We start from the raw sequence: 122,537 nt of genomic DNA, 5'->3' as shown, positions 1-122,537 counted from the left end.
TACTTGCATTATGGACTGCTTTGGGCAACTCTGATCAATCCCAAAGCCTGTTCCTATGTTTACATTTTTGGCTGCATTCTTTCCGGTCAGGTAGTGGCAGGTGTACCACGATACAAGTCAGTAGATGCCCCTGTTATTCTCACATGACAGTTCCCTTGAGCTACTGTAACTTTACAGACAGTAGCTGCTCAGTTTACTGGGTTTCAGTCTGCCTGGCATCATGTGCAGCAGTGGCATCTGGGATGAATGAACTTAATGGTCTATCAGTTTTAGACATGTTTCATTTTTTTTTATTTTAGACACCATTAAAACGTAATTTTAAAATGTTCATAAAATGCCTGCTATGCACTGGACTTGCCTGACCTTCACATCACTTACTGGACCCTCAGCTAATGCACTATCCTTGCCCTATTGCACTACTAATATGCCATTGTACATCTAACTTGTTGTAATCCTAACTTGTTGCATCCTATTTCAGATGGTATTTTGGTAGTATTACTTGCACTTACTGTAAACTACACTGTATTGAACTATTAATCTTTCCCTGTACCACCTGAGAGTCGCTTTGGTTAAAGGCGCCTGCCAAATAAATAAATAAATAAATCATAAAATAGCAAAGCTGCTCTACTTGTGAGCTGAGATCAGAACCATTGTTCAGAACCATCTCGTTCACTGTTCCTAACCAGCAGTCTGGTCATCCTGAACTTGCATTCCGGCATTTTGCATGGGGTGTGTGCCCGCCCCCCGTGGCAGTGTGCCCACCCCTGTGTCTGTTATATGTTACGTGTGCTGTGTTAATGTTGGTGTATAGGCATTGGTACATGGGATATAAATGGGTCTGTGTTTCACGTGTGTTTAAAAATGTAGATTTGTATTTAGGCACGAGGATGGCACAAATCACTTCACGTGCTGGTTAAAATGTTATGTGTACTCCCGTGACCACACATTACATGGGGAGCAAGAGAGCTGAAATTGAAATGGTAGAAATGACAAATGTCTGCTTCCTAACGCGATTTGTCAATTCACTGACTAGAGGGGAGGCATGCCTTGATTTTGTCTTTTCAAATAACAAAGACAGAATAACTAAAACATAGGTCAGAGAACCATTGGCAAACTCAGATCACAACATGGTCTCATTTCAAGTGCTTTTTAAAACCCCAAAAGTAACAACTAAAGCTATGTTTTACAATTTTAAAAACTATGAAGGAATGAAACAGAGACTAACAGAAGCAGATTGGAGTAAAATAGAGAAAACATCCACAGAAAAAGGATGGCTATTTTTAAAAAACGTAGTACTAAAGGCGCAAAACAATTACATCCCAAAAGTAGACAAATCAAAATCTAAAACAAAATGGCCAAAATGGTTTAATAGATCAATTAAAAAAATATTCAGAGAAAAAAATCACTTTACAGAGCATTTAAAAGGGACCAAGAACAAAGTACACAGAAAGAGTACTTGGAACTGCAAGTACAAGTAAAAAAGGAAGTTAGAAAGGCCAAGAGAAAAATAGAAATGAACATTGCCAAGAGGGAGAACCAGGTAACTACAGACCAATCAGCCTGACTTCTATTATATGGAAACTTATGGAAACTATAATAAGATCTAAAATGGAAAATTACCTATATGGTAACAGTATCCTGGGAGACAGTCAGCATGATTTTAGGAAAGGAAGATCGTGTCTAACTAACCTGCTTGATTTTTTTGAGGATGCAACATCAACAATGGATAACTGCAAAGCATACGACATGGTTTATTTAGATTTCCAGAAAGCTTTTGGCAAAGTCCCGCATAAAAGATTAATTCTCAAACTGAATGCAGTAGGGATTCAAGGAAATGCATGCACATGGATTAGGGAGTGGTTAACATGTAGAAAACAGAAAGTACTGATTAGAGAAGAAACCTCAAAATGGAGCGAGGTAACCAGATGAGTACCACAGGGATCAGTATTAGGTCCTCTGCTATTCTTAATCTACATTAATGTCTTAGATTCTGGTATGGTAAGCAAACTTGTTAAATTTGCAGACGACAAAAAAACCGGAGTGGCAAACACCATTGCAGCAGCAAAGGTGATTCAAAATGATCTAGACAGCATTCAGAACTGGGCAGACACATGGCAAATTACATTTAATAGAGAAAAGTGTAAGGTACTGCACACAGGCAATAGAAATGTCCATTATAAATACCATATGGGAGATACTGAAATTGAAGAAGTTCTAGGAGCTTATGTTGACAGCTAGACAATGTGGGAGAAGTTATAAAAAAGGATATATAGTGAAAAGTGTTGAATTTAAATCAAGGGAAGTAATGTTAAAACTTCTAGAATATTCTGTTAAGTTCTGGTTATCTCGCTACAAAAGGGATATTGCTGCTCTAGAAAGAGTGCAAAGAAGAGCAACCAGAATTATTCCGGGTTTAAAAGGCATGTCATATGGTGACAGGCTAAAATAACTGAATCTATTCAGTCTTGAACAAAGAAGACCACGCGGCGATCTGATTCAAGCATTCAAAATTCTAAAAGGTATTGACAATGTCAACCCAAGGGACTTTTTCAATCTGAAAAAAGAAACAAGGACCAGGGGTCACAAATGAAGATTAGATAAAGGGGCATTCAGAACAGAAAATAGGAGACACTTTTTTACACAGAGAATTGTGGGAGTCTGGAACCAACTCCCCAGTAATGTTGTTGAAGCTGACACCCTGGGATCCTTCAAGAAGCTACTTGATGAGATTCTGGGATCAATAAGCTACTAACAACCAAACGAGCAAGATGGGCTGAATGGCCTCCTCTCGTTTGTAAGCTTTCTTATGTTCTTCTTATGTTCTTATGTAATAGGCTAATCAAAAAGTAATCTGATTACAAAATAACTGGTAACTGTAATGCATCACTTGACCAACCCTGGTGCTAAGTAAACTTATGTTACAGTGCTGACAAGCTGTAGTCAAACTACAAAAGTCCTGTCTGGACTTTTTGAATGCATGTATGAAAGTATTTATTTGTTGCATCTAATTACAGCCGTGTGGGTGTAAGTGTCTTGGTATTACCATTTACTAGAGAAAATCCCAGGTGCTGTGCCTGCAGGTAACTCCTGGACCCATCTGCAAGAGAGTCCGAAACACATCTGGAAGGAGTTATCCAGCAATATCCAGTGCGCTCTAGTTTACAAACACAAGAATCTGAACTATTGGCCAACCGCCTCCTTACCTAACTCTCTCATATCAAAACAAAAACTCGGTCCAGCTCGAGACATCCGCACAGGGGAACCACGTCAGCCCCTTTTCCTTCACAGCTTGTTAAAAAACAAAAAAGGTGAGACAATTATTGTTGTCATGCCTTTCTGACCAGGAAATGATGTTCCAGTCCAGATGGGGAGTCCCGGGTCATAAACACAGCGTTTTATAAATCGCAGAGAGAGGCGGGTAGCAGGGCAGAAGAGCTGGGTCTGAGACGCACAGAGAAACAGAGACACAGTAAACTTTCCGAATCGCTGCTTGTGAAGAGATCCCCCAGCATGGAGCCCACATCAACCCACACAGCTTTCCTGCTCCTAGCAGCCCTGGTGGGCACCTGCTTCCCTGGAGTCCAGGCCAAGTGCTACTTCCAGTCTCGAGGTAAGAATCCTGCGAACGGAGTGTTAGTGTGAACATGGGGGTTCTGAGAGAGCATTAGTGTGGCTAGAGAAGACACGATGGAGATCTAGTGAAGACAACTCGGAATGTTCATATGCAATCAGGAAGCTCCAGTTGTGGAGACGACCTCACAGTAGATGAACATTCTGATATAAAAGGCTAGGTTTAAAAAAAAAAAAAAATTGGAGGTATTTTTTAAGATTTAAATGCTGTTTAAAACAGCAATAAATGCCTTGGTGACTGGTTTCTAATCACAATAAAAAGTCTGATTAGATAGTAGACGACATTGTCTGTACAGTAAGTGATACAATCTGTTTACTAGAAGGGCATGCCATCTAATCAGAATCCATGTTGGTGCTTTGTGAAGGAGGGATACAAACAGTAGTGCTATAGTGCTTTAACTCTAACCCTTCCTTCACCTAGTACTGTACATATTTTACTGTATATTGAGTAACAGCAATAGTGGAGTGAAGGAGAGATGCTTACACTCTGGTTAACAAAGTCAGTGTGGAGGTTGGGCGACTGCCAACACAGGTGCTATTGGTTGCTTTGTGATGGTTAAAATGCTGAAATGCTGTAAAATGCTGAAGCTGTAGCACTACTGGACTGAGCGCGATGTCAGTGCTCCCCCTCTGCCTCCCTGTTCTATGGAGGATAAGAGGAGGAGGGGGTGTTGGTAATCTCTGATATGAGGTGTCCCACACCCTGCAGGTCTGTGTTGAAGGAAAGTCATATTCTGAAACATTATAGCAAAGTGGAATGTGTATTGTGTGAGAGTGTGCGTATGGGAGTGTCCTTTTAAAACATACCACTGATAAATCATGAGAACTGGTTTGCCAAATGATCACTACAGTAGCATAGCTGCCTTCTCATGACAAAGAAGCAATATTACTATATTAAACACACAAGCGTTTCATGACCGCAGCACAAGCTGTTTTTCAAGATGCTGAGGCTAGTGGAGGATATTGACCAGCAGGAAATTCAAAGACATCTGTGGCAGGAAGGGAATTCCAAGCATTGCTTTGGTTTGGGGATTAAACTGATAGCATGCAAATAACTGCACTGAGAATCCATTCAAAATGAGTAACATTCTTATTGTCTGACCTGGGTTGGGGGACAGTACATGCATTTTCACCATTTTTTGTGAAAGAATGATAAAGCTGTGTAATGTTAAACAAGCAGCAACACACAATGTAGGCACACTTCTGCTCCAATAAACTAACTTGCCTTATTTGTTACATGTATTGTAAGATTAGCAGTTTTATTTTGTACACAATGTGTTTACCCTGGTTTGTCCTGTTTAATAATCTACTTTACCATACCTTGCTATTCTTCACAATGATTTACCATGATTTCACTGTGCTTTAGTACATTTTGCTGTGCCTTTACTCATGGAATGACAGGACAGTTCAGTTAACAAGTTACTCTGCTGTAGTTTTGACCAATGCTAACTGTGAGCTGCAAAACCAGGCAGAGGGTGCTGTTACTAGTCCTTTACTGAGGTGCTGCCCCCAAGTGTACGGACACACAACAGCATCTGCTGCAGAGACAACAGTATCACTGTCAAAACACATTCCTTGTATGCCACATTCCTATTATTACCCCAGCGGAGAAGACCTTAAATCAAAGTGTTTGTCATTGAATTCATTACGTTTATTTTATTATTTCTAGAAGAACCATTAGCAGACCACAGAACTACCAGCAATGGACACACAATGGATTAGGAACAAATACTGTGCTACCCTGATACAGCCAGTTCAGGGTCTAGATTGCTTCTAAGGGTGAATATACTCTGCAAAGAGGCAGGGTTTCCCACATAATCTGTTTTTACATTGCCAGATTTATTACTTTGCAATGGAATTTTATAATTTCACATTTAATATTTTCAATACAGACTGAAAGACATTTAGTCTCAGACTCAGAGTCTCATACACTTTCAGTTTCCATTGGATGCAAGGAAGTCGTTACTTTCAGTAGAAGCTGGCAGGTTTTGGACAGACAAATCCAACTTTGTGTGTCACTGAAGAGACTGAGAAAGGAGTACAATATCTTCTGCTTTTGCTTCATTTTATGCACATGTTACAGAGGGTATTAGAAAAAAAAGATTATATATATATATATATATATATATATATATATATATATATATATATATATATATATATATATATATATATATATATATATAATCTTACCTTCAATAGATTATGCTGATTTGATATAAATGAGCACGTTCCACACAGTTCTGATTGTACTCTATGAAATGTTAGGGTGGCTCAGTCTGGAGAATAGAAGGCTTTGTCATTTTATGTGTTTAGCTTATAAGGTGTACACTGGAAATGCTCCAAGCTATCTTACATCTGTTAGAGACATTTAACTCTACCTATGCACTAAGATCAAATGATGTCCCTGCTTTTAAAATTCCTAAATTTAGATCTAATATGGGCTAACATGCCTTTATATTCAAGCATCTCATCTTTCGAACATAAAAACAACCTCTTCACAACACCTTTTTAAATCTCACATAAATATTTATTTTAAATCTGACCAGGGTTGCAAGTCCTGTAAATACTGACGATGACCAAGATTCTGTAAACTGGAATGGTTCTATTGTTTATACTTTTATTTTGTATTACTGTTTTTATGACTGATTTAAGTGTTTTTGTCCAGTTTGAAAGATTTGTCTACCTTTGCCATTGATTTTTATAATGTAATTTCTTACCACCTTCTCCTGCCTGGACCCTCTTGAAATTAGATTTATGTCTCAAGGGTTCTATCCTGGTTAAATGAATACATTTAGTAAATGTGGTCCCTTTTAGTTTAACACCTGTGTTTAGGTGTATTTATCAATGCAATTGGCTGCACTCACACACTGTCTCTCTCTAGCGCTGTGTGAGCACAACGGTCTGCAGTACGAGATCAGCGAGTCATGGATGGACAGCGACTGCCTGCTCTGTACCTGCCTGCATCCCGTGGGAGTTGGCTGTTGTGAGATGTGAGTCCTGTTTGCACTAGTTCCCTGAACAACACTCACTCTTTCACTCTGTTCTAAGTGATGGGCAAAACGTAAGCTGAGGGAACACAAAGCCACTTTTTCAGGAACAGTGGCTTGAAACCTGGTTCCAAGAGACCGGGAGACCTAGTTTGAGGCAACTTTGCTGTATCAAACCCCAAGTCTACCCTGGTGTGCCATTCAGGGGCCTGAAACCTAGTCTCCTAAAAAAAGTTCTAAAGCCACAAAGTGGCTTTGTGTTCACTCAGCTTTACATCCCACAAACTAAATCCAACTTCCTCTACAATCAGCTCCATCACACTGTAGCCGTGGTTCCTGGGGTTGACGTTAAAGATCAATAGACCAATCAATCGATCAATGTATTAATTAATATATCAATGATTTCCTTTATTTAACCAGGTAGAAATTATACCATGTGTTGGTGTCTAGGAAGGTAACTGGGCAAATAACATTAGAGTATTACAAACTGAAAATTGAGCATCTGCACAAAGGTTAAAAATTCTCAAAAAAAAATCAAAGTATCCTGTCCTCTAATGAGGACAATGGCACTTAATAGGCTAACATGGAATGAAGTGGATATCTTTTAACGTAAGAACATAAGGAATGTATAAGAACATAAGGAATGTATGTCACGACCCCATTGGAACCTATTAGCTGCAACTACACTTAGAATTTCGCTGAGAGTGTAGATCTCGCACTCAGAATGTTAATGACAAAGCATCAAAACATCTGAACTACAACAGGTTCTTTATAAACAGATTAAATATGTTAATATTGGGGTTTCATCTGTTTTTTATTTTAATTTTATTGTATGCCTTATAATATGTTTATAAGTGTTCAGTGGCTACCTCTATCAACAGTGTGCGGGAAATACACTCCGAACTTGATTAGAGGTAGCCAACGACACTTACAAACATACAAAACGAACAATTCCATGCAGCCCATCAATTCTCATCTGAGTCCTAGTAGCTGATTGATCACAAAACTTTGCCAAGTTGGTTCTTAAAGGATCCCAATGATTCAGCATCAACACCATGGCTAGTTAACCCATTGGATCCCCTCACTACTCTCTTTGTGAAGAAGTGTCTCCAGTGTGTCCTCCACACCTGATTGTTGTCATCTTTCTGTATCTTCTCTGCAGCACTCAGCACCCCATCGACTTCCCTGACTGGTGCGAGGCGCTGTACGACCCACAGAGCTGCCAGATCACCGTGGTTCAGAAGGCGAACCCGCGACTGCCCTGCGTGAGCAGCGCAGAGTTCGGAGGCAGCAGCAGTACCACCACCGCCACTGCCCAGGAGGGGCCCTTTCACTTCAGGGGCCGCAAGAGGGGCTAGCAAGATGGGCTTGTCATCCCTCCCTCCCTTTTCTTCCCTACCCCACTCAAACTAAATGCAAACTGCAGCGCACACACCACAGCACTAGAAGACCGCACCACAGATAGACTTTGCCTTACACATTTGGGTGGAAATCAGGGACACCAGCACTAGGGATGTTAAGACTCTGCTTAATTTCCTAAATGTCTACACTTTAGGATTGAGTATGTTTGAACTTCGAAAACGTTAGGGAATTTTAATAACCAATCAAAAAAGTGTGGTTTCAATTATTATTAATGACGCACTGCTACTGTACGTTAATCAGCACAAAATTGCACGCACGCAAAACTCACGTGGACTTGGAAAAAGAAAATGAATAATGAATACTGAATAAATAACTTTGCGCTACAAAAACCCTGGTGTGTAAACCAACACCTATATTTGACATGCATATCTTTGAGTACGGTTTACCATACAGGGACAGGTCTAAATGGTTAACACGTGAAGAACAATAAGCATTTAAACTATTAAACATCCTAAACCAGTAATATGGATGTCAAATCGCTGTATGTCCCTGTTAAGTCGAACTTTAACTTCAGTTTAGCTGGGCATATCTAGAGTAGTAACAGTGCAGTTTATATTTGGGCTGCCCAGAATATTTTTCTCATAATCGCCAACCCACAGCTGCATTTCTATAAATGTTTTGAGATCCCCAGGTCACACTGGAATGAAACCACATATAGCGTTATTGCACATTCTCTTTTCATTATATACAGTATCTATATAAGGATATTATTATTATAATATTGTACAGTATTGTATTATCCTGTCATAATAACCTCTGTAGTGTTATCTTGCACGTGGAATAATAAAAGTAACTGTAGCTCACTTGTCGTTTGCTTGTTTTTATTTCTACATGTTGAAAATTAGATCAAAATCCAAGACAAGAAATCCTGTTTGAGAACAACATGTTCCATTTCATAGCATCAGGGATGGAAACAAGAGTCCCATTGTATAGATTTTGTCAATTCCTGGTTTTACTGGGAGTTTACTCCTTTCAGTCCCGCCTTATCTTAGCTCTGTATGCACAGACGCGGGTTTTTGTAAAATTTTTGGTTTTGTCCAGGGGTCAGATTCCCCTATACTTGGGGTTAGGAGAAAGAATAGAGAAGTATCAAAATGTAGCAGACAGCACACCTTAGCTGAGTTAAGAGTTGTAAGCAGCATTTTGTTATGGTTATGCTGCTTGTCTTGTAGAAGAACTACTGGACCATTTAACGAAAATGTAGAATTTGTTACGTTTAATTAAGCCATTCATATCAAGCTACCGAGCTTGAGTCTTTTTGATGATTAAACTTCTGTGTATTAGCTTAGTATAGACCCTATCACCCCTTTACATTAGTCCGATATTGAGGACTTAAGTGCAACAAGCCTACCATTTTCATGGCACAGCCCTGGTGCAGTATTAGGAACAGTCACAATGGAAAGTAGCTCATAGCAATAAAACAACTTTCCTTGAGATTATGAAGAGTCAGACTCTTGTAGTTCAGTGGCAGTTTAGAGTGAGATGAAAAAGCTCCAGGGTTTTAGAGAAACAAAAGCCCCTGACAGTGCTGCCAATTCGCTAAAACCACTGAGTGAACAGAAGTGGACTGGAACTGCATGTAAAACAGAGATAGAAACCACTGATGCCGGCAGAATGAAAAGAAGATGGACAAACACAATGCAGTTGATTTACAACTGAGCGCTGCCTCGGCACACACTCGTTACTCGACCAACAATGGAAACAAAGTCATGTTTACAGCAAACATTAAATGACTGCTGTTGAAACACTGGATTTGGATTTGACTGACCAGGAAAGTGCAAGACTAGAAAAAAAAAAAAAAAGTTATTTGTTGCCACTGTGAGAAGCTCATTTTAACAGAATACTACTAATTACCATTTTGATCAATGATGTGTTGGAATTGATTACAAGGAAATTGGAACTGGAAATGGATTTTAACAATGAACTGGAAATGGAATTGAAAAACAGGATTTGACCCCAATACTGCCAGATAGCATGTTTTAAATGAAAATGCATGTTTGCTATATATTTCCTTTTAATAAAAACAGAAGAGAAGACGGCAGTGTCGGTGTGCCACCACCAGGTGTAGCAGTGTGTGTCGTTCACAAATAAAGAAAAGACAAAAACAACAATCAAAACAAAAGCGAGTCAGAGGGAAAGAATCAAAAAACATGTTCAAATATCTGTTCACACTCAAAAGAGCCTGTGTTTTAAAACCTTTGTAAAACGAGACAGAAACTGGACATTAACAAAGGCATTAATATGAAGGCGCAATTACTCAGACGTTCTCTATGTTTTTTCCCACCCGTACCTTAAATTCAAATCGAAAGAAATTCACTGTAAATTAGACAAAACGTTGACCAGCAGCGTCTTTCGAAGTTTGTAACATTTTTTTTTGTAAAAATAAAGAAAAATCTGACAGAACTGGCAAGAATCAACCAATGTTCAAATAACAGCTCTTACATAATTGCATGAAGTTTTTTTTTTTTTTCTTACTTTTTATTAATTGAAGCTTTAATTGTTTGGTTAGTCTCTGCTGCAATTTATTAAACTATAAATTAAGGACAAGTTTTCACTGCCGTTCACATACATTCCAGACCACCTACATGATTATTAACGACAAGCACCTCACATTAAAAAATCCTAACAAAGTTATTTCATATACAATAAAATCCTTAGGAACATGACACTGCTTGTATGTCTGTAATGTATTACAGCTGTCAAATGCAGTTAAATACAGATTAAAAATCAACAGAATATGTAGGAATATAAAACTGTGGTCTCACAGTCAGATAGAGAGATAATAAAGCCAGCAAATTCAATAAAGTTCTGTACAGAGAACACAGTACTGTACTGGGGGATCTGAGAGCCAGCTAATTCAATACAAAATAGACAACTCAGTATTGGGGAACTGAGAGCCAGCACATTTAATAAAATATACTTCATAGAACTCTGCACTGGGGGTCTGAAGGCCAGCACATTCAGTACAATATACTTCAGAGAACTTTGCACTGGGGGTCTGAGGGAATTCAACTCAGATGGTGATGGAATTGGACCCTGGAAACTGCGTGACATAGGAAGCTAGCACAGGATTGGTGGGCAGCACCTTGATGGGCAGGTCCCAGCTGAAGGTGTCCACATCGATGTGATCCGCCCCCGTCCAGGTGATGACCTCTGATTGGTTCTCAGGGACGGTGGGCGGTTCCACAGGGTCTCGGGCTGTAACAAACTCGAAGTGAAGACGCCATCTCAGAGACACTGAGGGAAGGAGAATTAATTAAAAAGTCAATAAAGCAACCAGGGGTTCTGTTCAATTCAATGCAAGAGTCACATAAACAATTTAATAAAGGACCTTCTACAATAAAAAAAACTCCCAGACACTTGTTCTCAAAGTGTTTTGTCTGTAGACATATTTGTGTATCTGTCATAAGGCTGAGGGCATGCTCATTTCTCTCTTTTGACATTCAGGGTAGGCTTGCCCCATGCTGGGGTGGAGAGTGGCTTTTTATTGTTACAATGCACCCAGGTGTGGTGAACAAACAAACAAACACTTCCACACAGCAGTGTGTTTGAGTAGTGTTAATGCATGCAGCAGTGTGTGCGAGTAGTGTTAATGTACACAGTAGATCTGGGAGGTGAGGGGAGTCCCTGTTACCAATGTCAGTGTTGAACCCAGGCGTGGCACTCAGAGGGATGGGTAGGCAGAAGTGCGTGGCCGCGGTGTGCAGGCAGGACTCCTGGTGCCGGGTGTGTGCAGTCAGAGAGGCAGGCTGGCCCGGCCGCCGCTGGTACTGCTCCTCGACATGCTCCTCACTCTGCAGGCTCACTGAGAACTGAGGGGAGAAGAGCATGAGAGGGTTACAATAACACTATCCCAGCACAGTTCACCTAGAACTGATGGGAGGAAGAACATGGGCAGCTCAGAACAAACACTAACCCTGCCCAGCTTACCGAGAACTAAGGGGAGAGAGAACACAAGAGGCTCAGAATAACACTATCTATCTACAGCACAGCTCACAGACAGCTCAGTCACAACTGGGCAGGGGTGAAGCACAGGTCACCTCAACATTCAGCCTCAATCATAGCATGGAGGCTAAATAACCGATTCTGCTAGGTCACTAACCTGGAGACAGGGAATGTCTCCCTCGGAGAAGTCGAAGGTCCCTACAATATCCTCTCCGATCCTGTACACCATCTTGAAAATGCAGAATTTCCCCACCTTCCCTCGTACATTAGTGATGTTGAACAGGTCTGTCAGGAGACAAGAGTTCCTATCAGAGTATGGAGTGTGTGAGGCACTGATGGTGCACAGACAGACAGACAGACAGGCAGACAGGCAGGCAGGCAGAAAGACAGACAGGCAGGCAGGCAGAAAGACAGACAGGCAGGCAGGCAGGCAGAAAGACAGACAGGCAGGCAGAAAGACAGACAGGCAGGCAGAAAGACAGACAGGCAGGCAGGCAGGCAGAAAGACAGACAGGCAGGCAGAAAGACAGACAGGCAGGCAGGCAGGCAGAAAGACAGACAGGCAGGCAGGCAGAAAGACAGACAGGCAGACTCACGCTGGCTGCGGCGTGATGTGGTCATCATGAGCATCTCTGTGGCGATCTCCAGCAGGCGCGAGTCCTTCTTCACCCCTTCTTCCTCCTCCAAGAAGGGGTTTGAAGGTGCCACCACCTCGTCTCGGGGGAACGGGGGGTCCTCCAGGCCTGCAGGGGGAGACAATGCGAACAAGGGGGATTACTACTCACGCTTGAAACTATGGATACCTGAGCCTTATTGGTCCACTGAAAGAAAGAAACAATGTTCAAGTTGACATATTTCATGAAGGGACCTATGTGGCCTACACTCAACTCCTATCTTGGTCCAACATAAAGTATTAAATTCAGCATTGTTGTTTCTTCTTCTTATATTTCTTATGAAGTCACCATTTGAAAATGCTTACTAGATATGAGGCTCTTACATTGACATAGGGAATCAGTGAATGGTGTTGTTATATTTTGCCCATAACGTGAAAATATGAAGTTGCCATAAATGATTTATGAGATATTAAGCGGAGGGAACACAAAGCCATTTTTTCAGGAACAGTGGCTAAAATCTGGTTCCAGGAGACTGGGAAAAGTAGTTTGAGGCAACTTTGCTGTATCAAACCCCCAAGTCTCCACTGGTGTGCCATGCAGTGGCCTGAAATCAAGTTCCAAGCCACAAAGCGGCTATGTGTTCCTTCAGCTTTAACAATAGTACATGTGGACCAGCGGCGGGTGTGCAAACTCATACAAGCTCCCCTCTTACAAAGAGTAAGTAGCAGGGTTCTGAACAATATAACGTTACACATCTCCACGTGTTGCTACAACTGTTTAAATAACTTTTTACACTTATAGTTTTAAGCCTGTTTCAACTGAGTTTTTAAGGATTATTGCCCACATTGTCAAACAGGTAACACAGCAATAACAATCCATGATGTGGTACGGAACAGAAAAGCCAGAGCACTTCTTGTTATGCTTTATATTGTTCAGAACCCCTCTACTTACTCTTTAAAGAGATGCCCAATTACTGCAGACCATGTGAAATTACTCACAATTGATTTCCTATAACTTGAATGTATTATTTTTGTTGTTGATACTTCTCAAGTAAAGAAATTAACAAACATTAATAAGATTTACTAAAAGTCTTAGTAAAACTATTTACTTAGTTTTAGGATGATACCGGATGAGCATAGATGGGCCGAATGCCCTCCTATGACATGCTGTTATGTTCCTATGTCATTTGATAACTTATAATTCAAAAACTGACTATTAATTGCTTTTAATTAATTACTATGGATTTGTCCTTTTTGCAAGCAGTCACTTAGCAGTTTGGAAGGTATTAGCCAATGGGAAAGCTCTGACCGTGCACCACCAGCACCCGGAAGGGGACCCGCAGCAGTTTGATTGGAGAGTTGACGCGCTGGCAGCCAATGGTCAGCTTGTAGACGTACTTCACAGACTGACCGCGGAATGTGGGCGGGGCATCCAGAGGCACCGTCTCACAGTACGAGTCTGGAGTGGAGTGGAGAGAGAGAGAGAGAGAGAGAGAGAGAGAGAGGGGGGACAGGAGGAGGGGGAGAGAGGGACAGACATTACAAATGTATTTATTTAACCAGTAGCAGGTGTGGATAAACATCTCACTTTCAACAGAGTCCTGGCAGGAGAAGGTGGCAAGAAACATCACAGAATCAAAGATAAATCGTTCAAACAGGACAAAACACTTAAAACAAATCATAAAAACAGTAATACAAAATAAAAGCATAACAAATTGAACAATTCCAATTTACATGATCCAGTTCATTAAAATAAATATTTAGGAGTGAGACACAGTTAAAGAACTTACAAAACACATATCTGGTCTCATCTTAGACTGATCTTTAGCCAACACGATCGCAATAAAACCATTAATTTCATTATTCATTTTACTTTCGTTGTTCTTTCCAGTAGCATAAAAATTACAATAAACATGGTGGAAACTGTATGCACACAACTTAAAAAAAAAAAAAAACATCTGAAGTATAGAGAAGATGGTAAGAAGAAATACTGAGTGCAGTTACCAGGTAGAAGAAATGAACTTACAGGATTTGGACTCTCCTGGGTCCAGTCTTAGGTCACAGAACAGAATCTTTGGAGGAGTTGAAAGCATGCAGTGCCCCCGCTCCCCTGCAATGAGAAGAAGACCAGGAATGAGAACGCCACCTCATGATGATCCTATTCACTACAGAGGGCTACAAACCTGTTACTAACATCAGCGCCAACATGCGTACAATGAGACCAATGAAATTTCAACAACTCATTTCATGACACTCAGATTGGTTAGCCATCTTGCATGTTTATCAAGTGCTTTTCCATTTATTGCGAGAGAGAAATATCCCTGTACATAATACAATTAGTAACAAGCAACTCACAAGGTTAACATATAAAGACCCACACATTGTCACTCATTTTACTATTTTACTTTTTTCAAAAAATGTTCCACATCCAAGCTGGACAGTTGTAAACAGAGTCCATGATATCTGTGATGCTGTCGACCCTGGCAGTGCCTGGGCTTGCCCAGCCATTGCAGAACCTCGGAACCAGAGACATGAGGTCAGATTCCCATCCAACTTTAATCAGCTGTCTGTAAGGAAGCTGCAAAGCACATCCACAGCTAGATAAGGATATGTAGAGGGTACTGAATGATCATTCATAGTATATGGTTTTTATTCGCTGCAGGATGTCCCAGTAAATAACGAGACCTTATACGAGGGGTATGTGGTTTATGTAAGGACATCCTCCTAAGTATTCTGTTTTTACCACAAGTATGTATTTAAAAGAAACAGCAACACATTTTTTTTAACATTTTTTCTATTAAATCAACTAATTCAGGGATTATTTTACCTGGTAGATCTTTACTTTCATTTGCAACAGCTTCATTTTGAACCCTGTTTATGGCATCTTCACAACAGTCTTTTCAGACAGAACCTTGAGCTTCGTCTGTCAATTTGCAGCCTCTCTGTTGTTTCCTACCATTAGCGGTGTTAATGAAAGGATACAGGTTGTTTTCTTTACTGTATTATTGTTTTAATTGTCTAAGAAAACTTTCCATGTTGGCAATATCTACTGATTTAAATCGTTCATTTTCATTAGGCCGGTCTCTTTAACAGTGTTAATGAAGCAGGCAGGTCGGTAATGTTAACAAAGGGGCTACAGGTTGGGTAAGTCAGAAGCAGGCAGGTCGGTAATGTTAACGAGGGGGCTTGTTATAATAGTAGAAAACACTAGTGGAGGCTTTGAGTAAATTGTTGATGCTCATAATGCATCAGAGTAGAAAAATGCAACATGTCTAAGACTTTTGCACAGCAGTGTGTGTGTGTGTATATATATATATATATATATAATACATATATAATACATATATATATATATATATATATATATATATATATATATATATATATATATACAGTGCCTTGCAAAAGTATTCAGACCCCTGACCAATTCTCTCATATTACTGAATTACAAATGGTACATTGAAATTTTGTTCTGTTTGATATTTTATTTTAAAAGACTGAAACTCAAAATCAATTACTGTAAGGTGACATTAGTTTTATGTTGGGAAATATTTTTAAGAAAAATAAAAAACTGAAATATCTTGCTTGCACAACTATTCAACCCCCACACATTAATATTTGGTAGAGCCACCTTTCGCTGCAATAACAGCTTTAAGTCTTTTGGGGTAAGTATGTACCAGCTTTGCACACAGTGTCGGAGTGATTTTGGACCATTCTTCTTGGCAGATTTGCTCCGGGTTGTTCAAGTTGGTTGGACGACGCTTGTGGACCGCAATTTTCAAATAGTGCCACAGATTCTCAATGGGATTGAGATCAGGACTTTGACTGGGCCACTGTAGGACAGTCACCTTTTTGTTCTTGAGCCACTCCAATGTTGCTTTGGCCTTGTGCTTGGGATCATTGTCCTGCTTAAAGGTGAATTTCCTCCCAAGCTTCAGTTTTTTAGCGGACTGAAGCAGGTTCTCTTGCAGTATTTCCCTGTATTTTGCTCCATCCATTCTTCCTTCAATTTTAACAAGATGCCCAGTCCCTGCTGATGAGAAGCATCCCCACAGCATGATGCTGCCACCACCATACTTCAGTATATATATACAGTATATTACATTGTGGCAACTGCTTAAGTTGTTTTCTGCTCATTAAAAGCATATCATTAAATGAGATTATATATATATATATATTAAAATGACATTTTAAAGCTACTTGCTGGTTACCCTTCCTGCTCTCTCTCACCTCTGTTGGGGACGAGCACAGTGTCGCTCTTTGCCTGCACGTCCTGTTTGGGCCCCTCAGATGGCAGCGCCACCCGGTTCTCGCTGCCGTGAAACTGGCAGAGGATCTGAGCGCTCGCCCAGGCCAGCATCTCACTGTGACAGAGAGGGAAAGCAATACACACAGTAAGTAAATGTGTCAGGGACATAGATTCCCATTCTCCATGCCCATTGCCACGGCTGTAAATGTAAAATCAGAGCTGGCGGTATGAGGAAAAAGTGGATGACATACATCAATCTATGTACAGAATAGTATAGCATAAGAATTAGAAATAAAATGTGTGACATACATCCATATATCCCCCAAATCTGATATTTTCAATAACTTCTGCTAAATAATGTTACAGTTGCTACGGCTTAGAATGGGCGCAGTTGTGGTGATGCGATTCACCCACAGTAAGCCATGGATGGTATAAACTCCCACACAATAACCTGTCCCCCAATCACCAGTACAGTAATCAAATCAAACAAGCATGTATGCGGTTAAAAATATTTATTAAAAAACTCATTACACTAATAAAAAATGTTATTAAAACCTATGAATGTAGTAAAAAGTGCAAAAAAGTAATGCAAGTGCTGAAATGTACAGAACAGGTAAGCTACATTACTGCAAATTGTTTCCAGCGAAGAACTCTGTGATACGCATCTGTTTTTGCAAGTATGGACGGCAAACTTATCAGCGTTTTTCTAAAAAATCCCAATTCGGCTTTATATTCGGATGCTGCTCCATAGCACGCCACAGTGTTAAAAGCGCAGAATGCACACTAACGTCATTGGTGTCTGTTTCAGGCAGAGCGTCCTGGTCACCAAGGTAACACAGCTGAGAATTCTTCCTTTGACATCCCCTCTGGTGTTGTCACAGTTTCAGTTTCGGTTGTATTTTTGTCAGCACTCTCCTCCTCAACTACAGAAAACCCAGCATTTTTGAAGCAACGTTGCATTGTTTGCTGACTGACAGGGTTCCAAGCATGCTTTAGCAAGTGCATAGTATCTAACAAGAGACATTTTATTTACACACTGAATTTCCGTGCTGCTGCTCATCGTTTTTCTCTTTCCAGTCATGCTTGCTGTTGCAGTCAGTTCTGTTTTTTCAGACTGTAAACCCGACACTGTGTACAGGGATTAAATAGCCAAAGTACAGTACAAAGTAATCGCTCAGTAATGAGGTGTAAACTACAGTAAAGTGCTGCCTTTTGTATTGTATTAACAAGGTGAAAACTGCTGATTTGTGGATTAGTAAGAGCGATTACTACTGAATGGTACATAATGAGATCCAAACAGCTGAGTTTGCCCGAAATATACGGTGTACTTAACATGGTATAAACGATACCTTTGTTATTGAAATCAATGGGAATGGCAAATGGCAAACGCTATTTCTCTGATATAAAACAGCTGCCCGCAATAATCCTGGACGATGTAGGTGGTGGATACTGTAATACCAAGTTCCATGAACAATTGAATAAGCGGTTCTCCAGGTACATGGAAAAATGTAATAAGAACATAAGAACATAAGAAAGTTTACAAATGAGAGGAGGCCATTTAGCCCATCTTGCTTGTTTGGTTGTTAGTAGCTTATTGATCCCAGAATCTCATCAAGCAGCTTCTTGAAGGATCCCAGGGTGTCAGCTTCAATGGTGACATACAGATGGACATACGTACAACTGTCTCCATTATATCCCCAGGCGGCGATAAAAAAAATACTTCGAAAGGGAGGATGGTCAGGGAGAGAGAAAGAAGCGAGGGAGTGTTATCTGCTGTCAGTGTAGTGGTGGGAGAGGAGGGAGAGTGAGGAGGGAGGGAGAGTGAGGAGGGACGGAGAGAAGGGAGTGAGGAGGGAAAATGAGGAGGAAGAGTGGGGAGGAAGAGTGAGGAGGGACTGAGACGAGAAAGAGTAGGGAGAGTGGGGAAGACGAATGAGGAGGGAGAGTGAGGGCACTGAGGGGAGGGAGTGAGCAAGGAGAGAGAAAGGAGGGAGAGTGTTACCTGCTGGCAGAGGTGGAGCGGTGGGAGAGGGGGTTGGTGAAGGTGATGAGACACTCCAGCGTCTCTCCTGCCAGGAAGACTGGGCCGCGAGACAGGGTGGCCACTACCTCAATCATGCTGACTGCGTCCTCTTGAAACACACACTGAAACACATTGAAATACAAGAGCACAGAAAAATACATTGAAACACACACTGTTGCAGAAAGTCACAGTGCATTCCGTTTCACAATCAGGAGCCTTGCAAGCATGAAGTGTTCTAAATGGCTTTGATATGGAGATCTGGGGCCATTTTAATTAATCGGTAGTATTCCTATATTCAAAATCCCATTCTGTTCTAGTGGTGGCCTTGTGGAAAAAAAAAAAAAATTCGAGACAGTATAAATCTTGTTTAGGTAAATATACAATAAACACATAAATAAACTTCAACGTTTGTTTTTATAGAACCGTGCAGTGAAATTGTATATACATTACTGTGGCATCATAACGACTCAGTGGAACTGCAGCAGGACTCCTTCGAGATCAGCACTGCGCTAAGTGAGTTTTTGTACAATACAAAGCACACGTATCCCAAGAAATGAATTGCTCATTTTGACTGAATTTTGAGAAAATGACAACTAAAAACAAATAACACAGCAGATTGGTACTCACGTTGCAGTGATGAAACCCACTCAGCTTTATGAATACTATAGCTCGTGGATTTAAAAAAAAAAAAAAACTTTGTATATTTTCTTGATTGGTAAAGTTTTGAAATACACTTTGCCTTCGCGTCCCCTTGTTTATAAACATGTGTAGTGCTGCTGTTGCACATATAATTGCACACACCCTATCTTGAGCTATTCGGATCTCTCCGTGTAGGATGTGAAAAAGCTGCTTCTACACCCCGATGCACCTTTCCACTGTGTTCAGTGTTTCGGAATGAGCCCGGTTGTAATTGGCCTGTGCAGGACTGTGAGGGTTGAGATAGGGCGTCATAAGCCACGGTTTTAAGGCATAACCACTATCCCCAACATAGCCCTGCACAATTCCGCTGTCAAAAGCGGTGTGGATTAAACTCACGAGCAATATTCTTGAGTCGTGGGTACTGCCTGGCCACTGAGCTACAATGTTGTTAATAAGGTTAGGATCCAAAATTATTTGTTCATTAATTGAATGGTAACACTTTCTGTTGACATATATATATATATATATATATATATATATATATATATATATAATGTGTGTGTGTGTGTATATATATATATATATATATATTCTCATTCTGATATGTAGCCTGAATTGTAATGTGTCCCATCAACCGCACCCACAACATTTGGAAATCCAGCGACCTCATAAAACCTTCCTTTAAGTTTCCGCAATTCGGACGGTTCCGTTTTCTTTTTAGCGACTGAGATACGCTGTGGACAATCCTGCTGGCTGACGATTTGTGATTCCCTGTTAAGTCTCCAACAAAATGTAAAAAACTTCCAGTGGCACAGAAGCGAATTACCACACGAACTTGAATGACTGCGGGGATGCTGCGGCTTCTGTTAGTTGCAGGCTCCAAATCATCTTGTAAACTTTCCACTAAAGTTAATACGTCCTCGTTGTGGAAACGCAGTCGTTCAAACACGGCAATGTTATTTAAATTCGCTAAGGGATTGTGTCTGTCCTTAAATACTCTTTCCCTACAAAATGCACTTTCATTTAAAAATTCAGCACAGTTGTGCTGCCATGTCAGCTTCTATAGCAACAGATACTTTTTTCCCCCATTTAAGCCTGGTGAGGGGGAGGCTTTAAAAATGACTTAAATTTAAGACCAGGCTCAAATTAAGACTTTTTGTGCAAGGGTCTTATTTATTTTGGGCTTAAATTGTAAGTCTAAGTCCAATAAGTGGTCTTAAAAGCATTTAAGACCTTCTGTGCAACCGGCCCCAGAACTACAGACAAACAACACATTTAGAAATAAAGACAGCACTATGCTGTAACGATACAGTTAAAACCAGTTTGTTTAAACAAGTGTGCCTTTCTAAACCCATTAGGACCAGTGAATGTGATGCTTCCCTTCTTTGTGCTGTGGAGCTCAAGTCAAGAGGCATTTGTTGGAAAGCCCGGCATATTTGTCTCAGCGGTGCAACGTATGATTAAGCTGAGGTAAAAATTGTAACTTAGGTTTCAGGCCACTGTATGGCACACCAGGGGAGACTTGGGATTTGATACCCGCAAAGTTGCCTCAAACCAGGTCTCCCGGTCTCCTGGAACCAGGTTTTAAGCCTCTGGTTATGAAAAATAATTGGTAATGACGTAAGAGGATTTACAGCTTTAGTAACGATAAAAAGAGTGGTCTAGTTTAACGAACAAAACACTGCTGATAACTTATTCAGATTTGTGTTTGTTTACATTGTGTCTCCACAGAGTATTACATCTGATAATCAACAACAACATGATTAAACACAAAAACACAGCGAAATTCAGTTTCACTTAACATTTACAGATAGAGCGACATAAATTACCGAGTACTGCCGCCGTTCTCAGTTCTTTAACCCTGGGCTAGTCGTAGTATGGTCAGTTCCTTATTTTCAAGTCGCAGTACCGACCCAGACCTAAATCAACCGGTTCCGACCCGTCACATCCTCCTACGTTCGGCGATCGACTCAAACCAGATCTGCATATCCGCAGGGCAACAAAACAAAAACAAAAATGTCCACTACACGACCAGCACCTTTCCCTGTGCGATTTCTTAAAGCGACAGGCATTCATTTTAAGGTGCTTGTAAAATGTACGTACATGTTTTGAGAACAGTCCATACGATTTTATCTGTAATTTTAGTATATAATATTAGTCATTGCATGCATGATTATATGTTTACAAAAATCAGAAAAAAACACATATGAATGCTACCCAGTTAAAATAGCCAACAAGCTCTCACTGCACTTTAATACACTTTTATAATTCATGCTATTTACACTTCCTTTGAGCAAATGAAAGCAGCCCCTCTCCTATTTACACTACTTTAATCGAGTCTGTTAATGTAACACAATTTTTGTTCCTGGGTAGTAAGTGTTATTTCCTAATTGCTTATGCCTTAGGAAATAGAAAATGGCTATTATTCCCCACAAACTTTGCTTTTGTGACCAGGACAGTGATATTTTGAAATTTACCTATTTTCCAGAACATTCCAGATAGGTTCAGTGCTGAGTAAACTTGGAGTAACTTCTAGAACTTTCCAGTAATATAAATAGTAGTATAAATACAGGAACCTTAAGCCCACCAATTCAGTTTAGTTCCAGCTGCCTAAGTGCATACATATCTGCATTTTTCTGAGATGGCATCAAGAGGCTGCAAGCATCCGGCAGACGCATTTTGCTATGTCTGCGGCCAATTTATCAAGACAAGAGCGAAAAAGTACTCCGTGGAAGCATCTGCTAAGATGTGTGAGGCCTACAAGGCATATTTCGGCATGCCTGTCGGGGATCAAGACAAACCCTGGGCACCTCATTTCACCTGCGAGTCCGCTACCAAGGACAGTATAACGAGAAAATGATGGGAGACTACACTTGGGGGCTGATTCGTGAAAGTGATTTACGATCATGATTGATGACCAGGACAGTGATATTTTGAAATTTACCTATTTCCAATGAGAAAACGGGCGAATTTGTGTCTTTTTGTTCACATAAAGTCAGAAAAAAACAACATATGAATCCAAATTAACATGTATTTATACTAAAGTAATACAAAAATGACTACAAAAGATTTAGAAGTGAGTAGTTTTTCGAGATTTATGATTATACTGTAAATCACTTTCACGAATCAGCCCCCAAGTGTAGTCTCCCATCATGTTCTCGTTATACTGTCCTTGGTAACGGCGTTCAAAGTCCAGTATATCCTGGTGGAAGCGCTCGCCTTGCTCCTCCGAGTACGCTCCCATGTTCTCCTTGAATTTATCAAGATGAGCATCAAGGATATGAACAGCCCATTGTGCCGTAGTTCTTCACCAGTCTCAACCAGCTCCACATAGTTTTCGGCCTTGTGATTGCCCAGGAAGCCCCGAACCACTGCGACAAAAGCTGTTCCAAGCCGCTTTCTCCTTACTAGTGAGCTTCTTGGGGAATTCATTGCACTCCAGGATCTTCTTTATCTGTGGTCCGACGAAGACACCGGCTTTGACCTTTGCCTCAGACAGCTTAGGGAAGAAGTCTTGAAGGTACTTGAAGGCTGCCGACTCCTTATCTAGAGCTCTGACAAATTGTTTCATAAGGCCCAATTTGATGTGCAGTGGTGGCATCAGCACCTTCCGGGGGTCCACCAGTGGCTCCCACTTGACGTTGTTCCTCCCCACAGAGAACTCGGTCCGCTTGGAAGGGTCCACCATGCAGAAGTAGCAGTTGCTTGAGTGGTCAGTGGGTTCCCGCCAAATTCTTGGGATAGCGAACTTCATGGCTCTCTTTTCCCCTCTGTACCATCCTACAAAAACACATTTATTTCACCCATGACTAATGTGTAAGAGATTCTCGCAACATTTTTCATATATGATATATTTTTTCAATAACATTGAAAATTGTAAAACATTTTAAAATTAAAAACTTTTACAATTTAAAAAATTTTAACAAATATTATAACATAAAATTCCGAGCAACAATTGTCCATCTTACCTTCCAGAGTTTTTTTGCAGTACTCGCAGGTGAAATGAGGTGCCCAGGGTTTGTCTTGATCCCTGACAGGCATGCCGAAATATGCCTTGTAGGCCTCACACATCTTAGCAGATGCTTCCACGGAGTACTTTTTCGCTCTTGTCTTGATAAATTGGCCGCAGACATAGCAAAATGCGTCTGCCGGATGCTTGCAGCCTCTTGATGCCATCTCAGAAAAATGCAGATATGTATGCACTTAGGCAGCTGGAACTAAACTGAATTGGTGGGCTTAAGGTTCCTGTATTTATACTACTATTTATATTACTGGAAAGTTCTAGAAAGTTCTAGAAGTTACTCCAAGTTTACTCAGCACTGAATCTATCTGGAATGTTCTGGAAAATAGGTAAATTTCAAAATATCACTGTCCTGGTCACAAAAGCAAAGTTTGTGGGGAATAATAGCCATTTTCTATACTTTTGAGGCATAAGCAATTAGGAAATAACACTTACTACCCAGGAACAAAAAAAAAAAAAAATTGTTACACGGAATCAACAGGCTAAGAGGTTACAGTGTTTTGCTGCAGTGATATTAATAAGCATGATTTATCTCTATTTACACACACACACTGGTTATATGATTTGTTCTTTATTTATAATAGTTTTAACCAGGTATTTTTTAGTAGTTTTATTTATTTTTTCTTTCCTGTGTTTGGTCGTATATCCCATGCTGAATATAGGAATATGGGATTTTGTTTTATTATTATTATTTTAATTGTCTTACATTTTTATTTAAGACTCTTTTAATTGTTCTATTTTTATAAACTAGCTTTTTTATTTATTTATTTTTACAATTTTACAATTAAAAACAATTTTTTGTCTCTTTTTAAATTTGTGTTTTATTCATGTTTGTATTAGACTGTTTTAAATGTAATAGTTTAATTGTTAATTTTTTATTGTAAATATTTATTTGTGTGTGTAGTGTGTGTGTAGTGTGTGTGTGTGTGTGTGTGTGTGTGTGAAGCACTTTGGGATCCTTATTCTGAAAGGTGCTATAGAAATGTCAATTGTATTTGTATTGTATTATTAGAACAATGACAGAAATAAGGAACACCATCCTGAAAACCTGATCCCGTGCTGTTGATGCACACAGTACAGTACACTACACCACAGCACAGTACACCACAGTACAGTACACTACAGTACACCACAGTACAGTACAGTACACTACACTACAGTACACCACAGTACACTACACTACAGTACACCACAGTACAGTACACTACAGTACACCACAGTACAGTACAGTACACTACACTACAGTACACCACAGTACAGTACACTACAGTACACCACAGCACAGTACACTACAGTACACCACAGTACACTACACTACAGTACACCACAGCACAGTACACTACACCACAGCACAGTACACCACAGTACAGTACACTACAGTACACCACAGTACACTACACTACAGTACAGTACACTACAGTATACCACAGTACATGACAGTACAGTACACTACAGTACACCACAGTACAGTACACTACAGTACACCACACCACAGTACACCACAGTACACTACAGCACACCACAGTACTACAGTACAGTACAGAATTCAATGTTTGAGAAAGGCAGGCTCAGTATAACCCAGCCCATAATGTAAACTAACCACGTTTGTTCTTTAACACAAGAGCAGCCCCATTGAAAAGGCGTAAACAATGCAACCTGTACAATAAAGATAAAAAACTGAAGTCAGAACCCCTCACTGCATGTGCTCAGAGCGCCAACATGCCACACCCCATTATCCTCCCCAAAGAAGTGGCGCCTGAACCATTTTTATTGTGGGGGGTGCTGAAATCCATTGAACAAAACTGTAAACCCTTTATATGATGGAAGCCATGCATTCGGTTGCTATTATGTTAAACATGTTAATAAAATGAAGCCAGCATCAACACCTCCCTAAACCCCTAGCACGACCGCCAGGCTGCTCAGTACTCTGATCTGACACACAACATTCTGTGGTGTTGCTAAGGCCGGGCCAAGCCTACTCACACCCTTCAGCTACTTCAATGTCATCACCGCCTGACTGAAAAAGGTTTTGTGAGTTCCGTCAACTGACAGCACAAACTTGTTTTGTGACACTGCAAATTCCAATATGTTATGAGAGCAACAAATAAACGACTACGGTGGACTGGTTCGACTTGTATACTGTGTAGCAGCGCAGAAGTATTCAGTGAATGATAGTTACACATACTGTATCTCCCGTATTCAATTATTTTACTCAGGGAAAATCTTTGGTTGGTCTTTAGACTTGATTTCCTGTATCCGTTGCTTCGTGCTTTCGTGGCATCAGTGACGTAGAAATTACAGGGCATTATGAAAACAGAAATACGGGGGTAGCAGTCAGGTTAGACACATTCAGAAAATAAATTAAAATACCCAAAAGTTTTTTATTTATTTATTATTTTACGTTTGTGTTTGTTGTATACTAGAAAAACGACGACCGTGCTGCTGCATATGTTCCATAAATGTAGATCAATTCAAAGTGTAAAAACCTTGCACCCCTATTTGTTTGATAAGATCCGGTACAAGAATGGACGCTTGAAAGTTTCACAGTAACTGAGGGGTGACACATGATTGCTACAAATTAGAAATTACAGTATTCGGCAATACGATGGAGAAATACTGTTACACAGATAAAACTATATTTTATGTAATTTAGTATATGATGTTATGCGACTTTGGCAAGTGTCTTCTTATTAATTACACAGTTACATGTTTAATACCCCCTCCCCCTCTCCTCGCGATAGCGGGGATGGTATTTGAGCATGGCTCCAGTGGCTTTGCAGAGTACCTGGTTCGGTTGTGGCTTCGGGAAGCAGGAACGTTCGTTGATGCTGCTGATAGTACTTTTACATACATTATACCTTTTACATTAGTACTTTTACGATTGGGCTTTAAAACAATAACAAATAAATAATTTTATAAATAAATAAATAAAAAAAATATTTAATTGCAATAGAAATGAGAGGGGTGTGAAAAAAAAAATCAATCACAAGAAAGTGAGAAAAGAGATGTGCAAGACAATATGCAAGGTTACAAGGTTCTGCAATTGTGATCATTAATTAATTCTGTTGTTGATGATGGTAAGTTAACATTCTGCGATTTGTTTGGGTTGAGGCGTATTTGGGTTATACTAATATAATAAAGTCGAGGGGACTGTGAATTGGAAACATTCAGCATAGTTGTGCAATGCAATGGTTGCTTGAATTGGTTAAAAAGGCGGCGATTGGGGTGTGAATTGGGATTGAAATATTTCATTTATGCGGAGAGGCAATGCGACTTCATTTTTATTGAAGGTACTCTGACAGGGTTGTGCTGGGTATTGCGCGGTGTGGGTCGATGGCTCTACAATCGCTAATGACGTAGAAAGATTATAAAAAAGTATCCAGTTGGCAGCTCGTGGTAATGAACAATCATTTTTAAATCACATTCAGCAAACTAGTAATAAAAAAGAGGATTACGTTATTATAAATTATGCATTGATTGATGGTCGTGAATTAATATATAAGCAGATCGCATCGGCATTATTAGGCAGCTTGTCTACAATCATGTTATGACATTTCGTTTTTAATAATTTTTAGTATTATTATTATTATTATTGATAATCTCCGGCTGCTGCGTGGTCACGTGTTTAGGGATGGACTTGGTCTACTTTGTGTTTCGAAACATAATGGCATTTGTGTTTACTGGTCTGTGCTGAAGTCGATTTACAGAATTGTCTTTTTTTTAACTAAGTGAAGTACAATCAAAGGCAGTATTTAAGGAAAGGTATAGGTTTTAATATTAGGTTGCATGCTTTAAAGCGGAGTCTGAAAGTAGTACTGGAACGTATTTGTTTGTTTATTCTTGCGCGTTACTAGTAGCGGTGGTGGTTAGTCAAATACAGCACGGTTCTCAGTACTATCAGTAGATCAAGGATGATGGAAGCTGACGATGCGAGCACCTCCGCCGCGCTGATGAAAAAGTTCGCGTCCACTGTGAAAGGTGTCGGCGTGCCCGAGTTTGGTTGGCGCATCTGCTTGGCTCATGAATTCCAGGAGAAGAGGAAACCGTTTCAGGCAAGCAACGTTTCTCTTTCAAACATCGTGGAGCACCTGGGATTGGGAGTCAGGTAGGCATCACAATTCTCATCTCTCCGGTGTACACATCAGCACTACTGGCAGGTAGCTGTTCGGTCCTGTCTGAAGGTACATCCCCATATGTAATCTCCCAGGGATGGAAACAAGGCTCGCGTTGCAGTTTTATTCAATTCTGGTTTTACTATGAGTTTAATGTGACATATCAGAGCTTGTTACCTATAGTCTATGCTAATCAATTGCTTGTAGTAAAACCTGGATATGGGTGAAACTGCTATGTAACAGGAGCCTTATTTCCACCCCTGTATCTGTTTTGCATTAAAACTGCATGCATGTGAAAATACTGGAAAATGTGCACAATCTCAATTGGTAAGGCTGTGTAGATTGTGGGTCGGTTTAACTCCAAAAGCAACACAAACTGTTAAGGTTGTTGTTGTTACTTGTTTCTTAGCAGATGCCCTTATCCAGGGCGACTTACAATTGTTACAAAATATCACATTATTTTTACATACAATTACATTTATTTTTTACACATTATTTTCATACAATTACCCATTTATACAGTTGGGTTTTTACTGGAGGAATCTAGGTAAAGTACCTTGCTCAAGGGTACAACATCGGTGTCCCCCAACTGGGATTGAACCCACAACCCTCCGATCAAGCGTCCAGAGCCTTAACCACTACTCCACTGCTGCCCTGTTATGTGATTTTAGTAGTTCTTCCATACACTAGGTAGTTTTCTAGCTAGTTCTGTAGGGCCCTTTCACCAACATGAGAATAATGAATACAGTAAAAACATAGTAACTCTCCTTCGTGGCGTTATGTTTTTGTGTGCCTTACCTGTAGTTGCACAATGACCTGCTCCAGGAAGAAGGTTGGACTTCCATTCTTTTGCAAACCACAACCCTCTATAGCCTACCATGGCAATGTGCAAATAATCCCACCATTGGGGAAATTGTGCAGGAATGGAAATAAGACTATTGCATAGCAGCTTCACCCATTTTCATATGAGCTTGATTAGCCACAGTGTATAGGTAACAATGCCAGGGATGGAAATATGACTTCCATTGCATAGCAGTTCGACCCATTCCTGGTTTTACTAAGTTTAATAAGACTCACCTGAGCTTGTTGCTGAGTCACTGTGGCTAATCAAGCTTGTAGTAAAACCAGGAATGGGTTAAACTGCTACGCAATGGGAGTCATATTTCCGGCCCTGTGTGGGTATTTACTGCAGCATTAAGGCCCCATTTTTGCCCCTACAGGGTGAGAGAGTTCCCTACAGTCAGGAGTATGTAATTCATATCACCTGACTCCCGGGACAACAAGTTTTACTGTTATACTTTGCCTGTCGGACAAGTACTTTTTTTCTTCTTTTGTCACAATGTTCTGTTGCTAGAAAAAACTAATTTATCTATCTATCTATCTATCTATCTATCTATCTATCTATCTCAACTAAGGCTGGGGTGATGCCAAATTTCACTATCTATATATCGTTCTCCAAAAAAGCCAATTAATCGACGTTACGAAAGCTTAAAAAAAATGCTGTAATACATGTGGAGCTGTGGATTACTATGTAACATTGCTAGTAAAGCTTTAAAAACTAGCATCCATATTACATTGATTACATCAGTTTATGCATATACAGTAGTAGTGCTTCCACTGCTCCCTGCATCCTCTTATTAAAAAAAAAAAAAAAAAAAAAGCCATGGAGGTCTCAGTATCCCGTATAGCACTGCACACGTCCCTGGTAGCGAGTTGACTCGCTAATCTGTATTGGAGCTCCTTGCCTGTTGAAATCTCAGCTAAGAATTTGGACAAGTAAAACACATGCTCACAAATCATGGTTTTAAGGCAGTGGATGAGGCCTGCAGGGTTTTTGTTGAGAACTATTCCGACATTTCCTGCTTTCACAAAACTTTCAGTTACGATACCTGTATCTCGTGTATCCAGCAGAACAGGGTTTTAAAAGTAAGTCTTTTAATCTTGCCTTACATATTGACTGACGCAGCATCTTTTAATAGAAAATTAAATGTTTAAGTTGAAATACAAAAGGAAACCAGTGAGATACCTTTGAAATGATGAGTGAGTAAACTCTAAGCACAAAGTATAGTGTCTACTGTAAAAGTGCAATCTGTGTTCATGTTTTCAGTCCCATTTTATTTTAATCTGAGGAGCATTCAGAACTACATAATAAGAAGCATGCATATCGAGTTAGTGTTTCATAAAAGGATCTGTTGAGATTATGTGCATTGCGTTTTTTGTTTTTGTTTTTTGACCACTGGATAAATGTCTTTGTTTGTTTTATTTATTTATTTAGCCTATTATATTGGCATATCTTGTACACTGTACACTGAAGTGAACCAACTGTTCCTTTTGTGTTCACTTCAAAAGGACTTGTTCTTTTTGCTGGTTCACTTCGAAATTTTTCTGAAATGATTTCACATTGCACTGAAACAAAGTACACAAACTTGGTCCTTTTGCCAAAACGGACGAGCCCACCTCTTGAGAAGGGCTCGGTTCTGTTAGATTAAAATGAGCTCTGAATGAGACTGAGTTCACATAAGCTTCCAAAAGGAACCAAACCACACTGACAAAAAACAAAATCGGCCCAACCGAACCAAGTGTGAATACACCTTTTGTTTAAATGCAACTTTATTTGTCGAAACAGAAAGCTTTTAGGTAGATAAAGCAACCCCTGCTCTACGCTTTACAAAACAGAACACTTTCATATACCCAATACTTTTTAATTGAAACAATGTACAGACGAAGCAGCTTGTCTCGCTGGGTATGACCCATTTTTGAACTTGGTTTCAGTTTCCGAGTAACCAGGGGGTGTAACTGGCACATATTTACCAACGGCTGCGTGTTGGACATTTTATTACCCATTAATCCGGATCATACCACTTGCTTACCAAAAAAAAGATTATTAAGCAAGACTCCAAATGCAGTGACTCCCCAACAACGGGGTGCTGTACTGAGCACTAGAACCATGCATCGATTTTATTGCTTCTATTCATTTGCTTCTGCCCCTATGCTTTATAATGTAGTACAGAAACAGGACCCAGGCTTGCCGTGGTGTGTGTTGCCTTCCCTGTGTGTGTAACCACAGAGTGTGTTTCTACTCCCTGTACACAAAGCAGTGCTCTCATAGTCTCCTCATTCTCTGTGCTGTATTTCACTTGTTTTATTGAATATCTAGAAAGGTATTCTTTGTCTTTATCGTTTTTAGCAGAGTTTATAATCTAAGTTTGAACTATACTATCAAGAAAAGTCTGTCTGCTTCACTTTTGTTGTGACTGTCAGGGTAAGAAGTTCATACTAGTTTTGCGCCCAGTGCTGGGTTACTGAATTGCCCTCAATTATTAATATTGAGTATGTTTGTGCAATCAGGCCTCTGTTTAATACATCCTTCCTCCCCTAGAGCTTCATGAACTAGTAAACCTATAGACTTGTTTAGATACAGTTCAGAGCAGAGTTTAGAAGTAAATCAAACCACATTCCTGCTTCATCCTACTCAGAGCTACGCTGCAGAACTGAATGACTTCTGCATCCATCCAGGCATGGGTTTGTCTTTAAACAATAACAGCTTCTGACCAGCTTTGCATTGCATTTTTGAAATGCAGCTCAGGGCTGCTGTAGTTCTTGTCTGTTCATGGTGCTGTCCTGTGCCCCCCTGTATGAAGACCTGCTTGAGGACTGTCTGCCTGTCTGTTTTTATGTGTGTTCAGTGCTGTTACTGTTTCCCTCTCTTCAGGTATTTGAAATGGTGGTACAGGAAAACTCATGTGGAAAAGAAGGCTCCTTTTATCGACATGATCAACTCTCTTCCCTTGCGACAGATTTACGGTACGAGCAGTTTTTTCGAACGCTGTGAACTGTGATAACTTCTACACTGATGGGTCTGTCCTATGATTTTTTTTTTTATTTATACAAATCACAGAATAAATATAAAACAAGAACATTTAGAGGAATTTGTAAAGTTGCCACATTTTTTAAAATAAACATTGTTGCTTTACTTTCCAAATCAAATTCTACTGTACAGCGTAAAGAATCTTAAGACAACTAGTGTTGATAGCAGACAAAGGACCTGGGTAGAACACCTCTCTCAAGCAGTTGATATTGTGCATCGTTGTTTATTAATGCTCTCCTAACCTGCTGCAGTGTGCTCCAATACTCAGGCTACAGTTTCCCAGCTGCTGCTTTTCATTTTAAACTGTGTGTGTGTCTGCACCTGTGTGTGTGTCTGTGTCTGTGTCTGCATTGCTGTGGCTGTCGGTCTGAGGTGGGCGAGTCTGTGTGTGTATATCTGTGTCGGTACCTTTGAGCCTGGTTAAGAATAAATGAGTCTTGCACTTCTGCCATTGGCTGTAGCTGCTGATCCAGTGATTTAAACAGAGCAGGTTTTGTGTTCCAACCACATCCTCAGGATGGGCCATTCCCATTTGAGGAAGAGACCACACAATTAGTTCTTTCTCAGCCTGGTGCTTCCCAAGATTAGAGGTCACAGAGTCTGAGCATCAAAATACCTCCTTTTCAGATAACTTTTTGTTAAAAATCTTTGTCCTAATTGAGTTACGGATTCCATTTTTGTCTGGTTTTTGAAGTGCACTGTATCAAGACTGCTTATTTTCTTTATATCCAATGTTGTCATTCTGCCACGGGTTCAGGTGATCTTGACTCTCCATTCAAGCTTGGCCACTGTGCTTTGCAGTGTCACCAGAAACCTGTGATGGAATTCCAGCCTGGTCATGTAGAGCGGGGTGCACTGCAGTCAGTATTAACGCAGTAAGGAGATTCTTCATAGAGAGAGGTTCTAGTCCTTCATCTCCATGGTCATTAGTCAGGGTGTAGCGATACATTAACATCACAATGTGATACGTTTCACGATATGCTGGTCGAGATACTGGATGTATAACGATACAAGAGATGGTCCTGATGGGCTACTTGTGTGATGCGTAAGAAGATAAAATGCTCATTTAATGATGGACAATTTTCTTAAAAATTGTTAGGGGAAGAGTATGTATTCATACCAATTATATTCACTGAAGAGCCATTTGAGCTAGAATAAGCTGTGTTGTGCTTTCAGTCTTTATCACAATACATACCGCTATTACGATACGATACATTGATATGCAGTTAATTGTTGCACCATTAGTCATTGCTTGCCCAGGCAGATACTGATACAGTAAAACCCTGTTTTGGATCTGGGCCTTTAAAGAGATCCAGAAGAAGATAGAATAATCTGGAAACTCTGGAACTCCTTCAACCTCTGTGGACTACAGCAGTGACCAAACCCACTCATACAGACAGTATCATGCCCCATATTTTTTAAATGTTTTTGCTGTGACTACTGTATGGGGATATCCAGTTCTGTTCTGTTTTACCCTGTGGGGTTTGCTGCTGTTTTCGCATATCTCAGCTGCAGGAGCTTTGAAGCGGAGTTCAAACTGACTTGTTTCGTTGAGTTTAACGTCACTCTCTCGAACTTGGCCAGCGGTCTTTCATGGTTTGTCATGCAATTGCATTATGCACTTATTTAGAGGTAAACTCTCGACTGCACTACAGTAGGCTTGTGGGAATGAGAAGCAATACTGCTCTTTCTCATGGCAACGAGCCAGGACTCCGAGCTATACATACATACATACACACACACACACACACACACACACGCACACGCACACGCACACGCACACACACACATATACATACATAAATTTAGACAAGATTAAACCACAAGGTGACAGGATAGAATAAAAGTGCACAGATAACCAGGGCAGTAGAGTTCAGCTGCTGTAAGACAACACAATATGCTTGAGACTGCCCCTTTTAATAATTTAGAACAGAGGTGTCCAATCACGGTCCTGGAGGGCCATTCCACTCCAGGTTTAACAGGTAAAGTTAGATAATTAACTACTTCAGGGTGTGGATGGAGGTTTTAATTGGTTCAGTTAAACAATTTAGGGTTGTAACAAAAACCAGGACTGGAAGGGCCTCCTTTGTCCACCCTGATTTTAGAATTTTTTTTCTGAGGATTTCTGACACAATGTATTTGGCATATTATTTTTACTGCACACAGTAGGGGAGGAATATTCAGTGATGTTTGGGGCAACCAAACCTGTCCATGCTGTGTGTGAGTCTCTTGCCCAGGGTCCACACCCTTTCCTTGTTCAACCAGTGCTGAATGCACTTGTTGATCTTTCACACAGTCTGCATTTGAACTCCCCACATAAGCCCTCCGGTACACAGAGCTGCTGGCATGTGTTTATTGGGATGTAGTTCCTGTTCTGCAATAAAAACAATCTCACCAAAGTACTTTGAATAAAGGGATTAGTTATATAAAGATCATAAAACTTAATCTGCAATAAAGGTTATGCATTAAACAGAATTCAGGCTAGCATGCCTTTCACTCCCTTTTGTTACTAAATCGAACATTTTTCTTAATGTATGCAATTATTCTGAGTTACACTTTTTTAATTTATTTTCTAACATTGTTTTTTTTCTCTCTGGCGTGTCTGTCCACAGGAGCCCCGCTGGGTGGGTTTGGGGGTGGCACCATTACCAAGGGCTGGCGGGGGGAGTTCTGCAGGTGGCAGCTGAAACCAGGAATGTACCACTACAAAACCGTCATCGCTGATCAGGTAGGTTCATCAGGGCAATCAATCATGTGGTCATTAACAGGGTCTGAACTAGCCTTGCAGCTTGACTGGTTCACTAAATTCTTTAAGATAAACAAAATGTTTTTCTTTTGCTTATTTATATTATATACTTATTTTTTTAAACAGTGTACAACATTTTACAGCTATTTTTCCTCATCCAACATGTAGTGTCATGATTGCTAACTGGGAAATTTTTTTTGGGAAAGCAACATTCTTTCCCTGCACTACTCTTAATGAAAAATAAATACAGAAATTAATTAGACTTGGTCGGTATTTTATTTTAAAATAACATATTGTACCGATAATCTCATATAAGCATTTCATTTCTGTCATTCTAAACATGTCCATCTTCATGTGTTAAATAATAATAATAAACGTAAATAATACCTTTTTTAAAGGCCATTGCACACTGGATCTGATAACGCATCCGAATTTAACGTGTGTCTAAACAGCAAAAAAATCATCGTGCGCATTCCCTATTGCACCTTACACACTGAGTCCGTAATTGTCATACGACGGTGATGAGTCATTTTTAGAATCGAAACAAGTTCAATTTGATCCGATTTGACCTGCGTTAAAAATGACATTACCAATGAAAAACGACTGGGAAGACACGTGGGTTCAAAATGAAAAATCTAATTGTGTGTGCTGCCAAACAAAAATGACTTTATGATAAATCCAACAAAATTACAAAGACTTTGTAAAAAAAGAACACATATGGAAAGACATTGCTGTGGACTTGGGCATGAATGATATGGATTATAAAACATGAAAATGTGGATTTTGTGCAGTATAGGTTATTACAAGCATATCCTTTTTATTTCAATTGTAGTCGAAGATGTAAAGAAACAATGGCCTAACCTGGAGACACATATCAGAGAAAGAAGAGTGACAGGGAGAGCGGTCAGGGTGTAACAGTCAGAAGAGGGGCAGTACATGAAAGTGATAGAAAGTATTTTCCGTAGCTCATTGCTAGCTTCCCAAATTTTATATATATGTATATTTATTGCAGGAGAGAGTGTTTGAAAAATTAAATATTGGTCATATGGTTCCTGATGCTATGACAACTGTGTTGTGTAATATCATATATATATATATATATGATAACTTTTTTTTATGTATTGCGTAAAAACATTATTGTAGTCTAGTAGAAACGTAATAATTAGCAAACGTTTTCCATCAGCGTTGGCTGATCATTAAGTTTATACTACATTTAACATTTTATACTACATTTAACATTAACACTGTTTCAAAGCGGCCGCTCAAGTGCTCTGAAAAGCCAGAGCACTTGTTTTTTTTTATTTTTTATTTGCTTCCTGCAGTGATTTAGAGGACAGATCTCAAACCCCAATGCACTAGAGCACCATTTTGAAAAGAGCTTTGAAAAAGACTTTAAAGTTTTAAGTGTAAAAAGTTGTCAGGATGTTAACAATGAAAAGAAAAATTACAGGTACATTTATTTAAACAGTTTGTAGCAAAACGTGGGGATGTAACGCTATATTTTTAGGAAACCCGCTACTTACTCTTTAATCATTATACACATTAATGAGGCCACTAATTATTAACAGAAATTAAGCAATGATGTCAGTTACCAATTTTTGGAAGAAGCGTCTGACACAGCGCTGGTGTGTGATCATGGAGGATCTTGATGCTTCTCAAATGCATCTCCTAAATGCCTGCTGGCTTATCTGTGTGTTTGCAACATTTTGAACAGACAACTCTGGCTTGCACCAGGTCAGTTCTGTTCACTTTATTGCCCCTTTCCCAGGCAATAAAACATTCTAGCAGCATACACTGCCCACATACAGCTTCACCCTTAATCATAGTTGTGTACTTTTATGGTTTGTTCATTAACCCTTTACAGTAGTAAAACTGTATGTTTATATGGGCTGTTGGATGACCTCTTGTGGTTATAAGAGTGACGACTCTCCTGCATTGTGTGATCAGAGCACCTCGTGCCCGCCTCTCCGTCACTGAGGTTAAACTATAAACACATCATTATTCAAGAAGTTGAACTGACAGCTGTGTCTTGGGGAAATGCTATTGCATAGCAGTTTGATCCATTCCTGGTTTTACTGTGAGTTTAATAATGCACACCTGAGCTTGCTACCTATGCACTGTGGCCAATCAAGCTCGTATTCACACCTGGAATGTATGCAGTAGGAGACTTATTTCCATCCCTGAGTTACCTCATGTAAGGTACTGTAGTCCAAGATTAGTGCTAATCAGTGTCTGTGAAACCAGCCACCTATGTTGCACACTTTTGTACTTGAGCAGGTGACTCTTGGAAATTATCTGTGCATGTTGCTATTAAAAGCACAGAAATCGAATTGTAGTTGTACCGGTATGGAAATAAGACCCCCGTTGCATAGCACTATGAGTTTAATAAGACACATCTGAGCTTGTTACCTACAGTAGACACTGTGCCTAATCAAGCTCCTAGTAAAACCTGGAATGGGTGTAACTGCTATGCAATGTGAGTCTTATTTCCATCCCTGAGTTGTGCAGTAAGTGACCTGACAGAAATGTGAAAGTTTCCTTTACAGGAAGTCTAATCCACCACCAGTCTTTACACTGGATATCTATACAAACAGATGATTAATTTATAAAATACACTTGTTTTGGACCTTCTGTTGCACATATTATTGGGAATATTCCAGTGTGAGTGTACAGTACATGAAGACATCAGATTGTCTGTAGGTCAAAGGTGGTTTTGAAAAAGGGTTGGCATGTGTTCAGGAAAGGAAAGGCTGATCCTATCGGGTACTAAGTATTTTCCATGGTAAGTACAATATGAGGAAAGAGAACTGTGGAAAAACAGTGCTGCTGCTGTTGGTAGCGGGACGCTTTTAAAATGTGTGTGTTGTGTGTGTTTTTTTTTTATCTGCACAATCATATCAAGAGTGTAATATAGCCTACCCGGCTAAGGCTCACTTTTCACCCTTCCACACACTGACCCAGTGTAATGTAGGCTCACTTTTCACCCTTCCATACACTGACCCAGTGTAATGTAGGCTCACTTTTCACCCCAACAGACCCAGTGTAATGTAGGCTCACTATTCACCCTTACACACACTGACCCAGTGTAATGTAGGCTCACTTTTCACCCTTAAACACACAGACACAGTGTAATGTAGGCTCACTATTCACCCTTACACACACAGACAGTGTAATGTAGGCTCACTTTTCACCCTTCCACACACTGACCCAGTGTAATGTAGGCTCACTTTTCACCCCAACAGACAGTGTAATGTAGGCTCACTTTTCACCCTTCCACACACTGACCCAGTGTAATGTAGGCTCACTTTTCACCCTTCCACACACTGACCCAGTGTAATGTAGGCTCACTTTTCACACTTCCACACACTGACCCAGTGTAATGTAGGCTCACTTTCCACCCTTCCACACACTGACCCAGTGTAATGTAGGCTCACTTTTCACCCTTAAACACACAGACACAGTGTAATGTAGGCTCACTATTCACCCTTACACACACAGACAGTGTAATGTAGGCTCACTTTTCACCCTTCCACACACTGACCCAGTGTAATGTAGGCTCACTTTTCACCCCAACAGACAGTGTAATGTAGGCTCACTTTTCACCCTTCCACACACTGACCCAGTGTAATGTAGGCTCACTTTTCACCCTTCCACACACTGACCCAGTGTAATGTAGGCTCACTTTTCACCCTTCCACACACTGACCCAGTGTAATGTAGGCTCACTTTCCACCCTTCCACACACTGACCCAGTGTAATGTAGGCTCACTTTTCACCCCAACAGACACGGTGTAATGTAGGCTCACTTTTCACCCTTACACACACACACACACACACAGTGTAATGTAGGCTCACTTTTCACCCCAACAGACACAGTGTAATGTAGGCTCACTTTTCACCCTTACACACACAGACACGGTGTAATGTAGGCTCACTTTTCACCTTTACACACACACACAGTGTAATGTAGGCTCACTTTTCACCCCAACAGACACAGTGTAATGTAGGCTCACTTTTCACCCTTACACACACAGACACGGTGTAATGTAGGCTCACTTTTCACCTTTACACACACACACAGTGTAATGTAGGCTCACTTTTCACCCCAACAGACACAGTGTAATGTAGGCTCACTTTTCACCTTTACACACACAGACACAGACACGGTGTAATGTAGGCTCACTTTTCACCCTTACACACACAGACACGGTGTAATGTAGGTTCACTTTTCACCCCAACAGACACAGTGTAATGTAGGCTCACTTTTCACCCTTACACACACAGACACGGTGTAATGTAGGCTCACTTTTCACCCTAACAGACACGGTGTAATATAGGCTTCCTTTTCACCCTTACACACACCGACACAGACACAGAACTTGTAGTTTAAGCACTTACGTGGACTTTTATTATTTTCAATAATAAGAACAAATCCTAACTCCTTTTCGGAGTACCAACTAAAACTTTCTCCGTCACTAACTAAACCTGGACGGCTAAGCCATTTACCAGCAAATCAAACAAAATACTTCCACACAAACACAGTACCTCTTCTTCAGTCGGCTGGTCCTCCTTCAGCCTGGCTGCACAGGGCTGTTCCTTCGTTAGCCTGTTTCACAACAGTCCTGACTGCAGGGCTTCTCCTGCCTTTATGCAGACCTTGATTGGCCTCGGGTGCTTCCTCTTTCCTGTAGTCCCGGGGCATTCTGGGAGTTGCAGTCCTGCAGCTCCCTCTTCGACTACAACTTTTCTCCTGCTCCCCCTACTCTGCCACAAGAGCTATCTACAGTATTTACCAATGAAAAAGAAGCTTGTTTTGATGTGATGTGGGAGGGGCCCAAGAGCAAAGAATGTGTTTTTATTGTGTTGATGGCTGTGAGAATGTGTTGGTGTGTGTTGCTAGTTGTATTGTTCTGCTTTTAATATAAATAACTGTTCTTAGACCCCGACTTCTCACACTTGTTTGCACTTTACTGTCGTGTTGATACCTGTAGATGCACCATCATTTATAGTAGTTAATTCCTAATAACCTTTTATTTCTCCACTTAATTACTTAAACTGCACACAACTGTCAATATTAGATGTGATGATACGTGCTCTCAATGCAGTGTTAATATCATATTGCCTGGTGTATATCCTCTCTCTCTCAGTTCAGTGTTAATATTGCCTAGTGTGTTTCTCTCTCTCTCTCTCTCAGTTCACAGTGTGTCTGCGCAGGGGCGGTCAGACTCTGTATCAGCAGGTCCTCTCAGTGGAGCGGCCGCACACCCTGCAGGGCTGGAACTGGGGCTTTTGTGGCAGTTTCGCTTTCTACCACGCCCTCTACCCCCGTGCCTGGACCGTCTACGACCTGCCGGGCCAGAACGTCACCCTCACTTGCAGACAGGTGTCTCCCATCATTCCACACGACTACCAGGTACACCTCCTGTCCCTTGCCCTCTCTCCTCTTCCTCTTCACTGCTCTGACAGGTCCAAATAGTCAGAGTGCGCTTTTGCACGAATAATAGGCAGCAGTGTGGAGTAGTGGTTAGGGCTCTGGACTCTTGACCGGAGGGTCGTGGTCGTACACTGCTGCTGTACCCTTGAGCAAGGTACTTTGCCTAGATTGCTCCAGTAAAAACCCAACTGTATAAATGGGTAATTTTATGTAAAAATAATGTGATAACTTGTAACAATTGTAAGTCGCCCTGGATAAGGGTGTCTGCTAAGAAATAAATAATAAAAATAGCATTGTTGAAAACTGATGTCACCTCAACATTCATTCAGCCACGACACAATGCAGTCTGTTCAGTGCAGTGTCTGGATTTAATTCTGTGTTATAAAACCTCTTCAGTTAGCTCATTCCCTTTGGCTGTTTTCCCCAAACCAAAACCTTTCAGGTTACTGAATCAGCTACTTAATGTGATCAAAAGGAATAAAATGTAAAAAGTAGAATAAGATAAGCAATATACCTTTTGAATAGGATCAGCTGAATTTGTATATAAAATACTCCGCTTTCAAGACCCCACATGGAGATGGAACTAAGACTCCAAATTGCATAGCAATTTGATCCATTCCTGGTTCAATAAGGCTCACCTGAGCTTGTTACCTATATACTGTGGCTAATCAAGCTTGTAATAGAACATGGAATGGGTGAAACTGCTTTGCAATGGGAGTCCTCCCTGCACACAGGTCTTTTGTTAAGGTAGTTTAGGTAAGCACTGTGATTTGGGATGAAAGCGATATAGAGGTGGTTAGGACTCCAGTGTGCTCACTTTGTCTGTCTGTGTCTCTGTCTGTCTGTCTCTCTCTTCCCTCCCTCTCAGGACACCAGTCTGCCGGCGGGTGTATTCGTTTGGGACATCGAGAACCGGAATGACTTTGCCCTGGAGGTCACCATCATGTTCACCATGATGAACGGGACCGGGACCAAGGACGATAAGAAGGGGGGACACTGGAACGAACCATTTCACCTGGAGAAGGAGGGGGAGGCGGTGTCTGGGGTCCTGCTGCACCACTGCACACACATCAACCCCTACACCATGGCCATCGCAGCCAGGGCACAGGTGAGAGGATAGGATAGGAGAGGAGAGGGGGGAGGTTTAAGGAACTGAATCTATTTAGCCTAGAACAAATAATTAGAGGGCACTTGATTAAAATCTTAAAAGGTTTAATCCCAATCAATACTTAAGTGCAGCACAGAAACCAGGACCAGAGGACACAGTTGGAAGTTAAGTGGAGAGATACTTGGGACAGAGGGAAGGAGGCACTGGGGGTCTGGAATGGGTAACCTAGTCATGTTGATGCTGAATAACTGGGACAATCTAGAACAAGAACAGGATGAGCACTGATAAACCTGATGGCTTCCTCATTCGTAATTTTTCTAATGTAAGATAGTTTATGTAGTCGAGGAGGGTATTGGAACCGCAACTGCAACTGAAATAGAAACAGTTCTTGTTTTAGAACAGAATTTCTTATTTTGGGACTCTTGCCAACATGCTTGGCAGTCCAGGCTCAAGTCAAATATGATTATGCATCGATAACTGTAAATAATGCATTATTCAAAGTCCTTCATCCCCTTTGATCATATTTTGGCCCCTTTCATTGTTATTGATGATATAAACTCCCCCAATACTCTCTTTGCAGTGCAGTCTCACTTCAGGCACTAGATGGTGTTGGTATGTTTTACAATCCACTGCAGTGATATACTATTGCTTTATTGAATTTGATATATTAGATTTTTCAAACCAGATAGATACACACCCTTACTCTTTCCATCTATGACCCAGTTCTCCTTTAAATATATATAATAAAATTAACAGGACCAAACTTCATGGGAAAGCTAGGGTATTGTCACAGCTGCTGTTTTAATAACACACTACTTTTTTATGTACACATTTGAATTGTATTATGTCTTGACAGATGAAGAGAAATAAGCTGCTAAAACAAACCTTATCTTCCAGTTCTTGCTGAAGAACCAAAACAGTCAGTGAAGACAGATATGCATGAAACGTTGCATATTTATAGCAATTACCTGATGAATACTTAAGTGTGACTAAGACTCCCATTGCATAGAAGTTTGATCCATTACTTGTTTCACTGAGTTTGAGACACACCTGAGCTTGTTACTGTACATGTACAGTGTGACTAAACACTTGGAATGGGTGAAACTGCTATGCAGCAGGAATCTTCTTTCCATCCCTGCTCTTTGTTTCCTTCTCTCTCCACCCCCAGCCTGGCAGACACCTCAGCCACCAGACTGCTTTCAGCCCGACGGGGATGTGCCGAGCTCTCTGGACAGACCTCATCACGGACGGGCAGCTGGATTCTCCTGCAGGTACTTCCCCCTGGAGCACCGGTGGGCTAACAGATTTCCAGCAGCAGGTTTAAAGGGGTGTCTCATCTAGCACCCGCATTAAAACTTTACAGCGCCCTGGATTTCTGTCCTTCAGATTACCCTTCAGACCTATGTGACTTCAGGGATGGTAATACAACTCCTGTTGCTTAGCAGTTTGATCCATTCCTGGTTCTCTATCCACGCCTGTGTTCCCCAGGTCAACACTGTTAATAACAATCTGTCTTTGGCGGCCTTACCTAGTTAAATAACAATGTGGAGTAGTGGTTAGGGCTCTGGACTCTTGACCGGAGGGTCGTGGGTTCAGTCCTAGGTGGGGGACACTGCTTGAGCAAGGTACTTTACCTAGATTGCTCCAGTAAAAACCCAACTGTATAAATGGGTAATTGTATGTAAAAAAATAATGTAATTGTATGTAAAAATAATGTGAAAAAAAAAAAAAACAATAATGTAATTGTATGTAAAAATAATGCGATATCTTGTAACAATTGTAAGTCGCCCTGGATAAGGGCGTCTGCTAAGAAATAAATAATAATAATAAATAACTTAACTAGATGTAAGTGTTCCTTTGTCCAGTTAATTCCAGTTTCACTGTATAAACCAGGAGCTGACCACCACAGCTCAGACAGTGAGTGTGTGAGAGAGGTGGCTCGCCCCTCTCACACAGTGTTCATAAGAACACTCCCTCTTATTCACCCTCCCTTATTCCCTCCTCTGTGCAGGACCCAGCCCTCCCACACAGAAAGGTGAGAAGACGGCAGCGGCAGTGGCAGCGTGCTGTACGGTGCCTCCGCTGGGAAAAAACACGCTGGAGTTCAGCCTGGTGTGGGACATGCCCAGAATCCACTTTGGAGCGGGGGAGCGAGAGCACCTGAGGTGGGTGCTTGTTTCTGTGTGTGATCTTCACAGATGGCACACGCTTCACTGTTCCTGCATAGGTCGTCCCCATCCTTGTGGAAGTGTGATGGGTGCAGTAGCAGTTGGAGAGCATCTGGGCACATTGGTTTGGAGAGCCGGTTCTCTGAGTGAACCTGTCATGGTAATCGACAGTACATCATCCTGTCCAGCAAATTGAAAAACAAGCTTCAGATTTTTCTGAAGTGGCTTGTCTCGCTCTGTCTGTCTCTATCCCTGCATGTCTTGCCCTCTGTCTGTGTCCCTGCATGTCACACCCTGTCTGTCCCTGTTCCATGAGTGTCTTACCCTGTCTCTCTGTGCATGTCTCTTGCAGACGGTACACACGGTTCTTTGGCAGCAGTGGCGACGCGGCTCCCAAGCTCAGTCACTATACTCTCACACACTACAGAGACTGGGAGCGCAAGATTGAGGACTGGCAGAGACCCATCCTAGAGAATAGGTACAGTAAGTACTCCTCTGCTCTGCCCTGAACGAGAGGGGAGAGGCTGTTCAGCACAGGGACTTTATTGCATGCGAGATTGTTTTTTTACCACATGTTAAAATGCACAGTTCCACCAGCTCTGAATTTGAACAGATTAGACATGTTTAGAGTATGTGTTACATTCAACAAAATAAAAATGTTAGGTTATTTTATTTATTTTCTTTTGCCATTGATGAAAAACAACAGATTTTATAGAGCATTTCCCTCCCCTAAGTATACAGTATGCCTATGTTTAGTACTAAAAGTTGTGTGTTCCCTCCCTCTCCTTAGGAGCCTCCCTGCCTGGTACAAGTCAGCCCTGTTCAACGAGCTCTACTTCCTGTCTGACGGGGGCACGGTGTGGGTGGAGGTCCCCTCGGATGCTGACATCACCGGGGGGCTGCGCTCAGAGCAGGGGGGTCTCCCTGCTCTGCCCCCTGTGCTCAGCGAGTTCGGACGCTTCGCCTATTTAGAAGGTGCGTTTCAGAACCTGTGAGGAGTGGTATTCACGTTGTTACCAGCGTGGGGGAAGGGTTTGAGGATCACTGGTTTGGGTTCTCTTTTGTAAAGGGAGGCAGAGAGAGGCATGAATTTTAGAGGTGTGGTATTGGCCAACTGAACAATTCGACTGTAAAACCAAGAGTAGCCTGAGGAAGAGGCAAGCTGGACTATTACACTTGAATCCAGGGGTGTCCAATCACAGTCCTGAAGGGCCATTCCATTCCTGGTTTAACAGGTAAAATGAGATAGTGAACTGCTTCAGGGTCTGGATAGAGGTTTTTAATTGGTTCAGTTAAACAATTTAGAACAAGGTTGGAACAAAGACCAGGAGTGGAAGGACCAACTTGGCCCACCCTTTAATATACAAAGGCTGTGAATCTATGCATTGTTGGTTTCACGTCCTCTGACTAGCACTAGTCTTGAACTACCTTACCTAAGGTTAGTGGGGAAGGGTCTGTGGAACCAACTGGCCATGAATGTTTGTTTTAAGGCTCCTATGTAAACAGTGTTTTACCGTTCAAACTATCATATGTTTACATTAACTTTCACTTGCAGCATTAAAGGGTATGTTTACAGTGGATCAGGATACTGAGACGATCATGGGGAAAAAAAAGGTGGTGGTGGGGGATGAAAATCATCGCAAGATCCTTGTAAATCAGGATGATTTTGCTTTTTAAAAGTTTTGAACCTCAAGAGCCTGTAATCTGAGAGGTGGTGGTTGTTGCCGCTGCTGCTGTGTGTGTTTCAGGACAGGAGTACCGGATGTACAACACTTATGATGTGCACTTCTACGCCTCGTTTGCACTGATCATGCTGTGGCCCAAACTGGAGCTGAGTCTGCAGTACGATGTTGGTGAGTGCTGGCAGGACTGGGGGTCTGTACTGGGAGGAGGGCTGGGCTTTGGGAAAAGGCAGGGATGGAAATAAGACTCTTTCACCCGTTCCAGGTTTTACAACAGCTTGATTAGCTACAGTATACAGGCAACAAGCTTAGGTGTGTCTTATTAAACTAATAGTAAAACCAAGAACGGATCTGCTGTTTCTCGCAGCTTCCTCGCTGGTGAAAGGGAGGAAGGTTATGTGGGGTGTAGTGTGACGGGTTGAAATGTGTGCCGATATTGGTTTTAGGGATGTAATTGACTCCATTTGCATAGCATTCCTGGTTTTACTGTGTTTATTAAGACACACCTGCACTTGTTACCTATACACTGTGGCTAATCAAACTTGTAGTAAAACCTTATTTCCATCCCTGGGCTGGTCTCTCAGCAGCCTCGGAGGTGAAGGAGCTGGTTGTCGGGCAGTGTGGGGGTTGATGGTGATGTTGTCTGGTGTTTTTCTCTCTCTCAGCAGCCTCGGAGGTGCAGGAGCTGGTTGTAGGGCAGTGTGGGGGTTGATGGTGATGTTGTCTGGTGTTTTTCTCTCTCAGCTGCCTCAGTGGTGAAGGAGGATTGCACGCAGCGCCTGCATCTGATGAGTGGCAGAGTGTCCAAGGCAAAGACGAGGAACGTGGTGCCTCATGACGTTGGGGACCCAGGTCAGGGCAGACCGATCACGCGAACCAGGCGCAAACACACACTGACACACAAACACTGATACTCACTCACACAGTTTTCCACACAGGTATTTTAAAATAAATAAAATAGTCAGAATAGCATCTATTTTCTTTGTTGCACGTGAATGGAAAGTTCCTATTGGCTGCTGGGAGCTGGCTGTGGTCAAGCCAGACTGGTAGAACCAGAATTCCAGCATCGGCAGCATTCTGTAGGGGCAGGGCTGATCTGGAACAGGAATGCCGTCTTCCTGTATTTCTGACTGTATGACTGACTACATGCAGACAAGTCGCCTTTTAAAAGCACATGATTTCAGTTACATCTTGAGCATTTCTTATCCAATAGCAATGAACCTTGATATGGATATTCCATAGCACAGTTTACTGAGGAGACAGAAATCTAGGTTTCAGTTAAGTGTTAGCTTGTGTGTTTGAAGATTTATTGATTAACTCTTTGCGGTCCATTGTCGGACTGGGTCCGACATTGCAATTATTCCTCACAGGTCCTTTGTCGGACTGGGTCCGACATCATTATAGCAACGCAATAAACAGGTGTTTAGTCGTTTTTTCTCCGGAAAAAGCCGAGAAAACCATTCAATTGCCGAGTGGTAGCGACAGGAGCCGAGACAAGTCGGGGGGGGGGGAAAAAAAAAAAAAAAAAAAAAAAAAAAAGGCGTATTTCATGAATAGTCATACATGGTATCAGGTATCAGATAATGGGCGTCCATAATAAACAAGCTGGCTAAGTGCGTCAGCGCACTGAGACTATCATGGACATTTGCAGAGCTTTTTTCAGATGTTATAGTAATAAAATAATGACTTGGATCGCATTATTGAGGAGTTTGGTGATAAAACGAGTGATCTGGAGATGATCGATCAGTATGTACGACTATTATTATTATTATTATTATTTATTTCTTACACAGCTGAACGCTATAGCAAACAAAAGGCTGGGGAGGGGCTGGAGATGCCTAGTGTGTGCTTTGTTGATATGCAGGGCCATTTAAACCCGTTTGACTGAAAAAAAATACTTTTAAACAGCGCGTATAAAATTAACTGCGCGTGTGAAAATTAATTAGACCTGGCGTGCCTGACGCGCGATTAATAAATGGACCGCAAAGGGTTAAGGAAAAATTCACAAGGAAGCTCTGGCTAGGGACCATTCCAGGTTTCAATACGAGCTTGATTAGCCACAGTGTGTACAGGTCACAAGCTTAGGTGTTGACTCATAGTAAAACCAGGAATGGATCAAACTGCTACGCAATGGAAGTCTTATTTCCATCCCTGGACTTAAACCCACATATCCCTGCATATGCAGACACCTATAGTAACCCTGTATTGTATTGAAATGCCTCTGCAGATGACGAGCCCTGGGAGAGAGTGAATGCCTACCTGATCCATGACACGGCTGACTGGAAGGACCTGAACCTGAAGTTTGTGCTGCAGGTGTACCGGGACTATCACCTCACCCACGACCACACCTACCTCACCGATATGTGGCCTGTCTGCCAGGTACACTCTGAAGACCAGTTGATATAAACAGACAACAGGGATGGAAATAAGACTCCCATTGCGTAGCTGATCACCCATCCCAGCTTTTGCTACGAGCTTGATTAGCCACTGTGTACTGGTAATAAGCTCAGGTGTGTCTTATTTGACTCCTAGTAAAACCAGGATTGGATTAAATGCTATGCAGAGAGTCTTATTTTGGTCCCTGTAAATTCTGTTTTATTTCTTAAACGTATAAACTTTCATATGGCTGGAGTGTTAGTAACCACTAGCATAAACGAGAAGAAGCACCCCAGTAGAGTTTAAATGACTGCAATATTAATGTGTGCAAGACTGTGTGTGTGGAAACAGACTATGAAGAAATACTGAACAGTAAATTACCTTGCATTGTATACTTACTACTGTATACACACTAAAGGCAACTCTGGGATGGAAATAAGACTCCTATTGCATAGCAGTTTCACCCATCCCTGCTTTTACTACGAGCTTGTTAGCCGCAGTTTATAGGCAACAAGCTAATTTGTGACTTATTGGACTCATTGTAAAACCAGGAATGTATCAAAGTGCTATGCAGTGGGAGTCTTATTTCCGTCCCTGAAGTTATTTAGGTCTGAGAGTAATTGGAGGGGCAGATACCCTGGGTGCTGTACAGTTTTAATGGGGGTGCTAGATGAGATTAGTGGCTATCTCATTTGTTTTTGTGCTGAGGCTGTTCCAGGGAGGAGAGACTTCCCTTTATTGATTTTAATCTCTCAGCTTTTTTAGCACTTTTTAAAAAATGTTTTAATGTTCTTGTAAAAGAAGAGGTGCATTTTACATTTATTATTACTGTTAGACTTGCTTATTTTTTTTTTTGTTTTGTTTTTGGTGACATGAAAACTAATGTTGTCCATAATTAAAAGGACTTTTTTTTTTTTTTTCCAAATTTAGTATAACATGTAGTATTACTATAGATTTATTTTTTATTAATTATAACCATTTGAGCTGGGTGTTTTTAAATACTTCCACTAAAAGATCTAAAGCTAAATGCAGAGCAATCCATGATAAATTATGAACCTGCCGCCCAGCCTTTCCAGCACTGCCCTGACTGTGACAGGCACAGCACCTGCAGAGGCCAGTAAAGTCTTCTCAAGGAAATAAACATCACCAAATATTTATGCAATTGTGGGTTTTCATATTTTTTAATGTGTGGTGTGTTTTTTTTTTATTTTTAAAATGGTTTTCTCACTAATTTTATAAATTCTTGTTTCTTCTTCAAAAAACATTAAGACAAAGCAAGTAGTTTGCCACCAGCAGGGCAAGGTTGTTTCCTTAGTTTTGTAATATCTTTTCATTTTTTTTGTGGGCAAGTGAATTGGGACTTGTTCTGTTAAACCTATTATGTCACTGGGCTATAGTTGTTTGACTGTTGACTGCTGAGTGACATCAGAGTGCAGTAATAGCCCAGTCTGGCTGCAGTGTCGGGTCTGATGTATTTCCATGTATTCAAACTAATTCCAATCTTCTAATGTGCTCCCTGGGACCAAGCTGTGTGTGGGTCAGGGAGCTGACAGTCTCCACTGTGTATAACACTGTATTAATAGAGACGCGAGTGTGCAGTGAGCTGACAGTTCTGTGATCTTTTAATTTTGCTTTGTATGAAAAGATCTTTTAATTTTGCTTTGTGTGAAAAGTATTATGTGTGTCAGTGGAGAGATGCTGTATGCAGTAAGCTGACGGTCTTCTCTGGTACCTCCTGCGTGCGTGCGTGTGTACTGTTAGCTGATAGATCCACCATCTTTTAATGTAGTTTTGTGTCCTCCATGTTCAGGCTGTGATGGAGTCTGAGCTGAAATTCGACACTGATGGAGACGGGCTCATTGAGAACTCTGGGTACGCAGACCAGACCTACGATGGGTGGACTGTCACTGGACCCAGGTGAGTTGGGGAGAGGAATTCATCCAGCCCACACCCCTTTTTAAAGTTGGGATGACCCAGCAGTTTCAGTTATGTTTCACATAGATTGATTGATCAAATATGGAAATAAGTAACTACACTGATTCATGACCAAGGATTTGTGAATAAAAATACAACAGCAATCACGGTTTATGTTACAGCGGCAAAAGCAATGTGTTCTGTTATAAAGCCTGTAACGCCTCAGGGAGGTCACTGCTGAGTTAAATGCAATTGCATGTGATTGCATCACTCCGCTCACCAGGCACGACATGAGAAGCCTCTCCTAGCTCCGTACAGCTAAACATTTATTTTGTGCACTGCCTGCCGCATATGCCAGGAGTTTAGACTAATATTTGTGTCTTTTATCTTTAACCTTTGGAACTCACCTGATCATTGAACTCCTGACTCTGCTTTTCCATGTTGCTGATAAAAGCTGATGTATGTGTGACTGACCTTGTGGTTTACTATTTTATTTTAATATTTCTGTATTTTCTTGGCACACTAACATGGGTGAAAGTTTTCACTGTAGATGGAATTCTATCAAAATGGCCTCTCCTAGGTCCTTTCCTATGATTCATGTAGAAAAAAGGTTTGAGCATATACTTCGCTCAGTGTATACAGACTATTCTATGTTTTCATATGATTTTGCCTTTTAAATGGTTTTAAAATGTAATAAAAGAAGATGCCAGAAGTCGGACATTGATTTAAAAGCCCCACAAAAAACGCATCCTACACTAACATTGGTTTGACCCTTAGTCCTTTCTGCACTTTTTTCAACAGCTAATGTTAGCAGCAATGTGACTGCAACAGTAGATGCTGGACTTGATTGATTAAATATAGGCTAGGTAGTTGTAAGTTTTTTTTTTTTTTTTTTTTTTCTCTGCTAATTAAGTTATTTGCATTGAAAAAAAGGCAAGAGACTTTTTTTTTTTTTTTTAAATAAGGATGTTGGCATGAATGGGTTTAAGGTCAACACCAACTTTAAATAAAATGTTGTGGTTATTAAGCACTAGTAGTAATGTGAAGCAGAGGTATTTCGAAATAACAGAATCCTGTTTTTACTTTAGTGAAATAGGCTAGAAGGGTGTGTGGGTTTTTTTTTTTTTTTAAATTAAAAACTTGTTTATTGAAATTAATTCAGATTTCATATTGAAGCTTGTTGTATACTACTCATTCAATCAAACCATATATTAATTTGCTTGCATAGTTTATTCATACAGGACTAAAAATCACCACATAAGAGGTGGTTTCAAATTTTTACCAACATGAAATTGTCCAGTGCGAACTGTCTATTTATTTTTCTCCAGATAAGTTTCTCAGAGTTGCTCCGAATTTACAGGACATCAGGACCTTCTGTAAAATTTCTAACTTGGACGTCCTTTGTCTTTTTACTCCAGTGCAATTGTAGATTTGATACAGCATTTCCGTTCACCTCTCGAAGCAATACCATCCTTTACAATAAATCATAATATAATATTAAAATTGGCACGATATGTCCTGAGATTCTACAGTTCAGTAAAATGCAATGATTAGGCATAACCAAACTGGTAATCGTGTGAAAAATACAAACCCTAAATTAGCATTTTAAGATATGTATGGAAATCATGCAAGGGACAAAATGGTTATTCTAGCCTTTGGAAAAGAAGGTACAATAAAATGTAATTATTTACATACGATTCACTATTTACAAACCATGCACAAAGTGCCTTCTCTGGCCTCCAACATCTCGTTTAATTTTGCATTTACCAAAACACCTGCCCAATTTTGTTGGCTTACAATTACTAAAACTGTAACTTCACAACAGCAAGGTTTGCTTGGTTTCTTAGAGCTTCTTAATTGTAAAAATTAATTTAAAAAAAATAAATACATTTGCCGCTCTGCAGTTAGTCCTTCAGTTTGCACCCCACTTAGTTAGGCGCCTATGATTGAGACACAACATTTTTGGACTATTGCTTCTGACGTTGATTAAACACTGAATTGTTGTACTGCTTTTAGAATGAACCAGTCGCCTATAGATACCAAAACTGACTCTGTGTTACTGAATAAGAAAGTTTAGTGGTCCAGAGTGTAGCTATAGTCAAAGCGAGTATCATTTAGATTTTTGGTGTTCTACAGTTAAATAATCTGTTAAAGTTGGTTTAGTTGTCATTGAAAATGGTCAAACTCTTAAAATGAGGTCTTCTGAAAATTGTCAAATGGTCCTTGAAGGTCTTTGAAATCTGTATATATAAAATAACTGAGTTTACCCTGTATTTGACATCTGATTGAGTTAAGATCATCTGATTGTACATGATTTTTGCAGCTGAGGTTTTATAAAAATGAATATTATGTGAATTGGGCATACATGTAAAAGGTTTGAGTAAAATTTAAAAACACTATGTTAAATAATTCAAATTTATTTTTCTAAAGTCAAGTTTTAATTTGCTTCTGAAAGTGGTTCAAAATGGCTCCCAATGCATCTGAGAGCATGTACAACCCCAGAGCTTCAGAGGGCGCCTAGGCAGCCACCAGACCCCTGGCCAAAAGATTGGTTTTGCCCTTGGAGTTTTGGTCAAAATGGTCATTGGCCACTTTCACCCATGCACTAGGAAAAATAATGTACTTTAAAACTGCAAACTTATTTGGAAAATAACAATAGAAAAGTTATTGTTTACTATTACTACTGCATTTTTCCCTTGTATTCTAGAACTAAAAATGTTGAGTTCTAGAATACTGGACTTGAAAAACATTAAACAAGCTTTAGATGACGCCAGCTATATCTGTACAGAGTGGAATGGTGCCACCTAGTGGAATATGTAAAACACTACCCTGAAGACTAAATACACTATCACCCAGGTTTGAGGTGAAATGGAAATCGGAACACAAATTTAACATGAATTGCTAGCGGTGACAAAAAGGGCAGATTCCCCTCTACTGAAATCTCTTTTAACCGCTTGCGGTCCATTTATTCTGCATGTGTCCGGCTCGTCTGGTCCAATTTATTTTATATAAAAAATAGCATTAAACAACATGCACTGTTTTAAATTGAATAGTCATTTTTTATTCACAGTAAAACAGGTTTAAAAGGCATTGCATATCAACGTGAAGCTTGGCACCGCATCTCCAGCCCCATCCCACCCCTTGTTCACTGTGTTTATCACATACCTCTTCTGAGTCGTACGTACTGATGAATCAATTTCCTGATCACTCGATTTTTCACCAAACTCCTCAACAATGCCATCCAAGTCATTATTTTATTGTAACGTTTTCAGTAAACCCAATATCTATTAGATAAAATGTCTACCTTATGTAAAATTATTGTGGCTGTGTACATACGATGTCTCATTTGTCTACAACATAAGTTGCTTATATATGACACATTGTACTATAAAATGGTGTATATAGAGGATAAACGACAAAGCCCCATTGAATACGGAAAATATACAAGAAAGTGCGGATGGATCCCTAACCAACGAAAACGAAGCTTTAGTGGTTTATTTGATCCTTCTGCACTTTGTTGTGTATTTTCCCATTGCTCCCATCAAGTGGTATAAACAATTATTGTATATAAGTGCAAACATGGGTGAAGCTGGGCCCATTTTCCAGAATATTGGTGCCCATATACCTGGCGTCTGTGGCGATGTCTGTCTGTATGAGCAGTGCAAACTCTGTGTGACGTTCCCCCCCCCCCCACCTCTCTCTCTCTCTCTCTCTCTCTCTCTCTCTCTCTCTCTCTCTCTCTCTCTCTCTCTCTCTCTCTCTCTCTCTCTCTCTCTCTCTCTCTCTCTCTCTCTCTCTCTCGTCAGTGCATACTGTGGAGGACTGTGGCTGGCCTCTGTCTGTGTCATGTGCAAGATGGCTCAGATCCTGAAAGACGATGCTGTTTATCAGAAGTACAGTGACGTGCTGGAGAGAGGCACGGCATCCTTTGAGAAGATCCTGTGGAACGGTGAGTAAGGCTGCCACTTTTAAACAAGGCTGTGTCTGTTTAGTGCATTTCTGATAATCTTTTCTCTAGATGGTTGGAACTCAGACTGCTTGCAGTTTTTCACCCCTTTCTGTTTTTATTACGAGCCACTCCTAGTAAAACCAGGAATGGATCCAATTGCTATTTCCATCCCTGTTTTTGTGTTTTGTTAGTCATGTACAGACTGGCATTCGGGTCCGTAATTAAGCCTAACTTAATTTTATTATTATTTATTTCTTAGCAGACGCCCTTATCCAGGGCGACTTGCAGTCCTAAACAAAAATACATTTCAAGAATCACAGTACAAGTATTAATAAAATTAAGATAAAATACAATGACTTCGGTTCTAGCAAGTACAAGTATATGACAAAATACGATTCAGTAACGGAGCAGATAACAGTGTCAGTGATAGTTACATCAGGATATAATTAAATACAAAATACTACAGATTAATTAACACTTGTGACAGATTACAGTACTCTAAAGTACAGGATTAAATGCAGTAAAATAGGGCGCTGATAAGAGCAAGTAAAGCGCATTAAGGAAGAGTGATAAAGTGTCCAAAAGGAAAAGAGAGTTCTACAGGTGCTGTCTGAAGAGGTGAGTCTTGAGGAGGCGCTGGAAGGTGGTCAGGGACTGGGCAGTCCTGACATCTGTAGGAAGGTCATTCCACCACTGCGGGGTGAGGGTGGAGAAAGAGCGGGCTCTGGAGGCAGGGGAGCGTAGAGGAGGTAGAGCCAGTCTTCTAGTGCAGGAGGAGCGGAGAGATCGAATTTGAAATTTGTCCTCAAAGGTATTTTACATTTGTATTGTAGTTTGTGTTTGCAAGGTTGTATTCTGGAACTACACTGCCTCTAGAATGCATTGCTCTATTTGTAGTTTCTTTACAAGAACATTTTATTTTTTATTTAGTCAGTTCACCTATAAATGGGGGGAAAACCATTTGTATGCTAACATTGACACTGACTCTCTCTCTCTCTCGCTCTCTGCTGCTGTGTTTCAGGTAAATACTACAACTACGACAACAGCGGGAAGTCCTACTCCAACAGCGTGATGTCAGACCAGTGCGCCGGCCACTGGTTTCTCAGGGCCTCAGGAATAGGAGACGGGGAGTTCCAGGTCTGAAAAGAAAAAAACAAACCGGCATCTATTAGAATCCTTTGATCCTTTGTCCGTTTCACTCATCAGCCTCTGCGTCACAAAGGTTTTTTTCAGTGTTGCACACCAAGGTCCACTTTCGCAAAAATAACATACGTTCTTAAACTTTTTAAATTACGATTTGATGAATTGATTTTTTCTTCTCTGATGGCTTTTAATTATCAAAGAACAGTGCTTTGATCGCTAGTTGGCCAACACGTTGGGGTCATGTGGCATTTTGTTTTGAAATGCATTGTGTTTTTTAATTCTGTCTTCAGTTCAGTCGTGGGTGTGGTAATGGAAAAATTGACCTTTTTGTGTCTAACTTGACAAAGCTGCCGGTGTCAGAGTCTCATATCTTAGACCAGGGGTCGGCAAATGACCTGCGGACAGCCACAGAGCGGGCCACTTGCACCCCCAACCCCCCCCCCTCTGCTGCCACCGCAAAGATGAGCTCTATAAATGTGTTGCTGTTTGGCACATGGCATAGAGAACACATACTGAACAATTTCAATGTATTTCGACCGATCATTCATATCATAGTCCAGGACACACAGCACATTTTAATAACCTATGTATGACTGCTGCTGTATTTTTGATGCACGTACATTAAAATGTGCCATGTGCACCCTGTTCCATATGAGCTTTAACTGCATTCCCGGCGGCAATGCTGCATCAATAATCTTTACCTGCATATACGACCCAACATATCGAGATCTGTTCTATGATGGAAAAAAAATGGCAACCGGCTCATCAATTTAAAAAAAAAAAAAACTGCAGCCAGTTGAAAACAAATCCAAAAAGGAATAAAGTACCAATTGTGATCCTGTGTCCTTGTAAACTCCTAATACATATCAGTAAAAATAATATAGTATCTGTGTTGCATCTATTAAAAGACAAATTAGTTTACTTTAACTTTCTGATATGTTGAAAGTGAAACGTAACTCAGAATGTCAGCTGTTCAGCCCGTGTCCCCCACATTTGTCAAGTGGTTTTGAGTGACGTGTTGTGCGATTTGGTCGCCATTTGCCTACCACTGTCTTAGACCATTAGTGATTGTGACTTGCAGGGTTATATAAAATTTGTATGTGCCATGTTGGCTGCAATTTTAAAGCTGCACAAACTGATTATCTGATTATTTGATTATTTCGGATAAAGGTTCCCGCAGATGAGGGTCATTAGTGTTGATCGGGGTAATTTTACCATTATAAGTGAAACAGCTAAGAAAAGCAGCTGTCAACACAAACCCAAGCAGCTGTTTATCACCTGATTTATCAGCATTTGATTTCTGTGCAGAGCGCAAGCTGAGTAAACTTTAACTGAATAAACGTTTGTGCAGCAGTACCATTTACACTGTTACCTGGTGAAAGTGAACCTCTTGCACAGAATGCTTTTACAGCTGGTACACAGCTCTGTTCTAGGATTCTTTCAGTCAAATTCCATAACCTGTTATCAGTGTAAATTAACTGTTTCAGTGCCACATTGTTTTAATATCTGTCTATATCAATGATGCACACCACTCTTTCAGGCAGTCTTTACTGTTGGTATGCAGCTGGTTTCTAGGATTTATTTAATTTTAATTTCTTTTTTTGGTCTGTTTGTTTTCTGTCCCAGGTGTTCCCCCAGTCCAACATTCACAGCGCTCTGAAGACTATCTTTGACCTCAACGTCATGAGCTTTGCTAATGGTACCATGGGAGCTGTGAACGGGATGAGACCGGAGGGTGTTCCCGACACGTCCAGTGTGCAGTCAGACGAGGTGTGGATCGGCGTGGTGTACGGGCTCGCTGCCACCATGATACACGAGGTGAGACTCGGACTCACATTTTCATTTTGGGCATCTCTTTTCTTTGTTATATTGCACATGGGTAACATTTTGTTTTAATGGACAGTGCTACTGCTTGGACATACTAATATTTGAATCTCCTATTTGTTTTACATATATTAGGGATGGAAAGAAGATTCCCATTGCATAGCAGTTTGATCCACAAGACACATTGAGACTTGCTAACTGTACACTGTTGCTAATCAAGCTCGTAGTAATTTGGAATGGGTGAAACTGCTATGCAATAGTCAGGGTTCGTACGGGTGCTTGAAAACCTGGAAAGTCCTGGAAAATTGCTTTAACAAAACCCAGTCCTGGAAAACTGGCATTTTATTATGGGTCATGAAAAAGTCATGGATTGTTTGTTTGTTTGTTTATTTATTTATTTATTTATTTATTTATTTATTATTGGTTACTTTTTTTACTTGTTGAATTCTACATTTAACCCTTTGCGGTCCATTGTCGGACTGGGTCCGACATTGCAATTATTCCTCTCAGGTCGGACTGGGTCCGACATCATTTATAGCAACGCAAAAAACAGGTTTCTAGTCGTTTTTTATCCGGAAAAAGCCGAGAAAACCATTCAATTGCCGAGTGGGAGCGACAGGAGCCGAGAAGTCAAAAAAAAAAAAAAAAAAAGGCGTATCTCATGAATAGTCATACATGGCCCTGGTATCAGATAACGGGGCGGTCGTAAGTAAACAAGCTGGCTGCCTGTGAATCAGCGCACAGAGAACACGGACATTTGCAGAGCTTTTTTGAAATGTTATAGTAATAAAATAATGACTTGGATTGCATTATTGAGGAGTTTGGTGATAAAACGAGTGATCAGGAGATGATTGATCGGTATGTACGACTATTATTTTCATTATTATTTATTTCTTACATAGGTGAAAGCTATAGCGAACTTTGTTGATATGCAGGGCCATTTAAACCCATTTGACTGTGGAAAAAATACTTTTAAACAGCGCGTCTAAAATTAACTGCGCATGTGAAAATTAATTAGACCTGACGTGCCTGACGCGCAATTAATAAATGGACTGCAAAGGGTTGAGCCTCACAATATTTGACCTAACTGGGTTTGGCGCACTGTTCTATGCTTTTGGATTAGCTCACCGCCTTGTCAGTCAAGTGTATTCTCATGTGAGTTCTGTGCTCGACAGAGCTAGAATAGATTATGGTTGCTGCGTAAGGGTTCAGTTAGCTGTGCGTTTAGTTCTTGAGTGTCGTCGTCAAAACTCTTTTAAATTCACTCAAAAATGCCAGGCAAGTGCCATTTCAATGAAGGATGGCTTAAAAACAAAACCTACAGGCTACAGGAAGATGAAAGCAATCGATATGAAGCACGGTGCCAGTGTTGTACGAGAAGCGTCGACATCAGCAACACGGGCACTAAAGTCACATGCGAAGGTAAAAACATTGTGATTTTAAGTCAGCAAAGAGGGTAGTGCAATGAACATTAAAGATTACTTTGGCTCATCAGTTAAATCACTGTGTGCAGCCGCATCTTCAAGTAGCCGTAGTAGGCCTTCTTAGTACTTCAGGTTTGAGTGCCTCAGGGACAGTGTCGTCTTTTGTAACCAAAACAGATTGCTTCAAGTCTGAAATAATATGAAAAAACATAATTAAAAACCACTACTCGCCCGCAAGATTCAAAGATTATGAAATGAATGATCGAGTTGATGTCCTTCTGTATGAACACATGGCCAATAATCCACCTTTTACAGATTTGTGGAAAGTTATTAAATTTGCTGCTTCTTTCGCACAGCCAGGCAAGTGCTGAGTGAGCGTTTTCAGTGAAATAAGGAGCTTGAAGTTGAAAACCTGCATGAGGAATCATTAGTACCGCAACATATTATCATCGATCACATTGTCAGTTGGAATACTAAATGTGCAAATCACAAAACAGTGTTTGCACTTTGTGTCTGGGGCTAACAAAAGTATATGGCACATCTCGAAGAAAAGAAAAAAGCAGCCATGTCAAAGGAAATTCGGAGATGGATGCAGTAGAGGATCTCAGAAAAAAGAAAAGGAGAATGGAAGCGCACATTGCCAGTGTAATAAAATCGGCTGATGAATTTGCTGAGAAAGCACAATCAGCAGGACACTTAACAAGGATTAGTAAATTCAAGAGCATGAGGAGAACTGCTAAAGAAAGAGTGTGACCTCAAATTGAACTTATGCAAACATAAAGAGAGCCATATTCATAAATCATGTCTACCTTTTTAGATGCCTATAAGATATTTTTGTTAATTCTTAGAGAGTGTTAACCAAAATAAAATATAATTTTATAATCGGAGACCTTTAGCACAAGACCTGCACATGTTTTAAGAATTAATTTTATTTATTACCCGCATCAACCGTTAAAAACAGACATGTAATAATAAATGACTAATTTAATACGATCCTAAATGGTTGGTTGTTTTGGCAGTTTTGTGATGACTTTGTGTGTCCAAAGTGTTGTTGTTTCTTGGATGCAGGTGCAGTTTTGACTGTAAAACGCGTGTGCTTCGTAGCATGACGTTACGTTTTGGTCCTGGAAATTACAATGTGTGTGTGGTCATGGAAAGTGCTTTTAAGGTCCTTGATTTCACTTGGAAAAATAGTGTATGAACCCTGATTTAGTTGTCTTATTTCCATCCCTATTGGGTGCATTTTGTTTTACTGCACAGCTATATTACTTGAATTTATCTTTATTGTGTCTTCTACGGATGGTATGCTAATATTCCCTATTGCGGCCATCAAGATTCCAGCCAGGTCCTAAATTAATTGAATTAGATCAATTGGTTGTTTTAACTAATTTAGGACTTGATCGGAATAGTTGGGAACCACTCGCATAATGTTACGGTAAAGAAAATTTTATAGTCCAAAAAAAGCTAGAGATAACAGCTGAAATAAATGCTCTTGCCAAAAAAGCCTGAGGTGTTTGCTCCTGCTCTGCCAGGGTCTGGTGGAGGAGGGATTCCACACGGCGGAGGGGTGCTACCGGACGGTGTGGGAGCGGCTGGGCATGGCCTTCCAGACCCCCGAGGCGTACTGTGAGAAGAACATCTTCCGCTCGCTGGCCTACATGCGACCACTCAGCATCTGGGCCATGCAGTTGGCACTGGAGAGGAGAGAGGCCGAGGAGAGTGCCGCACCGTGAACTCTTACCCTCATTGCACACCTCAGCTGGAAGAAGGCAGTGCCATACCAGTACTGTACAGATCATTCTCTCTCTCTCTCTCTCGCCTCCCCCACAGCTATTCAGTATTAATTCCACTCTCACAGCAGTGGCAGTCCTCCTGCCACACTGTATTTATTGTAAATATTTACCCTTTTAATAATGATAAGAAGACACTGGCTGTACCTGACCTTAAATCATGATTTTTCGGAGCTTGGTGTCGGTGCTGTCTCTCCTTTCTGCTCCTGTTTCTATGGAAAATTACTGCAAAGCTTTTAGACGTTTTCTCCTGAAATGTGAGAGTCAATTATTGAATAAAAGTAAGATGCTTGTTTTCAAATAAAGCAGTGTTTGTGTCCAGGATTTGTCCAGGGCTATCTGGCTTTTAGTAGCATTTTCAAGGTTAAAATGATTGATTTTGATTTGTTTTTATACAGTGATACATACTGTATAACGAGCACTAGCAAACAGATATTGTCTCTGCCTTCATCAGTCAGCCAAAGCCTGTTCACCGTTTTCATTTTCTTTCATTTCATTTGGTTTTATGATTGAGTGTTTGAAGTTACGGGGGATTTAAAAGTTCTGGCCTCCTGAGAGTTCAGAGCTGACCCTCCAAGCAGCACGGTCTTGTCTTCTGTGGCTTATAATGGATGTTTGTAAGTGTTCAGTGGCTACCGCTAAGAGTGTATTTCTCACACACTCTGCTGTGTCAGGGTTCGCTAAATCAAAATTTTCATTTTAACAAAACGACTAAACCCTGATATGAACGCACTTCATCTGTTTATATAGAATCTGTTGTGGTTTAAATGTTTCGGTTGCTTTGTCACTGTCATTCTGAGTGAGAGATCTACACTCTCAGCGACATTCTAAGTGGAGTTGCTGCTAATGGGGACGTGACTTAATTTCCCTTATGCGAAAATCACAGGAACACTTCCTTCCTCCTGTAGTACAGTAAATGTATTGGATGAGAACACAGTGTAAAACCGTGTGATACTGGTCCCTTTGTTTCTTGCACTGAAATGTGGAGGGTTCATTTCAGAGGCAGCCTACCCGTACTACACTGTGGTGGGGTACAGATACGACAACACAGGCAAGAATTGGAAGTTGTTGAAACACGGTGCCCACAGGAGTTATAAATGATTCGTTGCCAAGGTGATTTCCAGTAGTAAGATGGCAATTAGGCTGGTTGCTAATGCAGTGCACAGTCTCATTAGTGCTTGTGGGTGATGATGGGGTTGCTACCCATCTCGTTTATAAATAAATCGCTGTGTCTCGTGTTGACTGCAGTTGTGCCAGCGTGCTCTGCTTTGCTGCTCTGCAGCTAGACTGGAGGGGGGTCCTCTGCTTTATCCCTCCGGGCAGCTGGGATCTGATCATTCCAATCCATGGAAAAGTCTTGGCTGCAGCGTTTCTCCCACAGTCCTGCCCCCAGAGCCTGTAACCACACCTCCATCAAGGAACTGAAGTCTCTTTTGCAGGGGTGTCCAATCACGGCCCTAGAGGGCTATTCCACTCCATGTTTAACAGGGTAAATTAGTTAACTACTTCAGGATCTGTGTTTGGATAGGCCAGCTTTAGCCACCCCTGCTTTAGGGCCTGTATGAGTGTGTACCCTCGTTACTCAGGACATACTGCAGAAGTCTGTAAGTAAATCTGAGATGACACGATAGCCACTTGTGGAGAGAACTTTTTGAGAAGAATGACAAGATGATATGCAATCATCCATCCATCCATTCATTCAATTAATCGGTTCCTTTAGTTTTTACAACAGTGACCTGGACAAGAACACTCAAACTGCTGCATATGAGCTACTGGCAATTTTAGATTCTGTCCAGGACTAAGGTTTATTGATCAACTTACACCAAGTGGAGTATACACCTTTTTTTAAAGAATCCTCCTAGTAGCCGATGAATTTAATAATATTGACATCAGCATAAGAGCTGTACTTCCCTCTACTAAAAAGTTTGGGCTTTAGGTGAACAGTAAGATGTTCTGTCTTTTGAGCGGGATGGATTGTGGTTTACGTCCGGCCATTGACTTTCCATTCAATTCAATGAGCTCAGATGCCAAATCATTACACAGGACTGGGTTTTATTACATTCTACAGCACTCTGGAATCCCCTTGGGTTTCATTAAGCACCCATTATCAATGGTTATTACCCTGCGCTCTAAAACATTCCAGTAAAACCCAGCTGGGGCTTGTACCAGTGGTGTACAAGTTAATCAAATCAGCATGCCAGTACCAGTACCAAACACTAGCAAACAGTGCAAAATGCCATTGTTACATAGTAACCGTGACCCTATGTGCACTCTATAAGGAGTTATAAGCCAATTTTACATTTGACCTTTAGGAGAGGTCAACCTTTTTTTTTTATTTTTTTATAGAGCACACGTGTTCCTATATGTGTTCCATAGTAACCATGGCCCTGTCTGCACTCTATAAGGGGTTATTAGCCAGTTGTGCATGTTGATGATGTCATCCAATGTGGCCGCCATGTTTTTTTTTTATTGTAGCAACTTCCCTTTAACTCCCTTTAAAGACAACCACACTACAATCATGTGCCATTGGGTTTGTTTCAATTGGACTAGCGGTTTGGGAGAAGATCTTTGTAGTTTGTGATTATGACGTCTGTACCTTGCGATTTTGACATCATGCACCATGGCCACCATACCACACAGTCTATCAGCTTCTTATGAACACCAGTTAATCTTGGACTCAAAAACCCTCAAAAACGATACCAACTTTCAGCACTCTGCAATAAGTTATCTTCGACAGATACATTTTTACATTTAGGCAATTTTTTTTTTTTTCAATCCAATATGGCGGCAAAACCATGCAACCTACGACATAAGTTATTTTAGCATTTTCCATCTTCCCATAAGCATCTACCAACCTACGGAATCTGGTGAGTTTTCAAGCAACTTTGGCGGATAGAAGAATAATAATTCCAGCAATAACGATAGGCTTCCCAGCCTATGGGCCTGGAAGCCTAATAATAATAAGAACTAGAGTTGCCAGCAACTTTACAACAATACCAGTACCAAACACTTTAGCAAATGCATACATGGGTTACTGTATGTGTTCCCAGGTTTTTTTTTTGTGACCAGCGTGTAAAATTTGTTACAATTACAATTAATTTGTCAGGTTCTTGCCCTGTTCTGTATGCTGGCTCTTTTTGGATTTCCTGGGTGTGTACTGTATGTGGTTGTTGTTCGTGTGGTTAGGCTGTCTGGGTGTGAATGTCCTATAGGTTTATGTATTAGTGTGTGTGTGTTAAGGAGTAGAGCAGATAAACAAGCCCTGCTGCCCATCCCACACATCTAATTCTTTCCTTCAATAAAGTACCAAAGAAACCCAAAATTCTTCCCCAGTTGTGTTCAGGTGCATTAATGAAGAGCACTCTCCTGTTATCCTATTGTTGCCTGCCCGCCTGCCCCCGCCCCCGTGGACACAATGCCAAGCAAGAGTCTGCAGCCTGCCGAATGCAGATACTCACTGATTTGTTTGCATGCTGCAGTAGCCTTGATGTGAAGCTGCAGAGAGGATAGAGAGAACAGAGAGGAGGCGCACTGCCACAGAAGCACAGGCCCCCCATTCAAGTGCTAATGAAGGAAGGTGGTGATGACGTTTCTCTGCGATTCATGTGGCAGATCAGAGTGTATTGATAGAAGAATGAAATAATCATCTCTATTCATGGTGGTTAAAATTAGTAACATTTTTTTTTAAAATTTGTTCCGTGTCTGTTATTGGTGCTTTATTTTCTCTCGCTGACAGCCTATCTGCTCAATCTGGCTGGCTGATCTCAACTGCTCTCAGTTGCACAGCAAGAGGTATTAAGAAACACTGGGATTGCTACAGCCAGCTCATTACTCTCTCTATTGCTGCATTCTGCCTTTGCTCCAGGATTGGTTTGACTGACATATTTAATTCACATGGGCTGGGTCATTAATCCACTTTCTATTCAACTGGTCACTAAGTACCACATAGCCTCACTGGCTTGGGCAGAGAAAGCTTTCAGTACCAGTTTGTGGATTCGCAGCCGGATGCCACAATATAGTAAAGAGCTTACAGAAAAGTAAAGCGTACAACCATTAAGATGGCACGCTAAAGTGAGCACGAACACTCAAGGGATGTTTCTGAATCGCAACAAGAAATCAAATTGACAGTTTTTTGGGTGTTTTTTTGTGTAGTATTATTATTATTATTATTATTATTATTATTATTTCTTCATTGCCTGAACAACAATATATTGAACTAATACCCTTTGTTTGAACCCAGCCTATTCCCTTTTTGTCATAACATTGTTTGATTCCTGTATTCTCATTAATAGAATGAATTGCCACAGCTGTGGTATATGAGTAGAACACCAAAACAAATTACTGAATAACAAGGACCAATGGGAATATTACCATCGAAAAAGGGTCTACATTATTGGAATTATTATATATATTGGAATAGGAAGCGCAGAATTCAAGATTTAATGAAGTTCAGACTTTTATTTTACAAATAGAAATAAAAAACAACTGACATCCAAGCAATGTTCTCATACTGAAGAGACAAAAAACACAGCACCTGCAGCTCTCAGCCCTAAACTAACTTTGTATATATGTGGTCAAGCTAACTTGGAAATGAATAAACCACATTTATTTTTTTAAATTTGGAATCGCCAATTGTTTTTTTAACCCATTTTCTCCCTACTACTTTGAAATGCCCAATTTTTTTAAGCCTTCAACCCCTGCGCTGCTTCAACCCTTGCGCTGACTCGGGAGGGACGGAGACGAGCACATGCATCCTCCGAAATGCGCCAGCCATTCACTCTGCAGGCCTGCCATGCAGCTACTTTCAGAGCTACAGTGTTGGAGGACCATGCAGCTCTGGGCTGCTTGCAGGCAGGCCTGCAGGTACCCGGCCAGTCTACAGGGGTCACTGGTGCGCAGTGAGCCGAGGACACCCTGGTTGACCTAAGCCTTCCCCACCCCGGGCGGCGCTCGGCCAACTGTGCGTCGCCCCCTGGGACCTCCCGTCCACAGCCAGCAGTGGAATAACCTTGACCTGAGCCTGCCTTGCCACAGTAGCATATTAGAATATATACCCAGAAAACCTGCAGGATTGTGGCTCTCACACATTTCAAACATAGTGTAACCAATACAAATTCTGTATATTCTGTCCTACACCAGTAACAATGAGAGTTTTTTTTAATTATTTTTTTAAACAAAGGAAATGCTTCAAGTTTGGCCTTGTCATCTTTTGTTTACTGCATAGACCAGAATGGAAAGTTTAAAACATATGAAAGAGCCAATATATAATAATAATAATAATAATAATAATAATAATAATAATAGTGATAGTGATAGTGATATCGTGGTGTGTGACTAAATTAACTACAAGGAAATCTAAATAAGAGGAGCAGTAATTCATTCTGTTTAATGAGATGGGCACCGAGACTCCAGTATGTGGATAATTGCTTTTAGTAATTTGTTTGTGCACTGCTCTGAATGACACAGTCCTGCAGATACAATTATATTCTATTATGAAACATGCCATAATTGCCCTGGAGTGCTCTTAAGTGTGTGTCTTGTAACAAATGCAATGTTTATTTTTATGAGCCTCTTATAGATTAGGAATATTAATAAATGTCAATACCACCCCCACACACCCCACACCTCAAAAGGAAGACTTTTAATTTCCGAGCAATCCATTGTTCTGAAGTTCAGCCCAATATGGTCTTGCTAGTTCTGTCATTTCCTGAAATCTCTCTGTGGTGACATAACTCATACTTGTTACATCACCATTGATAAAGGCCACTTTGACACTTTGATACAGTCCCAGAGAACAGACAGGGCCCAGTCACCTTGATACAGTCCCCTTCTTCGTTGTTCTGGTACCAGAGAACAGACAGGGCCCATTCACTTTGATACAGTCCCAGAGAACAGACAGGGCCCAGTCACCTTGATACAGTCCCAGAGAACAGACAGGGCCCAGTCACCTTGATACAGTCCCAGAGAACAGACAGGGCCCAGTCACTTTGATACAGTCCCCTTCTTCATTGTTCTGGTACCAGAGAACAGACAGGGCCCAGTCACTTTGATACAGTCCCAGAGAACAGACAGGGCCCAGTCACCTTGATACAGTCCCCTTCTTCATTGTTCTGGTACCAGAGAACAGACAGGGCCCAGTCACCTTGATACAGTCCCCTTCTTCATTGTTCTGGTACCAGAGAACAGACAGGGCCCAGTCACCTTGATACAGTCCCCTTCTTCATTGTTCTGGTACCAGAGAACAGACAGGGCCCAGTCACCTTGATACAGTCCCCTTCTTCATTGTTCTGGTACCAGAGAACAGACAGGGCCCAGTCACCTTGATACAGTCCCCTTCTTCATTGTTCTGGTACCAGAGAACAGACAGGGCCCAGTCACTTTGATACAGTCCCCTTCTTCATTGTTCTGGTACCAGAGAACAGACAGGGCCCAGTCACTTTGGAATCAGGAAGCGCTCATAAAGGGATCCGGAATCAGGGTTCTACAGGTACAAACAATTCAATGCAATATTTCGATCTAGACAAGTGATTTGGTTTCAATACTGGAGTAATATAACAGGGTTGGCGGCTGGGTGTGAACCGGCAACCCTGTACACCACAAGCAAGCGTCTTAACCACAATGCAAAAGAGCCATCCCAGAACAGGACCCTTGTAACAAGGCTGGAAAAGGATGAATAAATAAAAATAATGAGAATAACTCAAACTATTGTCCATTGACTCACACTACCTTCAGAGGAGAGGCCTTTTCTAATTAAACAGGCCCTGTGCCAGCTGATGTGAAGCAGGCCGTGGTATTAATTAAGGGCTACGGCTTTGATGATGTAAGTGGCACTCAGCTGCCCTCAAGACAAGCTCTCCTGGAACAAATGGATTGAATCACTTCAGCGCCTCCTGAGTAACCATGACCCTGAGTGAATAATCCTGTGTTTCCATCTCAAGTGGTTAAATATATACAGGATATATCTGTGGGTTTAATAGCTATTAGGCACTTCATGGCATATGGAAACCGTGCACGTGGTGGTGCTGTGTGAGTTGTAATTAGCACACTCTCCACATCATTTATTTATTTACTTACCCAATGTAAGATTCTTTTAGGAAAGAGTTTATCTTCTTATGAGGCGAGACTTAGCTGACTGCTGTAAGAGGTCGGCCAAGACTGGGTGAGTGTAATAATACAATCGGCAGGACCCTGTCACTTTTTTGTTGTAAATTACTTTAGACCAATTATTGTTCTAATTAAGTAATTTAGGGCACAGTTGGAACAAAAACCAGGAGGGACAGTGGCCCTCCAGGACTAGGATTGGACACCCCTGATCTAGATGAAGACGTTGACACTAGGTGTGAGAAGTATGAGCTCGTCTGGACCTGAGCTGGGTACAGGCCCAAAGCTTAAACAAACCTTCTGCACTGTATTTTCATAAATATTATGGTCTGTTAAGTGAATTCTATGCAATTCTGCTCTAATGTATTCACCTAAATACACAAAATGCTGCTTTCAAGTCTTGTGGTGAGTTTTCCTACAGCTAGTGTAATAAGCAGAGGCAGTGTGCAAACTGGCTACCACACGCACTGCAAGTGAGTGTCTTAACCACAAAGAAATTAAAACTTACATGTTGTATTCCACCCACCGTGCGAACACATGCAGTAGCAATCAAAAATCCACCATCAAAAGCAGTAACCATGGACACAAATTGTCTTGAACTCTGGATGGCTTGTTGCTGCACCTTCATTAGCATGTAGTTGGTCAGTGTTTGTATTTGATTCAGGCTGAAGGGTCGGGTTCTGCATCGGCTGTGGTGAGATCCTCTTTGGGGGAAGCGTTGTCGGCAGTAATATGAGATCAATGCTTTGAGTCTCCCTTTTTGGCAATTTTTACAAATGTTTTTTTTCTCCATTTTATATGCAATTTACCACAAAGATAAGTTTGCAACCCTGTCTCTCTCTCTGTAAACGAGAACCTTCTTTTGAGTGGATAATCATCATGCTTTGTTTACGAAAATTAAACCTAATTTCTTCAAATTATAGTTCCTCAAAACCATGAAGTTATAATGACTTGATCGTTATGTATAATGAGACTTACAGGAAGCAAAGTGGTAAATGAGGTTTAATGAGGCTCTCTCATTGAGTGCTTGGGATGTTACAGCAATGGAGAGTTCTCACTGACGCTAGAGCCTACGCAGTTCAGGTAGCTACTGATACTGTACCTGCAATTTGGTCCCTTAAATACAAGATACCATGGAGAATTTACAGAGATTTATTTAAGAATTTTCTTTCTTAAATAAAAATAAAAATGGGTTTAGATCCCGGGATAATTGAATCTCTTGTCACAGCGGTTTGAAATGTTGATTTCCTAAGATCATTTATCTTGTGATTCCAATAACCCATTTTTTTCATGTCCTCAGTCAGCCACCTTAGTTTTCTGGCTACTGTCAGTGACACTGAAAGCTTCCTGTCACAGCTCTGCAGGTGAGCACTTGTGATGTGAACGCTTAGTAATGAGATCAATGAAGATTGACAGCTGTGCAGAGGACTTGTGATGTGAACGCTTAGTAATGAGATCAATGAAGATTGACAGCTGTGCGGAGGTCTTGTGATATGAACGCTTAGTAATGAGATCAATGAAGATTGACAGCTGTGCGGAGGTCTTGTGATGTGAACGCTTAGTAATGAGATCAGTGAAGATTGACAGCTGTGCGGAGGACTTGTGATGTGAACGCTTAGTAATGAGATCAGTGAAGATTGACAGCTGTGCGGAGGTCTTGTGATGTGAACGCTTAGTAATGAGATCAGTGAAGATTGACAGCTGTGCGGAGGTCTTGTGATGTGAACGCTTAGTAATGAGATCAATGAAGATTGACAGCTGTGCGGAGGACTTGTGATGTGAACGCTTAGTAATGAGATCAGTGAAGATTGACAGCTGTGCGGAGGACTTGTGATGTGAACGCTTAGTAATGAGATCAGTGAAGATTGACAGCTGTGCGGAGGTCTTGTGATGTGAACGCTTAGTAATGAGATCAATGAAGATTGACAGCTGTGCGGAGGTCTTGTGATGTGAACGCTTAGTAATGAGATCAGTGAAGATTGACAGCTGTGCGGAGGACTTGTGATGTGAACGCTTAGTAATGAGATCAGTGAAGATTGACAGCTGTGCGGAGGTCTTATGATGTGAACGCTTAGTAATGAGATCAGTGACTGCTGAACTTTTGGTAGTTTCAAGAAGTCGTCTAAAATCAGGAGGGGGCCTTTAGTAATTCTGCGCCCTGCCTTTGGAACTCTGTCCCAAGTCATATCAGGAATGCTGGCACAGTTTAATCATTTAAATCAAATTTGAAACCATATTTGTTTGAGTTAGCTTATTTTTGAGCAGGATTGATTGGCCAAAGGCTTTTCTGGGTTTTATTGTAAGGTGCTCTGGGATTCTCTGCACAAAGAACGCTATGTAAAAACAAATTGCATTGTATTGTATTGTAATGATAATGGCCATCAAAGTCTTTTCATTTGTGAGTCGGATTCGGACCCAGAACCCTCCACAGTAAAAGACATGAAAGGCTCTGTAATGAACTACTGCGCCATCTATCTGCTAGAAGTTTCTGGCATTGGGAATTTGGTTTCAAGCAGCATTCATGAAACTTCATGATGACTGCAATTCTGCCTCTTGTTTATTTGCCATATTGTACCATGACTCAACGGGATCACCTGTGCTTCAACATGCTTTTTATGCTTTACCATGCTCTCAGACTAGGTTCATTCCCCATGGGTGCTTCAGACTTGGTGCCGGTTATGATGCTGAAGGTCTTTGTTCTGTTTAAATGTGATTCTGGGTTTCAGCTCCAGTTCTGGAAAGCCTTTTCTCCCCACCTACACAGTGATGCCCACACAGCCATTCAAGATAAACACTGACTCCATGGAGGCTGTGTCTCTATGCAGACTCTCACACAGCCCGCTCTCAGACCTCATAACAAGGTCACTTCTACACAAAGGAAAGATATTTCATTTTCCTGTAATGCGACTCTGATCAGAGCTACTGTTCCCATAATAATAATAATAAAAAAAATGTTGCACAAACCCATGCTGCTCCCCATTAAACTCTTGTCAGGAAGACATAGAACAAGAAAATAACATCTCCTCCCAGTGCAACCAAACTGCAGTATAGTGCTGCACACTGTCCATTATTATTTTTATATAAAAAATACTGTACATAGAGAAGCAGCATTTATTTATATTCATTCTACTACTACTACAACTACTACTACTACAACTACTACTACTAATATAAAAAATAATACTAATACTAATATAGAGGTTATGTCATGAATTATGGGATTTATGTCATGGGTGGGTGTGGCCTTCTGTGAAGCTTTTTTTAATTGTTTTATTAAAATATCCTCTTGTAAGTAAAACATTAAATCAAAATGTACTTCCATCTTAAAATAGTTCATATTTTGTGATTATTAGCGTTTTGTAAACAGTGGCGGAATGTACTGGCTCTGCACTATGTCACAAAAATATAATAAATACGTTTCTGCTAAGTTTTCATGACATAACATAAAAATAACTAATGGAAATAATGCCACATGAGTGGCATAAACTAAAATAAACACGTGAGTTACGTTCAGAATTGGGTGTTTAAATGTCTGTGAAAAGCAGTTACAACAAACAAATCTTTTAAATTGTGAAAGGGCAGTTCATCTTATATTAAAAGTGAGATAAAATGCATCTGTTATCTTACTGTTCATGGTATATTTTAATCCCATATTTGTTTGTTAATTAAAAGTTTTCTTGATAAAACCTGAGTGTGTGGTACTGGCACTGGTACCTGTACTGAACAGGCATTTGGTCACGCTTTTAAAACCCCCATTGCAGAGAATGACTCAATTCACCAGTTATCTAAAGACAAGCAACACGACAGAGCAGAATATTATACACAAATGTGACAAGCTTCCTTGTGTAACTGAGTGGTGCTGTGTCTCTGGGTAATGATCTACCGTTACCATTTCTGACCTCTGCAAGTAAGGCAATGTTAAGGCTCTGTATCTGCTCATGCAAACAAGATTGGCTGTTTTGCACAGTGCTGCTTGCATGGGGAGTGTGTGGTTGCTGCTTTGCACCCTGCCTCTGTGTTAGCCAACTGCTGCAGCCACAGAAATGACCTTGTGTAAGATTTGAATTCACATAACCTTGTGTATTGGTAATAAACATATGCATAAAGTTGCCTGACCTCACTGCACGATTAGCTATAGTAGAATGTAGGGGTAGAAACAATACAATGTTAATTAGAGAATGTACTGAGTTGTAGGGATTCCATGTAAATAATTCCTGCACCTACAAGGTTACAAAGTCTAATGCTGGTGTGAAGTGCTATGAAACTTAATGACTGGTGCAGAGCAAGGTAGACTATTGGGTGAAACAAAGAAGCGGTTGTGAAAGATGTAAACATTAAGTGCTGTATAAAACAGGCTTATTTAGAGCTCTTCGTTCGAGCAGCAATAATGAAGTAAATGCAGCCCTGTCTCTTTTGAATAGGTACATATTGCCTAATTCTGTATTTCTATTGCATGCTCTTAATAAAATCGTGCTTGCCTGAATTGTTGTGGTGAGTGGATTCATTGGGTTTAATTCACAAAATAACATTCACATACCTTAAGGGAAGCAAGGTTAACACCTGGAACACTTGTACAATGGCTGCCAGGAATCTGTTTAAGACACTGTGATGGGGTGCCCGCCCGCCCCCTATAATTTGGGTTATTATTATCATTTGTACTGCTGTTTTTATTATGATTTTCATTATAATTCTTGTGGTTTTCATTATTTGTGATTGTATTATTGTTTGTTTTGGATCGGCAGGGAGGGGGTTAAATTCCTTCTTGCCAAATACATGTGAGAATGTGGCTGGAGCCTTAATTAGCTAATTGTTAATTATTGATTAATTGGGCTCCAGCCACAGACTATAAAAGGCAGGAGGATGGAGAGGAGAGGAGAGGAGAGGAGAGGGAAGGGAAGGGAAGGGAAGGGAAGGGAAGGGAAGGGAAGGGAAGGGAAGGGAAGGGAAGGGAAGGGAAGGGAAGGGAAGGGAAGGGAAGGGAAGGGAAGGGAAGGGAAGGGAAGGGAAGTATATACAGTGCCTTGCATAAATATTCACCCCCCTTGGACTATTCCACATTTTGTAGTGTTACAACCTAGAATTAAAATTGATTTAATGGGGATTTTTACCATTTGATTTACACAACATACTTAACACTTTGAAGGTGCAAAATATTTTTTTTATTGTGACACAAAAGTTAATTAAACAAAAAAAAGACATTTGTTGGTTGCATAAGTATTCACCCCCCTGAGTCAATACTTGGCAGAAGCACCTTTGGCAGCAATTACAGCTGTGAGTCTTTTTGGGTAAGTCTCTACCAGTTTTGCACATCTGGATCCTGCAATTTTTGCCCATTCTTCTTGGCAAAATTGCTCAAGCTCTGTTAAGTTGGATGGGGACCGTTGGTGAACAGCAATTTTCAAGTCTTGCCACAGATTCTCAATTGGATTGAGGTCTGGGCTTTGACTGGGCCATTCTAAGACATTCAGGTTCTTGTTTTTAAACCACTCCAGTGTAGCTTTGGCTGTGTGTTTAGGGTCATTGTCCTGCTGGAAGGTGAACCTCTGCCCCAGTCCCAGGTCTCTTGCAGACTGAAACAGGTTTTCCTCTAGAATTTCCCTGTATTTGGCTCCATCCATCTTGCCCTCAATCCTGACCAGTTTCCCAGTCCCTGCCGATGAAAAGCATCCCCATAACATGATGCTGCCACCACCATGCTTCACCGTGGGGATGGTGTTCTCAGGGTGATGAGCAGTGTTGGCTTTGCGCCACACATAGCGTTTTGCGCTGAGGCCAAAAAGTTCAATTTTGGTCTCATCAGACCAGAGAACCTTTTTTCCACATGTTTGCTGTGTCTCCCACATGCCTTTTGGCAAAATCCAAATGGGATTTGATATGGGTTTTTTTCAGCAATGGCTTTCTTCTCGCCACTCTTCCATAAAGCCCAGCTTTGTGGAGCATCCGGGTTATAGTTGTCCCATGGACGGTTTCTCCCATCTCAGCTGTGGATCTCTCCAGCTCCTTCAGAGTTACCATTGGCCTCTTGGTTGCTTCTCTGACTAATGCCCTCCTTACCTGTTCACTGAGTTTTGGTGGACGGTCTTCTCTAGGCAGAGTCGCGGTTGTGCCATATTCTTTCCATTTTTTAATAATGGATTTAACGGTGCTCCGGGGGATGTTCAAAGTTTGGGATATTTTTTTATAACCCAACCCTGATTGGTGCTTCTCCAGAACTTTATCCCGGACTTGTTTTGATAGCTCCTTGGTCTTCATGATGCTGTTTGTTTAGATATGCTCGCTAACAAACTCTGGGGCCTTCCAGAAACAGGTGTATTTAATCTGAGATCATGTGACACTTTAATTGCACACAGGTGGACTCCATTCAACTAATTATGTGACTTCTGAAGGCAATTGGTTGCACCAGAGCTTATTTAGGGGTGTCACAGCAAAGGGGGTAAATACTTATGTAATCAAGGCTTTTCAGTTTTTTATTTGTAAATAATTTTGAAAAATATGTAGATTTTTTTCCCCACTTCGACATTAGGACTATTTTGTGTAGATCAGTGACAAAAAATCCTAATTAAAACCATTTTAATTCTAGGTTGTAACACTACAAAATGTGGAAAAGTCCAAGGGGGGTGAATACTTATGCAAGGCACTGTATATATAGGCATTTGATTTATTTGTTCTGGTGTTTTGTTTGGAAACCTTTGTTTTGTGTTTTGTACCTTTTGTTTGGCCCTTGTGCCTTTTTATTTTGTGTTTTGGTAAATAAGTGTTTTGTTTCACTCCGAGTCTTCCCTCTGCGGCTATCCTGTCACAGACACTTCTACTTCATCTCCCAGTGGATGAACAATCTTCAAACTACCTATAAAATGGTCCCCACCCTTTTTAAAGTGTACTGTAGTAAAAGTACAGCACAGTCTAATAAAGCAAAGTGGTGGCATGGTAAAGCATACCTGCAGGTAAGAGATGTAAAGCCCAGAAAGGTATGCAGACCATATTAGAAAACATAGCAAAACATGGTAAATTAGAATAAATGCATAATAACCACGAGAAAAGCATGGGGGAAAAATGACCACTAGATTAACTTTTATCACAATGGCTCACCTTGAAAAGGCACTGCTGTTTGGGGGTGCAGTGTGAGTTTGGGAACATGGTCTGAATCCCACCGAGTTGCAGGTCTTGGCTGGGGACCTACAGGGAGCGCTGCATTGGCTTTGCGATCCTCAGGGTGAAGGGGGAAAATCGGCAAGAAACAAGTTACTGCAGTGGTGCAGCAACACTAGAACTGTGTAGAAAAAAACAGAGCATAAAAATCGATTGAAATAAACAAAGGTTGCCTGGGACCTTTACAAACGTAAAAGCATAGCAAAGTGTAGTAAAGCACTGTGAAAGCATGGTGTAACAGGGCGAGCAGCCCTGTACAGGGTTTGTTTTATTTTAGAACGGGGTTTACCCCTCCGCCCTGTGTTATTTTGTATTTGATTATTATTATTATTGTCGTTATGATTTAGTGTTTTAATATGACGACGAAACGCCGCGTTTTTGTTATTGTTTTGTTTATGTATTTAGGATGGCGTGGCCGATTTTGTTTAGTAGCGTGGATGGGTAGCCCCATCCACAGTAATTTAATAAACTCGTGCAGATTGTGCCCGAGGGGTAATAGACGAATTACTAGCCAGTTAAACCCCATGGCCACGCTATAAAAGCCTGCAGCTCGCTGCACTGGGTGGGTGTGTTAGGAGCGGAGAGAGCGAGAGGAACGAGAGAGAGAGAAAGAAACGAAACGAAATGAAACTAAACTAAAAAATAACAATCTAGGAACAGTGAAGGCAATTGCTCAGCCTGACCTGGGTTTTGTTTATATTTTCTGTTCGTTTCTGTTTAAACCTTTTATTTTCGCTCTGTGAGAAAGTGTTTTTGTTTAAATATTTATTTTATTTTTGTATTATTTAAATAAACGGCGCCGCAGCATCATTTATTTTGAATCTGCCGTACTGGTGTGTTTCCTTCCTGCTTCTGTCTGACGTCACCGTCTTAGCCAGCCTGCCACACGTGGTGTCCAGCGTGGGATCACCAGCGCCTCCTGGACTCAGGCAGAAGAGGGGTACTGCAGTTTTTTTTTCCATTATTACTTGTGGAGAAAGGAGAGTGAGGAAGAAGGAGGAAGAGCAACAGACAGCAGCAGCTGCAACTGCAGCAACAGCAGGCACAGGAGGAGATGAGCTGGGAAGCCCTCCTCCACAGCAAAAGCCAGACGTACTGCTGCTGCATCTGTGGGGAGCGGGGGCATTTTCCAGTTAATTGCCCCCTCCCTGAAGAGCGGAATTACAGTTGCAGGAGAGGAGATAAGGGGAAGGAGTCGGTGCGTCCACAGCCCAAGAGGGAGGAGCCGGTGTGTCCACAGCCCAAGAGGGGGGAGGCCGAACGTCCACAGCCCAAGAGGGGGGAGCTGGTGCGTCCACAGCCCAAAAGGGGGGAGGCCGAAAGTCTACAGCCCATGTTTCCACTAGCAGAGGGAGTATTCCTGCTGGTTCCGCCTCCACCTCCGTGGGAGGACTGTGTGTCGCTCCCACCTCTGCCAGGAGAGGGAGAGTTCCTGCTGGTTCCACCTCCACCGCCCTGGGAGGACTGTGTGTCGCTCCCACTTCCACCAGCAGAGGGAGAGTTCCTGCTGGTTCCACCTCCACCACCATGGGAGGACTGTGTGTCGCTCCCACCTCTGCCAGCAGAGGGAGAGTACCTGCTGGTCCCACCTCCGTCAGCAGAGGGTGAGTTCCTGCTGGTTCCGCCTCCACCTCCATGGGAGGATGACTTGCCGCTCCCACCTCCACCAGCAGAGGTAGAGTACCTGCTGGTTCCACCTCCATCGCTGTCACTAGCAGAGGGAGCATACCTGCTGGTTCCACCTCCATCGCCACCACCAGGAGAGGGAGCATGCCTGCTGGTTCCCGAGGGTCCGCTGCTGCCGCCGTCGCCTCCCGAGGGTCCGCTGCTGCCGCCGTCACCTCCCGAGGGTCCGCTGCTCCCGCCGTCGCCTCCCGAGGGTCCGCTGCTCCCGCCGTCGCCTCCCGAGGGTCCGCTGCTGCCGTCGTCGCCTCCCGAGGGTCCGCTGCTGCTGCCGTCACCTCCCAAGGGTCCGCTGCTGCCGCCGTCGCCTCCCGAGGGTCCGCTGCTGCTGCAGTCGCCTGGGGTCGTCGAGGGTTCTGCTTTGCCTGGGGTCGTCGAGGGTCCTGCTTCGCCTGGGGTCACCGGGGGCTCTGCTTCGCCTGGGGTTGCTGCACTGTGGCCGGAGCCCCATGAAGGGGAGCTGCCGGCCATGAAGAAAGGGGGGGGAGGTCAGGAGACCAGCTCCCCCAGCTGCATTTTTGCGGCAGGAAACACTGTGGCCAGAGCCCCACGGAGGGGAGCTGCCGGCCACGAAGAAGAGGGGGAGGTCAGGAGACCAGCTCCTCCCGCAGCAGTTTCGCTGCCGGAAATTGGGTGGCCGGAGCCCCACAGAGGGGAACTGCCGGCCATGAAGAAGGGGGGGAGGTCAGGAGACCAGCTCCCCCAGCCACACTTTCGCAGCAGGAGATAGTGTGACTGCAGCCCCGGAAGAGGGAGCTGTTGGCCACAAAGAAGTGGGGGGTGGAGGACATTCCACCATGGCCACCCTTGGAAACACCTTGCTTCCCCCTCTTCCGGGACTTTGAGACTGAGGGGGGAGGTGGCCGTTGGGGCCAAGTGTGCGTTGCACAAGAGGGGAGATATGTAACAGGGTTAGCAGCCCTGTACAAGGTTTGTTTTATTTTAGAACAGGGTTTCCCCCTCTGCCCCTGTGTTATTTTGTATTTGATTATTATTATTATTGTCATTTTGATTTAGTGTTTTACTGTGATGGCGAAATGCCGCGGGTTTTGTTATTGTTTTGTTTATGTATTTAGGATGGCGTAGCCGATTTTGTTTAGTAGCGTGGATGGGTAGCCCCATCCACAGTAATTTAATAAACTCGTGCAGATTGTGCCCGAGGGGTAATAGACGAATTACTAGCCAGTTAAACCCCACGGCCATGCTATAAAAGCCTGCAGCTCGCTGCACTCTGGTTGGGTGTGTTAGGAGCGGAGAGAGCAAGAGGAATGAGAGAGAAAGAAACGAAATGAAACTAAACTAAACTTTAAAAAATAACAATCTAGGAACAGTGAAGGCAATTGCTCAGCCTGACCTGGGTTTTGTTTATATTTTGTGTTTGTGATTTTGTTTTATTTTTGCTTTGTGAGCAAGTGTTTTTGTTTAAATATTCATTTTATTTTTGTATTATTTAAATAAACGGCACCGCTGCATCATTTATTTTGAATCTGCAGTACTGGTGTGTTTCCTTCCTGCTTCTGTCTGACGTCACCGTCTTAGCCAGCCTGCCACACATGGTAAAACATTGTTAAGCATTGTAAAGACCACCGAGGTATGGTAAAGCATATTAAAAACTTGGCAAACCAGGGTAAACCATGGTAAATGCAACTGAGTAACAGCTGTTTGGAAAATATCACATCTTCATTATCCTATATTCTTTACTAGTTAACTAATTATGAATGGAGCAGCTAATACAGTCATTGCTTGTGAGAGAACTACCACTTCATTCATTCATCCATTCTGCTTTCTTACAGAACATAAATACATCAGACACCCACAATGTTCTTTGTGTCCTGCCTCATTAGAAGAGATAAATGAGGGGTCCATTGTGCCACAGCACATGTAATTACACAATGGACTGAGACTAGTCCTCCAACAACTGCTGACTGTATGGTCAAACTGATAACTGATAATAGATCATAATCAGTTGCAATGAATCATCTGTATTATGCCTAAGAATTGGATTTATTCTGCTTCCCATCCCTATCACTAAAGCGACTAACCCCACTGTGTGTCCATGTACTACTAGCACTACTATAAAACAAGCATGCTTCGTATTCCATAATTTGTACTCTACCGAACCTGTCAACATTGAGTTTTCAAAATAAGGGAGCTTTTGTAAACTGAAATCTTAGTGGCCTAAATTGAAGTGAATACCTACTTAAGACAAAAGCATACAACAATTCCACTTTATTATTTCCTTCTAATTGCTTTTAAAAATATAACAAAAATAATAAAACAAAAAATTATAAAAAAGAAAAACAACCATGACACACTTCACAATCGAATTCTCTCTTGGCCCCTGTGGTTCTTATTGTGCTGTAGTTGTAGGTGGCTGATTTGGCAGCAGCCAATACTTAGTTGGTCCACTGTACCTGATGTTGCACGACAGCAAAGCTAGGCCATCAGCATTAGTGTCACGAGTGACTATAATTAGTTAGGGTTGTGCACATTATGTGTTGCTTTGTTTGATTTTGTATTTAGTATATTAGTATTTTGTTTTTTTCACGTTTGTTATGTTTTAAATTATGTTTTCATTTATTACCCAAAGGGAGGCACGCTGTGTTTATTTTGTATTAATGTGTTAAATTATTTTGGTTAAGTGTGTGTTATTATTTTAAACGACAGCACCAATTAACTATAATTGACAGTCCCCTATAAAGAGGAACTGAAAGCACAGGAAGTGTAGCACATGGTTGCAGGGGGAATTGAAATGCTGTAGGTACATGTCAGAAGAGCTTTATGTGCTGAGTTTTCAAATAAGATATCTAGACTAAGAAGCAAAGTTGCTTTTAATGATGTTATAGATCTTTTACCTGCTTCACTGCAACTCTTTAAATTACACCTAAATCAATGTAATACCCTAGATAATCTTGTTTTACACATTCCACCAAATATATTTTAGTTCAGATGTCTTTACTCCCTGTTTTAGATTCTGGTGATGTTATTTAAACATGGTCTCTAAAAGCCTACTGATGAAACTAGATGTTTTATACCATTCTGCTGTAAGATTTGTCACTGGTGCCCCCTACAAAACTCACCATTGTGACCTTTACAGTCTGATTAATTGGCCCTCTCTACATACAAGATGACTAAAACACTGGTATCTGTTAATCTAGCGAACCTGAATTGGGAAAATGCCTGCTTCCTTGCGTAGTTTACTGGAGCTTTCTTCTTCATTGTACAACTTAAGATCCAGTAGTTTTATTGAACAGTTTTTTTTTCCAGGGCAATTTTTGGTTGTCACTCATTTCAGTTTGCAGCAGCCAATGACTGGAATGAAATTCAAGAAAAGTTCAAATTAGAACGATTCATATCTGAGGTTGCTTTTAGCCGCAGGGTCTACTCATTGTGACTGACATCTAAGTCTAAGTGCCTGCTAAGTTTTATGTTTCATAATTTTTAGTTTTTCTTTTCAGGGCACCGCTTTATTTTAAGAACTAAACTATATAGTAGGGAATGTGTTTGAGGTTCTCTCTCCATATTGCTCCCCATGCGAATCTCCTTTTGCATTGGAATATTTGTGTCCTCCAAGAAGGAAGGAAGACCAGCTGTCAGGTCTGATCCTGAAAGCCAGGTGATATTCGTGAGAAATTGAACATTCTGTCTGTTCTTCTAATGATTAGAGGTTAAAGCTTTTATTACATTTTCCGTCTCTGTAAAATAAGTCAAGAGTTTTTCACTGGAAAGCTCATTGTATATCGGATCCTACTTCTCGATAAAACCTGTGTTTTCTCGTAACCAGAAATTTTCAAATTGATTATATAAATGTAGAGATGACTCACAGCACTTCAGAGGAGCGCAGAGCAGCAGCAGCAGCCCTGCATTCGAGGTTCATTAGTTTAAGGACTGGTGAAGAGGCTGGTGTGGATCAGAAGAGAGTCTTCTCAGAAATGATGGGTGTTTTGTTAACCAGCATTATTCCATTAAAATGAGTGCTTCCCATGTTCATAATAATAATAATAATAATAATAGTCATAAAATGTATTTATTGGTATCATTTGTTCTGCATTTTAGTGAATGTCAGTAATTTGTAGTTTAGTTTAGTTTAGTTAAACTAAAGGCACTTACTGTATTTATTTATTTATTTTAAATTTGCATGGTAATTATGCCATTTCTTCCTATAAATATACTGTACATTTACCATAGTTTATCAAAGTTTGCCAAGTTTTTATTTTATTTTTATATTCTGTACCATACCTCGCTGTGCTTTACAGTGCTTACCTATGCTTTACCATGCTCTCACTGTGCTTTACAATGCTTACCTATACTTTGCCATGCTCTCACTGTGCTTTACAATGCTTACCTATGCTTTGCCATGCTCTCACTGTGCATTACAATGCTTACCTATGCTTTGCCATGCTCTCACTGTGCTTTACAATGCTTACCTATGCTTTACCATGCTCTCATTGTGCTTTACAATGCTTACCTATGCTTTACCATGCTCTCATTGTGCTTTACAATGCTTACCTATGCTTTGCCATGCTCTCACTGTGCTTTACAATGCTTACCTATGCTTTACCATGCTCTCATTGTGCTTTACAATGCTTACCTATGCTTTACCATGCTCTCATCGTGCTTTATTTGCACTTTGCTATGCTTTTACTAGGGAAGACATCGTATTTGATTTCTGCATTTTCTATTGGCACTGGCTCAATGGGATTCTGAAGTGAGTGACAGGATCCCTTCCCCTTCAGATTGGAATCTGCTCCTGACATGCTGTACGATGACATAGGGATGCTCTGAAACCCATGACGTTCTGACCTCATTTGTGTGCAGAGTGCTGCTGTTCATACATTCAGAATCCCTGCACAGTAATGTGTCTGTTTCCCTATGCTTTATCATGCTTCCACCCTGCGTTATTACACTTACCTGTGCCTTTACGATGCATAGGTCCCAAGTTTCATCAATCAGAATGGGGGGGGGGGGGGGGGGGGGGGGTTTAGGGTCGGCTCGGGTTATCCCCCTTAATCAACTTGAATTAAGAATCCACTCATGAATGGAGTATACATACAAACATATGTTGATAATTACTTTTTTAAATGTCCGCTCTAGTGCACTGATAGTGTAAGGATTATTGCCCACATTGTCAAACAGGTAACACAGCAATAACGATCCATGATGTGGTACGGAACAGAAAAGCCAGAGCACTTGTTATGTTTTTTTTTAATCACTCTTCCTGCAGTGATTTTGAGGACAGATCTCAAATACAAGTGCACTGTAGCTGACATTTTGAAAAGAGCTTTGAAACAGACTTTAAAGTTATAAGTGTAAAAAGTTGTCAGGATGTTAACAATTAAACTAAAAATTACAAGTATGTTATTTAAACAGTTGTAGCAACATGTGGGGACGTGCAATGCTATATTTTTCAGAACCCCGCTACTTAGTCTTTTATGATCTATTAATTTTCATGTGAATGCAGATGTTCAGGCTGAATTGCTTAATTGATCTGTATTTAAACTCTGCTCTTTGTACTACTTTGTTCCGGGAGAGGCATGCCACCTGTGCTCTCCTGCTCTGCTACATAGAGATATTTTGTTAGAAGTCTGTTAGGCAACTTTTGTTCTTGTACATTTAAAAGTATTTTGTTTTTTATTTAATTTGATGAAAGTGTCCAACCCTGTGCTTGAACCACACCCCTGCTGCTCTGTTTCAGCACTGGATACCATTCTGCCTTTGTCCAACACTGCCTTTGTCCAACACAGTCAGTCCTCACATGTACCATCAGGGCTTGACATACAAAAAAAAAAAAAATGCTACATGTGGGTAATCTTGGACTTTTTGTGTAATTTCCGGTTGCAGTCCCAGTTTCCATACTGAAACCACATGAGATTGATATAATAATGAATTTAGTTTTATGGTTTCATAGTGCAGATGGAAATGTGGCATGTATCATTTAAACTGGGCTGGGGTGGGGTGTATTTTCCATTGCCTAGCACTAAACACAGAATATTGTGAAGCAGCTGTTCTATGTTGTTAATTTAATTTAAGACATATATTGCATTTATATCTCAAGGGTTCACACTTCATGTATATATGAAGTGTGCCTTGATCGTGACAGTAGTCACATTTTTGATGTCTCTGATGAAAGCATTATCAGAAACGTTTGTAGACTTGTATACTGAATCTAGGAACTCAATTTGCTGCTGTCAGTATGCCATGCTGGTGGGATTGAGGGAATTCAAGTACTATGGACCAGATTTATCTATGACTTTGCATAGAACAAGCTGCACCCTTTTTTGTGAAAGTAAAAACAAACTGCAAAACCATTACCAGGAAATCCAGAATATCCACTCCATGGATCTAAACTGTGCCGAAGTTTTACTAATTATATAACCTTTTAACATTGATGAATATACGTAATCTGTCCACTGGTATGGGTTCATGAACAGGAATTATTTAGAAAAAAAAGATGATGCACAGCCATTCAACCAATGGGATGGGACACTTTGCCACTTAGCCTAAACCTAACCCAATCTCTTCATTTTTCAAATATAATGTAGGGAATCAGTCACCAGGGTTGTGTATATATCCAGGGTACCGGTATCGTGCTTCAGGGATGTCTGAGTGCAGTGCAGACCAGAGTGTTGAGCAGCTCCACCACTGTTATACAGCTACTAACTGCAGAGAATTTATTCCACACATCATCCCCCGGCCACAGGTAGCAGAACACTGTAATACCAACAGGACAGGGTTGATCTATAGAGAAATAGTGAGATACTGTATGCACGACAACAGCCACTGTACCATGTTCCAAACAAGTAAATAACTACATTAACTGCCAAGTTAATGTTTTTGTATGAGAGTACACTTAGGTGAGCAATAAACACTCAAGCGTTGTTCCTGAATATGGCTGTAAGTTATTTATGAAGAGAAGCCTTAGGTGTTTAGATGGGTCCTATCAACACGGGGAAATAGTTTAAACAAATAAATAAATAAACTGCAGGATCAGAGAATCAGACCGCGTGGACAGCAATCTTTTTGTGGTATGCAGTGTGTTCAACATTATTATTATTATTATTAGGATTTTTCTTATTAGGCGGCTTCTTCTTCTTCTTCTTCTTCTTCTTCTTCTTCTTCTTCTTCTTCTTCTTCTTCTTCTTCTTCTTCTTCTTTTTCTTCTTCTTCTTCCTGCCAAAAGTTGCTCCAAAAGTCACGAAATTCAGTAGGATGGTAGATGCTTATGGGAAGTTGGTAGATGTTAATTGAACATATGTCGTAGGTCACATGGTTTGGCCGCCATATTGGATTGAAAAAAAACATTTTGCCTAAATGTAAAAATGTGTCTTTCAAAAATAACTTCTTGCAGAGTGCTGAAAGTTGGTATAGTTGTTGAGGGATAGTCCAAGATTAACTGGGGTTCGTAAGAAGCTGATAGGTTGTGTGGTATGGCGGCCATGCTGCATGATGTCAAAATCGTACCGTACAGATGTCATAATCACAAACAACAAAGATCTTCTTCTCCCAAAGCCCTAGTCCTATTGAACCAAAAATTGGCACACATGATCCTAGTGTGGCTGTCTTTAAAGGTTGTTCAAGAAAAGTTGCTACAATAAAAAACATGGCGGCCACATTGGATGATATCATCAACTTACAAAACTGGCTAATAACTCCTTGTAGTGCAGATCAGGCCATGGTTAGTATGAAACACATAGTAACTCAAGTATGCTCGACAAAAAAATGTCATTGCCCGTGACCTCTGACCTTTCCTAAAGGTCAAATATAAAACTGGCTTATAGCTCCTGAGACAGTGCAGATAGGGTCATGGTTACTATGGAACACAGATAGTAACCCATGTATACTGTATATTCTGCACTATTTGCTAAAGTGTTTGGTACTGGTACTGTTACTGGTACTGGTACTGGAAGCCGTAAAGTTTCTGGCAACTCTAGTTATTATTGTTATTGCTGGGATTCTTATTCTTATTCTTATTCTTATTAGGCTTCCAAGCTGGCTTGGGAAGCCTATTGTTTTTGTTAGGATTTTTCTTATTAGTATTATTCTTCCATCAACTTCAAACTGCTCCTGTTCGCATGCAGTGTAACCAATCAACATGAAACTTGGTAGGTATCATTCCGTGTTGATTACAGTTCAGATGCAAAAAATAAACTGCACTCCTGCGTCAACCAAGAAAATATTCTTGGGAAGCGGTGAACCGATTGATATGAAACTTTGCATATGTCATCAGCAACCAAATTCACTTCAAGTTTGCAAAGCACAAGTTGCTAGGATAAATTTTACTATCAAAATGGCTGCCACCAAATTTGCCAAAACGCACCCAAACAAACTGCTTCTGTTTCCAAACCGTTTAGCCAACTGACTCCTAACTTGGTAGGCATAATCCTGGGGATAATGGAATTCAAATATGGAAAAACTGTGTTTTTTCATAAAACAAGATGGCGACCAGACCTATGTTTTGTTCTTAAATTTAAAACCACTTCAGTTGAACACAGTTTACTGTAGTTGATTAACTCCAAAGCTGACAAGCATCATCCCTGTGTCAATACAATTGGTGTTTGTGCGTAAACCAATATGGCCACATGACACATTTCTTTAAAAACCTTTCAAAATCTTCAGTCAAATGTAAAACTAGCTTATAACATCTTACAAAGTGCAGATAGGTTAATGGTTACTATGGAACACATATAGGAAACCTTACATGTGCTCTATCCAAAAAATCACCTTGCCTGTGACCTTTGACCTCTCTAAGATCAAATGTAAAACTAGCTTATAACTCTTTACAGTGCACATACAGTTATGGTTACTATACAGCACATTTAGGAACTCATATATGCTCTATTCAAATATTACCTTAATAGTGACCTTTGACCTCTCCTTAAGGTTAAATCCAAAATTAGCTTATAACTCTTACAGTGTGTAGATAGGGTCATGGTTACTATGGTATTTAAAGTTATAAAGCATTGTGAGATAATGAACTAATGCAGTATTTTTAATTGAAACTGCTCCATAAAACTAATCTGTTGCTGCAATGCTACAGCTTGCCAAAATTTCCAACTGGTACTGAGCTTGGAAGCCGTAAAACTGCCTGGCAGTTCTAATTATTATTATTATTATTATTATTATTATTATTATTATTATTATTATTATTATTATTATTAGTGGTGGTAGTAGTAGTAGTAGTAGTAGTAGTAGTAGTAAGATTAAGTGGCCATGTGAAACCCTAACCCATCGCTCCTCTACCTTTTTCTTTTCTATAAAATCATATTTGTTTTTTTCGTGCTTACCATCAGAAACACACCAGAAACGACACAGTAGTATAAAACACATTTTGTTTATTTAATAAACTATGGTTAACACAAGGTAAATATGAATACATACAGGTTCCGAATAAATTACTCAAGGAGAGATGAACAGACCGATAACAGAGCGTTCAGTCCACACAGGGGGTGAGGCAAAGCCAACAGCATCACGCTCGGCGCACCTGGCCATGCGCTGTGCTCCGCGATCAGAGAGCTGGTTGCAAAACTATCCCTTGTGTAAATTTGCGGTGGAGTTGGATAAACAGAGACCTGTTAAAACAACAACAATAAAGAATTACGTAAAAAATGATCATAATGCACACACACACACACACACACACAACCACCGTCCAACAGTTAACACATTTTAAGGTACACCTAGTACAAGACACTAGCCGAAATGTTTCTCTACTTTATTTTGTTTTGTATTTGTTTTACATTACTAATAACTACCAGTGACACGTATATGCTTTGCAAAAAAAGAAGAAACGCTATATAATAGATTTATTCATTTCTTTAATTTATTTTAATTTTAAAACAGTTTTTGTGAACTCCATGGAGTTCAAAAATGTGCCCTGCAATAACTTAACTTAAAAAAAAAACAATGCATTATAAAATAGATCCATAGATAGGAAACTTAACATGGTACAATTGTGCGCACAGTGACTGAAGGGGATACAAAACACCATCCAAAATCACTAGTTTCATGTAGTAAACTACAGTAGTGTATGTTCTGCAAGAAAATGTCGTATTTTTGGACGGTGCAATCGTTTTTTCTTTCATCGAATGGATGTAATAGTAGAATACTTACCCATAAAAAATACAAATCCAGATATGTCAAACAGCTTTGTTTCGAGCAAGCGTCTGATCTTGTCCAGGGTCCTGAAATACTGTTTTGTGTGTGTGTGTGTGTGTGTGTGTGTGTGTGTGTGTGTGTGTGTGTGTGTGTGTGTGTGTGTGTGTGTGTGTGTGTGTGTGTCTTTTTTAAGGTCTGTGCACCGGATCGGTGCGTGCAAGAACTCACTGTCTCATGAGTTTTAAGTCTGTTTGTCTGTGTGCATGTGCGATCATGCTACCCTGCCCACTGAAGAGGACGCTTTGAGCACAGATGTGCTACCCGGGCGCATACGCTTGATACTGGAAATGTGTTTCTTGATTAAGCTCTGGAACTTGTTTTTCTCGGGCTTTGGCGATTGAGGGAAGGGAGATGACGATAGACTATCTTTACAGATCGCATCCCAGGACACGGATCTACTGGATCTTATGGGCAGCGCCAGTGTCTCTTCACTCTGGACTGGGAGCTGCTGTTTGGAGCTGCTCAGCGGACTGGAGCAACTCCTGGATAGCGAGTTGCTCTTCTTTCTCTGGGACAGCAGGGTCCTGATATCGTTGGGATCATGCTCAAAAAACATTGACTCCTTCCTTCTAATGTTAGGGCTTTCCCCCAACGCCAGGAATCCGTAAGGAGTGGTGACCTTGGCGAGGTGCGGCAGCGATAGCGCTCCTCTGGTGGCAGGATCAGAGTGATCTGCCACCTGTTCCAGATCAAGTGGAAACAGTGGCCCGTCGAAGGACTGTATTGACATATTCTTGCAGAGAGTTTTCTTGTTGGACGTTTTGCACGGGTTCGAGTCACTTCTTGCCCAGCAGCCGCTTTCTTTCAGCTGCTCCGAGCCTGACTTCCATTTGGATTGGGGCTGGTCACCTTCAGTGCACACTTGCACTAGGAAATGCTCCACGTCCAGTGAAGGTATGAAGAACTTAGGGATGCGATCGGGGGTCACCACGATGCTGAAGATGTCTTTGCTCTTGGGACACGGAGGCTTCCCCAGGTCCTTTGTGCACCGTGTTTTTCTGGGTTTCAGACTACTCCAGCTCAGCATGCTATCAATGGCGCTCTTCAGGGAGACCTGAGAAGATGTTGACAGCATGGTCTTCCGGTCCTCTTGGTGGCTGAAGGGAGGCAGAGAGTACTCAGACAGACTTCCCCAGCGCTTTATATAGCACCATCACTCAAGTGACGTCTTTGGAATGATTGACAACACTGATTATGCAGCTCCAGTTTGCCAGACAGTAACTGTGCCCTCCCTTGTGAGCTCACTCCATCCTACCTGCTTATAATGCTTAGTTTTTTTTTTTAATGATCCTAAGATCAGTAAGTACGACGATGTTAAACCTCTATTCCCTTGCTTGGATTGATTGAGTCCTCTCCCTTAAACGTTTACCTGTTGAACTGTACTGATAGCAGATCGCTTGTTAACTTGTTATTTTATAATCAGTGAAAACAATAAACGCACTTTTAATATAGGCAACACATCTTCCAGAAGACACGATATTGCATTCCCCGTTGTTACAATTGTGATCTTAAAGTTGTTTAATTAACGAAACTGTAAAACACTCCAAATTAACGTTAGAGCAAAACAACTATAATTTACGAATCAAATAGCACAATCAAATCACTTGTTAATATACCCGAGATCTTAATGTGTCCAAACGCTCCATGTTGCCTTTTCCAATTGTGACAAATAACGAGACATTGCTGTTTTAAAGGCGTTTAATCGCAAAACTACACTGTAAAGCAAATTAACTCTACGTATAGTAAAACAACTATAACTGAATTATCAAAAAGAAAAGTCAACGCACTTTTTAATATTTGTGAGGTATTAATTTCGCCATACAACCATTTTGCATTTTCCAATTGTTAAAAAAACTGGTGAAGGTTTACCGTAAATGTATCATTTCAGATCATGTCGCATTAGAAAATATATGCACAGTATAACTGCAACCATAGTCGCCAGACTTTTTATTATTATTATTATTATTATTATTATTATTATTATTATTATTATTATTATTATTGTTATTGTTTATACCACATTATCCATATCCAAGCGTATTATGTATAGGATAACAACAAACACAATACTCATAAAAATTCAAACCACGGGAGGCAGTGTGGTCCAGTGGTTAAAGTCCAGGACTTGTAACCAGAAAGTCACCGGTTCAGGCACTTAACCTCCTGGTGTTCCATCCTGCGGTTGAGATGTTAAATCAATGTTCTATTGTAAGTGAACGGGGAAAGGGGAACGGGGGAGGAATATTACAGAGAAGTGACGTAGAAAAACCTAGAGAGACTACAGAAAAGCTATAAAAAAAGACGGGGATAAGGGCGCCTGCTAACAAACATGCCTAAATAATAATAATAGAAATAATACGGAAGGAGAGGGGTTTCTTTCTTTCTTTCTTCTTCATTTTTTTTAACTGATTTGTTTAGATATTTAGTTTGAACTTTCCTGGTTTGCAACAGCGAAGACTGACCGAAGCTTGGACGAGCAGAGCCCTCTCACATCTGAGCTGACGGGAAGCTGATAGCTGGATCTGTGGAACAGAGATCAACGGGACCGCAGAGCTAGGCTGAGCAGGCAGCAATGAGACTGGAGTCCGAGCTATTGTCATCTACGTGAGGGAAGGGTGGTTCAGTCACTCCCCTCGCTAAAGCCAGGTGCTGCATTTCTAACTTTTGTGTTTAGTTTGAACTGTTTTCCTTTTCTATTGCACAGTTCATATTTTCTTGATCACTGAAAGTATAGGTTTATTGTATTTTTTGTTGTGTTTTCTTTTTTCTATTTTTTTTTCTTTTTTTTTTAGATTGCTTACTGCCTCGTTAATTTGGTGTAGTTTATTTTGGTACCCACAGCACCCGTCTAAACTACAGGATGAATCGTGAACACAGAATATCACTGCAAAAGACTGTTGCACAGTACCCCAAAACCTTCCATGAAGATAGTAGGGAAACTGTTTTGCAATATTGAAAGACCACTAGGCTAAAGTACAAGAGGTCGCGGATTTCAAAAAAGAGATGCAAACGAAACACAAAGGCATGCCTTATGCCAACCTCCATGCAAAGACAGTTACGAGGGAAGAAAAGAAAGGTAGGAAGCTCATTTTAATTCAACAATTTTAAAAAAACAAACATAAGAGTATAGCAGTACCTGGTGCAACAAGGGCGAATAAAAACTTAATTACTGGCCATTTTTTTATTTTTGCTCGGAACACCTACACAAAAGCCCTTCTCGACGGTCGGAAAAGCTTTGATATTCAGGGCCATTAAGTCCGCTTCACGTATGAACAAGAAAATTGTCCAGCAGGGATTGGTAATTGATAGAAAATTCATTACTGTTCTGTTACTTGCTGTTCCTGCTGGGAAAATTACTATTTCTAATGTTCCCCTTCACCCGATACGTATGCCAGCGTCAGTGACACACTGTCGCTGGAGGTAAAAAGCGCTCAGTGCCTACTGGCGCTGGTGTATAACACCTGTAACGTTAAACCAACGCTCAGTGCCGCACCGCCGCGGAACAGCAGCCAATTGCAAGCTAGCAAGCCAATATAGAAAGTGTCACATGACAATTGTTCGTGTGGTGTTTTAGCTTCTGAAATCATCTTCTTTAGAAACTTTATTTTTATTTTTGATGACGCACATTGTAAGTGATATTCTGGAAGACGAGACTCCCTTTTCAAAGCGCGTAGAAACAACCAATCAGCAGCGACAGTGCTTCCCGGCAGCTTTTGTCGAAATTCTCTTTTTATATGTATTTTCTGTTAACATTAGTTTATGGATAATCTTGTTTGCTTTTAAACCAATTAAATTGTTACAAAAAAGACTATTCTATACTCCATTCATTTTAATTCCGTACATGGTCTTGTACTAGTGCTCAAATACACACTCCCTTTTTTCTTTATATATTTACCCGAAACCTCGCTTAATATAATTTTAGGAAATGACATGTCAGCACTGTGCTTGCATCCAGAGCGTGTCTGTCGATGAAAATAAAAATACGGCTAAAAACAAAACAGTATTCGGTTCAACAGAGGCAGTCAGTAAAACAAATAAGCAAAATGCTCGGTGTCTGTCTGTACAGTTTGAAATTTGAATGCGCCGCCACTGCTAGCTCTGCGACGTTCAAACTGTACAGACAGGCACGGAAATAAAGTTTCTTGTTCTTGTTCTTCAACCATTCTGATGTAGACTTGCTTGTGTGTTTCGGATCATTGACTTGCTGCATGACCCAGCTGCGCTTCAGCTTCAGCTCACAGACGGATGGCCTGACATTCTCTCTGATACAGAGCAGAATTCATGGTTCCTTCAATGAAGGCAAGACGTCCAGGTCCTGATGCAGCAAAGCATCCCCAAACCATGACACTACCACCACCATGCTTGAACGTTGGTATGAGGTTCTTACTGTGGAATGCTGTGTTTGGTTTTCGCCAGACATAACGGGGACCCATGTCGACCAAAAAGTTCCACTTTTGACTCATATGTCCATAGAACATTGTTCCAGAACTCTTGAAGATCATCCAGGTGCTTTTTGGCAAACTTGAGATGAGCATTCGTGTTCTTCTTAGTGAGCAATGGTTTCCGCCTTGCTACTCTGGCATGAATCCCATTTTTGCCCAGTGTCTTTCTGATGGTGGAGTCATGAACAGTGACCTTAGCTGAGGCGAGAGAGGCCTGCAGATCCCTGGATGTTGTTCTAGGGTTCTTTGTGACTTCCTGGACGATTTTACGCCTTGCTCTTGGAGAGATTTTGGCAGGTCGTCCACTCCTGGGAAGATTCACTACTGTCCCAAACTCTCAATATGTCTCTGATTGTGGTTCGGTGGAGCCCTAGGGCCTTAGAAATGGCTTTGTAACCATTTCCAGACTGATAGGCATCAACAACTTTTTACCGGAGGTCTTCAGGAATTTATTTTGTTCGTGGCATGATGTGCCTCTAGAACCTGTGTGCTGACAACTTCACTCTGATGGTAAGGGCCAAAGTTAGTCAGATTTATATTGGGCAGAGCTGGCCCAAATCAGGCCTGGTTGTTAACCAAAGTACTCAAACAGCTGACCCTAATTATCCCTTTAATTGGGTTGAGTCAACTGGGGGGGGGGGGGGGGGGGGGGGGGGGGGGGGAATAACTTTTTTACACCTGAAGAGTGCATGTTTGATTACCTTGCACACCAAACAAATGAAAGGAGCACCAAACTGTGGTGTCATTTTTTCTCTCAGACTCCCTCTATATACTACTACAACCCACAAAAAAATCTGACGAAATACAATGTGAAAAAAATATTATTTTTATTTCTTAGTGGACACCCTTATCCAGGGTGACCTACAATTGTTACAAGATATCACATTATTTTTACATACAATTACACATTTATACAGTTGGGTTTTTACTGGAGCAATCTAGGTAAAGTACCTTGTTCAAGGGTACAGCAGCAGTGTTCTCCACCTGGGATTGAACCCACGACCCTCCGGTCAAGAGTCCAGAGCCCTAACCACTACTACACAATGCTGCCCCTGCAGCATGCAGAAAATCAGACAGGGGGCAAATACTTTTGGTGATGTTGCATCATGAATTAGGATTGAGAATACAAAAAAAATATGTTAACATAATTTAGATCTTTTATTTAACATCATGTAATCAAAAAGACTACACAATCGCAAAAGTCTATCAGAAGCTATAAAAGTAGTACAATATTTCATGTTTGATTTCAAAATGTCATGTTTTTCCATGTTTGTTAGTTGCATTAAGTACAGTGTATATGGAAAACTACAAAGTGGTATGTAATTAAATATGTTAATGTACCATTATTCAACAGCTTTCATTTGACTTTATGAAGCAAAATTTGTTAATTCTATGGGTGATGCAGAACTTTTGGCCATAGCTCCCCATAATTATCAGAAATATTTATTCTTGAATCACCTTTTTTTTGTAATTTCAAAAAAATTCTCGGTGGGATGGGTTGCCATGGTGCTTTTCTATGCATGAGCTCCTCCCCACTGTGTCATCAGTGCAAGTCTTGAGGAGGGTCAGTCTGAAACAGCAGGTCCTCTGTACAGGTCCCTTGAACAAACTGCCTCTTCATCTACCATTGCAAGAACATATCATGCTCTAGAGAAGTGGCTTTCAACCGTTTCATCTCAAATACCCGTGTTTAGAGCAGGGCCCACCAGGTGTGCCAATATGTGCAATCTTAAATGGCTGTTGTAAAACAGAGACCTATCCCATTAAGCACTTGAAATATGATAACAACCAACTTGCCAGCGTTAATACAGCACCTCTCTGCACTTACAAATTGTTTCCGTCCTTCTCATACTTCAGTTTATTAAAACATGTGCTATGTGTTATATATATATATATATACAGACCAACGTCATATCGCATTGACACATGCTTTCAAAGGAAGAGGCAGCATTTTTGTGCCTGAAAAACAAAAACAGTTGTCAAAACTTTTTGGTTGTTGCATTTGTGACCATTGTAATCATAGTCTGGAGCCCTGCACCATAATTTCTAATTTCTCTGTGATCCAGTGATACAAGCAGATTGATACATTATGATGGTGCGATTGAGGGAGTATTGTGGTTGAGGAATCATAGTCATAAAGAACAACTGCCAGTGTGTACCAGTTGCAAGCCTGTCACCTACCAGTGCTGGTACACGTACCACAGGCTGAAAACCACTGCTCTAGAGCATCTTGGTCCATGTTCATCAAGGCATCAAAGCTCTGTGTGCAGCACTATGCATGGAACCAAAATGCTGTTCATTGTATTAAATGGTTTTAGCTGACAAAATACTGTCATCAATCTTAAGCTGAGGGAACACAAAGCCACTTTATCAGGAACAGTGGCTTGAAACCTGGTTCCAGGAGACTGGGAGACCAAGTTTGAGGCAACTTTGCTGTATCAAAACCCAAGTCCCCCCTGGTGGGCCATGCAGTGGTTTGAAACCAAGTCTCCTGAAACCAAGTTGCAAACCACAAAGTGGCTTCATGTCCCCTCGGCTTTACTTGTCGGGCACTTCCATTCACTATATCTTATCGATTGTAAGTCACCCTGGATAAGGGCGTCTGCTAAGAAATAATTAATAATAATAATTATAGGTCTCCAATGTGCAGGATATCGCAAACATGTATTTCATTTTTGAACATGACATCTGCAAAAAGAAAGTTCTGTTTGCTTGCTTGCCTTCCAGGAAGTCGGTTACAATTGCACTTCTTTTTTCATGTCTAGTGTAGTACCAAATATCATGTTTTTAAATTAAAATACATGTTTGCTAAAACATAGATTTCTTTGAAAACTAAACATTTGAGACCTACTCTACATAGTAAATTGATGTGCTTGGTGCTGGGAATGTATGGAATTATTTTAACATCTCATTAATTATTACGATTAAATGTCTAGTGTGCTTAAAATAATTAACAAATATGGACACCTGTGCACACAGCACCTGAGCACACAGGACCTGCGCACACAACACCTGAGCACACAGCACCTGAGCACTCAGCACCTGCGCACACAGCACCTGAGCACTCAGCACCTGCGCACACAGCACCTGAGCACACAGCACCTGCACACCATTTTAAAAGCAGTGTAGCCCACTCCAGGCCATGCAATTTCTACAAAACACAGACACTTCCTGGGTTGTATAGCCCATTGTGGGGTTATACCTTACATAGAGACTGTACTCATTTATTGAGCGCCTGCATGATACAGTTTCCTGTAAAATATAATCCTTGTGGATGAGATCGATATGATTAAAATTACATTGTTAGACAGGCAACAGGCTTACAAAATCAGGTAGTTCTATCTGTCTTTTGCACCCTTCAAAGAAAAAGGAGAGCTGCAAACAGGGAGACACAATGCAGACTCAGTGGATACAATAGAATAGCATGCGGTTATGTCATAATTGGACTGTCCCAGTGTGAAAGAAAGGTCATTGCAGAGCACAAGCAAAGGAGATGAGCTCTGTGTGACAGTGACTAACGCAAAGCAATGAAAAGCAAGGACAAGAGGTTGCTCCACTGCACTCAATCTCTTCTAGAAACAATCTCTCAATGGGCTCTGCACTCTTTCAGAAGGAGAATACTTGTTAATGCAGTCTGTCTGCACCCATCAGACTCAAAAGATTCATACAGTAAACCCGGAGGTGATTGACAGTGAGTGTCCTCCAATAAGAAGACATCTGTCTTAGCAGCCACAGAGGGGCAGTCCCTGGGGTGAGCAGATATTAATACAGGTTTACTGTAGTATTATATCAATGTATGCTCTTATAAACGTTTACTACATCAAAACCCTAGCAAAGTGTCAAAAAGCAAAGATAACAGCATGCAACACTGTAGGTAAGCACTGTAAAGCAAAGAGAGGTACAACAAATTGTAAACCTGGCAAAATATGATAAATGCATAGTACAGTACAACCAGAGAAAAAGCATGGAGAAACTGCAAATTCACTGTGGTAAACTTTTATAAGGGGCAATGTGGTCTTAAAAGTTAAATCATGGTCAATAAGCTCACACTTCCAATCTGTGACTTTCATTAAAAACATATCCCAATGTGGTTCACAAGTACTTACTATAGAACAATATATACCTTAAAAGTGGTATCATCCACATCTTCCCTGATATTGAATTGAATTCTATATTGTTATTTGGATCATTATTTGTTATGCTTCAATGCTATTCCTTCAAACATTGGCCATCCAGCTGCTTGCCCTATTGACTGACATGCTTCCTTAGAGCCAGTAACATGCGGAGGTGAAATGACCCAAGAACTGCTAGAGTAGTAGATATCCCGAGAATAAGAGCACACAAAACTAAAACTTTCTTTAGCCTAGTAGTACCGGAAGTAGTACCACGGATATCATGTTTTAATAGGAAAATACATGCTTGCTCATCATGTGTTTCTTTCAAAACTGCACATTTTAGACCTATGTAGGTCATGGAAGTACAAAACAGGTAGGATTCGTGGAAGTATTTTGTTTGGTACACTCTCTTTCTAATGGTGTTCAGTTATACTGGAGATAGGAGCCTTAGTGAATGCACAGCATTTTCTATCGGCCTGCTGTATTGTGTGTAACACACAGAGGATTCCAGGAACACAGCAACACAGAGACAAGGAAAACAATGTGATTGGCACGTTCCTGGTATTTCATATGAATGACCTGCAGGAAAACAACATTTACACCGAGAGACACAGGCAAGTCTGAGTGGCTTATTCTGAATTGCATTAATTATGCAAAGGTAGCTAATTTACATTACTTTTACATGTGAAATAGCTGATTGTGTGAGCCCTTCACTAATTCCGTTTTCAATATGATTTACCATTAGCTTTATGTGCAAGACGGATAGCGAGATATCAAAGTAGCACTGTAACTGCATACAACGTTATGCTAAATTAACATGAGAACTGTAATGTGCAGGGATTGGACAAAAAAAATAAATTAAAAAATAAAAATAAAAATAGCCTTATAGTCCAACCCCAGTATATGTGGTCAATGTTTCTAAAATCATAACATTCAGAACTGAAATTACTAACATATGAAGGTGAACTATGGAATTGACAATTATCAAAATATTGGTGATAAAAAAATAAATGGTAAGGGTTTGATACAAAAATGTGGCACCTTGTAAAGTATCAGTACATGCTCCCCTCTCTCTATACCATGGAACAGGTTAAAAGGTGGAGTTATAAGGTCCCACAGAGTCACCAGTATAAGAGGTGTGGTCCAGTGGTTAAAGAAAAGGGCTTGTAACCAGGAGGTCCCTGGTTCAAATCCCACCTCAGCCACTGACTCATTGTGTGACCCTGAGCAAGTCACTTAACCTCCATGTGCTCCGTCTTTCGGGTGAGACGTAGATGTAAGTGACTCTGCAGCTGATGCATAGTTTACACACCCAAGTCTCTGCAAGTCGCCTTGGATAAAGGTGTCTGCTAAATAAACAAATAATAATGGAATTAACTACTTTGTTACACTATAAGGATGAGACCAGACCCTATTTCACATTTTAACAATGTTTACCATTTATTAGTTCAAAATATCCACATTACATTCTACATTGAACGCTATTGTTTAGATACAATACATGCCACAGTGATTAACAGAGATAGGCAATTGATCAGATTACCTCAACCCCTAAGACCGATACACCGATAGTCCACAATGATCCTAGAGGTATTAGAGGCTTCTCTGCCTGTGTCTCCTCCACGCTCGGTATTTATACCATATGGGCTTAGGTCATACGTGACTACAGTTTGTTTTTGTCATCTTACTAATTATCAATAGAATGTAGCCCTTTAGCTGTTACTCCATTCAAGTGCAACCGACCACTAACCAATCTCTTTACAAGGTTACCGTGGTTAATTGTTCACCATCTTTCATCCCATACATTTCTGCACATGCTTTATCTCTTCATTCATTTTAACGTAAGTTACCTCTACTTATGTCAAAGTCACCCCCAGCAAACTGGTTTAACATTGCCGATGCATTTTCTCTCATATGAGTAACAATACATTTCCATGGTGTGATAGTTACTCCCATTTGCCCAGTAATGCCATAAAACTAGCACCTGTATTCCCTTTGTAAGGTGGAACAGAAATTGTGATATGTATACCTATGGCTCTCCATTACATAATAAAAACCAGTTTGTATGTCTAGTCATTGACAAGCTACTTATAGTGACCTCAAGTAATGTAGGCACCATTGAGCTGGGACTCCAATTACTTACTGTCAGCTTCCGGTCAAAATCAAAAGACCAAAGGGGCTGGTGAGAGCACATGAGGAGAGTGTGCAACATGAGGAGAGTGTGCAACATGAGGAGAGTGTGCAACAGTTCAGCTGGCCCAGGTTGCTTTCTATGCCTCTACTTTGTAGGAAAACAACATATGATAGATGTCTGTAAACATTGCTCTCTGGTGGCCTCAGAACATGTTGTATTCCTAGCACAGCACAAAGTATCACAGTTAATTTACCCCATTACAAAACATTTTACAAAAGTGCAAAGGTCACACCTTTCTTTCTTTCTTTCTTTCTTTCTTTCTTTCTTTCTACATACATCTACAAGTAAAAAACACAGTTTAGCTGTGATTAAGCAACATTTATTGACGCTGAGTATTGCAATGCCTGGATCCACCGCTCTAATTACTAGCCTTTTATGAAAGACAAGCAAAATACCAAAGGAACAAGTAATATTGAGCCATACCAGCCTTAAAAGCAAGAGCAAGGGTCCTTGGTAGTGAAATGTAATTGTTTTGGGTACTAATGTCCATGTGGGACGTATTGCTTATTAAAGAAAACATTGCATATGTAAAGTGAGATTATTATTTAGAGTCAGATTGATTTAAAATGAGATACAAATGCCATATACACATCGTATAAAAATAAATAAATAAAAAATACATACATAAATTCATATTCATATAAAACGAGACAGTAACAAAGTACTCAACAGCCATCAGAATCTTTCAATAACATAATAATGCCTTAACCTCGCTTGTCAGTTACAGCCAATAAAACAAGCTAGTACAGTGCAGAACGTCATCAGTAGGAAGGACTGTCTGAGCGGGGTTCGGTCAACGAATGGACAGGACAACAACAAACAAGGCCAAGTGCTGAAAGACAATGGATCAATGGATTGCAACGAACATTCGGAGTTAGTACGCATCAAGCGTACTAAATTACGCACTATCTGTTACTGTAGGGGATGATCCCCAGCTGTGGATTAAATTAGTTCCAATTGCAAAAAACAAAGGGGCTGGGGATCAGCTGATCCTCAGGTTTAGTATGCAGCAGAGGAACAAGACTATTTCCAAACCTCACACGAACAGATTGATTCCAGTTCGTGATAGTTCAAAGGATGTATGTGATTAAGCAAATTGTTTTCAGCAAAAAACAACAAGAATTAACCTCAAAGTTTTGTGTAGTATATACAAAACGTATTTATCCTCATAATTTTATTAACAAGGGCCGTGAATCACAGCAAGTATCAACGCTGTCAATTTAATTGCAAATCGAGTCATCCAAGTAAAGGTGTTATTCATTCCAAAGAAATCATGGCTGGCTGTCGTGCTGAGAATTACTCGACAGAGCAGAAACTTTATTTCGTTGAGTGCATAAAAAATTATATCAAAACGGTATAAGATGGTAGAAGATAGGCCACAGCGGTTTTGCAACGATCAAATGTCAGGAGTGAAATAGCAAACAGATTTAATCCTGCGTTTCCTGAAAGGCCTCCAGGAACACATCACATACAAAAAAAAAATAAAAAATGTGGAAAAGGCTGTGGCAAAGCCAAGCCAACAGCGATTGAGAGGAGCGCCTGACCATCCTTTGCCCAAGATACAGCCTTATTACATCAATGATACCCAATTTGCTTGCATCAATAGAAGGAGCTAGTGATAGCATTGGGGTTGATGCACAATAATCTGGAACGTTATAAAAATATTAACTGCAGTTTCAGCAGCATATTGGCTATTATTAAATTCAAGTAGTAGTTGTACATTAACGGTCCATTCCTCACAGGTGCAGAGAGAGACGCGCGGCATGAAGAGGAAATACCCACCGACAATTCCAATGTTACCATTCCAAATATTTTTCAGAATCATCTCATATCTCATTATAATTGTATATTTATTCTAGCACAAAACAGTCCGATGTCTCTGGCTCCTCAATAACTCAAAGTATTTCATCTGTAGAATAAAACGCGGTGCAAATATCTCGTTGGGCATGACAACGTAGCTTTCATGAAGTGCCGCTATCGAGATCCTGTGAACGCCGCCGCAAACAGTGCTTTCGTGGATGTTAATCAGACCCCCCACTTAAAATTAAAAGCTCTGCTAAGTGTTAGATACATATTTTAGATTTATTTGATATCGGTTTTATTAATGGTTTAATTTTAGAAAACTTGTCTTTAATAAGGTTTCTCATTTTAACTCGAGTTAGTATGGTAACTCTTCTACTTGGTGGTTTAATTTAGTACGGTATATCAGGAACATCTAGAGGGCAGCAGTCATCATCTGGAGTTCGTTGCGATTGGGAACATTTTAAATCCGCACCTGGAGACTGTGGAAGACTGTGGAAGGTGTATGATGTGATTTGATACTGTAAAAGCACCTGATATGTCTATCCACCCCAGTCTACCAGTGGGAAACCCTTTATCAAACTCTAAAAGGTTAATCTTATGCGCACAGACTTGGTTAGAAATCTTATTTAAATACAAAAGCTGCTTTGCACCCCCCTCCACTTGGACTGGTGTTATTCGGCTGTACAGAAATTATGTTTCTAGAGATGGTCTATTCTATATATTGTTCTTTGCCATTTACAATCTTAGTAAATTATACTGTGCAGATTTGTAAGGGAAGCACATCACATCTATATGCTAATGACAAGACAGCGCAGGGGAGAGTGGCTGCTCAAGGCAGATTTACGGGATCATTTTAATAGATTGTAAAATTGGGTTAATCTCAAAAGGAATATGATTTAATAGTATTAAACAAATAAATTGGGTCTGCTGTTTGGATCCGAGACTAAATGTCTTCAGTCATTTCTCAGCTGGAAATATTTCAACCTGCTGTTTGCATCTGCCACTAGTGTGATAGAAATGTAGCTTTATCGTTTCGGCATTATCAATTATGAATCTATGAATTATGAATTACAGATTCCACATACATAACCAAGCATCATTATTGTTCTCATGCTTGGACACATTACTGTATAATTTATACTTTCTTTATAGCATTTTATTCAGCTACAGATCACCTTCTAACACAGTCTACAGTTACGTCGTTTTCTTAACTTTTAAATGTTTGCAGTTTGCTGTTTTTCTGCAAAAACTTGATTATTATTTTTATTTATTTTTACTTTTTATGTGTTTGTCAGGTGCTTTCACTATGAGCTCAGGAGCTGGTGACACATGTAATGTAATGATCAAACAAAATGTCTTTACACAGAGGTTATCACTAGATGGCACTGCTGCTCTTACTTCAATAAAGACACAGTTCCATTAACACATATGCCTAGTCTGATACAGTGTAGCAGTCCAATATGAGACAAAGTATGAGCACACAGTACCTGTCCCAGGAAGAAGTGGCTCAGCCCACCATCTGGAAACACCTGCTCTGGTCTTTCCCTCTCTGATAAATTCATTTTTTTAATGCTAAACTCGTGTATTATATATCCTTTTGCCTGCAGAGCCTGGGTGGTGGTTTGCTATGTATGACTTTGATAGGAGGGCTCGCTCCTATTTCTATCAAACAAAGCGCATTGTATCCACGGTTATTATTATTATTTATTTATTAGCAGACATCCTTTTAACACATTACCAAGACTTCACATCATTTTTAAATACCAGAGAGGAACCAAACTTACCAGTAGGTGTCACTGTGTAGCAGAGCAACACTGTAGAAAGGGAGGGGGTCTGTATGAAGGGAGGAAGGATCCTCAAAGACTGTGTGAATAATGAAAGTCTGTGTGAGACTGTTGGCACAATATTATACAGGTAGTGCTGAAGCCTGTGCCATCTGCTTATACCACAGAGCTCAATGCACAGTTCAGACAGTTCAGATGGCATTCTGAAAACCGTGCTTATGAACCAACGTTTTGCTAAATTAACTAATTTGTGTCAACTGAATAACAACTTGTCAGGCTATTTATAATGCAAGCTTCAGCAGAAATAAGGCAGTAAAACCTAATGCAGAAGGCTTGAAGGATGGAACACCTTTGAACATCACTAAAATATACTGTATCAAATGACAGATGTTAAAACTAAGGGTAACTGTCTGAATGATATCAGGTCCCACTATATGGTATGTCTCTTTAGTCACTCCGCTGGAAGGTAGGTGTGTCCCTATGTGGGAGTTAATGTTTTTTTTTTTTACCCCCCCCCCCCCCCCCAACGTCTGTCAAACTCGAGCATCACCACACTGAGACAAATGATAAGACTGTGTAACTCTGGGAACATTTCCATGATTGTTCACTGGGTACCACACATTACTTATGCAAAGCTGTTTTGTAAAGCAAGGGCATTCATCTCTTAAATGCCCAGTCCTCATTCTACGAATTCATGTTGAATTGGTTGACCTCAAGTTGAGCTTACGAGGTGATTAAGTCAGTATTACCACAGCATGCAAAGAAGAGGACTACAGTTTAGTTCAGTGTCTTCTTTCTTTCTTTCTTTCTTTTTTTCTTAAATCTGCTCAACTGGGTGTTCCAGCACGTGCTATTCATTGTGAAGGCCAGGGGTTGCAATTTGCATTTGGATTCTTTATTAAATCCAGCCAGTCTCCTTTCCTGAATTATTAATATTGACTGCAGTGACTGAACCATGAAAATGCAGAATTAAGCTTGACAAAACATTTTAATAAACACTTAAGAGAGACAGCAGCTTGCCTGACCTCTCAGGGTCTCTCAGCCAGTCTGAGTACACATTCCCCATAATTACAAGGATGCAGGTATAGGCAGTTGCAGTTATTAAATATTTAGGCCAATGTTTTCTTGGTTATGGGGAAGGAGCAAAGGTATATTATAGGCTTGGATTTGTGCTGATGATTTCTCTGGAATTAGAATAGCTGTACAGTATGTGTACCTGGATACATAATTGGGTTAAACATCCATGTAGTGCCTGTAAGGGGAGTAACTCCCAGTTAGGATCAAGTTCTTATGCAGGGATCGGTGCTGGGTCCCCCAGGAGGTTTACCCACTGAGACTGAGGCCTTGTTTACAAGGGGAAAACAATAAAAAGACAATTGCAATATATAAAAAGAACAATTACAATGTACAAAGAACACAATCAAAACATGTGTGGTTCAAACTTAATAAGCAGCAAACAGAGATCTAAGAATAGTATAAATAAGTATTTGTTAATTTGAACTGCAGGATAATCATTGGCAGGAGGTTCTAAGCAATTCCCAAATACGATCTTTAAAATCAGAGAAGGAAAGATTATCAAATTCCACAAAAATATCTATGAAAAGGTCTGATAAAATGTGACTGCATTCCTAAATGTTTGAATATATGGTTAATAGTTTTTTTCTTAAACATACCTAGTATAATACTTTATTGTACGTTGAAAACAAATTATTACAATCTACTTCATATTTACAAGGACTGATATATGATAACATTGAATTGAAAATTGTCAAATATTGGGTCATGTCACATGAATGCAATACTGTAGAATACATATTCATCTGTACAGTGGAACCTTTGATTCTGCATAAAATATGAATATGGTTTTATGATAATATAGTAATAAATTAATTGTGGTAAAACCCTAGATAATTTTATAGTAAAATATTCATCATGCATAACTGAATATGTGTCTCTAGATGGTGTCCACGTCAGTGGATGCTTATCTCAAGATAGGTTCATGATTTGTGCTTGCAATAACTTTATCATACATATACACCACAACAGGTGAGAGCCAGCCTAATTGTATTTACATATGACAATTGTGTAAAATGGGAACATTCTAGAACACATTTCTTCTTTACATAAATGACCAAAAAAGGGGATAGTTAGCAAGTTGGTATAATGTGCAGATAACACAAATTTGAAACTGACAGTCAGTATACAAGTCTTTGGGACCTTACCAAAGAATCATAAGGAGACTTAATCATAGTGTGTGTGTTTTTAAAGGACAGAGGATAGGTCACTATTCTTTACAGAGCGTGCTGGAGGTGTGAAAGGGGGAACATAAAAACATAAAGTTTACAAACGAGAGGAGGCCATTTGGCCCATCTTGCTCATTTGGTTGTTAGTAGCTTATTGATCCCAGAATCTCATCAAGCAGCTTCTTGAAGGATCCCAGGGTGTCGGCTTCAACAACATTACTGGGGAGTTGGTTGCAGACTCCCACAATTCTCTGTGTAAAAAAGTGCCTCCTATTGTCTGTTCTGAATGCTCCTTTATCTAATCTCCATTTGTGACCCCTGGTCCTTGTTTCTTTTTTCAGGTTGAGAAAGTCCCGGGTCGACAGTCAATACCTTCTAGAATTTTGAATGCATATGACATGCCTTTTAAACCCGGAATAATTCTGGTTGCTCTTCTTTGCACTCTTTCTAGAGCAGCAATATCCTTTTTGTAGCGAGATGACCAGAATTGAACACAATATTCTAGATGTGGTCTTACTAATGCATTGTAAAGTTTTAACATTACTTCCCTTGATTTAAATTCAACACTTTTTTCACTATATATCCGAGCATTTTGTTGGCCTTTTTTTATAGCTTCCCCACATTGTCTAAATGAAGAAATTTCTGAGTCAACATAAACTCCTAGGTCTTTTTCATACATCCCTTCAATTTCAGTATCTCCCATATGATATTTATAATGCACATTTTTATTGCCTGCATGCAATACTTTACACTGTTTTCTATTAAATGTTATTTGCCATGTGTCTGCCCAGTTCTGAATGTTGTCTAGATCATTTTGAATGACCTTTTTTGCTGCAACTGTGTTTGCCATTTCTATTTCTGTGTTGTCTGCAAATTTAACAAGTTTGCTTGTATACCAGAATCTAAATCATTAATGTAGATTAGGAATAGCAGAGGACCTAATACTGATCCCTGTGGTACACCACTGGTTACCTCGCTCCATTTTGAGGTTTCTCCTCTAATCGGTTCTTTCTGTTTTTTACTTGTTAACCACTCCCTAATCCATGTGCATGCATTTCCTTGAATCCCTACTGCGTTCAGTTTGAGAATTAATCTTTTATGTGGGAATTTGTCAAAAACTTTCTGGAAATCTAAATTAACCATGTCACATGCTTTGCAATTTTCCATTGTTGATGTTGCATCCTCAAAAAAATCAAGCAGGTAAGTTACACATGATCTCCCTTTCCTAAAACCATGCTGACTGTCTCCCAGGATACTGTTACCATATAGGTCATTTTTCATTTTGGATCTTATTATAGTTTACATATAATAGAAGTCAGGCTTATTGGTCTGTAGTTACCTGGTTCGGTTTTGTCTCCCTTTTTGTCGATCGGTATTACGTTTGCAATTTTCCCGTCTGTCAGTACAACCCCTCTGTCAAGAGACTGTTGCATGGTCATGGTTAGCGGCTTGTAAACAACTTCTTTAATTTCTTTGAGTAATATTGGGAGGATCTCATCTGGCCCAGCAGATTTTTTCATTTTAAGAGATCCTAGTCCCTTAACACTTAAAACTATTTAAAACTAGATAAGAACAGGTCGACCTGCGGGGCATGTTGTCCATATTCTCCTTTGTAAAAACTTGTGAAAAGTAATCATTTAGTATATTTGCTATTTTTTTTTTTTATTTTTTTTATGATTTTGCCATTTTTGTATCTCTTAGACATTATACCTCCCCTTTTTGAATGTTCTCTTGCTGTTATAATATAATATATAATATTTTTGGAATTGGTTATAGCCCCATTGGCACTGCTCATTTCTATCGCTCTTGGCCTTTCTAACTTCCTTTTTGACTTGTGTTTGCAGTTCCAAGTACTCTTTCTGTGTACTTTGTTCTTGGTCCCTTTTAAACGCTCTGTAAAGTGCCTTTTTTCACTGAATATTTTTTTTAATTGATCTATTAAACCATTTTGGCCATTTTTGTTTTAGGTTTTGATTGGTCTACTTGGGATGTCCTTTTTTTTTGCACCTTCTAGTACTACATTTTTTTAAAAAAATAGCCATCCTTTTTATGTGGATGTTTTCTCTATTTTACTCCAATCTACTTCTGTTAGTCTGTTTTATTCCTTCATAGTTTGCCTTTTTAAAATTGTAAACCTTAGCTTTAGTCGTTACTTTTGGGGTTTTTAAAAAGCACTTCAAATGAGACTATGTTGTGATCTGAGTTTGCCAGTGGTTCTCTGACCTCTGTTGTAGTTATTCTAGTCATGTTGTTGATGCTGAATCACTGTAATCCTTTAAGACCCGACTTGACAATGTTTTAAGCTCAATCAGCTACTCGGGACTGGAGCGTGCTGATGGGCTGAATAGAATATTTTCTTCTCCAGTTCTATTTACCAACTCCCATTGTATGGAAACATATACCAATTGTACACAATACCTATTGCTATGTTGATAAATTTACATTTATTAATTCTAATATTCAAAAGTTACACACAAGTCTATTCATAAAAGTACTTGCTGATTATCCTAGTTTGTTGGGCAACAAGAAGTTGGCATTTATATGGTAAAACAGCACACCATTTTTTTTGGTATGATTTATTTGAACTTTGTTTGGGAGATAAAATTTTTTTTTTAAATGTTCAGATTACTTGTTTTGATGTATGATTTGTTTGTGGTGATCACTTTTACATTTTTAAATGAGATTGATTGGTTGGAGCGCACCAAGCTTCACGTCCCATCAGTGACAACCCCAGGGCCTGTTCCAGATTTCATGAATAGAAAACTGTCTGCCACATACACATGAAAGACACTGAGGTTCTGAAGCTATGACAGTGTAAAGATTGTCAAAGAAATGTTAATGTTTAAATAAACACAGTGGAAGCAGAGGCTACAAAATTCAGCTTTACACAATGCACTTAGGTAGGATATAAAAGACAGGCACTCATCAGTGCACGCGAGACAAGCTTACTTGAATCCTCTCCTGTGCCACGTTTGTTGTATCTAATGATACATGTTTATGCTATAGATATGTAACTTGAATATTGGAATCAATAAATGGAAGCTTACTAACAGCCATTGGTATTGTGTGCACACATTTGCAGACATTAAATTACATTATTTTCCTTACAACCGCTCCTAACGGCTGGGCTCGATTTGAAGAGGTCTTAATTAGTTTTTCTCAAAAAGTACAACACTACTGCACAGGGTCAACACACTATCCTTCATTTCCGACAGTTTCATATTAAGTAAACAGCTGAAGTAACCTTCTGAGCAAAGATAAGATTATTAACAATGATAACAATTATATTCATAATGGCCACACAGTCTGCACCAAACCAGAGTTAACAAAAATAATTATGCCTTTGAGAGAGGAAGCAAATTGATAGTCCTCCTTAGAATATAGTTTTCTGCTAAGAGTTAGTGTGTACACGATGGGAAGTGAGCTGCACGGCTAGACAAATAGTGGATTATATTTCTCCATGTTTTATTGTTTTGGCTAATATGAAGCTATTCTCGTATCTCACTGTACTGTATTCTACAATCGATGGATGTATCCGGAATGTGATGACTCATATAACCTGCTTCCTGAAATAAACAGGATTATATTTGTTTGGTCAGGCTGCAGCTCGAAACACTCTGTGATGTTCCAATTCCCATTTTCTGGCAATATGATATAAAAAGCACATTCGTGTGTCTTGTAAGGATTGACTTTCACTGTTGAAGCACTTTCTGATTTCCACATTATTCATTAACCATAGTCCTTTTTTAAATGGAACTAAAACTTTAAAACGAAGTGTTATCTGTTACAACATTTCATTACCTATCTGAAAAAGGAACAGTTACAAGTTATTGAAAAATGTTATCAGCCATTATCGAAAGCAGCTATAGGTCTATGTTCTGAGAAGTGTTTTTCACAGTAGAATTAGAGCATGTTATCGGCACATTTCTTGGTTACAGCATACTTTTAGCAAGAACTTGATGCAACAGAAAGAATGGTTCAGAGGAAATGAAGCTAGGTTATTGGTGCTGAGCAACTGCTTAGTAACCAGGACGATAATGTCACTCTGCTAATCAGCTTAGAACATGCATAGGGTGTTAGTTTTAAAGTTATTTCTTAAATGAGTATATAAGGGAAAGGTACCTGAACATCGCTGCACTACGTGTGAAATTCCAATCCAGAAGATGAAACTTCCAGCCCCGTCTTGAGAAAGTGTGTCTGGTGTATAGGTAGACTAAATCAATATTTTTTTTTACCGTAAACTAGGTGACTAATACAATCTGTAGAATAATATATTTCTTTGCTATAATTGCTTGTTGTTATATTGCTATGCATTAATGGAATGAGTTGTTTAATAAACCGCTTAATTCGTTATATTTTGAGTAACACTTGTAATTGTCTTTATTGTTGTTTAACGCATATGTACATAGGACATTTATACCCAATTTAGTTTCTTGGCTGAAAAACATCCATTGTGAATATTGGCACTAAGGTTAGAATTAAATTACCATATTTACTCGAATTTAAGTTTCACCTTTGTGGCCAAAATAAATGTTCAAATCTGGGGCGAGCGACTTGGATTCGAGGTTTTTTGTTCGGGTACCAGTTTACCTTTACGCATGTCAATTATTCTGGTGCGCTTGAACAAGACCAACTGTACACAGTACTGCCCACTACAGATATTACTCTCGGTACAGTACCGGTATAAAAATGGCTGCACAGCAAACTCCATGAACATTTTTAATGCAGCTTTTAAAAAAGTAATTTTGTTTGCTGAAGAAAAAAGAAATTGCGGCATCTGACATGTCAGAAGATGGAGACACAATCGAAAGATTATGCAATACTATAATATTACCAGTATAGTACTGATGATCAACGCGGGTCCGGCTTCAAAATGAACAATCACTTATTTTAATACAGTGGTTTGCAGAAGTATTGTCCCCTTACCAGTAATGGCACATTTTGTTGAATTACAAATAATATATGCACAGTTTTTCAAATGAACTTTTTTTATTCAAAGCTGTAGTGGTTAAACTGAATGCTGTTATATGAGGAGGAGGTTAAATGTCAGCAAAGCTTGCAAAGAAAATGTACAAAATGAAATGTACTGGTTGCATAAGTATTCAGCCCCTTAAGTCAGTACTTCGTAGAAGCACCTTTTGCAGCAATTAAAGCTATGTCTTTTGGATAGGTCCCTACTAGCTTTGCACAGTAGGATGGTGAAAGGTTTGCCCATTCTTTACAGGGAAAATTGCTCCAGTTCTGGTAAGTTAGTTGGGGATCGTCGATTAGACTGCAATCTTCAAGTCTCGCCATAAATTTTCAATTGGATTCAAGTCAGGACTTTGACTGGGCCACTCAAGAACATTAATTCTCTTCTTGTTCAACCATTCCAGTGTGGCTTTGGCTTTGTGTTTCGGGTCATTGTCCTGCTGAAATGTGAATTTCCTCCCCAGTTTCAGAGTCTTGGCTGACTCTAACAGGTTTTCCTCAAGGATTCGCCTGTACTTTGCACCATCCATTCTCCCCTCTGTCCTGACAAGCTTCCCAGTCCCTGCTGAAGAGAAGCATCGCCATAACATGATGCTGCAACCACCATGCTTGACAGTTGGGGTGGTGTTGACTGGGTGATGTGCAGTGTTGGGCTTGCGCCAGACGTAACGCTTCTAATTTAGACCGAAAAGTTCAATTTTTGTCTCGTCTGACCACAAAACCTTTTTCCACATGTCTGCAGTTTCATCTACATGCTTTTTCGCAAACTCCATACGTGCTTTAAGATGAGTCTTTTTGAGTAATGGCTTCTTTCTTGCCACCCATCCATATAGGCCAGCTTTGTGTAAGGACCGGCGTATTGTTGATGTGTGAACACTGACTCCCATCTCAGACACAGAACTTTGCATATCTCTCCAGGTCATTGTTGGCTTCAGAGTGAACCAGTTTCCTGCTTGCGCGGCTACTCAGTTTGGGAGGGGGACCTGATCTGGGTAGTGTCTGGGTGGTATGATGCATCTTCCACTTCATAATGATGGACTTCGCTTTGCTGAGAGGGATAATCAGCGCCTTTGAAACTTTCTTGTATCCTTCTCCTGCTGTGTGCCTCTCTACCACTTTATCCCTGACCTTGTTTCGAAAGCTCCTTGGTCTTCATGGTATCCTGAGGGAAATTATCTACAAGTTAAACCACTTTGAGTACACACAGGCTGAAACCATTTCACTAATTTTGTGACTTTTCAAACAAATCATTTGCACCTGAGCTGATTTAGTGCTGCAGTAGCAAAGGGGTTGAATACTTATGCAACTGAGATTAATCTGTTTTTCTCTGTAAATCTTACTTATTTATATTCTATATAGATTTTTTAACTTTATCAATGTGGAGTAGTTTGTGTAGATTCTACATGTAAAGTCTAATTTGAAAGCGTTGTGGCGTACGCTCAGGTGCCAACAAAACATGAAAACTTTGCAGGGGGTGAGTACTTCTGCAAACCACTATCTTTCTTTCGTTATCTGGAGGAGCACAAGAAACAGGAACACTAAGGTATGTTTCACGGCGGATTCTGCATTGCTCTCTGATTCTCTAACTTACTCACTGTTATTATGGTCTGTGCCTGGTTTAACTATGGGAACCCCACTAGTGTAAACTCCCAAATCCTAACTCAAACCTAAAATGAACTACACATTTGTCTTGCACTAATTTTGCTTGTGAATGTGACAGTCACGTTGGCCAAATTAAACAAAAGAGGACAATAAAGCAGACTGAAATAAAGGTCAAGGTAATTTACCCTTTTCCAGCTACCATAAACTGCAATGCAATCATTCAATACTGAAAGTACTGTACATATTTTATTTTCCCATTTGCATTTGTAATATAGCAGGTGACATACTCTGATGCTTTAATGTACAGTAATAGTGTTCCCTACTGGCACCTAGAAATTAAAAAATAATTTAACCGTTAATTTTTTTTTTCATTGAGATAAATGTGACTTGCATTCAGGGTTTTTTTTTTGGTGTCCGTATTTGGGGGTGCGAATTCAGGGGTGACTTAAATTCGAGTAAACACGGTAAATGTTTTTAAGTGCTCTGTGGCTGCCTCTCATCCTCTCTAACCAGTGTCTTCTCAAAACAGTGTGGCCCTGTCCTTGCGGAATACTTTCTAGAACACTTACCTTTTCTGAAGAACATTAACAGAAACACAAACGGCTGCGTCACAGCATCAAAAATGTATGTTTTTTTTTTTTTTTTTTTTTTTTTTAAATCCACTTATTGTAATCTACAGCTATGGCCAAAAATTTAGCATCACCTGGAATTGTAGGATTGAGACATAATTAAAAAATAAAAACATACTGTAACAATCTGTGGATTTGTTTCTTGCCCTGTATTCCTGCAGTTTCTACTGTAATTACCCCTCTGTATTACCCGCTGTAATTGTGTTCCCCCCCCGCTCTATTTCCTGCCGTTGCTTTGTTTACTTCCCTATGTGCGAGTCAGTCTGCTTGTGCGTGTTCCATGTCTCCCCTGTAATTTAGTCCTGTCTGTGTGTGTTCCCATTGATACGAAGTGTGCGGCCAAAGACCAATGGGATGGGGTGTGTTGCTCTGCCCTGCTCTACATACGGGGTGGAGCTAGGTTGCCATGGTTGCAATGTAAATGTTTTGAGTCCTGCATTGCTGAAAGAGCTGTGGACTTTGGTGGCTGCTGAACGAGTGTCCCAATAAAGGATTTGCCTCTTGCGCAAAACGCTACATTGGAATCAATAGTGAGATTCTTGATGGAACCCACGAGCATCAAGCAGGAGCAGTTCGGAGATGGAGAGATGAACCATTGGATCTGCTGGATTCGTGACACACCCCGGATCCGGTGGGACGGCGGACTGGAGGTCTTCCTCGATGACCTCGAGGACCAGGGTTGGTGTCTTGTCTGCGGGGCATTCAGGCACAGGAAGGAGTGCTGCCCCTTCCAAGAGGGAGAAGAGCTGCCTTCCTGAAAATGAAAGAGGAGGAAGGGCGGCTGTTCCCGGAGCCGTGCAAGGGAGTCGGTGCCGTCTCCAGCATCGGAGAGGGAGGTGCCGTCTGCCCGAGTGCCGGAGAGGGAGGTGCCGCCTGCCCGAGTGCCGGAGAGGGATGTCCCACCTGCCCGAGTGCCGGAGAGAGATGTCCCACCACCGCTGGAGTGCCCTGCGCCACCGTCGGCAGCGCCGGTGGAGTGCCCAGCATTGTTGCCACTACCGGAGTGCCCAGTGCTGCCGCCACTGCTGGAGTGCACAGTGCCTCCGACTGAGGCAGTATCGCCACCACTGCAAGCGTGGCCACTGTCTGAGTGCCCTGCACCGCTGCCAGGGTGGCCGCGGATGGTGTGCCCTGCAGTGCTGCCAGGGTGGCCAAGGCTGGTGTGTCCCACACAGCTGTCAGCATTGCCGGTGCCAGTGTTTCCACTGCCAGCATGCCAGCGGGCCTGTACTGCTGTTGGCACTACCGTTGCAACTAAGGCAGTGCCCTGCTCCGCTGCTAGCATTGCCGCTGCTGGAATGCCTGGCACCACTGTCAGCGTTGGAACCACCCCAGCAGAAGGAGGAGAGGAGACAGCACTGCCCACCAACCCACCCGCAAGAATCTGGAGGGAGAAAACCGGACAAGAGGGGAGGAGGTTGGTGTTTTAAGGGGGGAGGTGGCCATGCGTTGCATTGCACCCTTCTGACTTTTTGGGGACAAAAAGAGACTAAGGTGGGGGCAATGTAACAATCTGTGCATTTGTGTTTCCCGCCCTGTATTCACGATGTTTTTACTGTAATTTCCATTCTGTATTACCCGCTGTAATTGTGTTCCCCTACTCTGTATTTCTCGCCGCTGCTTTGTTTACCTCTGTCTTTGAGTCAGTCTGCGTGTTCTGTGTCTCCTCTGTGATTGGTCCTGTCTGTGTGTGTTCCCGTTGGTCTGAAGTGTACGGCCAAGGACCAATGGGATGTGTGTGTCGCTCTGCCTCTGATCTATATACGGGGCTGAGCTAATGTGTGTGTTGGTTGCCATGGTTGTAAATGTTTTGAATCATCCGTAGCTGAAAACTGTGGTCTCTGGTGGGTGCTGAGCGAGCGTCCCAATAAAGGATTTGGAACAAGAAACAAGCCTCTCTCTGTTTTCTGCCTCTTGTGCAAAATGCTACATTATGAAAATAAACATCCTGTAATCAAAGAAACTACAAAATGATATCGCAAATGTCTACCGGAAGCCAGAATAGTAGTACAGTATTTCATGTCATGAGTTCCTGTATTCATTTGAATGACTGATTTTCATTAATACATCCTAATCAGAAGGGATTTTTGTACAAGGACCTAGAATGCATTATGCCTCCATGTACATATAATATTATTATTATTATTATTATTATTATTATTATTTATTTCTTAGCAGATGCCCTTATCCAGGGCGACTTACAATTGTTACAAGATATCAATTATTATTTTTTTTATTTACATACAATTACCCATTTATACAGTTGGGTTTTTACTGGAGCAATCTAGGTAAAGTACCTTGCTCAAGGGTACAGCAGCAGTGTCCCCTACCAGGGATTGAACCCACGACCCTCCGATCAAGAGTCCAAAGCCCTAACCACTACTCCACACTGCTGCCCAGACAATAGACAAATATAATAAAAACCGATGCAAACATTGTAATTGCTGTGAGACTGATCTGAAAATGGCACTCAATTGGTAAAATCAACTAGCAAGCCTGCTACTTTCACTCCCAGTGGTGAATCCTCGATGGACGCTCCTGGTAGAAGAACACAGTACTCCCAGTGTTGATTATTTTTGGGTTGTTTTAAAGTATGATACCTTATCTGATTGATTGATTGTTGGGTTGTCAGGCTGCTGCGAATGAGTTGCTAGTGTAACAGGCAGTGTTGTGTGATGCACTGCCGTTACGGATTCGGACCCCTGTCGGCGAGATGAGATGAGGTTAACTTAAAAGCTCTATAACCACGAAAGCAGATGAACGTGGTGGTTAAGACACTCGCTTGAAGTGTGCAGGTTTGCGCCCAACCTCCGCCCTGTTACATTTGCATCTCAGTGGTCAAATCCCGAAGAAAGAATATCTAATAGATACTGAAATTGAAGAATGAATCTATTTAAAAGATGCAGGAGTTTATGTTGACTCAGAAATGTCTTATTCTAGGCAATGTGGGTAAGCTATAAAAAGGCCAACAAAATGCTTGGATATATAATAAAAAGTGTTGAATTTAAATCAAGGAAAGTAATGTTAAAAATTTACAATGCATTAATAAGACCACAACTAGAATACTGTGTTCATGTCTAGTCACCTCACTACAAAAAGGATATTGCTGCTTCAGAAAGAGTGCAAAGAAGAGCGACCAGAATTATCCCGGGTTTAAAAGGCATGTCATATGCAGACAGGCTAAAATAATTGAATCTATTCAGTCTTGAACCAAGAAGACTATGCGGCGATCTGATTCAAGCATTCAAAATTCTAAAAGGTATTGACAATGTCGACCCAGGGGACTTTTTCAACCTGAAAAAAGAAACAAGGACCATGGGTCACAAATGGAGATTAGATAAGGGGCATTCAGAACAGAAAATAGGAGGCACTTTTTTACACAGAAAATTGTGGGAGTCAGTAAACAACTCCCTAGTAATATTTTTGAAGCTGAAACCCTGGGGTCCTTCAAGAAGCTGCTTGATGAGATTCTGGGATCAATAAGCTACTAACAACCGAACGAGGAAGATGGGCTGAATGACCTCCTCTCGTTTGTAACCTTTCTTATGTTCTTAGGTTCTAGGGACATGATACCTGCTGTACTCCTTTCCAAGTGCCTGTCTAAAATATCTTAGTATTTCTGTGGTGCAGTTTTCATATAAACCAATATCACATTTTATGATCAAATTACATTTCATTTTACTCAATTGTTGTGTAGTGAACTGACAGATTTCCAAATAAAATAAAAAATGAGCATTGGTTATTAATATTACATTAACATTCACTTGAAATAATTACGCAGCAAAATGACAGCTTTCTAAAATTTAAATAATTAAAAAAGAATGATTAAATCTACATTTACATTTACTAGAATCACAAGCCAGTGAATTTATGGCTTCCCTGCAGTTATCCACAAAGGTAACTGGAGTGGATGTGCAGCCGGAGAGCCTCCGGGGAGGGAGATCTCGAAAAAGAAACATGAGCACAGACTGCTCTTGTTATAATCACGCTTGTGTCTGTTGGTATAAATGGGATAATGCAACGCAGAGTGGTTATTTAGGAGTCTTTGACCACAGTATTTACTCCACTGTGATGAACTCTGTTATAAAATGCTAGTGCTTTGCTTTACGAAGTCTGAGACCACCACACTGCTTCACATCTGGGCAGTGAGATTGTAACTCTGGCCTCCAGAAAGGAAATATATGAAAGGGGATCAGCCTCACTTTATACCCAGTGATGTAGTCCTAAATCTGAAGGTACCGGAACACCACTAAAATAGGAATTATTATATGAATTCACATTTTATTTGTATACTGAACTGCTACTAACACATATAATAGGCAATGTATTTATCTAATTTCTACAAGTATTTCTACAAAGTGTCTTTCTCCGTCTTGCCAGAATGCTTTACTTTATTTATGTGTCTGTGTGACTTTCAGTCATAGATGCAATGTTGCTGTCATCTCCATCGGCGTTTTTAGCCTTCTTAAAGAAGCACTTTGTAATAAAAGAAGTCCCTAATCCCATTTCCATTGCATTGAAAAGGACTTGACTGAATCAGACAGTTGTGAGGGAAATGTGAGCCAAGTAACTTAGCTTGCCTAATATGCAAGTTCTGGCTCAGCTACACCACTGCTGGTCGCACCTCCCACTAGTGCTAAAGGGACTTCCACATTCAGTAAGTGTGTACAAACACATGGCCTCAATGCCTTTGGAATGACAGTGTTGTTAATTCTAGAAGGGAACGTCTCTCAAAGTAACAGGTGGAGAATTAATTGCTGAGGCCTCCATGCTTCCTCATGGATTTGGTACGGCATCTGTTCAGTAGTAACTGCCCTGGTTCTTCAGCCAATATACCTCCTAGAAGCTTAATCCTGTAAGAACCAAGCAATGCTAGGCCTGCTCAGTACCTGGAAAGAGGACCTTAGTAGAAAACCAGGGGCTGCAGGAAGTGATAGGTGCGGCACTCTAGATGTGTCTCTTCCCTCTAAGTTAAAGCTTATCCAACATCCCAGCATGGTGTCAGTATAGAGGACACAGTGTTAATTACAGATTTGCATGTTAAAGATTCCAGGGGACCCCAGAGTCCTCCCCAGGTCACCGATGTGACTTTGAGCTTGTACTCAGTTGGTCCTAATTGTTAGATCTGGTAAGAAATAAAGAATTTAAAGATAATGGGACATGCTTTATTTAATCAAACTAAAGAAAATGCCATTGAAAAGGCAAAATAACAGTTATTACAGTAGGTTAAACACAGTCCCTTGATTAAAATCAGTCATGAATAAACATGCCACAGTACAATACACCACTGAAGGAGGTTTAGATCAGTTTTCTAGATTACGAAAGCAGTTGGGCGTTGTGCAGGGTGGGTGGCGGCAACTCCCATCATCGCAAGCCCATTCTAATACAATTATTACAAACAATGTATTACCCAGTACCAGTACTCCTATGTACCAATATATAAAACTCGACAACTTTTAAATGTTTTTGAGTTAACTAAAAGATAAGCCGTGCAAATAATAAAATGCATTTTTCTTTCATACACATTATAGATTTTTTGTTTTCCCTTTCTCATTGATACTGAACAAATCCCACTCTCCTTGAAATTGAACATACGAATTCCCAGTCATTTCTGTAACACGGGTAATTGATATCTGTGATTCAACGATTGTTATGCACACATCTCAAATCTCAGTAATTTTCCATGATGGCAGTTTTTTTTACTGTAATAAGATAAAGTCTGGATGAACCTCCCGCAACCAAGCAGTTAAAATAATTGATGAGCTCATCTTCCCATTCCTTTGAGGAAAGGCGGAGATTTCATCCCCGGCTTCGTCAAAACTGCGTCAGCGGCCAAGCCAGATCTCTGAGTCAGCCAGCTAGTCAGTCAGAGCGGCAACACGCCAAGTACTAAACACAGGCGATAACGTGGAGCACCGAGGCTGAGCGAACACTGGAGACACTCTGCATCAGTTATTCATTGTAACAGAAGTAAAAGGAGAAACAACCCGAGTGCAGTGAAGGTACAAAATAAAAGACCGATAAGAGGAGCAAAAGCAGCGCTGAAATCTTCAAGTGCCTTTTTCAGCACCTCGGACAGAGCTCAGCACAACAACATGGCTCCCATTGTGACAGGGGAAGCTCAGTTTGGTAAGCGATCTCGTTCATCATTCATATAAATACATCTAGTTAATATAGTATTCTAAAATGGACTGACTTCATAAGTTGCTTACTGGGGTTATGCATGCAATATTTGAAACACCAATACAGAGATTTGTTTTTTCTCTCACTTTAATACAATTTCGTTCTAATAACCATTTTCCTTGTAAATGGCATCAACTGGTTATGCCTATGTATGGTTAATGTAGTTTAATGTTGATTTAATAATTGTTCTATTGCTATCCTCATACCTCAAGAGATGTATAGATATATCGATATTGTTACATCCCCCCAGAAAATTAACACAGACTGTGACTGATCAAGGAAAATGTGTGCTTTATTTTAAAGATCTGCTTGAGGATGACACAGGCAGTGTTGTATTTTTTTTAACACATGCTCTCGACATTTGTGTATTAAACTGCACCGGAATAATTTCCAAACCACTGTCATACTCAGGATGCTGAAACACATTTGACCCTAACTCGTTTTCATTATTTAGTAGACTTCTGCCTTCAGATAACTAGCTGCGTTATTAAAGGAAAAAAAGAAGTATGTCGAGAAATTTCAAGATGTGGGCATGGAAGAAGGGGGGGGGGGGGTCATGTTACAGTGCACTAAATGTGGATTTGGTGGTTAATTAATGTGTTTCTTAAAAAAACAACTTTTCATTCTCTTTCTCTAATTCAGCATTTTGTTCACTCTGTTTTTAATTGCTGACACAGAACTGGTTGCCTTTCGAATGTTGACATTGTTAACGACAGCTTATATTGAAATCATGTTCAGGTCATGTTGCTGCAATAGTTACTGTAGACTATACTGTAGCGCGTAGGTATAGCAGGATCCGTGAAGGGTTTGGCTAAAGCATTCAATATTTTATATTTGACGTGCCATTAATTCTATATAATCCTTATGTTTATTTATTTATTTATTTTACTTGTTTTCTGTTCTATTGTAGCCGCGGTACCTGCTGCCGTGGGTATCATAAGTGCATTCGGTCTGGTCTTCACCGTGCCCTTGTTTGCATGGATCTGCTGCCAGCGCAAATCTGCAAAAACCAACAAAACTCCCCCTTACAAGTTTGTGCATATGCTCAAGGGAGTGGACATTTACCCGGAAAAACTGAACAACAAAAAGAAGTTCGGGGCAGACGAGAAAACAGAACTGAACACCAAAAACGTCACGTCCCCCACCGGTACCAAGAACGCACTACACTTGGACCTGGACAAGCGAGACCTGAACGGGAACTTCACTCAGCCAAACTACAAGGTCCGGAGCTCGCCCGACCTAGACATCCCTTCGCCCCAGAAATGCTTTGTGGAGGAGAGTAAGGAGCTGGTGACTCCCGAGGGTTTGCTATCAAATAATGCGCCTTCCTCGACCGAAATAACAGACAAGAAAGCCAAACTGGGGACACTCTTCTTTTCTTTAGAATATAACTTCGAGAAGAAGGCCTTCGTCGTCAACATCAAGGAAGCGCACGGACTCTCCGCGATGGACGAGCAGTCCATGACCTCCGATCCCTACGTGAAAATGACCATCTTGCCGGACAAAAAGCACAGGGTCAAAACCCGGGTCTTGAGGAAGACTTTGGACCCCACCTTTGATGAAACCTTTTCCTTTTATGGCATCCTTTACGGTCAAGTGGAAAACCTGGCCCTCCATTTCATGGTGCTGAGTTTCGACAGGTTTTCCCGGGATGACGTGATCGGGGAGGTCCTGGTACCACTGTCTGGGATCGATCTGTCAGAGGGTCGGATCCTAATGAACCGGGAGATCAGCAAACGCAACGTCAGGGTAAGTGGGAAGGGGACGGCGAGAGGTTCACACTGGGTGCCGGGGAAGCTTTTGATGTGATATCTAGCACTGTAGGTCATAGGCAGAGCAAGATGAAAGGACGCCTTATCAATTATGCACTTATTATTATTATTATTATTATTATTATTATTATTATTATTATTATTATTATTATTATTATTATAATATTGTCATACATATGAAGGCTCACTTACTGTAAAACGTGTGCATATTTTGTGTTACACATATCTATCCAATCGTCTTCTGAATTTGATATCTGCTTAAATATTTGATCGCTCCCTAGGTACGCCACTCCCGAGTTATTCGGCGTCAACATTGAATTACATTATGAACACTGCGTGAAAAAGAGCATGGGATATTTTGAAGACCATTCCTATTTTTTAATGTGTTTATTTAGAAAGCTGTTGGCCGCGGAGAGTTGCTCGTGTCCCTGTGTTATCAATCCACCACTAACACCCTGACCGTGGTGGTGCTGAAGGCGCGTCACGTTCCGAAGGCGGAATCTTCCGAACAGTCAGGTATGTGAGAGACAATGCAAATAGAGTGCACAGAAATCAGCAGCCAATGCACTAAAATTCATAGGGTTTTGCAGCCATTATTTGAAGTGACCAGTAGAAATAACGGTGTTCCACTTCAAATTCATTATGAATAATCAAAAAGAAGATCTCCAGGATTTAAAAAAAAAAAAAAAAAAAAACGCTAACACTTTAAAATAATGGCAAATTCGAATTCCGACTGGAATACCACAGGAATGACACCTGAATATCGACGACTTCTGAGTTCTGAAATAATTAATTTTGAATTCAGCACTTAATTCATATGGATTTAATTACCCTGCTAATTTACAACCAATTACGTTTGCCACACGTAAAAGTCGTGCATTAGCACGAATTAACACTTCTCACAATCCCCTGGTGAGCGAGTAAGAATAAACAATTGAATAAAGAGTAGGGTACAATTATTAGGAACAGGTGAACGGGAAAAGGAGAACCTAAATGTTTTAAAATCTTGAAGAATTAAGAGGACTCAATTCAAAACGAATCTTCAGAACTCAAAGGAAGAGCGTAAGGTATCCAGGTGGTGTTATTGTCGTATTCAGTCGGAATTCATTATGACCTCGCTCCTTATTTTAAAGAGTTACCAAAATATCATTACAAAATAACAACATTAGCCTATATGTCTCATGTGAAACTATATTAAAATCCATATCAATTTGCAGTCATTATTTTAAAGTGTGACCAAATCATCTAATAAACCAATAGAAACTATGCCGTTTTTTATTTTCCAATTCCAAACAGTGAATTTATATATAAATGTCGCATATATTGTCTATGTTGTACTGAGCACACATTCCAGTTTGATGTAATATAATCGATGTTTTCTAGTCTGTAGCAGGTGTTTCAACACAATGTTCAATAGCACATAACTGTTAAAATGAATTTCCAAATACGGATTTTTTTAAAGAAATGAGACTACCAGAGTACTAATGCTAACGGACGTGTTTAATCAATGATATTGCTTCAGGGCTTAAGGGCACATTTTAATAAACATCTTTTAATTAAAAAAAAATAAAATACGCGCAACAATATATTAATCACAACCCTGGCCATAATTGCAAAACATTTACAAAAAAACGCTTTAAATAAACACGCAGGAGGTACTCTGAAACGCGTCTTACAATTTCTAGAACATTAGCAGTTTGATTTCCCTTATACAAGTTTACTACAGTATTTTTGCACAGTACTTTTGCAGTTTTGTCATGATTTCCCCGTGGTTATACTAATCATTTACCATAGTTTACCCTGGTTAGCCATGTTTATTACATGCATTATCATATCTCGCTATTCTTTACCATGTTTGCCTATGCTTACCATGCTTTCACTGTGCTTAATATTACACTTTGCTCTTCTTATACCATGGTTCACTTTTAAACTTTTATTAGGGTTTCCTTTACAAAAACAAACAAACAAAAAAAACCCTGGGGCTTTGTGTATCTTGACTACAGACACATTCAGCCTGATTTTCATTAGGCGCATTTTTAGAGAGAAACAGAGGTCGCTATGCATTAGCATTACGAGTTTTTTCTTCTTTTTTTGGCACCTAATTATACGTCTCGATTTTCAACAGGGGCATTTCTTCTGCTCGCAACACCCTTTCCGACTCCTGCTTATGACTGATTTAATTGAAACGACAATTGATTTTCAGGTTCATTAACAAGCCAGTTAATCACATTTCAATAGTCTGGACTTCCATTTAACTGGAAAACAACGAGGCAGCGCACATGTAGTTGCAACAGTTGGAAAAAAGAAAGGAAAAATACATTATTAAACATTAATATGCGTTTGTTACATATGTTTTTGAATGGTCATATGTTAATTATGTATTTTAATATAGCCTAAAATTAGCCAGCCTCCACTTAGAAGCCCCTGTTCGATTTTTCTGAACAAGGCACTGTTCTCCATGATAAATGAGCAAGGGTACTTAGCAACTACATCCGTGATAATGCATTGAGCATCACATAAGATTTGCACAGTTAAAGAATGATGAAGTTTTCATTCCTTGAATCTGGGGATGTTGCAACATGTGTGCAATCTATTGCACCTAGCACGTTTGGGAAGCCAGACAACTGATAATATTTGTGTTTGGTTCTATTTTGTTCCACATCCCCAACTGGAAATAGTATATACACTTGCCCTACAGAAAAGTGCATCTGTGACATCAGTCGGTATCTTTGACATAGAAGACTGACAAATGCCTGCTCTGTCCCCAGCTGTTATCTGGATGGCACCCGTTGCATGAAAATGAATAGCTACTGTACCCTTTACAGGTACAGGTATAGCGTGACTGCGGGCTGTTTGTGATTCTAAGTCAAACTTAAGCCGATCACACAGCTCTGTTATAGTGCCTATATCCAATCTGTATCTACGCATAACTTGTTTTATAGTTAGATCTAGAAATGTCTCTTGTGCTGCAGTCAAAGAACTGGAAGCGCTTTGATAGTCTCCATTGTAGATTACAGCTCAGGAGCCCTGTCAGCATTCGCAGTTCAAATAAAACATGAGGGGAGCATGTCTTAATTAGCAAGTGTATTTTGGTGTTTTACACCTTTTGAAAATAAGGCATTATTTGTAAAATCGAACAAATTATGAATTTAAATTGCTTAACAAGCTGTAATGCAAGTGTATTTTCAAAAAAGCTCAAAGCCTAAAATTTCATCTCGCCACTGTCTTATACGACTTATCTGGAGTCGCAAAGGTGTTTTCCCCTCTGCCCCTTTTGAAAATCTGGCTGATTTATCACTCTCCATTGCACCATTCATCAATGATATGCTTTGTTTCTCCCTGCTAGACCCTTACGTGAAGGTGAACCTGTACCAAGGCAACAAGCGCGTCTGCAAGAAGAAGACCCACGTGAAGAAGTGCTCCCCGAACCCTGTATTTAACGAGCTCTTCGTCTTTGACATCCCCTCAGAGGGGGAACTGAAGGATACCAAGGTGGAGCTGCTTCTGCTCGACTCCGGCCGGCTCTCACGCAACGACGTCATCGGGCAGCTGCTGCTGTGCGCCACTGCGGAGGGGACTGTGGGCGAGCACTGGAGGGAGATCTGTGAGCACCCGCGGAGACAGATCGCCAAGTGGCACACCCTTAGTGAGGGTTAGTGTTCCCCCAGCGGACCGTCCAGGGCAGGACTACCATGTGCAAAGCGTGATTAATTAATTAAGTTCAGCGAGGAACTGTCTGCACATCTGACCATCAACAATCCAAAGACAGTAGATGAATTCTTAAAACATGAAGAAGAAAAAACGACCATGCTTTTCATCTACCACTCCATTACCTTGTACAGCTGTTTGTCTGACTATTATATTGTGAACTGTTATTGCCAGAAGAATACTTCTATATTATGATGTCGTTATTGCGTGCAATTTTTTTTTATCAATGCAATCATTTATTTATTTTGTATTTGTATCTATTTATTATTTATTTATCTTATTTTTGTAGGCACAGTGGTATTTCATGCCAATTGGAGCACAGCCTAAATTAGACAATTGAATGCAGTTGGTTATTGAGACGCAAGAGGTGAGGTTGCCTGTCTTTTAATGTATGATACTGAGAAAAGGTTTGGTCACCCAGACTGTAAGGAACAGGACAGCCTGACACTGCACATATATACAACCTGTTATAAATCATCTGACATCTTGGGAACATGTCAAGTTTTATTTCATAGGGTCAAGGAGAAGAGGTGTTAATGGCAAAACACCATGTCTTGTTATATTCTTAAACTTGTTTAAGGGGGGAAGGAGGGGTGTTATGAATTGATGTGTTTGCCTGTACACAGGGAACAGATGGCACATAGTTTTATCACTATGAATACTGAATTAGCTGGTAAAGACCATGTAGAATAGCTTGTTTCTTATAAGGTACACTTCCAGAAAAAAAACATGCTGTTCATATATTTTTATTTATTAGTTTTGGTTCTATAAAGACCCATTGAAATATTAACATAATGGGTTATATAAAAAGGTAGGTATTATTTATTTGTATATATTTGTTATATTACTTACTTTCATCCATATCAAGAAGGGGGCTTTGTCTTCCCCATCTTTAGGAGTGAATGTTCAATTGCTTGTTTTGTTTTTGGTTTCTTTAAATGTCCAAACAAACAACCTAGTTCTGAAGAATGTGTTGCTGTATGTGTTGTGTAGCCCTTTCACCCTGCTGTTACTGTTTTTCAGGAGTGCATACTTAGTGTTTGAGGGAGATCAAACTGATTACAGATTTTAAATGGGAAATATAAATTAATACTGATTTGTAGATACATAAAACTCAGTATAATTCCTAAAGCAATTATTTTTTTGGAGAATGATATATATATATATGGGTCACTCTGGAAGATTTAAACAGTTTTGCAATCCGTGTTCTTTGTCCAGTCTCAACTGAAAGAGCAGACCTGAATAAGCACAGCAGTCATCGCAGTGAAAGTCTTGTCATTGCATCATCTGAATTGTCTCACCGGTGTTGTGCTGTGTCTTGTCCCAGCAGCAAAAACCAGTGTGCATTTATGCAAACACGTCATGTCTGGTGCAGTTTTCCCCTGATGAAATTAAGAGAATAAAGGTCAAAGACAAAATAAACATGTACCACAGACTTAATTGCATTGTTTCCATGTCGATAACACCGTTACAACAACACTGTATGTGTGCCATTGCAACTGTGAACTGTGCCAGTGATGAGCAAGAACCCATCTCTCTTGTACTGTGGAGGTGAGAAACCTGTTCTGTAACTGTCAGGTGTCAAGGAGAGGGAAGGGATGGGACTGAAATGGGACTGAAAATACAGTATTGCATCATTTAATTTTAAAAGCATTCCAGCAAGGGAAAGGGGAACATTAATCATTAAGCACACTTTGCTGCTGTAGTACCAGTGCAAGTGGAACTGACTTCAGTGTGTGGAGAAGGATCCGAGCATACATGATCTAAAGTGATACAAATACACATAAAAAACTAAGCGAAACAAGCAAAAACATTCTGCTCAAGATGTAACCAATGAACCACAGAGCTGTGTATTAATGTATTAATAACAGTTTTAGATCAAAATTCGTGATGTGCATATTTTGCTCTGCAAACCCCCCCACACTCCTCGTCTG

General features: G+C 40.5%; 5 protein-coding genes across 8 annotated transcripts in view; 3 read left to right on the top strand and 2 right to left on the bottom strand.

Annotated features, from left to right (window-relative positions):
* The first annotated feature begins 3,289 nt into the window (after positions 1-3,289).
* Positions 3,290-8,187, top strand: msmp1 (microseminoprotein, prostate associated 1). Its single transcript, XM_034014746.2, has 3 exons — positions 3,290-3,610; positions 6,515-6,623; positions 7,783-8,187. The coding sequence occupies exons 1-3, from the start codon at positions 3,511-3,513 to the stop codon at positions 7,976-7,978; spliced, it is 405 nt and encodes a 134-aa protein (XP_033870637.1). The 5' UTR covers positions 3,290-3,510; the 3' UTR covers positions 7,979-8,187.
* A 1,640-nt stretch (positions 8,188-9,827) lies between these two features.
* rgp1 (GP1 homolog, RAB6A GEF complex partner 1) lies at positions 9,828-25,799 on the bottom strand. Of its 3 annotated transcripts, none has more exons than XM_034013503.3 (9): positions 25,718-25,799; positions 18,852-18,994; positions 16,831-16,964; positions 14,627-14,710; positions 13,910-14,059; positions 12,584-12,730; positions 12,145-12,272; positions 11,677-11,854; positions 9,828-11,279 (listed from the first exon to the last, which is right to left on the bottom strand). In XM_034013503.3, the coding sequence occupies exons 2-9, from the start codon at positions 18,965-18,967 to the stop codon at positions 11,056-11,058; spliced, it is 1,161 nt and encodes a 386-aa protein (XP_033869394.2). In that variant the 5' UTR covers positions 18,968-18,994; positions 25,718-25,799; the 3' UTR covers positions 9,828-11,055. The 3 variants fall into 3 exon arrangements, with proteins under 3 accessions (XP_033869394.2, XP_058859306.1, XP_033869393.2); XM_059003323.1 differs by lacking the exon at positions 25,718-25,799 and adding an exon at positions 25,133-25,225; XM_034013502.3 differs by lacking the exon at positions 25,718-25,799 and adding an exon at positions 21,341-21,569 and having other exon boundaries at positions 9,833-11,279.
* Positions 21,984-25,126, bottom strand: LOC131702005 (uncharacterized). Its single transcript, XM_059003331.1, has 2 exons — positions 23,480-25,126; positions 21,984-23,291 (listed from the first exon to the last, which is right to left on the bottom strand). Exons 1-2 carry the CDS (start codon positions 23,685-23,687, stop codon positions 22,828-22,830), a joined length of 672 nt encoding a protein of 223 aa, XP_058859314.1. The 5' UTR covers positions 23,688-25,126; the 3' UTR covers positions 21,984-22,827.
* A 319-nt stretch (positions 25,800-26,118) lies between the features above and the next one.
* On the top strand, positions 26,119-59,374 carry gba2 (glucosidase, beta (bile acid) 2). Of its 2 annotated transcripts, XM_034014691.3 has the most exons (17): positions 26,228-27,637; positions 31,357-31,448; positions 34,125-34,240; positions 39,452-39,670; positions 40,560-40,799; positions 41,968-42,070; positions 42,811-42,964; positions 43,320-43,445; positions 43,758-43,942; positions 44,716-44,820; positions 45,394-45,501; positions 46,877-47,028; positions 48,836-48,942; positions 52,746-52,888; positions 53,910-54,025; positions 55,658-55,849; positions 58,812-59,374. In XM_034014691.3, exons 1-17 carry the CDS (start codon positions 27,444-27,446, stop codon positions 59,010-59,012), a joined length of 2,553 nt encoding a protein of 850 aa, XP_033870582.1. In that variant the 5' UTR covers positions 26,228-27,443; the 3' UTR covers positions 59,013-59,374. The 2 variants fall into 2 exon arrangements, with proteins under 2 accessions (XP_058859296.1, XP_033870582.1); XM_059003313.1 differs by lacking the exon at positions 45,394-45,501 and having other exon boundaries at positions 26,119-27,637.
* A 55,395-nt stretch (positions 59,375-114,769) lies between these two features.
* The window catches only part of LOC117408588 (synaptotagmin-4-like), an 8,443-nt gene continuing 675 nt past the window's right edge, over positions 114,770-122,537 (top strand). Inside the window, exons 1-4 of the mRNA XM_034013711.3 lie at positions 114,770-115,069; positions 116,034-116,872; positions 117,291-117,411; positions 120,242-122,537. The exon at positions 120,242-122,537 is cut by the window's right edge and continues 675 nt beyond it. Of these exons, the coding sequence (XP_033869602.1) occupies positions 115,036-115,069; positions 116,034-116,872; positions 117,291-117,411; positions 120,242-120,552 (1,305 nt within the window). The 5' untranslated portion in view covers positions 114,770-115,035 and the 3' untranslated portion in view covers positions 120,553-122,537. The remainder of the gene's footprint in view (positions 115,070-116,033; positions 116,873-117,290; positions 117,412-120,241) is intronic.

Source organism: Acipenser ruthenus, chromosome 2 (genome assembly GCF_902713425.1).
Source record: "Acipenser ruthenus chromosome 2, fAciRut3.2 maternal haplotype, whole genome shotgun sequence".
Lineage (NCBI taxonomy): Eukaryota > Metazoa > Chordata > Actinopteri > Acipenseriformes > Acipenseridae > Acipenser > Acipenser ruthenus.
Note: the sequence above shows the minus strand (reverse complement) of the source record. Positions and strands in the feature narration are given on the sequence as shown.

What these genes read in the sequence shown, in the direction of transcription:
- msmp1 (XM_034014746.2), top strand. Translation starts at nt 3,511, where the DNA reads ATGGAGCCCACATCAACCCACACAGCTTTCCTGCTCCTAGCAGCCCTG. An exon ending in GTGCTACTTCCAGTCTCGAG is followed by an intron (nt 3,611 to 6,514) that starts GTAAGAATCCTG and finishes GTCTCTCTCTAG; the next exon opens with CGCTGTGTGAGCACAACGGT. An exon ending in GGAGTTGGCTGTTGTGAGAT is followed by an intron (nt 6,624 to 7,782) that starts GTGAGTCCTGTT and finishes TCTTCTCTGCAG; the next exon opens with CACTCAGCACCCCATCGACT.
- rgp1 (XM_034013503.3), bottom strand. Translation starts at nt 18,967, where the DNA reads ATGATTGAGGTAGTGGCCACCCTGTCTCGCGGCCCAGTCTTCCTGGCA. An exon ending in TGTGCTCGTCCCCAACAGAG is followed by an intron (nt 14,711 to 16,830) that starts GTGAGAGAGAGC and finishes TTCTCATTGCAG; the next exon opens with GGGAGCGGGGGCACTGCATG. An exon ending in CCGGGTGCTGGTGGTGCACG is followed by an intron (nt 12,731 to 13,909) that starts GTCAGAGCTTTC and finishes CTCCCCCTGCAG; the next exon opens with GCCTGGAGGACCCCCCGTTC.
- LOC131702005 (XM_059003331.1), bottom strand. Translation starts at nt 23,687, where the DNA reads ATGGCATCAAGAGGCTGCAAGCATCCGGCAGACGCATTTTGCTATGTC. An exon ending in CTGCAAAAAAACTCTGGAAG is followed by an intron (nt 23,292 to 23,479) that starts GTAAGATGGACA and finishes GTGTTTTTGTAG; the next exon opens with GATGGTACAGAGGGGAAAAG.
- gba2 (XM_034014691.3), top strand. Translation starts at nt 27,444, where the DNA reads ATGATGGAAGCTGACGATGCGAGCACCTCCGCCGCGCTGATGAAAAAG. An exon ending in TAGGAGACGGGGAGTTCCAG is followed by an intron (nt 54,026 to 55,657) that starts GTCTGAAAAGAA and finishes TTTCTGTCCCAG; the next exon opens with GTGTTCCCCCAGTCCAACAT. An exon ending in CTGCCACCATGATACACGAG is followed by an intron (nt 55,850 to 58,811) that starts GTGAGACTCGGA and finishes CTGCTCTGCCAG; the next exon opens with GGTCTGGTGGAGGAGGGATT.